This window comes from Schistocerca serialis, chromosome 4 (assembly GCF_023864345.2).
Source record: "Schistocerca serialis cubense isolate TAMUIC-IGC-003099 chromosome 4, iqSchSeri2.2, whole genome shotgun sequence".
NCBI classification, from domain to species: Eukaryota; Metazoa; Arthropoda; class Insecta; order Orthoptera; family Acrididae; genus Schistocerca; species Schistocerca serialis.
Window position 1 is genome coordinate 525,685,139 of NC_064641.1, and position 144,179 is coordinate 525,829,317.

The following is a 144,179-nucleotide window of genomic DNA, read 5'->3' on the forward strand; positions in this document are numbered from 1 at the left end:
GTGGAAGAATAAACAACGATCAAAGCCATGAGCATAAAAAGAAAGCGAAAACCGTTGCATTAAAGACAGATAAGGTGTATACACGGGCCATATGGCCTGTACCTGCCAAACGATCTCTCCATTCGAAAAAGATTGCGGAGTTGTCCAGCATTCGGATCTCCAGGAGGGTACAGCCAATGGCGCGTTTACCATGTGAAAGAGATAGAAAAACCATTAGACGTCTTGGTGCATGATTGTCAGAAGTTTAAATGTGGTATGGAAATGCTGAGAAGGGAAATGCTGAAGCTCAATCTAGATACCGTGGGGACTAGTGAACTGAAATGGGAAGAAAAGGATTTCTGGTCAGTCGAGTATGGGCTAATATTAATAGCAGCAGAAAATGGTATAATGTGAGTAGAATTCGTTATGAATAGGAAGAAGGGCAGAGAGTGTGTTACTGTGAACAGTTTAGTGCCAGGGTAGTTCTAATCAAAATCGAAAACAAACCAACTACAACAATGTTGCAGGTATACGTACCGACGTCACAAGCAGAAGATATAGAGGAAGTGTAAGACGATACTGAACTGGAAGTTGGTTGGGGATGAAAATCTAATAATCATGATGAATTTGAATGCGTTTAAAAACGCAGATCACAATTTAGATACAAACTTGAAATCTATCAGGCTGTATGTACTGCGATAACGGTTGACTCAGTAAACAGTTCAGTCGAAGGGGATTGGCAGCTCGAAAAAGGACAATCACAGAAGATATAAAGAAAAACAGCGGTACTGGGAAGGTACACTATGTGATCAAAAGTATTCAGACACGTGGCTGAAAATGACTTGCCAGTTCGTGGCGCCCGCCATCGATAATGCTGGAATTCGATATGGTGTTGGCCCACCATTAGCCTTGATGAGAGCTTCCACTCTTGCAGGCATATGATCAATCAGGTTCTGGAAGGTTTCTTGGGGAATGGCAGCCCATTCTTCACGGAGTGCTGCACAGAGGAGAGGTATTGATGTCGGTCGGTGAGGCCTGGCACGAAATAATAGTCCCAAAACATCCCAAAGGTGCTCTATTGGATTCAGGTCAGGACTCTGTGCAGGCCAGTTCAATACAGTGATGTTATAGCAGTATAACCACTCCTCCAAAGATCGTACATTATGAACAGGTGCTCGATCGTGTCGAAAGATGCAATCGCCATCCCTGAATTGCTCTTCGAAAATGACAAATAAGGTGGTTGAAATGGCTCTGAGCACTATGGGACTTAACTTCTGAGGTCAGCAGTCCCATAGAACGTAGAACTACTTAAACCTAACTAACCTAAGGACATCACACACACCCATGACCGAGGCAGGATTCGAACATGGGACCGAAGCAGGCGCGCGATTCCAGACTGTAGAGCCTAGAGCCGCTCGGCCACTTCGGCCGGCCAAACAAGAAGGTGCTTAAAACGTAAATGTAGGCCGGTGCTGTGAAAGTGCCACGCAAAACAACACGGGGTGCAAGCCCCATCCATGAAAAACGACCACACCACAACGCCACCGCCTCCGAATTTTACTGTTGGCACTACACACACTGACAGATGACGTTCATCGGGAATTCGCCATACCCAAACCCTGCCATTGGATCACCACATCGTGTACCGTGATTCGTCCTCCACATTACGTTTCTCCACTATCAATCATCCAATGTTTAGGCTCCTTACACCGAGCGATGCGTCGTTTGGCATTTACCGGCTTGATGTATGGCTTATGAGTAGCCGCTCGATCATGAAATCCAAGTTTTCTCACCTACCTCCTAACTGTCATAGTCCTTACACTGGATCCTGATGCAGTTGGGAATACCTGTGTGATGGTATGGATAGATGTCTGCCTGTTACACATTACGACCCTCGTCAACTATCGGCGATCTCCGTCAGTCAGCAGACGAGGTCGGCCTGTCCGCTTTTGTGCTATACGTGTCCCTTCACGTTTCCACTTAAATATCACATTGGAAACAGTGGATCTAGGGATGCTTAGGAGTGTGGAAATCTTGCGTAGAGACGTGTGACACAAGTGACACCCCATCACCTGGCCACATCCAAAGTCGGTAAGTTCCGCGGAGCGCCCCATTCTGCTCTCTGACGATGTCTAATGACTAGTAAGGTCGCTGATATGGAGTGCCTGACAGTAGGTGGCACCACAATGCACCTTACATGAAAAACGTATGTTTTTGGGGGTGTCCGGATACTTTTGATCACAGAGTGCAAATGCGAAGAAACCATGGGTAACAGAAGGAATACTTTAGGTGATCGACGAAAAATGAAGCATAAAAATGTTTAGGAGAATTCAGAAGTTCAGAAATACAGATCACTTAGGAGTGAAATACACAGGAAACGGAGGGAAACTAAGACTAAATGCTAGTGAAGTGTCAATGAATCGTAAAAGAAATGACTGTCGGAAGGACTGACTTAAAATAGCAGAAGTCAGAACAACGTCACTGAAATTTAAAGAAAGAGCTTTAACATTAAAAATGCAATAGAAGTTAATTTCAGAGGAGAGATTGGATGGTTGGAAAGAGTACACTGAAGGCGTCTACGAAAGTGAAGGCGTGTCTGTTGACGTGACAGAAGAAGAAGCAGAAAGAAAGAGATAGGAGATCCAGCATTGGAATCATAAGCTTTAAGGTGCTTGGAAGACTTAAGATCAAATAAGACAGAAGAATGGATAACATTACATTGGAAATCGTAAAGCTACTGGGGCGGGGGGTTATGTGATGGGTAGCAACAAAACGACTACGCACTTTGGTGTATATAATGTATGTGACTGGCGACATACCAGCAGACTCCCGAAAAAACATCATCCACATAATTCTGAAGATAGCAAGCGGCGACAAGTAGAAGAATTATCACACGATCAGCTTAACAGCTCATGCCTCCAAGTTGCTGACAAGACTAATATACGGAATGATGGAAAAGAAGGTTGAGGATCTGTTAGATACGATCAGTTCGTATTTCGAAAAGGTGAAGCATCACAGAGGAAATACCGACGAAGCCGTAGATGATGGGAGCAAGATTGTAGAAAAACCAAGACGCGTTCATTGGATTTTAATACGTGGAAGAAGCTTTCCACAATGAAAAATGGTGCAAAATGTTCGAAATTATGAGAATAACTGGAGTAAACTGTAGGAAAAGATGGACAAATGTCTTACGCACAAGAACCAAGAGGTCGGATTAGAAGAGCGGTAAGACAGTGATGTTGTCTTTCGCCCCTACTATTCAACCTGTACACTGAGGTTAGCGATATGAACTTAAAAAGATGACAGTAGTATCGCATACGCAAGGTATGAAAGGGCTGCGCATTGGCGGAGCTGTCAGTTGTACATAGATGATTCACGCGATAAAGTTTCTGACGTGATTATGGCTGCATGGCGAAAATTAACAGACTCTGAATGCGAAATGGTAGTTGGAGTCAGACACCCGAGACATTCCATTTCGGAATTCGATAGGGTATTCAGTAATCCGAAATGCACAGTGTAAAGAGAATGCCGAGAATACGAAATTTCAGGCATTACCTCTCACCGCCGACAACGCAGTGGACGACGGCCTTCACTTAACGAACAAGAGCAACGGTGTTTGTGTAGCGTTGTCAGGGCTAACATACAACCTGTACAGCGTGAAATAACGGCAGAAATCAATGTTAGATGCACGACGAACGTACTCGTTACGACAGTGCGGCGAAATTTGTAGCTAGAGGACTATGGCAGCAGACGACCGACGCCGCTTCCTTTGGTGACAGCACGACATCGCCTGCAACTCCTATCCTAGACTCGTGAGAATATCGGTTAAAGCGTAGACCACTGGAGAACCTTGGGCTGGTCAGATGAGTCCAGATTGCAGGTGGTAGGAGCTGACGGCAGGGTTCGAGTGTGGCGCAGGCCGCACGAAGCCAAGGACCCAAGTTGTCAACATAGCACTGTGTAAGCGGGTGGTGGTTCCATAATAGCGTGGGTTGTGTTTTCATGGATTATCCCGGGTCCTCTTGTCCTACTTAAGCGATCATTGGCTGGACATTCTTATGTTCGGCTACTTGGAGACAATTTACTGCCATTCATCGACTTCATGTTACCAAACAACAATGCACCATGACATCGGGCCATAACTGTTCGCGATTGGTTTGAAGAATCTGGACAATTTGAGCAAATTATTTGGACAACAATATCGCCGAATATGAATCCTATCGAACATTTGTGGGGCATTTTCGAATGGTAAGTTCGTGTACAAAATCCTGCACCGGTGACACTTTCGCAATCATGGACGGCTATAGAAGCAGCATGGCCCATTATTTCTAGATGGGACTTCCAACGGCTTGTTGAGTCCATGCCATGTCCAGTTGTTGCACTACGCCGGGCAAAAGAAGGTGCGACACGATATTAGGAGATATTCCGTGCCTTTTGCCACCTCAGTGTACATAGAAGAAGCAACGACGGAAACAAAAGAAAGGTTCAAGGATGTGACTGAAGCTTTAGCTCAAATGATATCAATGGTAACATTCTTTGATGACACTGCTGTCCTCATTGAAAGTGAAGAAGGAATACAGGACCACTTGAATGGAGTGAACGGTCTCACGAGCATAGAATATGGATTGAATGTAAATCGAAAAAGATCAACGTGATGAAAGGATTCAGAAATGAGAACGGCGAGAAACTTGACATCAGAACTGGGGTTCAAGAAGTTGATGAAGTAAGGAAATTTCATACCTTGGAAGCAAAATAACCAGTGATAGACAGAGCGGAGAGAATATGAAACGCTCTCTAGCACCGTCGAAAAGGGCATTTCTGGCCAAGATAAGCCTACTACTAATAGTCATGGGAGATTGGAATTCGAGAGCAGGAAAAGGGAGAGAAGGAAACATAGTAGGTAAATATGGATTGGGAGTAAGAAATAAATGAGGAAGCCGCCTGGTAGAATTTTGCACAGAGCATAACTTAGTCATAGCTAACACTTGGTTCAAGAATCATAAATGAAGGTTGTATACATGGAAGAATCCTGGAGATACTAGAAGGTTTCAGATAGATTATATAATGGTACGACAGAGATTTAGGAACCAGGTTTTAAATTGTAAGACATTTCCAGGGGCAGATGTGGACTCTGACCACAATCTATTGGATATGAACTGCACATTAAAACTGAAGAAACTGCAAACAGGTGGCAATTTAAGGAGATGGGACCTGGATAAACTGACTGAACCAAAGGTTGTACAGAGTTTCAGGGAGATCATAGGGGAACAATTGACAGGAATGGGGGAAAGAAATACAGTAGAAAAAGAATGGGAAGCTCTGAGGGATGAAGTAGTGAAGGCAACAGAAGATCAAGTAGGTAAAAAGGCGAGGGCTAGTAGAAATTCTTGGGTAACAGGAGAAATATTTCATTTAATTTATGAAAGGAGAAAATATAAAAATGCAGTAAATGAAGCAGGCAAAAAGGAATACTAACGTCTCAAAAATGAGATCGACAGGTAGTGCAATATGGCTAAGTGGGGATAGTTAGAGGACAAATCTAAGCATGTAGAGGCTTATCTCACTAGGGGTAAGATAGATACTGCCTACAGGAAAATTAAAGAGACCTTTGGAGAAAAGAGAGCCACTTGTATGAATATCAAGAGCTCAGATGTAAACCCAGTTCTAAGCAAAGAAGGGAAAGCAGAAAGGAGGGAGGAGTATATAGAGGGTCAATACAAGGGCGATGTAATTGAGGACAATATTAGGGAAATGGAAGAAGATGTAGATGAAGATGAAATGGGAGATACGAAAGTGCGTGAAGAGTTTGACAGAGCACTTAAATACCTGAGTCGAAACAAGGCCCCGGGAGTAGACAACATTCCATTAGAATTACTGACAGCCTTGGGAGAGCCAGTCCTGACAAAACTCTACCATCTGGTGAGCAAGACATATGAGATAGGCGAAATACCCTCAGACTTCAAGAAGAATATAATAATTCCAATCCCAAAGAAAGCAGGTGTTGACAGATGTGAAAATCACCGAACTATCAGTTTAATAAGTCACAGTTGCAAAATACTAATGCGAATTCTTTACAGACGAATGGAAAAGCTCGTAGAAGCCGACCTCGAGGAAGATCAGTTTGGATGCCGTAGAAATGTTGGAACACGTGAGGCAATACTGACCCTACGACTTATCTTAGAAAATAGAGTAAGGAAAGGCAAACCTACGTTTCTAGCAGTTGTAAACTTAGAGAAAGCTTTTGACAATGTTGATTGGAATACTCTCTTTCAAATTCTGAAGGTGGCAGGGGTAAAATACAGGGAGTGAAAGGCTATTTACAATTTGTACAGAAAGCAGATGGCAGTAATAAGAGTCGTGGGCCATGAAAGGGAAGTAGTGGTTGAGAAGGGAGTGGGACAGGGTTGTAGCCTCTTCCCGATGTTATTCAATCTGTATATTGAGCAAGCAGTAAAGGAAACAAAGGAAAAATTCGGAGTAGGTATTAAAATCCATGGAGAACAAATAAAAACTTTGAGGTTCGCCAATGACATTGTAATTCTGTCAGAGACAGCAAAGGACTTGGAAGAGCAGTTGAACGGAATTGACAGTGTCTTGAAAGGAGGATATAAGATGAACATCAACAAAAGCAAAACAAGGATAATGGAATGTAGTCGAATTAAGTGGGATGATGCTGAGGGAATTAGATTAGGAAATGAGAGACTTAAAGTAGTAAAAGAGTTTTGCTATTTGGGGAGCAAAATAACTGATCATGGTCGAAGTAGGGAGGATATAAAATGTAGACTGGCAATGGCAAGGAAAGCGTTTCTGAAGAAGAGAAATTTTTTAACATCGAGTATCGATTTAAGTGTCAGGAAGTCGTTTCTGAAAGTATTTGTATGGGGTGTAGCCATGTATCGAAGTGAAACGTGGACGATAAATAGTTTGGACAAGATGAGAATAGAAGCTTTCGAAATGTTGTGCTACAGAAGAATGCTGAAGATTAGATGGGTAGATCACATAACTAATGATTAGGTATTGAATAGAATTGGGGAGAAAAGGAGTTTGTGGCACAACTTGACAAGAAGAAGGGACCGTTTGGTAGGACATGTTATGAGGTACCAAGGGATCACAAATTTAGCACTGGAGGGCAGCGTGGAGGGTAAAAATCGTACAGGGGGAGTACTGGGAGATGAAGATGCTAGCACAGGATAGAGTAGCATGGAGAGCTGCTTCGAACCAGTCTCAGGACTGAAGACCACAACAACACAAGCCTACTACTATCAAGCATAACTCTTAATTCGAGTAAGAACTTCTGAGAGTGCACGTTCGCTGCACAGAATTATATGGTAGTGAAACACGGACTGTGAGAAAACCGAGACAGAAGAGAATCGAAGCATTTTTGATGTGGTACTACTGACGTATATTGATGTTTGGATAGGCTGATAAGGTGAGGAATGAGAAGGGTCTTCGCAGAATTGGCGAGGAAAGAATTATATAGTAAACACTGACAAGATGAAGGGACAGGACGCTAGTACATATAACTTATATGGTACTAGAAGTTTCTGTAGAGGAAGTCAGAGGCTGAATAAATCCAGGAAACAATTGCGGACGTAGGTTGTAAGTTTGACTCTGATGAAAAGTTTGGTACAGGAAAGAAATACGTGGCGGACCGCATCAGGTCAGCAGAGCACAGATAGCCCAAGGGAAAAAAGAACGGCTGAGGAAATTAGTTAGTTAGTCACATGTTCCACAGATTGTTTGAACGATTCTGGGTCGAAATTATGTGAAACGAATCAATTTACCGGAAATGTAAATATGATTAGTATTAACATTAATGAACGTATTATTATTTTTAGCCATATTCAGGAAACAAAAATTTATGGCTTTGTCAAATTTTTTTATTTTATTATTTTTTATCTTTTCAATTTATCTATTTTCTGACTGCTACGGGTGTGTCACCATCTTCAAAGACCCCAACATTGTTTTGAGTCTTAGTCGGAAATTGGAAATTTGTGGTAAGTTCTATATGACCAAACTGCTAAGGTCATCAGTCCCTAGGCTTACGCATTACTTAATCTAACTTAACCTAACTTACACTAAGGACAACACACACACCCATGCCCGAGGGAGGACTCGAACCTCCGCCAGGAGGAGCGGCGCGAACCGTGGCAAGACGCCTCAGATCGCACGGCTACCCTAGGCGGCGAGACTTAGTCGGCACGCCATAATAGTACAGCCAAGTCTCGTCACCTGTCACGATGTTAGTCACATACTGAGATTGTCCCTAGAAATCTTTAACACCTCCCGGCACCAAGTCACACGTCGTGTCATCTGTTCTTCCGTTTGTCCATGCGTCACGCAGAGACAACGAAGTTTCTCACCTTGCATATGATTATGTAGAATCAAACGAATTGCTGGTGAATTCAGCACTAAGGTAGCCTCTATCTACTTAAAGGTCAGTCGCCTGTCTTAATCTATTATTTTCCTCACAGCGTCAATATTTTCCTCCGTAACTGATGATCGTGGCCTTCCCATCCTTTCAGCGTCCTCCAGAGCGAAATTTCCCCTTCCGAATTCTCTGCACCACCTGAATATAGTTGAACGATGTGGACACACATCAGCGAGTGCAAGAGTCGTTTCTTGAAAGCACTGGTCTATGTTCAAACCACGCGCGATGTTGTGAAGTTGTACCGCAAAACTGCCCGAATCTCACTTTGTGACCACGATCCCATAGCAAGTACTTTAAACTAACGCTTCTAGTGTACGACTGCGCCCACAGACTTGGCACAGCGCCTACAATGCAAGTATGACGTATTTTCAGAACACATCAACAGTCAACTTCCTGCGAGACTTATTGTTGCGTCGTATTGAAAGCTTTTCTTAGTAGCACTTTTACAGTGAAATGACAGGATATTCTTACAAAATTATACACAACTTTTCAATTATTGCATATACTGCAGTGGTTACCACACTGGACTCATATTTGGGAGGACGACGGTTCAAACTCGCGATCTGCCGTCCTGGTTTTATCCGTGATATCCCTAACTCGCTTCAGGCAATTGCCGGGACGGTTACTTTGAATGAGCACTGCAGATTTCCTTCTCCATCCTACCCTCCTCCGATGGGACCGATGACTTCTCTGTTTGGCCCCCTCTCCCACTCAACCAATCAATCTAACCTCTTCCTGCGCGTACATGGCTGGCTGCGCGTACTCTGTCTTTGGTGTTGGTCAGTATGTTTTTGTAAAACCAATAACGGTCGAGCTGAGCACAGTCTCTGATCGGCAGTGAAGCAAGGTATCTTAACCTCTCAGGAAAAGGACGAGAGTGGAAACAGAGAACGGAGACACTGGCGTGTACTCGTAGAGACATTAAGGTCATAGACGCTGCCTGTGATAGACTTTGCCACCACTGCTGGAGTACCTTGAGTGGTATGTTGCTTGCGCTAAAGAGCGACAATGAAATTTACTTCTCTTCGCCATTACCTCTCTCAGATTAGTTATTCATATTAGTTCCAAAAATTAATTCATGAGATTTATAATCTGCACGTGTTGCCCTCGCCCAGCTGGTCACTTGCCCATTTATTAAATATTTCAATTGCCTTGCAATATCCCAGTGTGAAGTGTTTCCGTTCATGTAATTTTTCGAAGATTAATGTGCCAAAACATTTTTTAATGTTTCTGACACTTTTATTTTGCCAAAGTTCAACGATTTCACCGTAGCCGCTTCGTAACTTTTTGGGAATTTGTCATGTCGTAATGTATGATGTACTCGTAACTTCCTGTGAAGATAATTCTTCGTAGATTCGATATTTTGCGTGTCGCGTGGTTGTTAGTGAACCAAATTCTTTGTCTTACCAGACAATGATTAATGGGTCCAAATCCGGGCGGTTTTCATACAGCTTCAGCTGTTTTTCTTCTTGTACCATTTTATACTGTCGAACGATTTTGCTTGGTTGACAAACCCTATGAAAATGTCATGATCTCGTTGAGGGTAGCTTCCTTTAAGCATCAAGATCAACGTCAGAATTGCCTCTCTGGTGCCTTTACTTCACCTAAACCCAAACTGATCGTCATCTATAAGGTCCTCAGTCTCTTTTCCATTATTCCATATATGTTGCTTGCAGAAACAAGAATGCATGAGATGTTAAGCCGAATGTGCTATAGCTCTCGTACGTATCTGCCCCTTCCCTTATTGTCTTTTGGACTGTGTGGATAATATTCTCCCCGTATTCTATATATATATATATATATATATATATATATATATATATATATATATATATATATATGGAAAGGGGGAGAGAGAGAGAGAGAGAGATTCGAATACCATCACGTCAACAACTTACCCCTGTCGGCTTGAAACTATATATACATCAACTAGCAGCTCAAATTGTATTTCGATCTGTATATTTTTAAAGCATGAACCAATGTATTAAACCAAACTTTTATTACTTATTACATGTATCGCAAATGATCTTAAGACTCCTTGCTGTACAAAATATTGCTCTCCTCCAGTCACTCCTTTACACCCTGTGTATCTGAATCGCTATCTCTCCCTCTCACTTTCTCACTTCATCTATCTCTGATTCTCTCTCTCTCTCTCTCTCTCTCTCTCTCTCCCCCCCCCCCCTCTACTTCGGTCTCGCCCTCTTTTCCTCTATCTCTCCCTTTGCTTCTATCCTTTTATCCCTATCTCTGAATCCCATCCAAAATATTTATTTATGTATAATTTTACCATTGTTGGCTACAAAATTATTGTACTTAAGGTTTGCAACATGTCATCTGATTATATAAACGAGTGTGAAATTTAAGCTATATATACTTATCAGACTCGGATTTGTATATCACCTGAAATACTAATTTCAACCCATGCTAATTCTAACCCATGTTTTCGGCAACTCAAACAAAGATCGCTACAATCCTTTAAAACTAATTCCGAAATAATAATGTTGCAATGATATACAGTCTTTTTACTTCCAGATAATGTTCCTCTTCCGCTATATGTTCTTTACGTCTAGTAGTTTTCAGACATCACATTTGTTTACAAAATATGACAGGTTACATGTGACAAGTTACGGCAGAGAAAGGAACTAGTGACCAATGGAGGTATTTTATTTCACTTGTTTTGTTTTCATCGGTAGATATTCGTTTCGTTCTTAGTAAAAAAAAAAAAAAAAAGACAAAAGTTACCCGTAAATCCACATACGTAAAACCTTTTAAATGTGTCATGTATAAATATAAAAAGTGACTGGTAACAGTAAACTTGTTGTTGCATTCCCTACTGACACAAATGGGGGATTTTTTAACATTTCATTCTAGTTAGGAATCACAATAAGGTTTTGAAAAAAATCATCTAATTTCGTTTTAATAAACTGAAGTATTTTCAAAATTAGTTCTGATTCATAGCTGTAGAAAGAGAGTAAATATATTTTGGATCACTGGGAGAATCTTGGTGTGACTACGTCACAGCTCCTTCTGTGTCTTTAATGTAGTGATTCACATTGTCTTCGGCATCCTCCTACCGTTAGTCATTCGCTCATACTTCCGCCTCTACAGTCAGTTTCCTAACGGTAAGAGAGTGGCCTGAACCACTGTTTGCTTCTCTGCTCTATTTGACAAGGCCGTTGGCGGAAGTGGGGGATCACTCTTTATACCTGAAATATTCGACCGTCATTGCCACTGACTTTTCCTCATAAATTAAACTGTGACTAGTATCTCTCCCGGGACACAGGTCACTTCGATTTTTAGTCAGACAAGCTACCCTGAGAACAATGCAGCCCTTTTTATGGTAAAATAATGTAAATATTCCACTTAGGCAACTGATTCTGACAAGGGAGAGTTCCATTTTGTTCCAATATTTCCTTAGTATTCTTTGGTCCACAGCTCTTCATTTGCCTTTCTAACTTTACTCTCTGTTATTTTGCTACTGTATTGTCGGATAGAGTTATCAATCTGTTATACGGTTCGCACATCACTGACGACATATAGACCAACTATGTCTCTTACCTGTTTACTACAATAAATTCGACTAAAAATGATAGCATCGATTTATTTAAAAAAATATTCCAAATCACTTTAAAAATGAAACTACTAAGCGAGCAGAAAATCGAATAACGAAAGTTGTATTCGCTTTGAAAAGGAGGTTAGGGTTGAGAGTAAGTTACGGTTGACTTTTTAGTGCTAGGATCATCATCATCATCATCATCATCATCTTCCTTCCAGTCATTACGCCTGTTGACATGTTAAGTCTTGTCGAAAAGTTCTTCTGACGTACATCAATAGTCGACCTACCGACCTTACACCATTGAGCAGGTGGTGAAGCGTAGATTTTGGGATCCTCTTTGAGATCATTCGTAAGAGATGCTCTCTCCAGTAGTTCTTGTAGTTCTGAATATAATGTGTGATGGGTTCCTTTTTAAGTTCTTTTAGTGATCCCACTCGACGTAAACGTCATGCTAAGGTCATTCAAAAGCGTATTCTACAGTGCTTCTGGTCTATGGAAGGTTTCATTACATTACTAGTGACTCGGATTGTTTTGTATAACATTTGAAATTTTCTACTAGGTCTGTTTCTTCCAGAAAGGACAGTTTATAGTCTCAATGAGTGAATGTATTCACTTTTCCCAGAATTTTATTTATCAAACAGATCTTAATTCGTATTGGGCATTTTCCGCAGAGGTTTTTGTTTTTTCGTTGTTAATTTCCGTGCTATACTTCCCGGATATAACCTAGAAATTGTGTACAGAACGTTGCAAGTCATTAAGATGCTACAAGAGCTAAATCATCTGTAAAAACCTAAACATCTAGCTTTGCGTTTCTGTTGATTTGAATGAAACCGCGTGGCATTTGTCTCCACTCTAGTATTACTTGATTCATACAAATCATAAATATGAGTAGCTCTGTATTTATTCAGCAGATTCTAATAATTTGTCCTCATTGTTGGATACACAGATTAAATTTGTTCTGTAAATTTTGTGATATTACAGGTAAGCTATTGGGGACCCTAATGATCTACTATAATCTGTAACAATTTGTTCATGGTGATTTTACCAAAATATTTTTTGAAGAAATATGTTTCTATTAATAAAATACAAAATCCGCTTCATTTCCCATTAATTTGTTATTTATTACACGACCCATTTCAAAGTCTAATGCTTTGTCATCAGGTAGTATTTAATAATTGTGGAAACAAAAATGTATGGCGGTAGGGACAATCATTTATGGGGAGTCACAACCATGTCAAACTAAAGGTGCATTAACACATATGTCACTTGCGCCTAGTCGCCACGCTACTTTGCTTGCTCCACACCCAAGTAGAGGCACTCGTGTAGGTGAGTGTCTGTTCCTCACCTCCTTGGTGCTTTCTTTCACACTTGTGTTACGTCAGACGCTTCTATATCCGTGTGGATCAAACTACAGCCGCATGGCCATTACCCGCAAGGCTCTCAGGTGTAAACGCACCTGAGCGCACAAGAGCGTAGGGCCAGCAAAAGCGGCGCCCACCACGACGGCACTAACCGGAAGTGACTTGACTTGGCCGACCACCAGACATTTACGTTTCCGTCATTATTCGGTGGATTAGATTAGATTAGATTAACACTAGTTCCATGGATCATGAATACGATATTTCTTAATGATGTGGAACGAGTCGAATTTTTCAATACATGACATAATTAGGTTAATTTAACAACATACTTAAATTGATATAACAACTTTATTTTTTTTGTGGTTTTTTGTTTTTCTTTTTTTTTCTTTTTATTTCTTTTTTTATTTTTTTAATATTTTTGTTTTTTTTCTTAATTTATATTTAAAAATTCCTCTATGGAGTAGAAGGAGTTGTCATTCAGAAATTCTTTTAATTTCTTCTTAAATACTTGTTGGTTATCTGTCAGACTTTTGATACTATTTGGTAAGTGACCAAAGACTTTAGTGCCAGTATAATTCACCCCTTTCTGTGCCAAAGTTAGATTTAATCTTGAATAGTGAAGATCGTCCTTTCTCCTAGTATTGTAGTTATGCACACTGCTATTACTTTTGAATTGGGTTTGGTTGTTAATAACAAATTTCATAAGAGAGTATATATACTGAGAAGCTACTGTGAATATCCCTAGATCCTTAAATAAATGTCTGCAGGATGATCTTGGGTGGACTCCAGCTATTATTCTGCTTACACGCTTTTGTGCAATAAATACTTTATTTCTCAGTGATGAATTACCCCAAAATATGATGCCATATGAAAGCAAAGAGTGAAAATAGGCGTAGTAAGCTAATTTACTAAGATGTTTATCACCAAAATTTGCAATGACCCTTATTGCATAAGTAGCTGAACTCAAACGTTTCAGCAGATCATCAATGTGTTTCTTCCAATTTAATCTCTCATCAATGGACATACCTAAAAATTTGGAATATTCTACCTTAGCTATATGCTTCTGATTAAGGTCTATATTTATTAATGGCGTCATACCATTCACTGTACGGAACTGTATGTACTGTGTCTTATCAAAATTCAGTGAGAGTCCGTTTACAAGGAACCACTTAGTAATTTTCTGAAAGACAGTATTGACAATTTCATCAGTTAATTCTTGTTTCTCAGGTGTGATTACTATACTTGTATCATCAGCAAAGAGAACTAACTTTGCCTCTTCATGAATATAGAATGGCAAGTCATTAATATATAATAAGAACGACAAAGGACCCAAGACTGACCCTTGTGGAACCCCATTCTTGATAGTTCCCCAGTTTGAGGAATGTGCTGATCTTTGCATGTTACGAGAACTACTTATTTCAACTTTCTGCACTCTTCCAGTTAGGTATGAATTAAACCATTTGTGCACTGTCCCACTCATGCCACAATACTTGAGCTTGTGTAGCAGAATTTCATGATTTACACAATCAAAAGCCTTTGAGAGATCACAAAAAATCCCAATGGGTGGTGTTCGGTTATTCAGATCATTCAAAATTTGACTGGTGAAAGCATATATGGCATTTTCTGTTGAAAAACCTTTCTGGAAACCAAACTGACATTTTGTTAGTACTTCATTTTTACAGATATGTGAAGCTACTCTTGAATACATTACTTTCTCAAAAATTTTGGATAAAGCTGTTAGAAGAGAGATTGGACGGTAATTGTTGACATCAGATCTATCCCCCTTTTTATGCAAAGGTATAACAATAGCATATTTCAGTCTATCAGGGAAAATGCCCTGTTCCAGAGAGCTATTACACAGGTGGCTGAGAATCTTACTTATCTGTTGAGAACAAGCTTTTAGTATTTTGCTGGAAATGCCATCAATTCCATGTGAGTTTTTGCTTTTAAGCAAGTTTATTATTTTCCTAATTTCAGAGGGAGAAGTGGGTGAGATTTCAATTGTATCAAATTGCATAGGTATGGCCTCTTCCATTAACAGCCTAGCATCTTCTAATGAACACCTGGATCCTACTATATCCACAACATTTAGAAAATGATTATTTAAAATATTTTCAACTTCTGACTTTTTGTTTGTAAAGCTTTCATTCAATTTGATGGTAATACTGTCTTCCTCTGCTCTTGGTTGACCTGTTTCTCTTTTAATAATATTCCAAATTGTTTTAATTTTATTATCAGACTTGCTGATTTCAGACATGATACACATACTCCTGGATTTTTTAATAACTTTTCTTAATATAACACAGTAGTTTTTATAATTTTTGATAGTTTCTGGGTCACTACTCTTTCTTGCTGTCAGATACAGTTCCCTTTTCCGGTTACAAGATATTTTTATACCCTTAGTAAGCCATGCTTTGTTACAAGGTTTCTTACGAGTATATTTAACTATTTTCTTGGGGAAGCAGTTTTCAAATGCATTTACAAAAATATCATGAAATAAATTATATTTTAAATTGGCATCAGGTTCACGGTACACCTCATCCCAGTCTAACTGCTGTAGGCTTTCCCTGAAATTTGCAATTGTTAAATCATTGACTGAACGTACTACTTTGGAGGACTGTTTAGTGTTGCTGAATGGAGCTATGTCATATATTGTAACTAGCTGTGCACCATGATCAGAAAGACCATTCTCAACAGGCTGAGCATTTATATGGTTAAACTTATCTTGGTCTATAAAGAAGTTATCTATCAGTGAGCTGCTATCCTTTACCACCCGAGTAGGAAAATCAATAACGGGTGTCAAATTGAAAGAACCGAGTAATACTTCAAGGTCATTTTTCCTATTACCCTCTTTCAGAGAATCTACATTGAAGTCTCCACAAATAATTATTTGCTTCCCCCTGTCTGACAGATAGCACAACAAGGAGTCCAAATTTTTCAGAAATAGATGAAAATTTCCTGATGGGTACCTATATACAGTTACAATTATAAATGTGCCTTTATTTAATTTAAGCTCACAGGCACATGCTTCTATATGTTTCTCTACACAAAACTTTTTTGTTTCTATACTTTTTGCACAATGATAACTTTTGACATATATGGCAACTCCTCCTTTCTCCATATTTTCTCTCATTACATGTGCAGAGAGCTTATAACCACTTACATTTACCTTATCCATATCAGTAACAATGTGATGCTAAGACAGGCATAGTATATCTATTTCATTCTCAGCTTCTAAATCTTCTAAACAAACCAGAAGCTCATCTACTTTATTCTTTAAACTCCCAATATTTTGATGAAATATACTTACATTATTTTTAATTATACTTTTATGAGAACCTTTCCTTATTCTGACATTTGCAGTACTCTCCTGTCTGAGTTTCTCATTGTGCTTAGGCCTAGTTCCTATACCAGTGGTCACATGGTGTTCAGAGAGGCAGATTATGTCAACTGTGTTGGGTGACTTTAATTCATCAATGCAATTACCTAGGACTGAGATACAACTTGGTGGAGATAAAATTTCTGGTGATTGGTGAAAATTTATAATTGGTAGCTGTGATTGGTGATCCAATGTGCTAGAATTGTGCTGTTTAATTTCTTTCCTAAACTGAAGATTTGTTTCAATCCTGACCTCTCGTAGAACTTGACATCTTTCTGTCTTACCTATCATAAAAAAGATGCTGCTCCAACACCTGTAACCACTGGTATTTTACCATTCATGGCAGGGCCTCCCCCCCTTAAATTTCCTGCTATTACCCCAGCCAGTTTCCCCTTCCCTTTCCTGTTGAGATGTAGGCCGTGCCTGGTATAGTCCCACCTACTGAGATAATCAACAGGTGGTACCTGAAGATGTCGCTTTAAGCTTCGAAACCGGTCGTGCGATAAATAAGAAATTCCTGACAACTTACTTGCATATTTTTTCAGTCTATTAACACGTTCCTGTGATGTAGATGAAGATGAAATGGGAGATATGATACTGCGTGAAGAGTTTGACAGAACACTGAAAGACCTGAGTCGAAACAAGGCCCCCGGAGTAGACAACATTCCATTGGAACTACTGACGGCCTTGGGAGCGCCAGTCCTGACAAAACTCTACCATCTGGTGAGCAAGATGTATGAAACAGGCCAAATACCCTCAGACTTCAAGAAGAATATAATAATTCTAATCCCAAAGAAAGTAGGTGTTGACAGATGTGAAAATTACCGAACTATCAGTTTAATAAGTCACAGCTGCAAAATACTAACACGAATTCTTTACAGCCGAATGGAAAAACTAGTAGAAGCCAACCTCGGGGAAGATCAGTTTGGATTCCGTAGAAACACTGGAACACGTGAGGCAATACTGACCTTACGACTTATCTTAGAAGAAAGATTAAGGAAAGGCAAACCTACGTTTCTAGCATTTGTAGACTTAGAGAAAGCTTTTGACAATGTTGACTGGAATACTCTCTTTCAAATTCTAAAGGTGGCAGGGGTAAAATACAGGGAGCGAAAGGCTATTTACAATTTGTACAGAAACCAGATGGCAGTTATAAGAGTCGAGGGACATGAAAGGGAAGCAGTGGTTGGGAAGGGAGTAAGACAGGGTTGTAGCCTCTCCCCAATGTTGTTCAATCTGTATATTGAGCAAGCAGTAAAGGAAACAAAAGAAAAATTCGGAGTAGGTATTAAAATTCATGGAGAAGAAATAAAAACTTTGAGATTCGCCGATGACATTGTAATTCTGTCAGAGACAGCAAATGACTTGGAAGAGCAATTGAATGGAATGGACAGTGTCTTGAAAGGAGGATATAAGATGAACATCAACAAAAGCAAAACAAGGATAATGGAATGTAGTCTAATTAAGTCGGGTGATGCTGAGGGAATTAGATTAGGAAACGAGGCACTTAAAGTAGTAAAGGAGTTTTGCTATTTGGGGAGCAAAATAGCTGATGATGGTCGAAGTAGAGAGGATATAAAATGTAGGCTGGCAATGGCAAGGAAAGCGTTTGTGAAGAAGAGAAATTTGTTAACATCCAGTATTGATTTAAGTGTCAGGACGTCATTTCTGAAAGTATTCGTATGGAGTGTAGCCATGTATGGAAGTGAAACATGGACGATAAATAGTTTGGACAAGAAGAGAATAGAAGCTTTCGAAATATGGTGCTACAGAAGAATGCTGAAGATTAGATGGGTAGATCACATAACTAATGAGGAAGTATTGAATAGGATTGGGGAGAAGAGAAGTTTGTGGCACAACTTGACCAGAAGAAGGGATCGGTTGGTAGGACATGTTCTGAGGCATCAAGGGATCACCAATTTAGTATTGGAGGGCAGCGTGGAGGGTAAAAATCGTAGAGGGAGCCCAAGAGATGAATACACTAAGCAGATTCAGATGGATGTAGGTTGCAGTAGGTACTGGGAGCTGTAAAAGCTTGCACAGGATAGAGTAGCATGGAGAGCTGCATGAAACCAGTCTCAGGACTGAAGACCACAACAACAACAACAACACGTTCCTCAGTTGCGGATATTCGTCTGATTAAATGTGTGCTTCTAAACTGAATTCTCTATTTTCATCTAATAGCACTTTTAGTGATAAGTAGATAACACAAAACCATTTCAGTTTTCGGAAGCTATTTTGGTCCTCGCCCATGATAGGTTGATAGCTTCTGTACAGTTTATTTTTGGTGGTGGAAAAATTTTATGCCTCGAGTTCGATAAGCTTCTTGCTCAGTGGTTATCAGAGTTCTTCAGGATTCCGTTTTTGAAGTTGGAAATGACACCTGATTTAGTCCAGCTCCCTGGTTTATCACCTACTGACCTTTTCATGTTTAAGAGGTCTAGGAATAAGTCAATAAGTGCATATCTAAATACCTGAAAATTGATTGAATCTTCTCCTGGGGCTTTATTTTTTATTTTGTTTAATATTTATTTCAGTTCACACTTACAGATGTTTTCTCTTGAACACCTCACTGACACTTGGACTGTAAGATGCTGTGATGTTTGAGTTCGAAGATTCTGCGGAAGTAGTTCAGTCATTTAAGTAAAGATATGGGATTCGCTTTCAGATTCTCACTTATCTCACTGTTTAGGTTTTTAATAATTTTGAAAATCTATGGCTGTGATGTGTAAAAATCGTGTTCTAAATGAGCCACAAATTCTTCCCAACACTCCATTTTCTACATATTTCTGTTTTAGAAACTGTTCTCTTCATGTGATATTCTATTTTCTTTTTCTGTTTCCTTGTTGGCACACAGTTTAGAGATGATAATAGGTTGTCCTTTATAGCCTTTTGGGCATCATTGTCACATTGTCACAATCATTTCTCCCTATTTCATTTTGCTTTTCTGGCAACGCTGTGACTAGTAACTTCTCTTAAAGTATATTGGAAGGCCTCACATTCTTATTTTGATCTTTCATTTATAGGTGATATTTTCAATAGCTCACTAAAGTAGTGTTTAGTATAACCAAAGTACGAGGGCTATGCGGAAAGTAAGGAACGATAGGTCGCGAAATGGAAACCACAGTGAAAATCAAAACTGTTTTATTTGCAACAGTTCGCTACAACCTCCAGCTACTTATCTCCATGTCGCCAATCCGACTTAGACGTTTGTCGTAGCGTTGTACCAACTTTCAAGTACCCTCGTTATAGAGGCCAGCCGCCAGTTCTTTCCGCTAATTCTCTACGCTGTGCTACAGCTAGTTATCTGTGCCAAAATGTTGTCTTCATAGCCAGCGGTTCATGTGAGCAGAGATGAAACTCAGAGTTACGGGCATATTTGTAGGTAATCAAACATTTCCAATTGAAAACGATGCGGGAGCATCTTCATTGCTCCTGCAGAATGCGGCTGCAAATTATCTTGAAATAGAAAACGCACGACAGGTAATGTTGGCTACATAGCTTCATGCGAAATTTCTCACCAGACCCTCGTACTTGGCGGGAGACTCTATTGTTCTAGGTATCTTTATGAGCTCCCTGTGTGCTCAGAACTAAAACGACGACGTAACGCGATCGACAGACATATTAGAGACCCTGCCCAACACACTTGTGCAAAACTTCATCGGATTTTCACTGTGGTTTCCATTTCGCAACCGATCGCTCCTTACTTTCCGAATAACCCTCGTATACTGCGATCTCTCGAAAGCTGGCCAGTGTGGCGGAGCGGTCCTAGGCGCTTCAGTCTGGAGACACGTGATTGCTACGGACGCAGGTTCGAATCCTGCCTCAGGCATGGATGTGTGTGATGTCCTTAGGTTAGTTAGGTTTACGTAGTTCTAAGTTCTAGGGGACTGATGACCTCAGATGTTAAGTCCCATAGTTTTCAGAGCCATTTGAATCATTTTGATCTCTCAAAACGCTTACATAGCAGGAAAGTCCTTCATGTATTATCAGTTTCTTTCATTTCTTTTTATACCATCTCGGTCTCATTCGTATGGGGCTTAGCAGTACGTAACGATCAGATTCATTTTGAGGACCTCAAAACACTCTTGCACACAATAACATATGAGCCACTTTGTTACTAGGATCTATTGTATGTTACTAAAACTATTACTGACCATATGTTCCTAACGTATCAAATGAATTTGAGACTGGCTTTATTTTTGACCATTGTGTTCATAATATTGATATCGCTGTATACACAGAAATCAATTAATTTGTTATCATTACTACCGCGTGTTTCTGCGCTGTCAGAGCCTACTTACTGCTCACTTTGGTGCCAACCACACCACCATTGATGTCAAGTCATTACTTACATACACAAACCACTGTCGGTCTTTGGCCTCGTACTCACATCATCTATGATCTCGTCAGAGCATCTCGCCTGTGGTTTTCCCCTTGGTGTGTTAGCTGTTATGTCCTCTAGAGTATGACGTGCTCATACCAGTTCAGTATCCCATCTTCAATTATGGGCATAGCGTCCAGCGATTTATGTAACTTTTGCAATTCTCAGTTTTTCCATTCTTCCAGTTGCCTCCATCCTTCACTGGTGCAAAATCCTGTCTCAGAACATCATTCTAAAGTGCTATGAGTTTTCCTTGTATCTTTTGGGTCAGAGTCCAGGTTTCTGCTCTGTATAGGAATACAGGTTGTACTATAGCCCTTTAGATTCTAATCGTCATGTATTGAAGTAGATGAAAGCCTGAACTTGAGCAACTTTCCGAGTGCAGACCTTCACCTGTTTCCTGCTTGAATTCTTGCCATTATTTCCTGGTCGATTTCATTTCTTTCACTCCATACTGCTCCGTGTAACTTAAACTATGATAATATGGGACTTACCGATTTTGCTGAAGATCTTCCATAAATCACAATAGCACTTGTCGCTTTCTTGTTATTCTCCTTCAGTCGGAGCACAGACACCAATCACTGTAGTGTAGCCTCATGACAGTTGTAGATGTAACTGAACGATCCTTTCGTTCCGGAAAGTGTAGTTCTGACCTGAAGGGTTTCTCTACCATCAGCATGACGCCAACATTTGTTCTTGTTTTCTGATCATCTCCAGTGTAAAAGATGCAGAAAAACTATGCACGGATACTTCAGTATGTAAAGGGAGATGATAATCCAATAATCATGTCCAACTGGGAGGATGTCGCAGTGGAGGGACAGAAGAAAGACATACGGTGGACTATATGATTGGTAGCAAGAATGAGAAAGGCCAAGACTTATAATGTTCTGCAATAAATTTCAGTTAATAATAACGACGACACTGTTTAAAAATCACAAGAGACTACATTTATTCAGAAAAGTATTAGGGCCACATGAAGATTTCATCTGGATTACTTACGGTCAAAAAGAGATTTCCAAATCAGATATTGAACTGTAAAGCACCCCCAGAGGCAGATATAGCCTCAGATTACAGATTAGTAATGATGAAGAGCAAGCTAAAGTATAAGTGAATGGTATGGAAGAACCAAAGTGGAGGGAATTGCGTTATTAATGTACTGAGGAATAATGAGGTACATTTGGAATTCTCTAAGGCTGTAGATATTATGGTAATGAATACCAGGATAGCTATTACTGATGAAGAAATATGAACAAGTCAAGAAAAGGCAATTATAGAAGTTGAAAAGGAACTTTATAGGTACAAAAAAGATAACTGCTAAGGAACCTTTGGTAACACAAGAAACACTTCAATCAATAGAAGAAGAAGGACGTACAAAAATGTTCTGGAACTGACAGGAATAGATGTATAGCAATTTTAATCAACGAACGTCACCCACGAAAGTAATAAATACGAAGTGCAGTGAACGTAAGGCGAAATGTGCTCAGGAAGAATGCAAGGAATTCGATAAAGAAATGACCACTGAAACGACTGACGGAAAAGTCATAAAACCTTGGGTGAAATTAAAAGCGAATGCATCAACATTGCCGGCCGGGGTGGCCGAGCGGTTCTAGGCGCTACAGTCTGGACCCGCGCGCGAATCCTGCCTCGGGCATGGATGTGTGTGATGTCCTTAGGTTAGTTAGGTTTAAGTAGTTCTAAGTTCTAGGGGACTGATGACCTCAGAAGTTAAGTCCCACAGTGCTCAGAGCCATTTGAACCATTTTTTTGCATCAACATTGATACTTGAAGAGGATACATCTTTAACGCCAACGAGGGAGCAAATAGTTGAAACTGTGCGTGGAAGATCTCAACGTGGTAAAGGAACTGACTGATGACGTGATAGAAAAAAATGCAATATTAGTGCCAGAGTTCAACAGAGCTTAGGAAGACTTGTGAGAAAATGAACAAGACACAGATAATAGTCCTTCAAAATTAAGAAAACTTTTGGGAGATGTGGCAACCACGCTACTATAAATAAGTTAGTAGCGTATATGACTCTGGAGATACAGTATGTCATCAGCCTTCGGGAAACTGTTATCGAAACAGTCACTGAGATAGCAAAGGCAGTGACTGATATGGGTGTAAACTACCGCACGTACTACCTAACAAATGGTTCAAATGGCTCTGAGCACTATGGGACTTAACATCTATGGTCATCAGTCCCATAGAACTTAGAACTACTTAAACCTAACTAACCTAAGGACAGCACACAACACCCAGCCATCACGAGGCAGAGAAAATCCCTGACCCCGCCGGGAATCGAACTCGGGAACCCGGGCGACTACCTAACAGATCATGCATTCTTGTATCTCAGAAGAACAATGTAGAGAATGACTGAGAAGAAATTTGATGAATGTTACATGACGATATTTTTGGCTTTAGGAGAGATAAAAGCACCAGAGTTGCTGTTATGACGTTGCACCTGATAATGTGACCTATACCTAACACTAGCCAAGGCCCTTTCAACGGATCTGTCAATCAAGCAAAATTATTCAATAATTTAAGATGTTACGAATTGTTAGGAAAGTCAGAGAAAAGCTGAAGCTATAACGAAAGAAGGTGTAACATCGTAGTAACTAGGAATCCGTAGAGGTAAAAACGGTAGGGGATGTATATACAGGGTGGTACATTGATAGTGACCGGGCCGAATTTCTCACGAAATAAGGATCAAACGAAAAAACTACAAAGAACGAAACTCGTCTAGCTTGAAGGAGGAAACCAGATTGTGCTATGCTTGGCCCGCTAGATGGCGCTGCCATAGGTCAAAAGGATATCAAATGCGTTTTTTTTTTTAAATAGGAACCCTCATTTTTATTACATATTCCTTAGGTACGTAAAGAAATATGAGTGTTTTAGTTGGACCACTTTTCCCGCTTTGTGATAGATGGCGCTGTAATAGACACAAAGGTATAAGTACGTGGTATCACGTAATATTCCGGCAGTGCGGACGGTATTTGCTTTTTTCATACATTACCCATGCTAACATGGGCCGTTTACCAATTGCGGAAAAGGTCGATATCATGTTGATGTATGGCTATTTTGATCAAAATGCCCAACGGGAGTGTGGTAATTATGCTGCTCGGTATCCTGGGAGACATCATCCATGTGTCCGGACGGTTCGCCCTATAGTTACGCCGGCCGGTGTGGCTGAGCGGTTCTAGGCGCTTCAGTCTGGAACCGCGCGACCGCTACGGTCGCAGGTTCGAATCCTGTCTCGGGCGTGGACGTGTGTGATGTCCTTAGGTTAGTTAGGTTTAAGTAGTTCTAAGTTCTAAGGGACTGATGACCTCAAATGCTAAGTCCAATAGTTACGTTATTTAAGGAAGCAGGAAGTGTTCAGCCATATGTGAAACGTCAACCACGACCTGCAACAAACGATGACGCCCAAGTAGGTGTCCCCAGCTGCTGTCGCGGCTAATCCGCACATCGGTAGCAGACAAATTGCGCGAGAGTCGGGAATCCCATAAACGTCGGTGTTGAGAATGCTACATCAACATCGACTGCACCCGTAACATATTTCTATGCACCACGAATTGCATGGCGACAACTTTGAACGTCGTGTACAATTCTGCCACTGGGCACAAGAGAAATTACGGGGTGGTGACAGATTTTTTGCACGCGTTCTTTTTAGCGCCGAAGTGTCATTCATCAACAGCGGTAACGTAATCCAGCATAATATGCACTATTGGGCAACGGAAAATCCACCATGGCTGCGACAAGTGGAATCTTCAGCGCCTTATAGGGTTAATGTATGGTGCGGCATTGTGAGAGGAAGGATAATTGGCCCACATTTTATCAATGGCAATCTAAAGGTGCAATGTATTCTGATTTCCTACGTAGTGTTCTACCGACGTTACTACAAGATGTTTCATCGCATGGCAGAATGGCGATGTACTTCCAACATGATGGAAGTCTGGCACATAGCTCGCGTGCGGTTGAAGAGGTATTGAATAGCATATTTCATGACAGGTGGATTGGTCGTCGAAGCACCATACCACGGCCCGCACGTTCACCTGATCTGACGTCCCCGGATTTCTTTCTGTGGGGAATGTTGAAAGGTATTTGCTTATCGTGAGCCACCGACAACGCCTGAAAACGTCCGTTAGCGTATTGTCAATGCATGTGCGAGCATTACGGAAGGCGAACTACTCGCTCTTGAGAGGAATGTCGTTACACATATTGCCAAACGCATTAAAGTTGATGGACATCATTTTGAGTATTTATTGCATTAAGGTGGTATTTACAGGTAATCACTGTGTAACAGCATGCGTTCTCAGACATGGTAGGTTCACAAAGGTACATGTATCACATTGGAACAACTGAAATAAAGTGTTCAATTGCACCTAAGTTCTGTATTTTAATTTAAAAGACCTACCTGTTACCAACTGTTCGTCTAAAATTGTGAGCCTTATGTTTGTGACTATTAGAGCGCCATCTATCACAAAGCGAAAAAAGTGGTCCAACTAAAGCATTCATATTTCCTTACTACTACACGAATTTGTAATAAAAAATGTGGGGTCCTATCTAAAAAACGCAGTTTATATCCGTTTGACCTATGGCAGCGCCATCTAGCGGGCCAACCATAGCGCCATCTGGTTTCCCCCTTCAAGCTAGACAAGTTTCGCCTTTGTAGTTTTTTCGTTTGACGCTTATTTCGTGAGGTCACGATCAATGATTTGGATTTAAATGCTACTCTGAGCTGAAGAGCTGAATTGTATGAGATAGGTTCTCGCATCAAATCAGACAGAAAAAAATTCGAGTGTCGATTATTCACTTAGGCTAATGTTAAAATCGCTGGGTTTTCTCTTGCTTACTTCCTTCTGGAAAGCTCAGATATTTTTCTTGTGAAGGTGTTACCTCGAAAATCTTTTGACAGAACACATATCCAAGTCATTAATAGAGTGTTTTCCGATGGGATCTGAATCTGCAAGTCGCTGAACATTGACTTACACACCAGAAACAGCCTCTCACCTCAAGCGTCTTTCAGATTCTTTGTCTTTTTAATTTTTGTTTACGGTAATATCGATGACAGAAAGGACGTTGATAATTGTTAATGATGTTCTACCACAGTACCTAGGGTTGAAAACTAAACAACTAATCAAAGACACTAGCTTTCTAGTAATGACAACCCGTACATTAAAAGAAAGAGTGACGTCAACTTTTATTACGAAAGTAAAAGATGACAATGGCATTTATCTGCTGCAGTTAGATTCCGAAATGTTATCATTAGCAGAATTTAGAACATTCTTGTAGACACAATAAAAGTCGTAAATTCGGGAGAATGACGTCAACATCGTAACGAAGAAGTCAAGTCTGAAAGAAACTGTATTATACAGAATGAAAGAATAAGTGGTTTCATGAAATACTTCCCCGGGAGATCGATAACATGTATCAGATATATACAGTATCTTCCAGCACCTAGGAATACGATAATGAAGAAAGCAACAGGAAATAAAAGTTTACAAGACGAAATAGACTGCAGTAAGAACCGTAGTTCGTTTGAGGAAGAGGCTTGTGAATGTGTATGCAGACTAATAAAACACAGGAAAAAGAAAAGAAAAAAAGGTAACCACTTCAACGGAAAATGGTCCTAGTCTACAAGTAATCTAAAGGAATGAAGAAACTGTTACTCGGTTTGCCAGAGAATGCTTTACTTAATGGACCTATTGTACCTTGCACCCTCGTGGAATGCCTCCGTTTGGGAGAAGATACCATGGCGGGTGTCCGCTTGTCCGTCATCTACAGCCCACATGTAGAAGCTGGCTTAAACAGGAAGAAACACGCGAACCCTCTCGACGGTGAAGCGATACATCGCCGGGCGGTGTATCGATTCGCAGCGACCAGGGACTCAGCGCGAAACCGAAGCATTGTCTCTTAAAGCCGAGAGTGCTGTCAACGTTTATTGCTGCTCGGGAAAGGAAACCTCCGTTTCACTCCGTCTTTTGCCTCCTTCTTTTTTTTCCCTCTCTTGCCTTGCTCTTCCGCCCGCCTCCGTGATCAAAGGCAGTTTATTGCTTCCCGACCAGCGAGGAGGATAAAAAACCCCGCAACAGCATCCTGTTACGGTAAGCAGAAACAACGCTTTGAGAGTGGCAGACAGGCAGGTAAAGTCTTCTTGGAGGCCGTGTCGCAAAGGAGGACCCGCGTGGGCGCAGTAATTGCGCAAAAAGCCGGCAGAGTCGGACGCGGAAGATGGCAAATAAAGCGACCTCGCAAACTTCTGAGGCGCGCGGCTCGAGCGAGGGTTTATTTTAAGACGGCACTGCGCTCCTTCGCTGTCGTTTCGAGCTGGGTCAGTCGCTCCTGCAGCATCTGGTTCGTTCATTTGCCTGAAACATTGCTTCTGTCACAGTGACTCGAGATGCTGTTACCTTTTTTCCCAGAAAGTCTCTCAGATTTGCGAGTATTAACATCCAGTGAGGGACTGGTATAACTAAAATTACAGTGAAGTATTTGGCACTATTGAGATGACGTTATGGAACGAGATCACAGGATCATTCCATGTCGAGACGTGTAAGGATTCCCACTCGATCACCTTAGATTTTCTTCAAATATTGGGTGCAGGTTTTGCTAAACGACCAAACAAGACACAGGTAACTTACTATTCCAAAAATTTTAATATATTGTATGAGCCTTTATGAAAGGGTCAATAAATGTCACGGTGAAATCTCTAAAGTTTTATCTACATCTGTGATACTGTATTTAGATGAATAATAGTGGTCGAGCTTCACTTTAGTGGTTAAAAAGTTTTGCATTGCGCGCATTCTGCAAGATTGGTCTGATTTGGTTAACTCATTTTCCTCCAAGCGGCACCTTAAGTGCCGTGTTATGGAAGTGGACGAACTGTAAAACGATAGACTGGATGAGAGAACATATAGCCTCCAAAGGCAAATAAAATGCTCAGATCTTTTGATTTCTATACTGTGAGCAAAAAAAAAATGTCAGTTAGTTATAGCTGAGAGCCACCAATAATATGAATCAATCAGAGCTTCTCAGGACGAGAAATTTTATTCGGCCTCTAGAACTGCCGGATCACATGAAAATCTTCTCAGATCATTGGGTACTCAGTGCACATGCATCCTAGTACCTCGTTTAAAGATTAAGTACCTGTCATCTCATCATAGTCGACAAACGATGTCGCCCTGTATACTATCCTATCTGTGCCCATGCATAAAACAATAACGTTCGTAAAGTGTTTCTCTGCTGATACTGTCAGCTTCTGTTGCTTTCAAGAAGAAGCAGAAATACTTCCTTCTATGACTTCCTAAGGGTTTCGCTAAAAATTAACGTATGTGACTAGCCTTTCCCTCGCCATATACGAGTAGTAAAGAAAATTGTCTCATCTTCTCCCGGTTCTCTTTCCGTCTCTCAGTCACGTACATTCTTCTTCTCTATCTTCGATAATAGATTTATATCACACTTCTCGTTCTCTCCCTCTAAGATAGATCTCTCCTACCCATTGCTGCTAGCGTTCGTAGTTTAGATACCTGCCTATCATTTGTCTTTATTATTGTTCTTCAAATGAACGAATGTAAACTGTGTTTTTTCCGCATTATAGTAATTTGGAATTGTTACACTCCATATTAGATCCAACTTATAACATCCTTATCGTGATGACTGGCATGCAAAATACTCGTATGTGGAATGCCTGGGTAGATGTAAGCGAATGTCTAACGATTCTAACCTTGCCAGGTTCAGTAAATCAATGAATAAAAAAGGATGAATTTCTTCAAATGAAGATAGTGTTACGGGACTTGTCATTTGCTTCCAAAACATGAGAACTAAAAAACGCACAAAATCTGAAGTTTCTGCAGGGCATTAATGCTGTCTCGGTTGATAAACGAAGTCATGTCGTGTAAACCAGGAATCTGCGGACAGCGACTATTTAACATGGACTCCTGCTATGGCTGCACACGAGATTGGATTTCTTCCAGTTTACACTGGCCAGGGGACCTGAAGTTGGTGCAATGGAAAACCAAAATTAGTTACGTACATACATTACCGCAAAATGGACGGATGCAAGAATTTTAATTTTCAGTTCATGTTGAGCAGCCTAAGTCCCTGTAATGACCATACAAGGAAAACATTTAAACGTAACTAAATTTATTGAAGACTGTGGAGCAAAAATAGAGAACCAAATTACATAAATCTGACAGAATGTGCACAGTAAAAATAGTTCAACTTGGTTACCAATCTAACGCAGTAAAGACAGATACTCTGTTTTGGTAAAAATCGTTTTATCATTTCTCGCTTTTAAAGTTTATACATTTTTGAGCACGTTCGAACCAATTCTCAATTAACTTTTTACACTGATATGTAGTTACCTCAAACAGTTGTTTAAAAATGATTGTAGAGTTTCTCTGTGTGATGAAATTCGCTGCGTACGCAGTGTTTTATATGGCGTAGGTGAGCAAGAAAAAGTCGTTTGATGAGAAATCATGTCAACATTGTCAATGAGAAATTATTTTGATGCTCTTCGCCATAAACATGACAATTGGATGATGTGGTGTGTCACAGCTGCCATTACCATCAACAATTCATCGATGACTTGTGGCAAGTTGTTTTTCGGCATTAACTATTATTCGTTCAGGTAAAGCACTGAGATTAACGTGTCCAGAGTAGGGAAGAAAAGGGCATTCATTTACCTGGAACTGCTTCTCGAACTATCACCTTCGTTGTTCCGCTTCATCTTAGAGCTCTAAATAGTTGACTGCGGCTTAGATGCCGGCTCGCATGAATATATCAAGCTTCATGTCCTCTTGCGATATTGAGTAGAGATTTTTTTCATGCCTTGTCCGTCCCCTTTCTCGTGAAGAATAATTACACTGTTGTTCTAGCTTCGGGTATGTCTTCTTTCTCAAATGTCCTGTGCACAATTCTGTAATCGTCATTTTGGATAACTTTTAATCAGGTCTATTGAGTTACCATATCCCGGCACTGTTCTTTTCTCCACATCTCAAATACCTTTACGCAGCTCATCTGGCATTACTTGCGGAAATTCGGTGAACAACCTGCGTCACATGCGAAAACAAAACCAGCCATGCAACAACCATAAACGGCGTAAATAAATTTCTTGTGACCCTGGATTACAAATGCCATATACAGATCCAAATACGTTTCAGAACTCATGACAAAACTGAGTACAAAATATATGTCTCAGAAATCTTGATGAAACTGTGTCCAAGATCGACGTATAACGAATAACTGAATCGACCTCAAACTAGTAATTTGTGCGGGCCTAAGTTTACTAAAGAATCCCTATAGAAGTGACACTAAACGCGAAAGAGGATAAACTCAGTACGTGGAAAGGCACTACCAATATATACGCAGTAATTGCTAGGCGAAGTGTAGGAGAATTGTCGGAGACAATAGTTTGCTCGAATCCAAAAGGAAAGAAATGACAGTAGACGAACTGCTGGTAGACCATGAAAACATGCAGAGGTAGTACGGCTATGTGTAGCTAAAGACCACCCATGTAGTCCTTTATAAAGCGGCAAATGTCAAGTGTGTAACTTACGTGTAATAAGAAAAATTACTGGAAGTGAGGTATCCTCCATCTAGACAGAGAAGTGACCACACAATTAACCAACATTTACACCTGTAAACACTTAAGCTCGATCCCGCCAACACAAACATTATGAAACGTCTAGGATTGCGATTACTATCAAATATCCATAAAAGGGTTACACACGGCTTATGTATTAGGAGAAACTAATCGTAAGATCAATTGGATGGAAGTGGAATTTGTATTGTGCAACATGTTTTGCATAAACGTATTCGACGAATACGGATTCACATGGATTTTATTTCGAGAAATCTGCTACAAAAGCAATTAAAAACGCTGTATAAGAGACACAGAAACCATAGTATGGAATCTAATTACTATGGCGCACAAGAGATGCGTTGTTACTTTGGAAGGGGCATTGCAGGAAACTGTAAGTACTTGTAGCTGAGGCAGTGAGGGAAAAATCATCTACAGATGATCGCATTAACCCCCTGCTGCTGTGGAGATATGAATTCAATACATTGTATGTGAACGGAATAACAGATGGCGCCTGTGTTCTTGGTAGCCCTCAGTGAAGTGATGCCGTTTAACGCGGAGTGTTGCATGCGTTGATTCCGGTAGTATTTTGTGAGATGAGAAAGAGGTCTCAGAATATCCCACCAGAGTATTAACGTAAGATGTTTTTCATTATCTTAATTAGTGTTTTACGCGACTGAAGTTTTGGAGTACTTCGAAAAGAGCAAAATTTCAATGTTAACGTCAATTTTTGAGTATGTATTCATTATTTTTAGAATGACATCATCGAAGTCATTAATAGATGACGAGCTGGAAAGAACAGTGAATGATCCTGCGTTTTTGCAGCCTGATGAGGAGAGCACAGCAGATGAGAATGAATTTGTACTAACTGATCATGATTCCATCTCTCAAGTTACGTCAGAAAGTATTTGTGAAGAATCAGATGAAGAGGCGTGTATTAGGCCTTCCGCTGACAAATATTTTTTTGGGAGAAAAGGAGTGCTACAAGTGGACAAAAGAACCTCCTCCTACAACCCGTACCCGTGCTCACAATATAGTTAGTCCCCTTCCAGGCGCTAGACATGAAGCAGAAACACTTGATTCAACTGACACATTATCTGCTTGAGAAGTGCTCATTATTAAATATTTATTACAACTAATACTCACCAATACAAACGTCAAGATACATGACATGTCAAACAAATACATAGCTTCTCAATCAGCATTCAAAGAGCCGCTAGACATAATAAATCTGAGAGCATTTATAGGTTTGCTTTAGTCATCTGGAGTAATGAAATCTAATCACGAAAATGTTGTTGGACTTTTTGCTAATGATGGAACTGGGCGTGATGAGTTTCGAGCCACTATGAGACATCATAGATTTTTATTCATTTTGTCGTGTTTGCGTTTCGATTGTGCTACTAGAAGAGATGCTAGGAAGGCTGACAGCTATTAGCGATGTCTGGGAACCCTTTATAGACAAATGTCAAACGTATTATACTCCAGGAGCGAACGTGAAAATTGATGAAATGTTAGTACCCTTTCGTGGTAGAGCAAATTTCGCAGTTATATGCCTAAGAAGCCAGCCAAAAACGGCCTCAAAGTTATGTTCCTTTGTGATTTACGAACATTCTACCTATGCAATGCATTTTTCTACGCAGGCAAAGATACAAATTTAAGTATGTTACCAATTCCAACACAGCATGTTTTGAAATTAATGATACCAATTGAGGGAAGCAGTAGAAATGTGACAGTAGACAATTGGTTCATGTCACTTGAACTGTGTGATCAACTTGGAGCCAAAAAATTGACTGGCACTCTAAAGTTAATAACCTCAGATCCCAGAAGAATTCAGACCAAACAGAAAGCCCCCAGTAGAATCTGCATTATTTGGGCATAATTGAGGAAAGACAATTTGTTCTTATGTTCCTCGGAAAGGTCGAGCTGTTGTGTTGGTTTCATCTATGCACCACAATCAGAAAATTAGTGCTCCACAGAGAGAACCTGACATGTTCATTGATTACAGTGCCACAAAAGGAGGAGTGGACGCACTGAACCAAATGTGCGCCAACTACTCGGTGTCACGTCGAACACGCAGATGGCCAACGTATGTATTTTATGCCATTTTAAATATAACAGGAGTCAATGTTGTTGTTTTACTTCAGTGTACCAAACAACTTGAACAAACTGATGATTTAAAAACAAGAGAATTGCTGCGGAGGCTTGGAATGGATTTAATAAAATCCCATATACAACGCCAAGACGTCCTACCTCTTTCTCGTGCTGAGAGACGTTGTTGTTAAACTTGGTGATACTCCTCTTGCCTCAACATCTTGAGTGTTTATGGAAAAAGTTCAAGGCAATCGTAAAATGCGTTTTAGACGAGTACGTGCCGAGTAAAACTGTGAGGGACGGGAAAAACCCACCGTGGTTCAATAACAAAGTTAAGAAACTACTGTGAAAGGAAAGAGAGCTTCACTCCAAGTTTAAACGCAGCCAAAACCTCTCAGACAAACAGACGCTAAACGATGTCAAAATTAGCGTAAGGAGGGCTATGCGTGAAGCGTTCAGTGAATTCGAAAGTAAAATTCTATGTACCGACTTGACAGAAAATCCTAGGAAGTTCTGGTCTTACGTTAAATCAGTAAGTGGCTCGAAATAGCATATCCAGACACTCCGGGATGATGATGGCATTGAAACAGAGGATGACACGCGTAAAGCTGAAATACTAAACACCTTTTTCCAAAGCTGTTTCACAGAGGAAGACCGCACTGCAGTTCCTTCTCTAAATCCTCGCACAAACGAAAAAATTGCTGACATCGAAATAAGTGTCCAAGGAATAGGAAAGCAACTGGAATCACTCAACAGAGGAAAGTCCACTGGACCTGGCGGGATACCAATTCGATTCTACACAGAGTACGCGAAAGAACTTGCCCCCTTTCTAACAGCCGTGTACCGCAAGTCTCTAGAGGAACGGAAGGTTCAAAATGTTTGGAGAAGAGCACAGGTAGTCCCAGTCTTCAAGAAGGGTCGTCGAGCAGATGCGCAAAACTATAGACCTATATCTCTGACGTCGATGTGTTGTAGAATTTTAGAACATGTTTTTTGCTCGCGTATCATGTCGTTTTTGGAAACCCAGAATCTACTCTGTAGGAATCAACATGGATTCCGGAAACATCGATCGTGTGAGACCCAACTCGGTTTATTTGTTCATGAGACCCAGAAAATATTAGATACAGGCTCCCAGGTAGATGCTATTTTCCTTGACTTCCGGAAGGCGTTCGATACAGTTCCGCACTGTCGCCTGATAAACAAAGTAAGAGCCTACGGAATATCAGACCAGCTGTGTGGCTGGATTGAAGAGTTTTTAGCAAACAGAACACAGCATGTTGTTATCAATGGAGAGACGTCTACAGACGTTAAAGTAACCTCTGGCGTGTCACATGGCAGTGTTATGGGACCACTGCTTTTCACAATATATATAAATGACCTAGTAGATAGTGTCGGAAGTTCCATGCGGCTTTTCGCTGATGATGCTGTAGTATACAGAGAAGTTGCAGCATTAGAAAATTGTAGCGAAATGCAGGAAGATCTGCAGCGGATAGGCACTTGGTGCAGGGAGTTGCAACTAACCCTTAACATAGACAAATGTAATGTATTGCGAGTACGTAGAAAGAAGGATCCTTTATTGTATGATTATATGAAAGCGGAACAAACACTGGTAGCAGTTACTTCTGTAAAATATCTGGGAGCATGCGTGCGGAACGATTTGATGAGGAATGATCATATAAAATTAATTGTTGGTAAGGCGGGTACCAGGTTGAGATTCATTTGGAGAGTCCTTAGAAAATGTAGTCCATCAACAAAGGAGGTGGCTTACAAAACACTCGTTCGACCTATACTTGAGTATTGTTCATCAGTGTGGAATCCGGACCAGATCGGGTTGACGGAGGAGATAGAGAAGATCCAAAGAAGAGCGGCGCGTTTCGTCACATGGTTATTTGGTGACCGTGATAGCGTTACGGACATGTTTAGGAAACTCAAGTGGCAGACTCTGCAAGAGAGGAGCTCTGCATCGCGGTGTAGCTTGCTCGCCAGGTTTCCAGAGGGTGCGTTTCTGGATGAGGTATCGAATATATTACTTCCCCCTACTTATACCTCCTGAGGAGATCACGAATGTAAATTTAGAGAGATTCGAGCGCGCACGGAGGCTTTCAGACAGTCGTTCTTCCCGCGAACCATATGCGACTGGAACAGAAAAGGGAAGTAATGACAGTGGCACATAAAGAGCCCTCCGCCACACACCGTTGGGTGGCTTGCGGAGTATAAATGTAGATGTAGATGTAGATGTAGCCCAGAGCCAGAACCCATGAATAAAGCAACATGCTACATGTGTGCAAGAAATGTGGACAAGAAAACTAAAATAGTGTGTGAAAAATGCTCAAAACATGTTTGTCTCGATCACAGATTTTCAGTATGCCAAAATTGTTTGTATTCATATCTCAAATGTGTAAAAATGTTTATAATACTCAGTGAGAAAAGTGCAATCCAAAATAAAATTTCTTTAAATTATAGTTTCGTTTAACTTGGGGTACTCCGAGACCGCCGGCCGAAGTGGCCGAGCGGTTCTAGGCGCTACAGTCTGGAACCGCGCGGCAGCTACGGTCGCAGGTTCGAATCCTGCCTGGGGCTTGGATGTGTGTGATGCTCTTAGGTTAGTTAGGTTTAAGTAGTTCTAAGTTCAAGGGGACTGATGACCTCCGATGTTAAGTCCCATAGTGCCCAGAGCCATTTGAACCATTTTTGAACTCCGAGACCCCACTCGAGTATTAGCGTATGAGCATTTCAGTAGGGTTAAGCTGAAGCCTATGGAAAGTTTGTTTAATGCAACTTGTTCAAAATGGCTCTGAGCACTATGGGACTTAACATCTGAGGTCATCAATCCCCTAGAACTTAGAACTACTTAAACCTAACTAACCTAAAGACATCACACACATCCATGCCCGAGGCAAGATGCGAACCTGCGACTGTAGCGGTTCGCGGTTCCAGACTGAAGCGCCTAGAACCGCTCGGCCACACCGGCCGGCAATGAAACCTGTATTAACCCAAAGTCGTCCAAGTGATTGTAATTATTAAAGTGCTGTTGGAATCATTCGAAGCAGTAAATATATCTAACTATTCGGTATACATAATAGTAATACAGTTTAAGTAATTCATTACTCTATAGAAAATGTGAACTCACTAAATCAACATGGCTGCCGATGGCATAGTCTTAAAGTGCATGTAGAGCACCTAAGATGTTGTTGTCAACATCGAACCTCTGTAAGGACTTACGGATGCAAAGTAAGTTTCTACATTGACGGATGTACCATTATTATTTAGTGGACTCTTTAGTTTTAAGAGATTACTGTTTCCCTTCCAAGTGTGCTGCACAGCAACCATAAATATGTTACAGTTGCAAACATTAAAATTCACGAGGGCTGACTCGAAGCAGGATCAAATTCTCCTACAGTCAGTTTCATTTGAGTTCGCTCACATAAATTTGTGCTTTTGACGCTGTTATCGAAAGTAGTGAAGATCATTGGTTACAACTAGTATAAGGAGCGTGAATCACAAATCATAACCAGCCAATTAATTGCATTAAAGCTTTCTTACCTCTAGCTGGACTTTATATCCTGCGGCAGCATCCGCAAAGATGGTAGGTGGTGGGAAAGGGGGGGGGGGAAGAAAGGACGCTTATCCCCTCCTAATCATTCCCCCTCCCCTCCATGTAATCTGCAGTACAGAGATTTTATTCATATATTGAAAAGATAACAATGAAACCTCTGGGATACAATAACTTTTTTGTGTCAGATGTAAAATTAATTTCTTATGCTATGACATGTCTTGAAACTTACCAACTCATTTATATCAAAAAATTAAAATTTTCGAGTGTTGTGACGTTCCACGAATAAAGTTCTGCCGATGCCTCTGTATATCAAATTATACAAAGACATTCTCCTCTCACAATCGATTCGTATTACACTAACAAATATTTCTTTTAGCAGCTGATTGTGTCTGATATGGTATGAATTATTCATGCATGCACGAAGTTACATCACTACGTCTTTGTATGAAGCTACATAAACACATTTTCCTTTTCTCACAGTCGATTCATGTTGGACCAACAAATTCATATTCGGCAGAATATTGTCTCTGACTTCGTAAGAATTATTCCTGCATAAGCGAAGTCACATCACTACATTTTTATTGCATCTGGAAATTATAAAGTTCTATAATAAATGAAAATACGAGAACGTTCCTAAAAAAATAAAAAAAACAATGAAATATCAACAGATATTTGAGTCTTACGTTATACGTATTAAGATGCTTTACACCTTGATCCGGTCACATCGACAATGGTTGAAACCTTTATCAGTGGAACCGCATTTTCTACGTTAATCTTCACTGGCGCCAAACTAGGTCACAGCTGACTGAGCAACAACCAGATCTTCCACGGAATATCTGGTTGGGGTATTTGTATGGAGACTTTATATTTGTGTTAATTTAGCCTCTAACTCTCCTGCAATTTAGCCAGTATTATAATTAGAGCATCATAGTTACATAAGATTTTATTGATATTTCAGATTTTCAGCGTATATTGCAGGTTCCACTATCTGGCGGAAGCGCTTAATAGGAAGTTCGCGATTAACGAAAGACAGGTATTGAAAAGGTCAATCAGCTAATGCTTGGGGAATAATAGAGCCAGGGCGTCAAATTGACACCTTTCGTGCAATAAGAATTTTATTAAAATAAACCAGCAGTGTGCTGGTAAGTAAAAAAAAAAAAAAAAAAACATAAGATAGCATTACGGTCTACTATATGTTATAAATGCCGGTAAATGTCCAGTTAGCTTCTTGTTCCATTCAATCGAATGTAGGCAGAACTCAAACCCGGCACTAGTTCCCGATACTGGAAGCGCCGTTCTACAGAATCTGGATAAACAGCACAGTCGCTGGTACTTCTAAAACACAGAATACACTTGACAAACACAATAACCAGTTACAAAAGCGGGCGGCTCTCCAAAGTTTCTCAAATTACACATTGCAGTAGCCGACCCCGGAAATATATTTAGAATAGTGTTTCGTGGCACTAAAAATAATCTAAACCCAACAAATAAGAATAATATCAAGTTAAAACAACAGTGTTTGTATCTGACGGCTACAGCTATTAACTCTTGAATAAGAAACCAACAAGAAGAAGTTTTGATTAGGCTAGTACAATTGTAATACAGCTAGGCTGAAACTTACAGAAAACAGTGCTATTGAAAGAAGTCTTACCAAATAGAACCAAGCAAAGGTACAGCATCAACTAGGACTAGTTACAATATAAAAATCTTAAAACCAGACGCGCTCACTGAGCAAGACCAGACCGGCTGTTCCACTACAATCTATTCTCCCCATCCACTCCGGTACTCAAACTAATAAATGGGCAGTTTAAGACAAAAGACGTTTAATCCCGACCCACCATAGCAACAACAAATCAATAGGTGGGAGCAGCTTAACAGGAAAGAATAATTAATCCACTCTTTTCTAGTATGCATTTCATGGCAAGTGAAATCCAGATGATAGCACTAAACACGCGGGAGTGCATGTTAAGTGAGGCTCTGCGGCACAAGTATAACAACATGCAATGTTCTGAAAAGTGCTCCACTAGTTTATTTGCTTTTGGTTGAGCAGGGACTTTCCTAACTACCAACGAGTACACCAGTCGTTCTTTAGCCATGTTCCGTGGCCCAGTGATTAATTCGCTCAGTATATAGGGTGGGCAAGTAAAAGTGGAACAGAGAACAGAGTTCCAGCATACAAAGAAACACAGCTGAGGAAAGGAAATACCTGACTACAGTAGATGTTGAAAGTGATCAAAATACTGAAGGCAGATCTGGACTGCTGGAATTGCTGCAGTCTCATCCGAAGTGTTCTGCTGTAGCTCTTGAAGAGTATGACCGCCGTTACAATACACCATAGGCTAGGGGGCTCCGCACACAAAGTAATCGCACACAGACAAGCCAGGTAACCTGGGTGGCCAGCTAGAGCCTCAACCAGACTGCAGATCCCGGTGAAGTATTCGCCCGCATTATCGGCGTGATGTGGCGGGCTCTTGCGAAAAGCATCAGGTTGATTTGGTAGGACTCTGAAGCATTTTCTGGTGAACTGCAGCCATGTTTTCTGGTGTCCGGGAACGTTTCGGATTGTTTTTTGAATTGTTGAAAACAGATCCTGTCTGACGCCGTTTTCAGACTAAGCGTTGTATGACAGTCTTTGCTGACACTGTAACGCCATTAGACTTCTCAATAAACACTGATCACACCTTCCCACAACTCTGTTGTCACGTAAAATGCCACAACGAACACCCACTGCTCAAGTAGTACCATTGCCCCCTTTGCACTGCTCCGATCACACTGACGTAGCCCGCACTATGCTCTGAGACGGTGTGGCTCGCGAGGCACGTGATATATGCGTCATGAGATAATGTTATACACATACATACACGTCCGATCGTACCCAATCGTGCAAGCCACTTGTATTTATCCCACCCTGCACAGCTGCCCACCTAAACTCCTGTCCGCACGTTCTCATAGGCCCTGATACTGACGTCATTCTCTCTGCCACGCACTGCTCAGAAGGCGCCCTTCCAGCTTGTCCGCTCGCAATGGAGACGCCGCCCTTGTTAGCAGCTGGGACCTTTCTTCTCGGCTGCAATACAGAGGCTCCGTGTCACAAGCCTGATACACCTATAAAAGACTCGTAAGTCGCCGCGCATGCCCTCTGAGGCGCCACGCACCAAACCTTTACCGGGTAACAGTAAAAGCGCATAACTATGTGCAGTATCGGTAAGAGCCAATAGCAGCCAGGTACCAATTACTACAGAAACTGAAATTTGTTGCAAAGACAACCTATCGAACAAAGACACATCGGGGAGAACCCCAAACTGAGACATTATAGATGGACAATGCGAATTGCTTCGTCATATGCAGCTCATACGGCTCTTTGGGCAAAACAGCCTCTGTATTCAGCTGGAGAAACAGCTGCATGAGAATATACATCCAGTTGCAAATGTGATACAGAAGGGAAGATTTCAGGAAACTTGTGCCAAAGTTATATCGTACTGACCTACTAAAGTTGAAGATAAAAATTCATAACAAGTCACAAATGAATGACGGCATGAAAGGAGTTGAAATTACGGGGAGATGAGTACTCAACATGGCCAACTGCTATGTAGTGGACCCAGGCTCGACTACCAATATTGTCGCATGGTTCTTCGTCATGGGAGGACTGGGATGGGATGCACTAATTGAATGAAAAATAGCTGTACCAGATCTCCTAAACCGGCAACGTTTGGGAGAGACTGTTGGTGACTTCGTGCTCCTCCATATGGCATTTTGATGTCGCTATTAGCTGAGGACGACATAATGGTCGGTCAGATCTGTTTGACCTGTGGCCAGAATGGCGGTATTTGCTTTTCTTAGTTTCAGATCGTATGATGCAGTGCAAGATAGGTGCAGCTACACCAAGATAGTGTAACGGCATAAAAATCCACAACAGTCCTGGCCATAGTTAACGCCAGCAGTTGATGGAGACCTGTCGATGCAGGAACCGCTCACTGTTGGGCCACTTTCGTCTTCACCTCCTTCCGAGTGACGTCACCCACATTCAAAACACTGACCCCGTTTGCAATTTTTTGACGCCACTCATAAACATAGTTTCTTCTGCAATGGCTAGTGCTAGAGAGTGTATCAAAATGCCCAGGATCATCATGTCATATGTGAAGAGATAAACAGTAGTATGGCGTCCAGTCTCTGCCAATCATCTCTGTTCACATTACGCGACTGCCACCATCGTCTCTGGGACATGAACCATCAATCGCTGACAGACTACCTGAGTTCCTAGCAGCCTGGCGCTCTGCCACAGCAACATGGTCCGAGTCATGCACTGAGATGCACCCAGACCCTGCGTCGTCTTTCCAAATCCTTTGGGGCCAGTGTTCAGTATCTGAGGCAATCCCACTGGCCAAGCCTGTCTGTCGTTGAGCACTGGCCGTCGCTTTGCCTTCCTGATGACCGATGTAGCCAGCATCGTCTGCTGCAGTGCAGAGATAGCAGAACGCTGTACACTCTCATTGTTGAGGTATGTGTGCTCATATCTGTGGATCATTATCCGCCATACGCTGCCCACTTGCTACAGACACACCGCTCTACGTCTCTAACAATGCCTCATTACATTTACTGTCAAAAGAGCTGTTGGAGCTGTAATGTAGGACCAAGAGATGACACAAATGAAGAGCATGCAACAGCATTGGCAGTCAGTGCAAGAATTGAAGGAGGTGCCGACTTTAAGTTCCTTGGGCCTGTATGGTTATGTTTTTTTCCATTCCTTTATTATCTGTCTGCAAATATTTTATGCTTGTGGCGGAAGTAATAAGCAAAACATCTTTTGTTATAAGAGCGACAACTTAGGAGAAGATACGGCTCCAGCTGGATGAAGTAGCTGCCGTTGAGTTGAATTGAAGCTTGACAAGGGGACACAGATCGTTTAAAGTCGAATGAAGGGAGCAGTCGATTTCTAGCGTGCCTCTATCCATCTTCGTTGATAATATTGCCTCACTGGTAGCCCAATTTTTTGGTAAATCTGGGGAGGACTTTTTGTCTGTTTTTACAGTTTACATATAGTAGCAAGTTATGGAACTGAAGTAACGAACAGTTGTTAGGTGTAGCTCGTTTAAAATTATTATGAGTTGCTAGAAGGTATATAATATTGAATGAGAATTTGCAGGAGCTCAGTTTTTCACAGACTTTCAGGAAGAGTTAGTAGATCGTTACAGAAAAATGAATTCTTGTAGGTACTAGGTAACTTAATGGTATAGTTAAAAATGAAGGGAATCCTTAGAAAGTGTTGTAGAGTTTACCAGGAAAATCAATGTAGACTCATATTAATTGACGCAGGATGATGATGCCAATACGGCCAATAACGGGCACGTGGAATCGACAAGATAAAATGTCACAGAAAGGGCATATGGAATTCCCGAAAACCGTGAACAAAGAAGTGATGGCAGCGGCGGCTTTGACTGAAAGTCACTCACTGACTAGGCCAAAGAGAAGAAAGTACATTTTAACACATAGTTGAAGTAGATCATGCATTCCAGGCCACATTCAGCAGTTTTGTAGGAAGCCACACTGTCAGAGGTGTAAACTGGTGGGGCGTTCCACTCAAAAGAGCGTACATGCGCTGTCAAGGTTGAATCAGCGTAACACTCCCTGCATTAAACAGGACAGGGGATAATGTGGCCATTACACAACACTCCCAGTAGCTATGATCACGAGACACCCCTGTGCTAAATCAGTGCCAAACGTTTGCCTAACCAGCTACCGGTATGTAAAAACAAAACCGGTGCAAGTTTTTGTTTGATGCAATGAGCTAGGGGATACGTGATACCGTAAATCTGAGCCCACCACATTGTAGAACAGGTAGTGTGGGTGGGTGGGTAGGTGCTAATAGTGTTCACTTACTCCATTTGGCTTTGCTGGATTTTCAAGCGGGGAGGAGAGACTTCTAGGTGTGTGCAGATGGTCTTGCTAGTAAGCCATAAGCTTCTACGTCATTTTCGGGCTTAAAGTCCACGTACAACAGAGCGTAGTTGAGCTAGGGTTGATATCGTACCATCTAGTTTTACTGCTGAAGAAACTGAAGTGTTGCAAGAAACACACGACTCATCGGGTAAACCACTTGAACCGTGTACACGATCCCTTAGGCTCCAGTCACGGGATATAATACTGATAGGTGCAGGAAAGCTGCTTTGGGTGAATGTAGCAACTGATCTACCAGTTAATGCTTCACATGTAGTACAGCTTTTCGTAGAAAACGAGGAACTGAATCTCATCCTTTGTGCAGGAAACTGACGGAACCAAGTGTCCATTAGCGTATATTAGTGGTTCCCATCATGGGGCAATGGGGGGGGGGGGCAGGGGGGAGGGGAGGGCAAATCCAGGGAGTCTTAGGGGGAGTGCAGACAGTTCAGAGAAAAGCAGAAGCATGCTATAAAGCCTTCTGAAACACTAAAGATTTGTCTCAAGAAAATTATTCTGGGCTGTTGGCCGCATTGTCAATATTAAAAACTGTCAGACGTTTGTGTCACTATAGCGAGTGGCCTGACTCAGCACAACGTGCTGAGGAAGGCCACTAGCTATAGTGACGGAAACGTCCGAAATTTTATATTTTGACAATGTGGTCAACAGTCCAAAAGAATTTTATTGTCAGTGATAACCGCCACAGAAGCCTACGCTTATAATACAGATTTGTATTACGTTACATTTAATACCCCTCTTTCACTAAAGCGTACATGGAGCTAATGGTCAAATAAAGTTTTTCAAAAGAAGCAGTAAACAAAATAAAATAACTAAATGAAACGAACATAACAGGCATGAGGTATATTATGGCGACGAAGTGGACACCAGAAAGAAAAGTTTCGGAACCACCGGTCTAGATAATTTTCGTTTGGAAGGGGTGAAGGTACCATAAGCTGAGCTGATGACTGACTTAGAAGTGTTAGAGGAAGATGAGTTGAATTTGGTTTCCAGGGTAGAGTGCTCAATGTTCTGGAAATACCATCGATGGATCAACAGCTCCAGAACATCATTATAGAAGAAAGCACCCCTCACATGGCAGCACTTGTCATCATTGTTTCAAAGAAGTACTCAGATAGTAAGAAGGCTTAAAGATTCTGCTACGACCATAGATATTTAAACAAATGATAAGTCATGGACATTTACTTCATGCCGAACATTACAAAGAAATTCTACAATATAGGAAAGTGCCCTTAGTTTGCCGGCCGAAGTGGCCGTGCGGTTAAAGGCGCTGCAGTCTGGAACCACAAGACCGCCACGGTCGCAGGTTCGAATCCTGCCTCGGGCATGGATATTTGTGATGTCCTTAGGTTAGTTAGGTTTAACTAGTTCTAAGTTCTAGGGGACTAATAACCTCAGCAGTTGAGTCCCATAGCGCTCAGAGCCATTTGAACCATTTTTTTTGCCCTTAGTTTGCCCACATGCAGCAAGTGTCAGTAATTAGTGATAGTAATGGAGGATCAACCTAATAAGCGTTTTCAGTCCCGAATTTCCAGTGCTTGTTGGACAGTGTGCTATGGCGTCCGAAATCGAAACACTGCATGGTCTACCGAGAGAGTATCATTGTATTCTCCAAGGACATCCAGGAGCATGTGGTGCATCAACAACTTTCTTTTTCCTGTGTTTGGCACAACTGACCCTTAGGTTAGAAAGTGTTATTTCACTTTAAGAGAGGTCCTCTATTTAGGCTGTGTTGTTGGCCAGGAGTGTGTATTAACTGACTAACAACTGGAACAAGCCTAAAGGAGATCCCAGTGCTGAGAAAAGAAAAGGAATTACAGTGAAATCACAAGACTGCTATTTTATATATACAAATTATAGCAAAATATGCAGACGAAGTAAGCCCACAGACACATTTACTAAAGAAGGGTATATAGTTTCACTGGCCTCCAGATTGTGAAGCAGAGTTTGAACAATTTAAGGATTTATTGACCACTAGTGCACTGTCTTTTGACTCCAGCATTAATCCTCCAGGCTGTGTATTGAGCTAACAGGTAGATAGTAAGGAACACCCAGTAGCTTATACTTCTAGACAGCTCAACAAGGCAACGAAGTGCTATTCATCTATCGAAAGGGAAGTGCTCACGCTAACTTTTCTATGTGTAAGGCCCCATTTGTAACGGACCGTATAGCAATGAAATCGCTTCTGCGACTAAAGCATCCAACAAGTCATTTGGCCTTCTGGACCTTACGGCTCAGAAAGTTTGATTTCGGTGTTATTTCAGGGAAATCTTATGGAGATTGCACCGGGGTGGTAAATAAGGAAAGAAGTGCAGATGCAGAGAGTTCACACGAATGTGCTTATACAAATGTTGGTTAAAAAATGTTATTGCAAATTTTGGCTCTCACGTAAATCTCCGTGGATGATTTCCACATTTGGTGCATTAGTTCACTTCCACACCCGCGCATTTGCTATAGCTTTTGAATTAATTGTTCACTCAGACATAAGTACATTTTATGCTAGGGAACAAAATTAGGCGATTATTATAGCAAAATCAGTTTTTCACGGCACAGTTCAATCACTATTTATTGGCGTTGTCCTTTTTTTTCACACAATGAAATTAGCACTGGTGAGACGGTTTACAGGTTTACTTTAATAATAATTTGACTCCGCGCCCCCAATAGCAGTAATTTAGGCTGCTATAATCTAAAGTCACTCAGTCAATTCGAACAGATCCACAAGTCCCACTGTCCTCTTTGTTCTAACAGTTATGGCGTGAAATCACAGACCGCCATATGTTGACTTAGGACCATGTATACCTCGTAAATTGTACTCACACAAATAATCGTAGCACTTCCAGTTCACCAAATATATGCTTGCAGACTTGCACTATTAAACAATACTCTTTGTCGAAATAAATCGGCCCGAAAAAGAATTCTCAAACGACCACACGGCCACCATCAAGTGGGGCTTGCTCGCCAACCACCCTCCAAAAAGACTGACCAACGACTGACCCCTGGCCAAGATGGCCGCTCCCTTATATAGGCTCGGACATCAACCCCCTCGTTATGCAAGTACCAGTCTCACCAGTCAAGGTTACAAATTGTGATACATACATCCCTCGACAGAAATAACTACACCATCGGAACCGCGCTAAAAAGTACATCTTATTTTCTATGTTACATTAATTTCCGGGGTTATTCTATCGCCAGTAAATCAAGTTTTACTTTCTGCAAAATTTCGCCACTTAGCGCAAATTTGTATGCTGACATCTGTGCTGCAAAGTTTTGACACAGAACTGCATGTAGCACCGTTTTTTGACGTAATCTATAGCGATCTACACATTGCGCTGTTCAAAATCTTCATATCTATAATAATTAATTAATTATGGGTGATAAAAGTTAATAATAATTTGCAAGCAATGAACTATTGCGAGTTAAGTGTATAGTATAACCTAACTAGTTTCAATTACGTGTGAATCCAACAAAAATATTATATAATGCCGTTCTTTACGTCATGAATTTTCTATTGAATTTTATAAACAATTTTCCCTGAAACTTTGTTTATTGCTCTTTACGTGGTTATTTATACACTACTGGCCACTAAAATTGATACACCAAGAAGAAATGCAGATGATAAACGGGTATTCATTAGACAAATATATTATAATAGAACTGACATGTGATTACATTTTCACACAATTTGGGTGCGTACATCCTGAGGAATCAGTATCCAGAACAACCACTTATGGCTGTAATAACGGCCTTGATACGCCTGGGCATTGAGTCAAACAGAGCTTGGATGGCGTGTACAGGTACAGCCGCCCATGCAGCTTCAACACGATACGACAGTTCTTCAAGAGTAGTGACTGGTATATTGTGACGAGCCAGTTGCTCGGCCAACATTTCAGACGTTTTCAGTTGGTGAGAGATCTGGAGAATGTGCTGGCTACGGCAGCAGTCGAACATTTTTTGTATCCAGAACGGCCCGTACAGGACCTGCAACATGCGGTCGTGCATTATCCTGCTGAAATGTAGGGTTTCGCAGGGATCGAATGAAGGGTTGCGCCAGGGGTGTAACACATCTGAAATATAACGTCGACTGTTCATAGTGCCGTCAATGCGAACAAGAGATGACCGAGACGTGTAACCAATGGCACCACGTACTATCAAGCCTGGTGATACGCCAGTACGGCGATGACGAATACACGCTACCAATGTTCGCTCACCGCGATGTCCCCAAACACAGATGCGACCATCATGAAGCTGTAAACAGAACCTGGATTCATCCGAAGAAATGACGTTTTGCCATTCACGCACCCAGGTTCGTCGTTGAGTACACCATCGCAGGCGGTCTTGTCTGTGATGCAGCGTCAAGGGTAACCGCAGCCGTGGTCTCCGAGCTGATAGTCCACGCTGCTGCAAACGTCGTCGAACTGCTCGTGCAGATGGTTGTTGTCTTGCAAACGTTCCCATCTGTTGACTCAGAGATCTAGACGTGCCTGCACGATCCGTTACAGCCATGCGGATAAGATGCCTGTGCCTGTCATGTCGACTGCTAGTGATACGAGGCCGTTGGGATCCAGCACGGCGTTCCGTATTACCCTCCTGAAACCACCGATGCCATATTCTGCTAACAGTCATTGGATCTGGACCAACGCGAGCAGCAATGTCGCGATACGATAAACCGCAATCGCGATAGGCTACAATCCGACCTTTATCAAAGTCGGAAACGTGATGATACGCATTTCTCCTCCTTACACGAGGCTTCACAACAACGTTTCAGCAGGCAACGCCGATCAACTGTTGTTTGTGTATGAGTAGTCGGTTGGAAACTTTCCTCCTGTCAGCACGTTGTTGGTGTCGCCACCGGCGCCAACCTTGTGTGAATGCTCTGAAAAGCTAATAATTTGCATATCACAGCGTCTTCTTCCTGTCGGTTAAATTTCGCGTTTGTAGCACGTCATCTTCGTGGTGTAGCAATTTTGATGGCAAGTAGTGTATATGAATCTTAACACATGACTACGACACTCGATCCGCTATGACGAAACGGTTTTAATGAGTGCTCGCTCATCCCTGTAAGTTGTTATTTACTATTTTTATTAATCTTTCAGTATTCGTGATATTAACCGATTTCGAGGTTACTATAACTTTTGCGTCTCGTCGCTTGAAATGAAGATCGATCTTTCAGAAGGCGCATATTGCTAACCACAATCCACTGGCGCATCGGTCTTCATCGTAAGTTACATAGTTTTCGCTAATGCGCGAAAAACCAAACAATGCCCCAAGCTGCGGACCACGTGGCGACGGAGGCGTCCCATCGACAGTTGGAAATCTCGCGCGGGCGCGGTACGCGCTTCCGCGAATCGCGGGCCGTGTAGCGCGCTCGCTCTCCTCAAAGCAATCCTTGCATTCTAGAAACATCAATCTAGTGACGGGGGTTTTTACCGTCGCAAGATGTAGTGTAATTAAGACGAAAAATACGCTCCATGGAATGTTTTGGGGTTAGCACGGAACAATGTCGCTGACATCAGGCCACCGACCCAGTTTGTCCACATTTCACGAGGCATACACAGTTAACCTCTGAAGACGGGATGCAGTAAAGGCAAGTATTATGTGGCACAATATCGTTGTGCTCGTAAGTTTGCAGATTGAGGTAGTGAGTTAGGCTCACGATTCCATTTTGACAGGGCCGATGTGCTACAGTGTGCCACATTAGAGACTGGTTTTGGTGGCCAATGGGAAAGCAAGATGTACAACATTACGTAAGGAACTATATTTCGTGCATTCAAAGAGCTGAGATGATTCACCGTCGAATCTCATTACAAAGATAACATAAGGCAAATAGACCCTCGGAATGGTCAGGATGGGTATTCTTGGAACCTTTGCTCAAAGACCAGTATGGACTCAGTCAGTTTTAATAACGACTGATCATTTCTCACCTTTCTTGACCATAACTGCCACATTCAAATCAACAGCCAGAAACAATCGCACAGGGTATGATTAACCAATAGTTGTTGCAGTTCAGAACACCAGAGTCGGTAACAACTGACCAAGGAACTAAATTTATGTCCGGGTTGTTGAGGCAGTTGAGTCACCTATTGCGCAGAAAGTAGCTACAAACTAGTGCACTACGCTTGCAAACATATGTTACGTTGGGCGATAGGGAAAATATTAAGTTATTACGTAAATAATTACCATAACAACTGGAACACTCTACTAACGTATGAAAAGCAGCGTGTAAGACGAATGCCAACGAAAATACATCACCGGACCAGCTTGTTTTTGGCCAAAAAAGTGTGTTCATCACATAATATAAAAAGGGATAAAGGACAATTAAAAAGAAAATTTACGCAAGAAGTGTTTACTCCAAATGTAATCGAAAGCGCGACTTTGCCTCTTTACTGGAGCTAAGTAATGACCTGCTAAGCGTCCCAACACGAGGAATTCCCATGGTGTCCAGTGCCGACTTAAGCCACCCCAGATCAGCTCATTCTCAGTTGCCCCTCACTGATAACAGAAGAATTGGCAGCTAAAAGCAGCTGCTGGCGTTTATGTTGGACATGGGCATTACAAACAAGTGCCGGGACTTGATAGCACTTGGAACGAAAATCTAACTGCGTACCTGCCAGTTACGTGCCTGAGAAATACGACGCTCGTATCTGATGGAAGATAATGTCTGCACCGTCGTATCTGACGCAGGGTGGACTAGATGAGCCGTATGGACTCGTTTTCTGATCACGGTAATGGGTAGACTGTATTAGAATGTGAAGCTGTTTGCAGTTACCTGCTGTGCCATGGGGTCCTTATTTTGCCACTTCTAGGCTGCGCTAACACCAGTATCGTTAAGAAGTTTTCAACGATAGTTAAACCGATATACGTGCCCTTACTTCAGCTTATTTCTCTCTGTTGCCACTGTGCTCCCTTGATAAATCAATATACGTATTATAAAAGTAAGTGTAAAAAATGCTTTTCACCAAAACTCTGAAATGAGTGCCGGTACGATCAAAGAAGTTAAATAATATGGTAGCCCCTATCCCCCATCCATGAAGAAGGTTCCCGTTTTTATCTGAAGGACATGCTTTTGAACATGTAAGGGCTGGAAAGTTTCGTCATCAAGAAATTTCTAGAACTTTCCAGAACATTCTAGAGTGCTGGGGAACAATCTAGAATGTTCCGGAACGTTCCACAATGAATCGGGATATTCTGGAATGTTCGTGAATATTCTGCAACATTCTGGCAGATTCCAGAACATTCAAGATCATTCTGGAACATTACAGAACACTCTCGAATGTTGTCGAATGTTCTGGAACATTGCGGACCTTTAGACGCCTTTTTGGTAAATTTTGAAAGATATAATCGCCATTTGACAGTGCAACAGATTTTATTCCACCATCTAGATTTCGGCCTTAGGCTGTTTTCAAGTATCACAATTATAAAAAGTCATCAGACATGACTGAACACCAGTCATCGTCAAAATATTATCTTCAGTTACATAAACCAATTTTGTTAAGATTTTGTCCCTGTGATGTCGGCAAGGTACAGTAGCACTTTGTTACACGTTCCCACTTTGTATAAGGGCTCCCCACCAGCTGAACGTTGGGTATCACTGTCCTGTCGCTTAAATCACTCACTGTCGTCCGTTGCTCTACACGTCCTCTTAGCGTGAAGTGCTGCAGACCCCTGATTCTGACTGTTCCAGTCGCTGCTAACAGCAGTGTAGTAACACATCGACCACCATCATTTCTATACACTTCCGACACATAAAAATTGTATTCCTTTTCTATATTATGTCTAATTCTCAGTCTCAAAAATTGCTTCCTTCGAAACCACATCTGATGTTGGACCTCCTGAGGCACATCTCGATTTTTTTAATGCTTTGTCATGAATTGCCGTAGGAATAAATCTGATATTCAGTACTTTTGCTGACATTTGCTGACTCTGTTGAAATTCACCTATGTGCTTTTTCCTTAATTTTTATTATAAGGGCGCATAACGTCATTTTCGAAATACCTATTAACTACTGCTATATGTATTTAGCTATTGAATTCGTTGCATACTGCACCTACTGAGACTAAACGTAAACGAAGTGCTCAATAAATCGTAGAAGTAACGAAGGCCTTCTGGTATTTTTATGGTTGGCAAGAGGTTACCTTAATGGTCGCACCACTACATGTCAGATTCCTATATTTTGCGAATTTATGCCTGTTCCCGAATTTTGTAATAGTAAGATCCAAATAATCAATAGAACTTCCCTCTTCTAGTTCTGTTGTGAAATCTATTTCCAAATGCATGTCGTTTATTAGTTGTGAAAAAGACAGGGTAGATTACAAGAGTTCCGTTTTTTCCTTTATTATTATTTTAATTCCCCAAGATTGAGCGCAATGGAGGCCATTAAAACTCATCTCCTGCCTAAAGTTATATCACAACTAGGATTTCGTCTACATAACGCCTGTAATAGTTGACTCTGTCTTTAACTTGTGCCAATTTCTCGCAGAAGATACATTTTAGATGATTTATGAAAAATCTGCCATTGTTCAGGGAAAACAATTCCCCACAACTAAGCCATCTCGCTGTTATTAATGCTGAGAAAACTGTAGGACAGTGTAAATTCCAAGAGCTAGACTTTTTTTCCTTTATCGTTATTTTAATTCCCCAAGAAAGGGCAGGTAGGGGCCACTAAAATTGATGTTCGGAAAGAAGTTTAGAAATTGAAAAGATGCTGGGAAATACATCAAAACATATGCTAAACAGTGATGATTGGTGGACAACATTCGCGATTGTTACATATAAGGGGATGGCAAAAATGAGGAGAAGAAACTGCACTGATTGTCGAAATTGATGGGTTTATACTATATAGATGATTTATATTGCACTTAAAATAAAATTGCTGATCATAAAACGAATGATATTCTGTAATTTTGATGTTGGTGACGCATGAAAACTGTCATGGCTCTGACCTAGATGGTATGAGTATGAATATAGGGCCCTGTGGAGCCGCAGAAATCGACAAAGGTCAGCAATGTGGAGTAAGTGGGAGGGAGGGAAATGGAAGCATGGTGTGAGGTGGAGCGTTGTGACTGGGGTTGGGAAGAGGGGTATAACACGGGACATATTTCACCGTCACGGAGTCGAGTTAGCTGTTATTCCGGGTGGAGAGGATGTTTATGCCGTGAAGGTGCATGGCAGGTGGAATACTGATATAGTAGCGAAGGAGGGTACCTAGAGGGTGATCGGCGGGTAGGAAATTCGGTAATAGGACTGGGCTTTAGATTAACATATGGGACCCGAAGGTCGTCTAGGAAGAGAAGGAGGCGTGGGAAGAGGATGTGTTGGTACAGCTGTGAGTTGGGGAAGGTAGGCACATGAGCAAGGCGAAGCAGACTTTTTCCAGGAGTTTGAGGAACTCTAGTAGGTGAGGTCCAAGCAACTTTAGCCTAGGTGACGATGGGGCGAAAGGAGATTTATGGGCGAGAACAGACTTAGAAGGATACTGAGATCCGGACCTGAATGCTAATAATTTTAGTCGTTTACTGTATTTGTGCAGGATAGCTAGCGGATGTGCATTCCACGTTAGTTACCAGTCAGATTTTCTCGTAAATACTTTGCAATTCTAATCAAAGAGATGGACTGGTTGCAGAGAGAGAGATGGAATTGCAAAAACATTTATAAAATACATCTGTATGGTGCGAAAATTGGAAATTGGAAATAGATCCTAAATAAAGAAAAGTGTGATGTTATCCACATGGCTGCTAAAAACAATCCGTTAAACTTCGGTTACACGTTACATCAATTAAATCTAAAGGGCGTAAATTCAACAAAATACCTATATACTTAAATTGCAAAGAACGCATGTCAAATGTTGTGGGGAAGGCGAACCAAAGACTGAGGTTTTTTGGCAGAACGCTTAGAAGACGCAACATATCTAGTTAACAGAATGCCTGCACTACGCTTGACCTTAACGGATTACAACGAAATGGCTCAAAGAAAAGTAGCACATTTTGTATGATCCAGAAATAGGGGAGAGAGTGTCACGGAAATTATACAGGATTTGGGGTAAGCATTATTAAAACAAAGGTGTTTATCGTTGCGGCGGATGTTCTCACGAAATTTCAGTCACCACCTTTCCCCTCCGAAGGCGAAAATATTTTGTTGACGCCGAGCTACATAGTGACAAACGAACGCCATAATAAAATAAGACAAAGTGGAGCTCGCACGGGATATATAGGTGTTCGTATTTCCCTCGTGCTGTTCGAGAGTGGAAGAAAGGAAAATTATTGTGAAGGTGGTTCGATGAAACATCTGCCAGGTATTTAAGTGTGATTTGCAGATTATCTTTGTAGGTGTAGATGTAGATGGAGGACGAATACGCTGCGTGCTCAGGAAATATGGTGGCTAGGCTTTACAGTGGATTTACGAGTACTAGAAGTTCATCCGTATTACACAAATGTGGCAGCAGATTCAAGCGACGTTGGAGGGAAGCTTGGGAGAATTAAATGGTATGGTGAGTGGCTAAGTAATCGGTGTTGTCAGCATATTGGAGCTTCGGCCGTTTGCGAATGTCTGAAGTACACAGGATGTAAAGGTGGGGTGACATCAAAGAGCCTTGAAGTACCCCTGCCGTGAGGTGAAGTATGCAGCAGCAGGTGTGGTTTATTATTACATATTTAGGACTTTGAAGGATGAATACTATTCGGCGGACATAGTTAGCTGGCGGTACTCAGATATGTAGCTTGAAGAGGAGTCCAGAGTGCAACACTTGGTGAAAGGCTTCATGGATATGAATGGAGACACATTTGGTGAATTTTCGTTTATTGAGTTCGTGGTACATAACGTGAATAAGGTAAATAAGTTGGTCGTCGATGTAATAGTTGGGCGAAATACGCATTTCGTATTTGAGCTCTATCACCTCTATTTCCTCTGCAGTGCTAACCTTGACATATTGAAATAAGTTAGGCTTATAAAGTCAATAGTTTTGTCCTCGTTACACTGTATTGTATTTTATTAAGCTCTTTTATATGTATTTGCGCTACACACTGTATTATTTTAAGGAATCGGTGTAGATAATGATACAGCGATTGGACTTAATTAGCAATATTAGACATACGTTAAAAAATTTGTTACAAATGATCAGTGAGTCATGTTTATAATCCGCGTATTTCGTAAAATATCTGTAATGTTTCTTTTACTTTTTTACTGAGTTCTTGGGCAGTGATTTTACTTTGACAGATTGAGTTAAATTCTCCCGTCGTCGTTTCGTAACCACTTAGTTGTACCTCTTCTTTTTTTCGACCGTGTGGCCTAGAACTTCTCGTCTCAGTAATAAGTAATCAGGAGTACCAAAACTGTTTTATACTCTTTGAACTATATTCGTAATATACATGAGCAGTGGTACATTAAAGCTGAAATACTTGTCCATATCGTTGGTAAATTAACTCTTGATTATTATTCAGAAAATAGCTTTTGTTTAGAAAGTGCCACAACGTTCATACGAAGTAACTCAAATCGTATAATATACAGTTCGTAATACTTCATATGATATCACGTCTTTAGTGTGCAGTAAGCTAAAATGTAATGTAAATTGTGATAATAACTATTCTATGACACGGAATGTTTATGCTCAAAGCACTTAAACATCTTTTTGGATTTAATAAATGTCAAGGTTCAAATATTATTATTTGTTTTCTTTTCTTGCATACTTCTTCCTGATCGACCTTTTAGTGTGCTCCAAACAGAGTCACATAATTGTAAACAGTATTCAGCACTAGCTGTACTTCCGAACGATATACTACAGTGTCCTCCCCCCCCCCCCCCCCCACACCCACGCCCCCCTCCTGTCTGCAGTAAGATATATTTGCTTTTTTATGAATTACGAGGTATGTGTGTTGTCTTTACAGACACTTGGAGAATGAATACAGTGACTGGTGTTTTACACTACCGAAAATATACCTCTATCTTAAATTCTCTTTTCATCTGGTCCATTGATAGAGACATGTATTAGAGGCTGTTTCGCTGAAAATATGTGTCTGTTAAAAATCTCTTATGAACAAAAGTAAAAATTAAGTGAAATACAGACTGGAAAATGCTAATATATTCGAGTGTCCATTGATATTTCTGGAAGATTCCAAACCCAAATATTCCTCACACACTTTCTACGCAGGGTGTTTAATATAATGTTTATCTCATACAAATCTCTTTATTTAAATTCTCAAAGAGTATTGTGAGTTATTGTTGTTCGTGGTGTCTTCCCAAATCCCACTGTTGAGCTCGGTCTCTCCGCTATCAGCTTAGTTGCCTGAGTGATGCCATCGGCTACTAACTGTAAGCAGTTTACATGGCTTGCTGCCTTGTAACATTAGGTAGGAATATTCCATCCTAAGACGTACGGCCGCTTGTGTGGAGTTAGAGAGCCGAAGAGCACCCAAAACACAGCAGAATTATGTCTGGTAAGTACCCCCAGTCACTCTCTTCTAATCAGCAGCCACATGTTCAAGAAGCCTCTTAGGATGCGCGTTCGTTCGTCGGTAATAAGCCGATTAGCAAGTTTTTAATGACTCCTCACATTTGACATCATGTTGCACTTCAGCGTTTAAGAAATACTTTTGTACACAGCATTTGCTTATAACTTTGATTACTTACTAGTTTCCTGGCTCATGAACATTGTTTTACATTCGGGCTTACCTCTAAAAATAGACGCGTAAAAAAAGTACGTCTCACCTCTACAGGCACCATCCCATTGGTCATATCTGCATGCCGTGTAAAGATTATGGAGTCCACAGAAGAATTAAGAGACCCATTTTTATCTGTTGTATTTACTATATAGCATACAACATCCTACAAAGTTTAGTATAACAGACTACATACTACAGCCGGCCGAAGTGGCCGTGCGGTTAAGGGCGCTGCAGTCTGGAACCGCAAGACCGCTACGGTCGCAGGTTCGAATCCTGCCTCGGGCATGGATGTTTGTGATGTCCTTAGGTTAGTTAGGTTTAACTAGTTCTATGTTCTAGGGGACTAATGACCTCAGCAGTTGAGTCCCATAGTGCTCAGAACCATTTGCACCATTTGAACTACATACTACAAAGTTTAGAAAGCATAGAGAGAACTACAGCTTACATTGGAGAATGAAGCTACGTTAACGTGAAGTCAAAAAATATCATCAACCAGGGCTTACCTGATTGCCAACACTTCACTCATGCAGTCTCTTTAGCACTCATGCTATGATTTAATGATATCCATTTAATTAATATGGTACATTTTGTTATTATGAGCACATCAGTTAATGTGTCTTAGATATATGTGTGATGAGTAATTTCTTGCATCTTTCACATGTAAACATCAGTAGTTAATTTTTTAATACCTCATTCTCCAGCGGCGATATCGTTACTAATCCATGTAGGACAAGTTATTGAACGCAAATGTTTTTTCCTTCTGTGGGTAACTACTTCTCTTTTAAGTTCCGATTTGTTTAGTGTAGTGTCCGAAACAGTACTGATTCATGCGATTTTTGGCGTGTTCACCGTTTTCCGCAAATATAACTAGACAACTACGCATAATCATTTGTCATAACAATATACAAGATTCATGTATAAGGGTGTAATTGTATTTATGATTACGTCGAGGTATGTAAGGTTTTACGTACATAAGTAACAGGCGTGAAGGCTAAGGTAAAATATTCTTTCTGTCTTTACTTGCATTTATATTTGTTTTACCTTTGATAGCTGAATATTCCGCTACACTATGATTCGCCAATCATTATTTTGCCACTCACAAAACACTTTTACACAAAATACTTATAACTTCTTTGCCAGGAGGGTGCACTATCGGTGCCTTTGCCTTAATAATACACTCCCCTAATATAAAGTGTCAAGTGTAAGGCATTATTTCCATCGCTTATATTATTAAAAGTATACTCAAACTTAATTAACTGTTTAGAGTCTTGTTTCCTACGGGTCAACCAGCTATTCATACGTTCATAGTCATTTTTATGTAGGGTTCCTAGTCGAAGAACACCTGCCAGCAAAATAACGTGTTTACCTTGCGTTCATTTGTATCACAAGTATTTCATTTAACTTTATATTTCTTGCCTGTCGTCAGCTGAGTGTACCTTTACTTTAATAATCTATGCAGTTTCTGCTCCACACAGCACTCCTAATCTTTAGATTTAGAGCATAGTATTATGCATGGTTCTCGTTTCAGTATAATACAGCACATTATTGTTATATGTGTTGTATTGATTTAATTTCAGTATAGCTGTTAACTTAGACTTACAGTGTGCATACTGTATATACTTAGATTTAGTTAGTTTATGGGCTGCTGCATTGTTGACAGTTGTATGTATTTGTAGATTGTTGTTGTATATACCTGTATATCTTCATAGATACTAGTATACATCCTGTTGTTTAATTAATATGTCTTACATATTTTCCTCTTTTACTGAATGGTATTAGCTGTATCATAGCCCAAAATAATCCACATAATATATATGCATCTATTGCCTCTTATAAAATGTTTCCAACTCTTATCATCCAATAACGTAGTAGTTTTCGTCATACATTTCTTTTACTTAGCACTCACCCCCAGATAATGTGAGATCATAGTGCAGTTATGTATTCCATACATATTTTTTCAAGTATGTTCCATAGTAGTGATGGAAAACAGATATCATGCCATCCTTCAGATCAATGTTTATAATATAAATGTTTCACCTACCATTTTCATATTTATGCTCCTTCACCTATTCTCCCAGATCTCGTGTGTCCACCTGTTCTTCATATATTTGAAGGGTACAGTCCTTTGATCTTTCCTGGTTTGGGATATGCTAACAAATAGCAGTAACAAGGAAAGCCCTGCATGTAATATTTACCACGTTTTACTCATTATTTTAGCTTTACTAGATTTCAGATGCTACCATAACAATACCTGATCTCCTGCCTGGAAGATGCAAGTTTAACCTAAATTATTGTCGTACTTGGCCTTCCCTTTTTGTGCTTCTTCACTCAGAATAACTGCAGCATGTTTTACTTTCTCTTTAAGTGAAGGTTCGTGTACTGGTATACATGGCAAGGATTTTAACCATCTGTCAAGTTCATTTCCCCTCAAACATTTGTTCAGTATGTGTAAATCTATTAGATGGGTGGAATCAATTATTAACTATGTGATGAAATGTAGCAATGTAGTCTACCCCCTCCGTTTGCTTGTTTAATATATAATTCCTAATAATTCTATTAAAGTCTGTAAATATATGTGGAACTGGACTTTCTTCTGGATGGAAACAGGCCACTACAACGTGTTTTAATTGTTCTTCATTGAGAAATTTTTCCATTTAGAATTTATAAAATACGATGCATTGTTGATTAATATTGTCTTAGGTTAACATATTCCAGGAAAATAGTCCTCTACTATTCTCCTAATAATCATGTTAGCTACAATGGTTCTTGAAGTTTACAAGCATATGTATTTTGAAAAGACATCCTACATAGCAATAAGATATTTGACAGCTCCCCTTCCTCGAAGATGGGGTATAGTTATGTCAAGTCATACAAATTATTATGCTTTAGTTGTAATGGTAGGATGTGACTCATTCATGTGGGATACATTAGAGTGTTCGAACTGTGACATCTGATACACTTTTTTATTACTCTTTATACCTAGTGGCACAAATTTGGGGAGTAAGGATCAAATGGCTCTGAGCACAATAGGACATAACATCTGAGGTCATCAGTACCCGAAAACTTAGAACTACTTAAACCTACCTAACCTAAAGACATCACACATATCCATGCGCGAGGCAGGATTCGAACCTGCAACCATAGCGATCGCCCGTATCCAGACTGAAGCGCCTAGAACCTCTCGGCCACACCGGCCGGCCATGGGGAGTAAAAATACGACATAATCTTCTCACCGCACTCCTTTATTCCGTAATGACTCTACAGGGGTGTGTGAACATAATAAAATCCATTAAATTATTTTCTGGTATACAGATGCAACAGTTTGATTTCAGCGCTCGCTGATGAAATAGCACACCCTTGTATATTGTGTAGTACTTACCCAGATTTCTTCCTTGTTGTTCAGTCTCTCTTTTACTTTACTCCAACGAGGATCCTTTTCGGCTAAAATGCCCAATTTTTGACATGGTTCCAAGTAATACGATCTACAGTTTTCGTCTTCTGTTCGAATTTTCCTTTGTGTGAGACTATGTTTACAAGATTCGTGTACTGATTTGAAGTTCTAGATCCGTATCGCATTTCTTCTATACAATCTTTCATTGATTGTACCAGTATCCATTTTTATTGTGATATATTGTGAAATTTCGAACATTTGCGAGAGCAGCGAAAAACTCTTACTGTTATCGTCAATTGTAGGCTTAAATTTAATTGTCTTGTTTTAAAATTTTTGAGAGCAGTAGGTCTATCCTCTTTCAAAACAATCGTTCTCTAATTTCATTGTGAAATTATGTGAGAAATGGGCTATATCTGAGGACTTTTGGATGGTTAAAATTATATTTTCGAAAGTTACTGGTACGAGTGTTTTGAATATGTAACTTATTTCGAATCAGCGTTTGTTATTCACAGTTACTGGCAAAGAATACATCACTGCTCAGTTTCATTGTGTATCAACGCAGAAAAACGTGTGTTTTAAGAATTTTCGGAAGCTAACATTGTCCATTGGATAATCTACGAGTAATTTGTAGTAAATTGGCGTTTGTGATTTAATTACTGTAGGAGATATTATAACTAACATATTGCGTTACGGTACATCTAGCTTTCCCTTAATGAGAAGTAGCCCTGTGTATTACCTACATTTGTTGTAAATTAACTCTGTTTTCGAGTTTACTAACATTAACTAACCTCAAAACATTTTAGGAAACTAGTAATTTTGAGCACAGACTTTTGTGTTTTCTTATTAGAAATCTCCATTAGTTTATTGTCGTCAATTGTTGTAGGGAATTAGCATTTTTTTAACTCAACAGATTAATAGATTATCAACCAGCTAAATTTAAAGTTATTTGTTCACTGCCCTGTGATACATTGCATCAGATGAAATGCAACCCCACTGTGAATGCTGCTCTCGAACACAGTATGAGATGATTGACATTAGAAGCGGTTGGAGAGATATAGTCATAAACCACAATTTTGTCGAAATTGAGACATTCACGCTATCACATTCTTAACGATGCCATCCTCATCTTGGATTGAAGAAGTTCTATCTTTCTCCAACAGGTGGCAGGTGATGACATAGTGTAGATCTATACTCTGCCACCTGATGTCTTTCTCAGAAGATACATACTCACAAGCCACATTGAAATTGCTGAATGTTCACGTACGTCTGTAGGTGCTTCACCCATTCTAGGCGTAAATAGTAGTGACAGTAGTTTAAATGAGGATTCTGATCCTTTTGACTGTGATGGTGATGAGTATTGGTGTCCATAAAGCAACTGTACTAGCTCAGAAGATTTTTCGGTAAGTATACAAAAATATTTATTACTGGTGATCATTGTTCAGTGGCTTGTGAGTTTGTTTCCCGTAACATTGCTCTCACGGTTGATCGTCATCTTTTGTGTTAATGAGAAACCTTTAGAGCTTAATTTTAATGATTACTGATTGCGGTAATAATAAAGTTTTCATGGCAACAAACTTATAAGAATATTTTTATTATCAGTGCCATTTCAGTGCCATATAATGATTTGTGTGGCTTGTGAGTGTATCTCACGGAAGTTCCATGACTATTTTTCTATTCATATTACAGCTTTAAATAAGTAGAGAAAATGAAGTATCAACCCAGAAACCAAGCTCTGCAAGAAAAAAAGCGTAATATTGATCAGTGAAAAAATATTAAGGCCGAACGTCGACGTAACGTGGTTCAACAGTATGTGTCTTCTAAAACGAACGAGACTGTTCAGGCAGCATCTTTGCGAAGTTCCTGTAGTTGTTCAAATAAGTGCAATACGAAACTACTTGGAGAAGAAGAGAATATTTTCCACTCGTTTTGTGACATAGGAAATTTTATGCCCAGAATACTTACCTAGTGTGTCGTACGAAAATGGAACCAGAAAAGCGAAGTTTAATTTCACTTTTCTTAAACACGGATGGATCAATTGTCACAAATTTAGATTTACTTGTTCTGCTTCACGTTTCTTTCTTTCACAGATATCCAAGAAAGACTACAAAGCAAATTTAACCCAGGGCTGTAACATTTTCATAAAATGTGAAAGTAAACGGAATGGAAGTCATGATTTGCAAATAAGCTTTCCTGAGGGTTCGTGGCTTACAGAAACACAAGAAGAGTGAGGAATTTGCAACAGCAAATGCAGACGGGTTGCACATTTCCAAAATAAAATCGAGGATTTTTGTATTTTACTATAAGATATCCATTTTAACCAAATAAAATAATGCTTAAGTGTAATAACAACACGAAATAATGTATTAACTCCTGAGCTCTTTTCTTTCAGGCAGACATGGCAATCATCCACATAAATTTCAAGACGAATCTGTGCAAGGTGCCAGGGACTTCCTCAATACTATACTAAAATATAGCAGTCACTATAGAAGGCAGCAGTGCCCCAACAAAGTATATTTTGGATGTGATCCCACAACTGCATCCTTATTTTGGGACAATTACTCGGAATATTGCAAGGAAAAGGGTGTCCCTACTGTATAACAAAGCAAGTTCAGGGCAATTTTTGTGTCTGAATTTAACATAGGCTTCAAAATACCGATATGTGACACCTGTTCAACATGTGATGCCTTTCTAACAGCAACGAGTAATCCAGAATTTTGTGTAAAAGAAATTACACAAAAGAAAAACAATATGAGTTGTATCTAAGAAAGGCTGATAGTGGGCAAAATGTAATCGCGTCTGTAACATCTTTGGCTGAAGAGAATGTGAAAGAGCACCACGTAATAGCAGTGAAAATGCAACAAATGTTTCCCACGCCAAAACTAGCAGTTGACCCAGCATTCTACAAGTGAAAAATATGGACGTATAACTACGGTATCCACAATCGCGGGTCAAACAGGGGCTACCTGTTTCTGTGAAGTGAGGAGGATGGAGGAAGGGGTCCAGATGAAGTTGGGAGCTGTTTAGTAAAATACTTGAAGATAACTAACATTTATGCCAAATGTCTCCACTTAATCACAGGGCCATGCAAAGAATTGGTCTCTTATTGCCCTGGAAAGGACTCTCACTGCCACTAAAATATTTGAATCTGTGCAGCATTATTTCCCTGAGATGGGTCATACTAGACTTCCTTGGGGTTGTGATTTTGATCACATTGAAATTTATGCCAGAAACAGATGTCCAGTAGTATACACGCCAGATGAATGGGCAGAAGTAGTCCAGTCTGCTACTCAAAAACATTTTATTGCGACGAAAATGCACAGATAAGACTTCAGAAGCTTGGGCGATCTGAAGTCTCGATACTCACTCTGTTCAGATCTGGATATCTCAGACGTTTTAGTGAAGCGACTCAATTTAAGTTTGAGCATAAAGATCCCGTCACGCTAAGTGTGAAGCACTGCTATTAAGTAATAGGAACATTCATGTCAGTGGATCTATGTAGCAAGAGGAAAGGAAGACCTGCTGAACCCGATCTATTTCAGCTGCAAATAAAATATAGAAAGTCACTTCAAAGTAATGTGAGAAAGATTGATGACATACTGTGTCCTATGGTATACATACTTGCAGAATATCAAAGCTTCTTTCGGTCATGTGCTGGAAATAATGTGAGCGATGATTACGTAGAAGAACATCCTTGATTTCACATTTACAGTGTAAAATAAAATATTAGACTGACTTATCTGTATGTGTGTGTGAATGTGAAACTGTAAAAATTGTTAAAAATTACTAGCTCTTAAATAATTTTCAAAGTAAAACCTTAAAAACGTATTTTGTGTTCTAAATTATTTTCAGAGAGACACAGTCATTAGGCATTTTCGATCATATCATAATTAAAATGACACTCAAATTAATATTACATGACAGAAGGGAGATCGTTTATTTTACACAAGGTTTGCAATGTATTAAATTATAACTGAAAGCAAAAAGGAAGTGTCTATCCTTTCTTCAAAATGTTTTTGCTCCCGTGAAACATTAAAGCCGCTGTGTCTCAAAACTAGTTGAATGTGGCTTATGACTATATCTCTCTTACCCCTTCATTTATAAGCAGCTACATATTACCCTGGTTACTGTCAAACGTTTGGCAGGTGCTGCAAACTGGTGTGTTACGAGAGCACTTGAGAGTCATGTACTTGTGATACCAATACCAAAGTATCTCAAATACTATCCTGTCCGGTGCAGAAAGTACAGGGTACGCAGTTAACCCCTCGTTTGAGTGCAAGTGCAAATACTAGACCTAAGCATATTGTTCCGTGTGGACATGGACAAGGGAGGACTGATGGTGTTTTACCGATCCCCCTAATCAACAAGTATGAGATGCTATCTTTCACTGAAGCTGGAACTGAGCCAGTCTTATTCACTTCACCTTGTAATCAAACAAGTATACTTCACACAGCGTAGGAGCTGTTCCATTTCATTTCGTAGAAGTTATCTCGTTATTCTCTATCATAACTTAAAAGATACGCAGAGCAGTTGTAAAAAGCTGTATAAAGCAAGCAGTGAGATGACAGAGCGCTGAGGACGCATATGCCATCCAACAGCAGGGTAAAGTAAAGCAGCTCACTGCAAAGTACGAAACCAACAACTGTTACTGTGTTTTAAATGCATAGCTGTAAAAATGTTTTCTTTTTGTTAATCTCTATATATTGGTAATTAGATCTTAGTTTTGAAAATGTTATGGAAGTACTGTAACGACTCATGGCTTTAGGCTTAAGTTAAGATCTAAAGGGACTTCCGCGCAGAAGGGTAAGGCGGGAGAAACATTGCGACAGAAAGTTCCATAGTTCTTGGGTCGGAAGGGTTGTGAAGTAGCATGTGCTGCGATGCCGGCGTACTGTATTGCGTGGTGATTAAAAGGAGCGCAATCACTGTTAAACGGTCTTCGATGGATGGGAAATTATTGCTACACATAATTCTACAGCATTAAGCAGATATTTGTCAACCAGACAGAAGTAGCGATGTTATTACGAGAGTCATTGGGATGTCATTATTTGCTGTGAAAGACGCAGACATTATGTTGTAGCATTACCCTCTGTACTGGACAAATTTTACGACGGGAATTACGACTTGTAAGCCACTGTGTAAAAATTGCTAAACCATCCAATGGTAGCAAAATCTCGTCAGATGCTGCAACACGTTGCTCAACATCACAAAAGGACTGAAGTGTTTATTTCTACGGTGAAGTTCAGTATATTCCATTTCTCATAGTGACTGACATATTTTAAAAGCCACGATTCATCGTCCTCTTGTACAAGTTAAGTAATACAATTTAAGTGCTTAAAAGCAGCAACGTTTATCGCAATGTTATTATTTCAGTAGATGTGTAGTGTGTCCTTTTCACATACTGTGACATTAAATCAGCAATATTTTCAGATTATAAGCTCGTTATATGCAGGTCTAAATTAAGTGCTTAAAATTATTATCATATTAAGCAAAGCATCGGATTGTGTACAAAGCACCAGCTATTTTATTACATTGACAAGCATTTTAAAACCAGTTGCAGAGAAAAGATAACAGAAGGTATTGTGCACATTTTCTTTGCAAAAAAATAAAAAATAAAATAAAATAAAAAATATTACTGTTGCGATCGTACATACGATTTTACTGAGTCATACACTGTGACAAACTAAATTTATGTTTCAAGAAATGTGCGTGGAAGTGTTTATGCTACGTTGGACTGCAGTACTATCAGTTCAAAAATTCTTCACGTTGAAAACTATCGGCAAATATTAGTGTAAAAACTTATTCTCAGTCAGTGGTCAATTCTGTGTGAAGATAATGTTAAAGAAAGAGGTTTATTAGTTACAAAAACTACAGAAAACTTCACCACACTAGCTATTCATCTTCAGTGCTTGGCAGGATCTTTTCACTCAACATTTGAGTGTTATTTTATCTAACAGTGTCACAGGTTTAAAATATATTTATTTTGTATTGATGAAAGTGTCTTTTGCTGCGATAACGAAAAAGATACAAGCATTGTATCTACATTGTCCATATGCAGTGTTCAAAGTGGTTATGACTTCTTTTATTTTGTGCTCTCCTCTCCCCTGTTTGCTTGTGAAGGTACTATATCGGTTCAATGATTCAAAAGCAAAGATTGTGTGGTATGAGCTCAGCTCTGCAGTGCTTAAGTGGATTAGTGAAATCAACACTGAGGTCCCACTGCACGGGAGTGTACACCCATTATCGCCAACCACGGTCATTTATAGGCGAAAACTGATCTATATAAGGACAGAATTGGGCGGGGTATCGCAACCAGTTTTGAAGAAACCTGTTTCATCCGTTGTCAACAGAGGAAAACACAAAAAGGTAGGGGTCTATTAATCGTCGGCAGCTCAAACGTACTGTGAATGATGGTACCCCTTAGGAAAATGGCAACATGGGACAGGAAAGGGCGCCAGGTGCACTCGGTTTGTATGCCCGTAGGACTCATTTAACATGTTGAAGAGGCTATACCAGGAGAAAATGAGGAATGAGGGTGCAATCAGTTGCAGATTGCTGCGCACAATTTAATAAATGATGCCTATCGTGTGGGCTCCAAGGTCACACTTGGATCATTAGAATGACTGGCAGAGACGGTTGAGAAGACAAGCGTTACCCTGGTGTTTCAACGAATCTCAGAATAGACAGCATTGCCCCCCAGAGCTGATGGTGGACCTTTGGTTCGGAATCGAGTGGAAGGACTGAAGCAGAGACTTCGAAGGTTCTGCAACAAGTCAGGCTGCGACTCGCTGGACTTGTGCCATAGGGTTCTTAAGTACAGTGTCCTCCAAAATGGGTCAGGTGTACACTAAACATCACAGGCTTCTACTTAGGTTGCTGACGAAAGAGTTTTTCAGATTAGGCAATCCTCTGTCCCATCCATATAACGATAGCTGTAGGAAACCCAGAAGTATCGTTGTAGGATCGAAAGAAATGGCTCCCAGTAGTGAGAGTATTAAAATCCTGCTGGTAAACTGCCGAAGTATTAGCAACAAACTGCGAAAGTTTGAAGCGGTCCTGAAAAGCACTGAGGATCACATAATACTAGGTACAGAAGGCTGGGTAAAGCCTGGAGTTGATAGCAGTGAGACTTTTGGGGAAAATGTATGTGTATATCGAAAGGATAGGCAAACAGTAAATGGAGGTGGTGTATATGTTGCACTAGACAATGCACTCAACTTCACTGAGATAGAAATTGAGGCTGCTGTTTGAGCAAGGCTTAGTATCAGGGGTTGGCTTAAAATGATAATCGGATCCTTCTATCGCCCACCAGATTCACCTCTTGATTGAATCGAAACCTTAGAGAAAACCTTACTTCACTTGTACTTAAGTTCCCCAATACACTGTAGGCACTGGTGAAGAATTTAATCATCCAAATATTAAATGTGAGATCTAAAGTTTTGTTTGCGATGGGCATTATAAGAAACCCTGTGAAACATTGTTGAAAGCCTTCTCAAAATTATCTAGGACAGATATTTAGAATATAGAATATTTAGATGGGAATGTATTGAATGTGATGGCAAGATATAGACTTAACTTCGTTGAAGATATCTACATAGAAACTCGTATCAGTGGCCATGATTCTATCAAGTCAACAAGTACCAAAGTACTAAGGACAAGTAAAATAAGCGGAAAGATACATATAAGTTCAGGAAACTAGAGAAAAATTGGGTAGTGTCGTATCTCAATGAGAAACTGGAAACTTTAAGCACGAGACAAGAACATGTAGAGGAACTACGGCTCAAGTTTAAAAGAATAGTTGACAATGAGCTGGACAGACAGGTAGCCTGTAGAACGCTTCATAATGGGAGGAAACCGCCATGGTATAAAGTCACAGTAAAGAAACTTTTAAGGAAACAGAGAGTACTGCATAACAGGTGTAAAACAAAGCGTAGGGCTGTAGATACAGTGATACTGAATTAAACATGTTTGGCTGTCAAGAAAGCAACCTGTGATGCCTCCAATCACTACCACAGCAGAATATATCAGGTGATATTTCACAAAACCCGAAGAGAACAAGGCACTAGAATACTGTTCAAGCGTATGGGACCCGTACGAAATAGGACTAACAGTGGATATTGAATTTATATAGAGAAAGGCACCACTGTGGTCACAGGTTTCTTTGATTTGTGGGGGAGTGTCACAGAGATACTTTTTGAACTAATCTGGATGACTCTTGAAGATAGTTGTAAGCTATCTCGAGATAAATAACGACACTCACCAATCTTTCATTGATAACACGGTGTGGAACCAAGGTATCTAATACCTCCTCGCTATATTGCTCATCTATCAAAAGTAGCTCAGGATACACATGATGAAAATACACTTTATTACTACTTCGATCATGGTTTTTCTTCGTCGTAGCAAAATTAATTATAAAATCTTTTTGTCAACCGGCAAGCAGCATTTACCACTATCAGTGTCGAGTTTCCCCTTAAACTGTCTGAAAAACTCTATTACTAGAATAAAATTTGCTGTTAACTTCTCAACCACAAAAAATTACATTTGACTGTAGTATCACGTAAGATTATAGGAATGCATGACTGCAGCTTAACGTTTTGTGTCTTATTTCCTAAAGCTGTTAATATTTTCGAATTCTGTGTAGGGAAATTGTGTAAGTGCAATTCCTTTGGTATCACATTTACAAAATCACATGTACAACATGTTCCTACATGCACCGGTAACCAGAATTATATGTACTGGTACACTGCCTAAATTTGGGTGTGTTTATGCTTGTACCATCCCCTCTTCGTCCTTCATTGTGTTGTCGGAAAATAGTCCATCTCTGAAGTTCTATTCCTCACCGTATTTCAAAAAATTAATTGTTGCCGCATGTACCCCCCTAAAACTGGGATCTATCCTCGGAAGGTTAGATGTATGTTAAAGAAGTCGTTACAATTACTCAGGAAGTCATGTTTAGAATTCATGTAATTCGTTAAATGTCTGTAAATTTTCATTTGCTTTCTTACCAACTTCTTGCGCAGTTGTTTTCCTTTCGCGAATAGCGTAAAATTTTCTCGACATCGTTTTGTTGCCACTTAGTTGTATCGTTTCTTTCCTTGGCCCGTGTCACCTAGATTTGTAAACAAGAAGTTTTCTTCTAAATACTATTGAATAAGAAGTACCAAAATTATTTTCTACTCATCTGCAACTGTGATTTTGATAAACACGCAGCAGCGGTGCATTACAACTAATATACTGGCTCATATCCGTAATAAATAAAGTTCTGTTTGTTATTCAGGAAATAGCTCTTATATAGCAAGTTCCTTAATATTCATGAGAAGAAGCTCACATCGTATAATACGAAGTTCGTATTACTTCATATGATACCACATCTTTAATGTGCAATATGCTACAATGTGATGTAATTCTAATAGCAATTATTGTACGACACAAAACATTTATGTTCAAAGGAATTACAACCTTTTTTGGATTTAATGAAAGTAAAGTTTCAAATATTATCATTTATTTCTTTTTCTTGCAGGCTTCTTCCTGATCGACCTTCTAGTGTTCGTCAGAAAGAATCATATAATATTAGAAGTTAACCTTCAGCATGTGATTTGGGTTCGAGTAACATGCTTTTGCTATCTCCTGTTGCAAAGATATTGTACGTTTACGATATTTCCATTGAAATAATACAAACCGATGAGCAGCAGCGACATCGCCCGTGGGAGGATGCAGGAAAGTTACTCGTCGCTGCATGGCAGTATAACTTTTTTGCTCAGAGTGTCGACATGTATGTCGCAGTGGCACTTAGGGTACTCAAATTTTCTGTCTTGTGAGAAAGCTTGTGTGGCCTATCATTGTGACAGTACCATCCGTACATGTGGCGACGTACTATGTTTAGTATGGAATGTTTCTGGGTTGCTCAAACCGATTTATTATTCTGTATTTGTGTAACTCGGAAATATTTGTACGTTAAGCTACCAGTGTATGTATATTTAGAAGCCTGAAGATGATCATCATTGACTGAAATTAATATCCTGATTGGTAGTAACTTTGGATTCATGACTGGAATTATAATGAAATAAATAATTTAAGGTAGTTCTTACAGTTTTCGTTAAGTAAGACGCCAAAGACATCGAAGTTTTATTAAAATGAATGATACTATACTTAAACCAAGTCCATAATTCTTATGAACACTGTTACAGTCGACATGTCATCCGTCACTGCAGTGTTTAAAGTCTCAAACTTTCCTTAAAGCTGACGAGGGTGATATGATACGAAGAACACCAGCAGACGAAGCATGACGTAGCGTCAGTAACTATGGAATACTCAAGAACTCTCACTGTCGTGTCCCTAACCCTTTTAATAACAGTGAAAAATTTATAAACTATTTTAAAGGAATAAATATCTTTTACCAGCTATGCTTAACGATATTCATATCACCTGTACCGAAGCGGAAACCTTCATTTCGCACGATACGCTGACCTTGTTCCGATTATTGGAAAATGTTAATGTTGTGAACAGTTTAATACATCTCAAATGCAGCATATAGCCCATACTTCGAAGAAATGTAACTAAATACAAAGGTGTATGAACCACAAATTCACACATAAAAAGTCAAATAAGCGAGTTTAGATATATGGCACTCATGCATCAGCCTGGAAACTGAGCCTGGGTAGATTGCTTCGTGTGGGCGCGTTGCTAATCTCCATTTATTGGAAAGCGTTCTGCTGTCGAGAACTCATATTCAATCTCTTTTACATTTCTGGAGCGGCCATAAAATCAGAAATATGAGCGTTCTATTTAATTTACTGACATAGTGCTTACTTCAGAGGAAATTATCCTGTGAGGAGTAATGTGATGAAAACTGAAATTTTATTCCATCCATGAAATGTGGTTGTTCCGCTTGCAGATATGGACAGTGAACATCAAAGCTATGAAGTTAGTTAGTAGTTTGTTGCAACAGAGTTTCGGGTCTCTGACAGAGCAAAGTATGCTTCTGCTTTCTAATTGAAGAATTTAAAATTTAATAAACATTAAATGATTATGTTCTCTGCACTTGTTGGAGTGACTTTTATACCATTTGCTGAATTTCAATGCTTACTACTTTCAGAAGACTCTGTCAGCGAGAAAAGTAGAAAAAAATTTATAACTACAGACAAAGTTTTTTGGCCTGTTTTCCGGCGTGTGCTTGGCAATTACAATGAAGTTTCTCGGCAACCGACATAAATTACCGTTAGTAGGAATAAATAGAATCTGTTTTTACTATTCCGAAACATCCAGTTTTGTATCAAACGATTTATTACACCTCGAGAGGATCACGTGACACTCTCTGTTAATCTTGTAACTTTTACGTCTTCATCTCACTACACAGTTTTTACGGAAGTAATTAACAAATTTTACTAGAGGTGCTCTTATGAATATGTTCCGATGAATAAATCCCATTAATATCATTGTCCATATTACCACATTTATATTTACTTTCGCAACGTTTTCTTAATTTTTTTTTTTTTTTTTTTTTTTACCGAAAGTGAATCGTAGAACATTTAGTTAGGACAAAGACGAACTTGAAATTAATAGTTAGTAGCAAACACACCAAATTTTATATTGTACAGAACCGTAATTAATATACTAATACTCCTACAGGCATTACATGTAGGAAAATTAATTATTGCCAAATGACAAGAATACTCAGGTTAGCAATGAAGAAAAAAATGCCAGCTGCATTAAGAGCAATTATATGCGAACACTGAACGAGATGATTCTATATTTAAAGCATTGGATTTGCATTAAGATAGAGACTCAAGTCACTGCGCACCTGTGCTGCCCGAAATCGCTGTTAAGATACACAAATCAGTATAACGCGTGATGCGTATATAATGACCTCGCCATAGAAGAGATGTTATGCTCTTGACCTTCTTGCTTTTGGCTGCAGTGTTTGGCGATTCACTGGAATAACCGATGACTGTCTCTTCAATTAGACGTACACCACTATTATGTTTAACTAAAAGCAAAGTCATTGCTATCACAGTCGCAACTCAACGCTGCCGAAATTCCCGTCTTGCTATAGTTTACTTCATGGTGTATCTACCATTATATCAACGAGTACGTCTGCACCTACAATCGCTACTAACAGAAATTTCCTACTGACAAAGTCATTTATAAATAAGTGAAATGTATATCAACGTATAAACGTTCATGTCTACGACGGTAATGGTTACTCCTATTTTAAGAGGCACAGTGTGCCAAGGGAGGACATGTAAGGGGAAACCTACACTAAACGTTGCACATTCAGGCGTCACACACATCTTTGACAGGATTACAGTGAGTGTCAGTGGTTAAGTGAAAAGGAAGTATATATGGCACAAATTCTATGTTAAAGGGAAAACAAATAGATGGCAGTTTTTGAAGCAACCACACTTTATTCATTCAACCGTTTCTGAAGTATGTTTTTACAGTGATGCGAAAAATGTGGTTTAAAATTATTTTTTTAATCATCTCTGCAGTTATTAATATTTTCGTATCAGAAACACACATAAAACACAGTTTATACAACTGTTGAAAGAACAACACAGTTTATACAATATTTGACCAAAGTCTGGCCTCTTCTAGTGCATTTTCCGTTGCGTGGTGAAGGTCAGGTGGCTGGAAACAATCGACACTGAAGGATAAGTGGAACAGTCTTTTGTTTCCAGCGGTCAAACTGGATTTTCTTTTCTTCAATATAGCTCCATTTTTCCTAGTTAATCCTTGATATGCCACCTCCTAACCTCAGCCTATTCAAGGACTTCCAGTTTGGCCAATTCTCATCATGACCAGGGGGTAAATATTCTGAAAATCTTTTCCAACCAGGAGGATGGGATGTCTCAGCCTTCAATAGTTGCACCCGGGATACTCCATTATTGATTGTTAGTTTCTTAGATTTTTAGAGGAAACTTTCCCTTGATCTTAGCAGTTGTGAGTTGGGTTGTTGCCCATGTGTGAGATGCGTTTCTTCCTCCTCTAGTTTCGTTCTTTCCCTGATTGCTGCTATATGCTCCCTTCGGACAGGAAGGGGTGTAGTTCCTGCAGGGTGGTAGAGCCATTCGACTGGAGTTGACTTCAAGCAGTCGCTTATAAACGCATGCGTCTTTTAGGGCAACATCCACCTGTTTGGTATATGTTGACTTATATCAATACGGACAGGCTTTCTCTGCAGCTGAATAGCATAATGTCATTGCAGGTATTCAGATGGTTTCAGATTGACTACTCCAAGGTGGTCCGGCGAATTTTCTCAGTAAGTTGTTCCTGGTGGAGACTTTTGATTTGAAATTCTTGCAGTATTTTTTGAAGGTTATAGATCTGTCAGGTGTTATTCCTAGGTATTCTGGGTTGTTACAGTGTTCCAGTGTAGCCCCTGACCATTCTATCTTTAACTTACAGGTTGTTTAATTATTTCTCAGGTGGACGGCATACACCTGTGTCTTTGATGGGTTTGGTGTAAGCTGGCTTATTTTGTAGTATTTTGACAGATCCTCAAGAGCACTCTTTAGGGTGATTTGTATTGAATCGACGTTCGTGTCTTTAATTGCCAGAAACATTAGTAAAATAACCAGATATTCACACAACAAAATTCTGCCCTGTAAGCGGCACCTGAAGAAGAACCGGTAGAGTTCTAAATGCATTAGACATTAAGGATAATAAAAAAACGTGGCTCAAATGGCTCTGGCACTATGGGACTTAACTGCTGTGGTTATCAGTCCCCTAGAACTTAGAACTACTTAAACCTAACTAGCCTAAGGACATCACACACATCCATGCCCGAGGGAGGATTCGAATTTACGACCGTAGCGGCCGCGCGGTTCCGGATTGTAGCGCCTAGAACCGCTCGGCCACTCCGGTCGGCGATAATAAAAAAGAGTCCTTTGTAGAACAAGACTTTATTCATAACTAATAAAGTTATAAGACTTAGAAATGGATGCCGAAAAACTCATGCAAACATAATGCAACAGAAACCATTACGTCTGTCCAGAAAGATCCAAACGGAAAGGCATTATAACAGCGCTTACAGTTACTTCATGCCACAAGAGTAATTAATCTATGTAACTGTTATAAGGGAAAAAGTTAAAAAGTATTGAAAGGCGTATATGAACTAGCGTCTATTCAAAACAGCACCTAAAAAAAATATTGTCCTACAGATACTAAGTTTGGTTCATGTTGTACTCCAAAGTTAATATTTGTAGTCACCATCTCGTACTACACGAACTGTTAAAATATTTTTGAAATTAGGCTCAGATTTGCTTTACCTTTCCAATTTAATACATTATTGTTTATATATACTTAAAAGTACAATGAAAATAATTTGATCCTTTACAATAGCAAAAAAGTTTTGGCTTATATAATTGTGGCTGTTCTGAGAATACTGCTGTATACCACCAAACAAACCAAATATCAATATTTCCGCAGTTGCACGACCGCTGGGTTTGAGGATCCAATAAGTTTTCACTGAAAGATCTTTTGACCTCTCAACGAAAGAAACTTAACTAAAGCTGATAATATATGTTTAAAATTAGCCGTAAAATGTTAAAAAAACTATGTGGATGTTTTTGGTTGTTAGAAGATGTCATACCTGAATCATCTGAAAGCTGGGGAACACTGTTATGGAAAAATAAATTGAAAAATACTGGACCGCAAAGAGTTTCAATTTTGACCTTTCAGCAGAAGACTTACGCTAATTCGACCTAATAATGATCTACTATCGAAACTAGTCGCAAATTAATTACTACTCCAATAGCAGAAAATTCTTATTCGGCAGCGGAATGTGCGCTGATGTGAAAGTAGAGCAGCAAACAATACAAAAGCTGTGGCTAAGCCAATTCTCCACACGAGCACTTCTATAAGATAACTATTTCCCCAAGTTACGCAGGAGTACTACGCAGTCTCGAAGATGCGAGACACGTACTGGCAGAAATAGAGCTGTGAGGGCGTGAGACGTTTGTGGGTAGCGTAGTCGGTAAGAATAAAGGTTCGTGTTTCAATTTCCGGTCCGGTACACACTCTTAATGTGCCAGAAACGTTTTCGTAATATAATGGCTTATCTTTCACCGAATATAATTTGTTAGATTTGCAAGTGGAAGATATTAACGTTACGTTCTGTGTTTCTCAACCTGTTTCACTGTCCTCTATTATTTTCTAAATAAGTCACATACAGAACGCAATAATAACAAACTGTAGTCAAAGACTTTGTGTTGGAACGAGAGTCGAGACACTAAGGCAGTGCTTTCGCGAGCTTGTGATTTCTACCGAATGAGCTATTCAGACTGGAATTACGACACAGCATCTGTTCTGCCTTCCGTGTTTCATATAGCATGCTAATTTCTTGTTATTATGTTTGGTATATAATTCTACGTATTCCGGTTTCGGTGAAGTGTGTGACTAACGGGATATTCAGAAACAGTATTAAAATGTATTCACACGTGAAAATTAGTCGACGACTTACTGGAGTCTGTTGGCAGTTTAACAGATCTTGCCTCGATATTCTGTTCTTAGAGTCAAGCCGTTATGTGCTTCAAAAGCAAACCGTGTTATCGTGGCTGCGTATGGAAGTTCCTCGTAAACGTAGTTTACAGCTTGTCTGTAAAGCACTGTAGCCATTGTGTTACAGAAGCTGAAATTTCATTATATAATCAACGTAACGTACAGCGAACACCCTCACTGTAATGTGATCGAGTGTAACTACCAGTTCTTTCGTAGTCACAGTATGACTGATAACTAGATTTAGTTTTTCGTGGGTGATCTAGGCGGGGAATATGTCCAGGACATAAAGTTTCGCAGAAAAATATCGTAAATGCCGTGAAAAAGCTTCTATACCATACAAAGTATTGAAAAATTCGGTAAAGATAACGTCCAATAGCAGCCTCAATGCCTTTATTCGAGCGAACAGGTTGAAGAACTGAAGGCGACAATTTGTGTTGTGTACTGATGATGTTCATAACATGATATAATATGTGACATTACGACTCCTATATAGATTTTGAGTGAACAGTTCATACATTCCGAAATAGATTTTGAGTGAACAGTTCATACATTCCGAAGATGCCATGCTAATCTACATTCCAGAATCAAAAAGGGGTACTGGATTACGGTGTAGGGGAGAGCGGGGCAATGCTCTTCAACGGGGTCGTACCATGCACCGCTTTTTCCACTTCTCTAGAGGGAATAAAGAGCGCTGGATATCGCTGCCGCATAGCGGATGGAAACTACAATCAGATCCAGAGAGGTTGTGAGCTTTTTATGGCACAGTCGTTTTTGGAAAATTGGTTTCATTTCATTTTGACTCGTGTGTTAACAAATCTGCAGATACTGAGTGTGGAGTTAAGTGAAGTGTGTTAACAGTAACAATATTTAAAGAAGCTCACTTTGATTTCCCATTTCTTGAACTTAATTTAAACATCAAATTGTGACAGTTAAATATTGTAATCGTTGAGTTAGTATTAAAAATGCTGGATCATGCTGTCACGGGGCAATACTGCGCAGGATGCACGATGATGCCCGATGGTGAACGCTGTTGCCCCATATGGTAACTTGTTTTAGCATTTCCGTGAATTATATTTTTGGAAGTGTGTGCCATCTTACAAGCTGTTTTTTATCACAGGTGGTGAGAAAAAGAGTCAGAACGACTGAAGGCGAAAAGGATGGACGGAAAATGAAATGTACTGAGCACTCCACGATGTTATAAAAAAGGGAACGTCACAGAGAGGAGCTGCAAGATTGTATAGAATAGCTTTTTCTACTTTCAGAGATTCGATAAAAACGGGAGACTGTTCTAAAGTAAGCTTAGGAAGGAAATATGTACTTTATAGAGAACAGGAAGATGACATATCTAAGCACGTGGTTTTGATAACGAAGATACGTTATGGACTATGTTCAGTGGAGAAGATTAGTTTACGAATATGCCGAGGTAAATGATATTCAGCATAATGTTAATAAACTGTCCAAAATAGCTAGAAAGGGTTGGCTGACAGGGTTTCTTACAAAAAATCCGTCAGTTAGCATTCGGAAACCTGAGGCTAAAACAGTCCCAATCGGATCTCAGCTTTCAAGGCAAGTGAAATTAGCTTCAACGCTGTAATGGACATCTATAAATTCGATATCTCTAGAATTTACAATTTTGTTGAAACGGATATATCAACATTTTAAAAGCCAGGAATAGTCTTAGCACTCAAAGGAGCTAAACAAGTTGTCTCAGCGACAAGTTGGGAGTGTGGGAAGAAAGTTGTGTTGCGCAGTGAGTGCCAGTGGGGCATACGTGCTACGTTTATTTTTCCTCGGCTTGGGATGACCCCTGCTCTACAGTGGAGCAGAGAGGGGGGGAAGGGAGGGGGGGGGGGGGAAACCAGGTACAATATATGAATGTAGCAAGAATGGTTGAATGACCGAGTATCTCTTTCCAAAGTGGCTGAAGCGTTTTGCTAATTTCACCAGAGCTTCTAATAACCATACCATTCTTTTGACTTTAGACAGACACGCTAGCCATGTGTCTGTAGAAGCCTACAAATTTTGCACGGACAATGGAATGGTAGTGGTAATACTACCACCTCACTGCTCTGACAGGCTACAACGTTGAGGTGGGCCTTTGTCAGCAGCTGGAAGGCTTCATTTAATCAACAATGTCACCATTTTAATAAGGATTTCCAATACAGAAAAGGGTGTCTCTTCTTCCGCAAAACAAGTATTTTCCCTCTAAATCCTACCAAATTTAGTGACTGAACAGTTGTGCAGTCGACAGAAGGCGCCACTGCCTCTAGTGGTACATCTTTGCCTTATGAGGACATGGTTCGTGAGGAGATCGGAGACCCGAGGGAAGCGACAGTGAGACAGGGAAAAGGAAAACATTCAGGGCGCAATATTTAACATCAGTTTTGTCTGGTAATTTCTTTTGCGTGCCTTGCGCACCCCTGCTATCCGACGGTATAGTAATTTTCTTATGTGGTGCTCATTTGCGAAGTGTACTTCTATTTTATACTGTAAATGTTAATATTTCTTTCTAGAAAAAATTTTTTGCTCTTTTATTGTACTGCTACAGTTATTATTACTGTACTTAACGTGTTTGATGTTAATCTGTCACGGACAGTTTTATGGCGGTAAATTACTCTGTTGCTTAGTAATTAATACCACAGGAGTTTTTTTCCAGTAGATGTTTAATAAATCTAACTTCGTGTTTTCTGTTAAAATAAATAGACACTTTACAACAAGAATGAAGTTCATTCTCACTTTGGCCTTGTTCTTCCAGCCACAGACAACTAGAGACGGGTAATGCGTACCAGCGTCGACCACTTCATGCTTTTGCACCCAGACGAATAGACAGCCTTAAGATCACCGGTTGTTGAGGATGTCAACGCTAAAAATGATAAAAGTAACGAGACAGGTTTGCTGGGATCTTCAAAGACATCTATTACTAGCCTCGATAATGCAGACAAGAACTTATTAGTTCAGCTTGCAGTTGGGCTACAATTCAAAGATATTTCTCCAGTACCAGGCCCTCTTAAATCGAAGAAAAATGCATTCCTCAGTTTTCAAAAAAATGGCACTGAGCACTATGGGACTCAACTGCTGAGGTCATTAGTCCCCTAGAACTTAGAACTAGGTAAACCTAACTAACCTAAGGACATCACAAACATCCATGCCCGAGGCAGGATTCGAACCTGCGACCGTAGCGGTCCTGCGGTTCCAGACTGCAGCGCCTTTAACCGCACGGCCACTTCGGCCGGCCCTCAGTTTTCACTTGGAGTCATAACACAGTTAGTTAGGAAAAGCTGTAGAGAGTAAAATAGAAAAGTTAAGAAAGAAGCTATACATGGTGCATTATCTTTAGGAAAATCAAGGAGAAAAAGCAAGTTCAGGAAGTTTGTATCAAAGATAAGAGCTCAGCAAGCTGGCATAATGAAATGTCGAAGGAACATTTCTTTTGAGCCTTCATCAAATGATAATTTAGACCAACCGTTATACAAACTCTGTAGAGACGATGAGATGGATGACACTCACTCTTTCAGAGAAACTGCTGTTACGCGAAAAATTTGAACATTTAATGACAACGATTCTGTTTGAGTATCTGTGAACAGTTTGGGAAAAACAGGGAGCTGTGGTGTCGAAGTGTGATTTGCTGTGGATGGGTTCATTCAGAGGGTAGTGGACATGATACTGCTAAAACTATGTTTGTGACTACTGCCATTGAAAAAGACGATAAAAGTGAAGAAAGTCAAGTGGAGCTCATTATGTTACAACGATATTTTAGCAGAAAAGGAGTTGTGACTTTTTCTCTCTGTCGGAACTTTAATAAGCTATGAAATTTACGCTTTTGAATTTAAATAAATTATAAAGTTCGAATATTTTCTATGGTTTAATTTTTACGGAATTTTTTCCATTTTATGTGCTCTATTCTACTATACCTTACACTGAACGGTATCACCCCACCCATTCGGGTACTACCATGCCGTATAACATTTTTGTAAAACACCTGTAAAAAATATAAAGAAGTTTAGTACGCCAAATATGGAACCATAGACGTGTAGGGAGTTGATTATTTGACAAAATAAGGAGTTAACCATTTCCGTTTAGTTCGAAAAATGAGAAATATTTAAAAAACGACTGAAGTGCACTGCATTTCCCGGCTCTTCCCTCCTATTTCAGTGTTATCAAGATTGAATTCATATAGTTAGTCGAAGTGGGTGCTTCAGATTAATATATGAAATTTATCAGTGTTCTATGATAAAGATTTGGCACAGACTGTAATGATGAAGGATGATGGTGGTGACGATGATGACGGCGATGGATTCCGTGTGTTGAACGGCATGATGCTAAACATCCTTACTGAATATCACCATACACATCTACTAGTTTTAAATTTAAAACATCATTCAGCCAAAGTCGTACAGAAATAACACCGTTTTACTGTCGCGCAAATTCCCATATGGAGTACTAGAAATAGGCATTTATGGTGTTCAGAAGCAAGTGGAATAGTTGAAAGCTAATTAAATCACAAGATCCGCGTGCAATCCCAATGCTGTTTTACACAAACTAATCTTGTGATTGGTCCCTCTCTTAGCTTGCATTTGCCGTGTTTCCATCGCCCAGCACAAAATCCCAAGTGACTGGAAAAAAGTGACTCTCGTGTATAAGGAAGTATATAGGAAGGAGCAGCGAAGTTACATACCAGTATAAATAACGTCAGTTTACTATTGAATTCTTGGACGTATTCTAAGTTCGAATACAGTAAAGGGCATATTCTAATTTAGAATACAATACGTTTCCTTCTTCTTCTCTACACAAATCAGCACAGCTTTAGACCGCATTCCTCAAGTGAACTTCTGACTGTCCTTTCTCGCACAATATTCCTCGAGTCGTAGATTGAAGGCAATACGCAGATTTCAGATTTCGGAGTTCAAGCATTTGATACAGTGTGTACTGCTGACTGTTAACGAAGGTCTGAGCTATAGAGCACGTTTTCAGATATAAGAGTTTCTCGAAGACTTTTTAACTTATAGAGCCCTTTAGATTGTCCTCGACGCCGTGTGTTCTTCAGAAGAAAGGATATCATCCGGAGTGACCCACGAAAGTACATACATAAATGTTTTGATGAACCCATGGTCTAGGGATAACGTCTTTGATTAGTAATCGAAACGTACTCTTCAGTGGTCAGATTCTGAATAAAAAACATTGGCATAGGCGGCCGAAGACTTCCGGCCTAAGAAGTCACCCTGATTCTCCTAACAGACTTGTCAAAGAGGGCGGAGGAGCGGACATACGTTCAGGATATCCTCTTGTCCTTGGTGTGGGAAACTGCCACTAAAGGCAGAAGAATTAGCAATGATCAACGGCACGACGATTCAGAAGGCAATGGACACAACTGCATTAAAGAAATATACTTTGTATCCATAGGACATACAGTTTCTAATTGAAAGAAGTGTCGTAATGATCTCTCCATTGGCAAAAGTTTCCGGACTATCCCCCAATCGGACCTCCCGAAGGGCATTGCTGTGTGGAGGAGGTGAGCATGAGAAAAAAGACTGCATAATCAACAAAGGATAACGCCTGGGCGTCAATTTCCGAAGTTTGGACTTGGTAGGGATAGGAGGGTAAGGCAGAGAGTGTGTTTCTGTGAACAGTTTAGTTATTGGGCTGTTCTCATGAGAATCAACAGCAAACCAGCTGCGACGTTGATACTTCAAGTATACATGGTGACGTCGCAAGCTGAAGACGAAGAGATAGAGAAAGCATATGATGATACTGAACGGATAGTTCAGTGTATAAAGGGCGATGAAAATCTAATACTACGGGCGACTGGAATGCAGCTGTAGGGGAAAGAGTAGAAGAAATGGTTACAGGAGAATACGAACTTCGAACAAAGAATTAAAGAAGAGAAATAGATTTCAGTTAGTAAGGCGAATACTCCGTTCAAGAGTCACAAGAGGAAATGGTATACTTGTAATAGGTCGGGTGACACGGGAAAATTTCAAAATATCTGTAAGATTACGTCATGGTCAGATAGAGATTCGGAAATCATATACTGAATTGTAAGGCATACTTCGGAGCAGTTACGGACTCAGATGACAATATATTAGTGACGAAGTGTAGGCTGAAGCTAAAGAGATTAGACAGGAAGAATCAATGGGCAAAGAACTGTGAGACGTAAGTACCAAGGAATAACGAGATACGATTGAGGTTCTCTAAGGCTACAGATACAGCAGTAATGAATAGCTCAGTAGGCAGTAGAACAGGGATGGGCATCTCTAAAAAGGGCAATCACAGAAATTGGAAAGAAAAATATAGGTAGAAAGAAGGTAACCGCGAAGAAAAAGAGGGTAACAGAAGAAATACTTCAGTTAATCGGTGAAAGAATGAAATATAAAAAAGTCAAGGGAATTCAGGAATACAAAAATACAAGTCCTTTACGAGTGAAATAAATAGGATGTATAGGAAAGCTAAGGTGAAATAGCTGCATGAAAAATTTGAAGAAATCGAAAAGTAAATGATCATCATATAGGAAAGTCAAGATAACCTTTGTTGAAATTAAAAGCAAGGGTGGTAATATTAATAGTGCAATGCAGACTAGATATCGGATGGATGGAGACAGCACAGGAGCACACTGAAGGCCTGTACGAGGGGGGGGGGGGGGGGGCGGGGAGGACTGGTCTGACGTGAAGAAACGGGAGTCGATGTAGAAGAGGTAGGAGATGCAGTATTAGAATCAGTATTTAAAGAGCTTTGGAAGACTTACGATCAAATAAAGCAGAAGTGATAGATAACATTCCATCAGAATTTCTATAATTATTGGGGAAAGTGGCAATAAAACGATTATTCAAGTTGATGTGTAGAATGTATGAAACTGGCGATGTGCCATCAGATTTCTGGAAAACTTCGTTCCATGTTGCTGGCGAGAGTAATATGCTGAAGAATGGAAAGAGAATTGAGAATATCTTAAATGACGACCATTTTGGCTTTAGGAAAGGTAAAGGCACCAGAGAGAGAGTTGTAACGTTGTGGTTTATAATGGAAGTAAGACTAAAGAAATATCAAGCAACGTTCATAGGACTTGTGGACCTGGAAAACGCGCTCGACAATGTCAACTGGTAAAAGATGTTCGAAATTCTGAGGAAAACAGAGGTAAGCTATAGAGACGCGAGTAATATACAACATATAGAATAGGTAAGAGGGAATTATAAGAGTGGCCAAAAACGAAGTGCTCGGATTGGTAAGCACGTAAGAGGGGGATGTAGTCTTTCGCCCTTGCTTTTCGGTCCATACGTCGAAGAAACAGTGATGGAAATGGAAGAAAGTTTGAAGAGCGGAATGTAAATTTAGGGTGAAAGGATACTGATTATGAAATTTGCTGATGAGGTTGCTATCCTCAGTGAAAGTGAGGAAGAATTACATGACCTGATGACTGGAATGAACAGTCTAATGGGTGCAAAATTCGGACAGCGTAAATCGAGGAAAGATGAAAGTAATGAGAAGCAGGAGAAATGAGGACCGCGAAAAAGTTAACATCAGAATTGATAATCACGAATTAGCGGAAGTTAACGAATTCTGCTACCTAGGTAGCAAAATAACTCAAGACGGACGGAGTAAGGACGACATGAAAAGCAGACTATCGTTGGACAAAAAGGGCATTCCCGACCCAGAGAAGTCTGCTAGTATCAAACATAAGCCTTAATTTGAGGAAGGAATTTCTCAGAATATGTTCTGGGAGCACAGCCTTGTATGGTAGTGAAAGGCAGAGTGGGGGAAAACCAAAGCATAAGAGAATCGAAGCATCTGAGATGAGGTGTAATAGACGAATGTTGAAAATTATGTGGACTAATAAGGTAAGGTATAAGGAGGTTCTGTGTAGAATCGGAGAGGAGACGTAGTAGCGGAAGTTAACGAATTCTGCTACCTGGTTAGCAAAATAACTCATGACGGACGGAGCAAGGACGACATAAAAAGCAGACTATCATTGGAAAAAAGGGCATTCCTGGCCAAGAAAAGTCTGCTAGTATCAAACATAAGCCTTGATTTGAGGAAGAAATTTCTCAGAATGTGTTCTTGGAGCACAGCCTTGTATGGTAGTGAAAGGCAGAGTGGGGGAAAACCAGAGTATAGGAGAATCGAAGCATTTGAGATGAGGTGTTATAGACGAATATTGAAAATTAGGTGGACTAATAAGATAAGGTATGAGGAGGTTCTGTGCAGAATCGGAGAGGAGACGAATATATGGAAAACATTGACAAGAACAAGATACTGAATGATAGGACATCTGTTAAGACATGAGGGGATGCATCTAGAGGGAGCTATAGAGGGGGAAAACTGTAGAGGAAGACATCCACCATACAACTGAGCACGTAGGTTGAGAAGAAGAGGTTGGCGCAGCAGAGGAATTCGTAGGGGCCACATGAAACCAATCATTAGACTGATGACAAAATGAATAAATAAAAATTAAAAACAAACGAACCACTTGCTCTGTAATACAGCGCAACAGAGATAAACCTAAAATATGTAGCTATCGTCGTAAGATAAGATATCCGCACATGGATGCTAATAAATGCACTACATACTGTGAAAAAAGAACCCTAGTGCTCATCTACTACCATGCCGGCACTCGTACTTACGTCTTCGATGCTTACTTGGTGCTGGCTCTCCAAGAGCATGTCTGAAATGAGACAGTTCTACCTGCATGGTCCTCAGCAACTATGCACACGCGTCTCTTACTCGCACCGCGGAACACCGAGCCGTCTGCCAGGTTTGCACGGGTGACTGCACGAATCGTCTCACAACCTGTCATCCAATCTGTACAGATTTCTATAACAATTATGACGCCTGTGTGAATGCAGACACTAAAACACCAGCGTAAGATATTAAAATGACAGGCTATAAAGTCGTAAGAAAGCGCTTGCACTCGGTTGGTGGGTTTGAATTCACGAAAAGTTGTTTTTGTGAGTGAAAACGACGCATCCGTGTGGGCATAGCTAGATATTCTGAGAAAAAAAGAAACAAGTTATAATGAACTTGAACAAAAATATGGATACATGGCGACAAATACTTGTCTGAACATTAATTCAGGTTTCGTTGTTGTTTCAGATCCGGAATGGCAACTGTGCTATCTTCACAGTACGTTGTGAGTGTCAGTCGTGGTTAAAATAGTGTTCTGTGTAGTCGAGAGTGCATTATTTCGGTGCTAAGTGCATCCGAACGTGGCCAGATTGTTGTTGCCCGTACGATTCGTGCTTCTTTAATCAAGATAGTCCAAGTATTTGATGTTTCGAGAAACACAGCATCGACGATTTGTTCCGCGTACAGGGAAAACGGAAAAACATCATCCGATAACTCACAACGCGGCCGGCAGTGTTTGTCGAGTGATCGTGACGGACGTTCATTGAAAAGGATTGTGACGAAAAATAAGAGGCCTGCAGCTGCAGAGGGCACTGCAGAAAGCAATGTCGTGAAGTAAGTTAGCATCAAGCGAAAAGAAAGAGAGCTCCACTTGCAGGAAACTGCTGGACGAGCTGTGATTTCTAAAACACTCACCAGGAAGAAAATGCGCACAAAAGAAAAACGTAGTGTTGAAGCCATAAAATCTAAATTATGGAGCACTGGAAGATTGTAATTTTGTCGGATGAATATATGACTGAGTTTACTTCAAAGAGTGAACAATGGCGGGAGTTCGGTTGATGATGATGTAAGGTTTGAGGGGCGCTCAACTGCGCGCTCATCAGGGCCCGTACAAAGTCCAAATTTTTCCACAGTACATTTTATTTTTACAATCCAATCTAGTCAAGTGATGATGATGATGAAATGATGAGGACAAGACAAACGCCCAGTCCCTGGGCAGAGAAAACCCCCAACCCGGCAGGGAATGGAACCTCTGACCTCGTGATCCAGAGGCAGCAGTGATAGCCCCTAGACCACGAGCTGCGGACGGGGAGTCCGGTGATGATTTGGGCAGACGTACTGTTATAATCCATGGGCATCATCATTACTCTGTAATATCGGTTTACACCCAAGGATTGTGTAAGCACTTTGGTTGATCAGGTCCATGCTATGGGACAATGTTTGATACCCATTGCTGATGCTATGCTCCAAGATGGCAGGTCCCCCGTTCACATAGCTCGCATATAGCAGGACTAGTTTTGTAAGCGGGAGGATGGGTTTTAGCGTCTCCCCTGGACACCACAGTCACCGGATCTGAATATTATTGAGCCACTGTAGTTTATTTTTGAGGGAAGGTTGCGTGATCGCATCTCAGCTCCATCACGGTTAATTGAACTTGCGTCTACCTGCTATATGCATGAAGAGTGATGTAGATTCCCTTGAAACCCACTCAGGTAACAAAAAGCCGTTTTGAAGTCCTACCGGTTTCCTACACCTTATTAGACGTGATGTAATATCTTAACTCGTTAGTTTCATCGTATTTTTGCCCACACCCTGCATGTGCCCCTGGATAATTGCAGCAGCAATGTCACTTGTGAGAACAGACATCTTACCACAGCTACATCTCCGTACATACTCCGTAAGATACCACACGGGGCATGGTGGAAAGTATACTCTAACATTATTACACTTTAACTTCCTTGTTGCACTTGCATTTGGAGTAGGACAAAAAGAGATGACTGTATTCTTCCGTACAAGCCCTGTCTTCCTTTATCTTGTTTTCGTGTCCCTTAGGCGAGATGTATCTTGATGGCAGTATGACGCTCTGCCATCTTCCATAAATGAAAGTTCTCTAGATTCTGTCAGTAGTGCTTTGCGAAAAGAACACCTTCTTCCTCCAGGGAAGGAGCATTTTTGTAACTTTCGCGTGTTAATCGAACCCAACGGTAACAAATCCAGCAGCGTTTCTCTAACTTGCCTCGATGTCTTCGTATAATTTGGCCTGGGGAAGAGGAGCGGGCAATCCGAAACACTCCAAAAGTACTCAAAGGTAGGTACAATAGTGAAACTTCCTGGCAGATTAAAACTGTGTGGCGGACCGAGACTCGAACCAGGGACCTTTGCCTTTCACGGGCAAGTGCTCTACCGACTGAGCTACCCAAGAACGACTCAAGTCCCGTCCTCACAGCTTTAATTCCGCCAGTACCTCGTCTCCTACCTTCCAAACTTCACAGAAACATTTCTGCATACCTTACAGAGCGCACACTCCGCTGCAGGGTTAAAATTTCATTCTGGAAACATCCTCCAGGCTGTGACTAAGCCATGTCTTGGCAATATCCTTTCTTTCAGGAGTGCTAGTTATGCTACGTTCGCAGGAGACCTTCTGTGAAGTTGGGAAGGTAGGAGACGAGGTACTGGCGGAATTAAAGCTGTGAGGACGGGGCGTGAGTCGTGCTTGGGTAGCTCAGTCGGTAGAGCACTTGCCCGCGAAAGGCAAAGGTCCTGAGTTCGAGTCTCGGTCCGGCACACAGTTTTGATCTGCCAGGAAGCCATGTCTCCGCAATATCCTTTCTTTCAGGAGTGCTAGTTCTGCAAGGTATGCAGAAGAGCTTCTGGGAAGGTAGGAGACGAGGTACTGGCGGAATTAAAGCTGTGAGGACGGGTCGTGAGACGTGCTTGGGTAGCTCATTCGGTAGAGCACTTGCCCGCGAAAAGCAGAGGTCCCGAGTTCGAGTCTCGGTCCGGCACACAGTTTTTATCTGCCAGGAAGTTTCATATCAGAGCACACCACGCAGCAGGGTGAAAATTTCATTCTAGGTACAGTAATGATCGACATGCAGTCTCCTTTATAGAAGAGCTTCACAAAGCTAAACTGTGACAGTTTGCTAATGACGCCTTAGTGTTTCCGTTTTACGTGCATTTTCAACACTGATGAGTGTTTTTTGAATTCCAGGTCACCAGGTCACCCAGCAGTTCCCTGCTTATGGAGCTCCCCTTGTTTTTGTGTGCTGCTAACATAATTCACGAGTGTGATGTTGATTTGTGCGGAGACCTCTGCAGCTGTAGACCTCTTATTTTTCGTCACAATCCTCTTCAATGATCGTCCGTCAGGATAGCTTAACAAACACTTCAGTCTGTGTTGTGACTTACCCCATGATGTTTTCTGCTTCCCCTGTACGTGTTCTAAATCGTCGATGCGATGCTTCTCGAAACACCAAACACTAAGGCTACCTTGGTTACAGAAGCAACCACCGTTTGAGTACCAAACGCTTGATCACGTTTGAATTCGCTTAGCTACAACAAAATTATAACTACAGAGAACACTAGTCTGACCACGAGTGACACGTGCAACGTGTTGAGGACATTGCACTGGTGCCATCTGCGCTCATATACATCAGCGCAACCTGCAGGTTTGGGTAGCATCTCCTTATTCCAGAGTCTAATATATAAACGTACACTGAAGCGCCAAAGAAACTGATATAGGCCTGCGTATTCAAATACAGAGATATGTAAACGCAGAATACGGGGCAGCGGTCGGCAACGCCTATATAGTGCAACAAGTGTCTGTCGCAGTTGTTAGATCGGTCACTGCTGCTGCAGTGGCAGGTTATCAAGATTTAAGTGAGTTTGAACGTGGCGTCGGCGCATAGCAATGGGACACAGCATCTCCGAGATAGCGATGAATTGGGGATTTTCCCGTACCACCATTTCACCAATGTACCGTGAATATAAGATATCCGGGTTGGGTTGGGTTGTTTGGGGGAAGAGACCAAACTGCGAGGTTATTGGTCTCATCGGATTAGGAAAGGACGGGGAAGGAAGCCGGTCGTGCCCTTTCAAAGGAACCATCCCGGCATTTGCCTGGAGTGATTTAGGGAAATCACGGAAAACCTAAATCAGGGTGGCCGGACGCGGGATTGAACCGTCGTCCTCCCGAATGCGAGTCCAGTGAGCTAACCACTACGCCACCTCGCTCGGTAAGGATATCCGGAAAATTTTCAAATCTCCGACATCTCTGTAGCGGAAAACGATCCTGCAAGAATGGACGAAATACGACGGAAGAGAATCGTTCAACGTGACAGAAGTGCAACACTTTCGCAAATTGCTGCAGATTTCAGTGCTGGGTCGTCAACAACTCTCAGTGTGCGAACCATTCAACGAAACGTCATCGATATGGGAGTTCGGAGCCTAAGGCCCACTCGTGTACCCTTGATGACTGCATAACACAAAGCTTTACGCCTCGTCAGGGCACGTAAACACCGTCATGGGACGGCTGTAGATAATTGGAAATATATTTGCTGGTCGGACGAGTCTCGATTCGGATTCTATCGAGCGGATTGACATGTACGAGTATCCATGGACCGTGAATGTCATCAGGGCACTGTTCAAGTTTGTGGAGGCTCTGTAATGACGTGGGGTGTGTGCTGTTGTAGTGACATGGGACACCTGATGTGTCTAGATACAATTCTGACAGGTGACATATAAGCATCCTGTCTGATCACCTGCATCCAATCTGTCCATTCCGACGGACCTGGGCAATTCCAGCGGGACAATGCGGCGCCCCACTCATCCAGAATTGCTACGGAGTGACTCCAGGAACACTCTTCTGAGTTTAAACACTTCCACTGGGCACCTTACTCCCCAGACATGAATATTATTGAGCATATGTGGGATGCCTTGAAACGGGCTGCTCTTACGGATTTATGGACAGCCATGCTGGATTCATGGTGTTAGTTCCTTACAGCACTGCTTCAGACATTAGTCGAGTCAATGCCACGTCGTGTTGCGCCATTTCCGATTGCTCACCGGGTCCCTAAACGATATTAGGCAAGTATACTAGTTTCTTTGACTCTTCAGTGTATATACCCCTCACTACTTACATGACAGTAAAACTTGTGTGTATATCGCGTGATATGTTCCAAATATCAGTACTGAGGAAGCAGCATGTGATGGTGTCCCTAAAGAGTTTGGCTGAAACATGTTAGTTAGGTAGGGGCATAACGTATACATACATTTGATATTTAAAGTTCACACTAAAAACATAAAAATGTAAGTTTCCTGTGACATATTTATTATTATAGATGTGGAGTCAAGATGTCCATTTTACGTATGGACTACAGCTTACGCAGGAAAAGACTTCCCTGAAGAAAGAAAAGCCATTTGAAGGCGTTGCATGTCGCCATTGCCGTAAAGGTGGAAATCGGAGAGAGCCGTCGTTTATTAGTCTGTTTTACTCTTGCGACAGACATGAGGTAAATCTGTGGCTAGCCCCATTTTTCTCTTTCACATGGTGAAGTTCCCACTTACGTAAGAAAGTTACAGTACCTTTGTTGCTAAAAGGAGTGCATCACCGTATGAAAAAGAAAAATCAAGATGAGGAAAAATGTGTATAGGCACGCCCTGTAGGTGGAACAGTGTATTAAATGGAGACGTTGTTAGATGCAGACCTATTTAGATTCATTAAAACTTATTAACGATAGGATCAAAACCAAGTATCTACCGACGGCGCTTGACCAGCTCTATCAAAAGACTGTAAAAGATGTTGTTTATAACTAGCTGCAATTTGAATGACGAACGAAAAATCTGATTTCCATAAATGATAACTAAGAGAGGTAAACAATAACTATCATGGCAGCACGAAATAAGATATTCTATATAGAATATATGCAGGTATAGAATTTTCCTTGGAGATCAGTAGTTAATTTACCATGTTATTGATTCTCTCTGATTAATCAGTACAATACGAAAATAAACCAAATAAACCCCAATCTGGTGCCCAGCGGAGAAAGCAGGTTCAAGTAAAAAAAATTGTTCAAATGCATCTGAGCACTATGGGACTCAACATCTGAGGTCATCAGTCTCCTAGAACTTAGAACTACTTAAACCTAATCAACCTAAGGACATCACACACATCCATGCCCGAGACAGGATTCGAACCTGCGACTGTAGCGGTCGCGCAGTTCCAGACTGAAGCGCCTAGAACCGAGCCACATCGGCCGGCGTCATGTAAAAGGAGGTGAAATTATCACCCAGATTAATATACAAGAAACACAGTACCAGTAAAGTGTGGTATTATTGTTAATCATTCGAAAGTCCGCTCGCGACGGGTGGGTCATCATATCCAACGATAACCAGATAATCGGAGTGAAATTTGCATATCGTCACATGGCAGAAGAATCAGTGTGTTTGAACTATTTGTGTGATAAATTCCGATGTCACTTTTGAAAAACGGTGCGGACTGAGGTTTTGTAATTAACGTGGTCAGTAATAAATGCTTGACTCGAAAACTTGTACTCAACGTTCATTTGCTATATACCGTTATGTATCACCCATATCTTCTCGCATGCCCGCCTAATTTTACGTGCGGGTCATGGCCAATGAAAGAAGAAGTAAGGCTCGGTATTATACGGCCGCGTGCTGCTCTTCTGCCCTTCTGTGGAAGCGCGGCTAACGAGCTGCCATTGAGCTAACATTTCAGAGAAGTTTGGCTGCCGTCCCAATTAGCGACAGCGCCGCCGTGTTATCACCACGCGACGGCCTGTCGTTGCTATGCGTGCTCCCTAGACGCTCGAATACGCTAAACCCGCTGTGCGATAAAGCCTAGCTGTTGGTTCGGAATTAACACAATTGAAAACTAAAGCGTACTCCCGAGAACGTGTGGGGTGGTGGTTTGAGCGAGACTGCAGATGAGTGGAGAATTAAGAGGGAGATTAAGTTTCAGAGCTGAGCGTCTGTAAGTGTACCTGGTTTCAACAAATAGACAAGCACTCTAGAAGCAAATAAGACCGCTATATTCCACTTCTGAAAAAATATAAAAAGGGGAAAAATTAGAATTTCTTCATATAAAACAAGGTGAGTATGCTTAAGATAAGAATTTCTGCCTTGAAGATTCTTTCTGTATTTGCATGAAAGGTGTCGGCTTTAATAATCCAAACCAAGGTTTTGAAATTTGTGTTAGAGAAGGCACCAGTCGGGAACGACCAGGAATTTCGATGTAGTCGGCAACATTGACTTGTATTACTCTCATTTAGCTGCAGTAATGACAGTGTGACTACTAGACTAAGTGTTGCTCAGAACTTACATTGTGATGGAAATCAGGAGCTCTAAGTAAGTTTATAGTTTCAAATTTCATTCACGACAAAGCAAAAGAGAGGAAATGTTTCAGTACTGAAAATAGGACTTAGCAGGTTTTACGGACTGCGTTCTTATTGTTTATCTTTTATATCGAGGAACCATTCTTAAATTTTAAAAAATTTTCCTTCACTCAAGCTGCGTTTCTTTGTGAAACTCATCAATGAATATCTTAACTGGGGTTAAACCATATAGGTTAAGTCTCTTTTTAGTAATCACCATTGAGATCTTCTTTCCTTGTCTGTTGCGTACACTCTCAAACATATTCTATAAAGTACCAATAAATCTGTCATCGTGAATCGTTTATGTATTCCACTTCCAGCGATAACCCTTATTTCTGTGAGTATTAACACCGCACGTTTAAGATATTAAAACTTATAATGAGTAAAGAGATTTACACGTCTATTAAGCGATATCTGGGAACACAAGTATTTCTGGTGAATGCAGGGTGGTTAAAATTACAAGAACACGCGAAAAAGGCGATCCGAAAAGTTGTGAAAATTACTCAAGAACACGACGGGGGAGCATGGGGATTGGAATATATCCGGCAACTAATCAAGACCGTTGGATATGAGTGCTACCCTTAGGTGAAGAGGTTGAAACTGGCGGGAAGAACTATTTCGAAGACTGATGATCTAAAAAATTGCGAGTCACTATCGAATACTGCCTATTGCCACAGTTTAACTAGTTGCAGAAATAATACCGGGAGAACAGTGTGGAATCATAACGGAAAGGTCCTACGCGGATGCAATATTTGTTATTAAGGAATTTGTGGAGAAAAGGAGGACGTGCAATGTTCCTTTTTTCAAAATGTTGTAAGACACCTTACGACAGGCTCAAGAGACGAAAATCTTGAGAAATTTTGGAGCATTATAACACTCCCAGGAATATACACTCCTGGAAATTGAAATAAGAACACCGTGAATTCATTGTCCCAGGAAGGGGAAACTTTATTGACACATTCCTGGGGTCAGATACATCACATGATCACACTGACAGAACCACAGGCACATAGACACAGGCAACAGAGTATGCACAATGTCGGCACTAGCACAGTGTATATCCACCTTTCGCAGCAATGCAGGCTGCTATTCTCCCATGGAGATGATCGTAAAGATGCTGGATGTAGTCCTGTGGAACGGCTTGCCATGCCATTTCCACCTGGCGCCTCAGTTGGACCAGCGTTCGTGCTGGACGTGCAGACCGCGTGAGACGACGCTTCATCCAGTCCCAAACATGCTCAATGGGGGACAGATCCGGAGATCTTGCTGGCCAGGGTAGTTGACTTACACCTTCTAGAGCACGTTGGGTGGCACGGGATACATGCGGACGTGCATTGTCCTGTTCGAACAGCAAGTTCCCTTGCCGGTCTAGGAATGGTAGAACGATGGGTTCGATGACGGTTTGGATGTACCGTGCACTATTCAGTGTCCCCTCGACGATCACCAGTGGTGTACGGCCAGTGTAGAAGATCGCTCCCCACACCACGATGCCGGGTGTTGGCCCTGTGTGCCTCGGTCGTATGCAGTCCTGATTGTGGAGCTCACCTGCACGGCGCCAAACACGCATACGACCATCATTGGCACCAAGGCAGAAGCGACTCTCATCGCTGAAGACGACACGTCTCCATTCGTCCCTCCAATCACGCCTGTCGCGACATCACTGGAGGCGGGCTGCACGATGTTGGGGCGTGAGCGGAAGACGGCCTAACGGTGTGCGGGACCGTAGCCCAGCTTCATGGAGACGGTTGCGAATGGTCCTCGCCGATACCCCAGGAGCAACAGTGTCCCTAATTTGCTGGGAAGTGGCGGTGCGGTCCCCTACGGCACTGCGTAGGATCCTACGGTCTTGGCGTACATCCGTGCGTCGCTGCGGTCCGGTCCCAGGTCGACGGGCACGTGCACCTTCCGCCGACCACTGGTGACAACATCGATGTACTGTGGAGACCTCACGCCCCACGTGTTGAGCAATTCGGCGGTACGTCCACCCGGCCTCCCGCATGCCCACTATACGCCCTCGCTCAAAGTCCGTCAACTGCACATACGGTTCACGTCCACGCTGTCGCGGCATGCTACCAGTGTTAAAGACTGCGATGGAGCTCCGTATGCCACGGCAAACTGGCTGACACTGACGGCGGCGGTGCACAAATGCTGCACAGCTAGCGCCATTCGACGGCCAACACCGCGGTTCCTGGTGTGTCCGCTGTGCCGTGCGTGTGATCATTGCTTGTACAGCCCTCTCGCAGTGTCCGGAGCAAGTATGGTGGGTCTGACACACCGGTGTCAATGTGTTCTTTTTTCCATTTCCAGGAGTGTATTACGTGATATGCACCCAGTTTGGATAACACAGTCATAGCACTTAAAAATCAATCAAAGGCTTAGATAATGACGTGTGCAATCTTCCATACTTTTGGAAATTTATACAAGAATGGCAAGAGAAGTGAAAAGCTGATCTGAAATGAAATAGTAAATACCTTATTTGCAGGTGACGAAGCACTATCAGTGATTTATAAAACACCTGTAAGGAAAAAATCTACATAGTTGTCAGGCACAGATTACATAGTTACATATGATGTTAAGGCGTGCCTAGGATAAGATACAGACACAGATCACAATTTAGTAATTATGAAAAACAGACTGAAGCTTAAAAGAATCTTCCGGATGAATCAATGTGTAAACAAGCGAGAATATAAAGCTCTGGCGAATAGTTATGAGTATTTGAATTTTTCTAAGGCATCAGATACTGCGATAATGAATACCTCAACAGGCAGTTCAGTAGAAGAAGAATATTCACCTCTAGAAAGCATTATCACAGAAGCTAGAAAGACAAATATTGTTTCAATTCATAACGAAATAAGGAAGCTGAAAATTATTCAGGAGAAGAAAGAAATACAACATAGTAATTCACTTAGGAATGAAATAAATGGAAAGTTGATGGAAGGAACTGTCATAGGATGAAGAATTCAGCATATAGAAAAGTCTTAACAATTTACGGTGGAGTGAAAACAAAGACGTGAAGAGCAACAGTAATCCACGATAGAGCGAGGAGGTGGACAGAATACAATGAAGGTCTCAACGAGGGAAGGGACTGTCGGGTGACGAGATAGAAGAAGAAATGAGTAACGATTTGGAGGATATGTGGAATCCAGTTAGAGCTTTACAGAGATCTGGAATGCTTATGATCAGATAATGAGGAAGTTGTAAGTCACATTGACTCGGTATTTTTAATGTCCTTGGGGATAGTATGAACTAAACCACTACTTACGTTGGCGTTTTGTAGAATCTATGAGACTTGAGACATACTGAAGCATTCCGTTTCCACATCGGTGGGAGAGACTGCTGCTACCGTTCTACATTAAAGAGACATAGCCAGGATGAAGAAATTAGCAGGTTGTTTCCAATTGGGGGATCGAATGGGCGGCATGTAACGAATCCAATCGTGGGAAATGACTGAGATTAGAACTGGATTTGCTTGGAATATATTTTCTCAGTCCCCCCCCCCCCCTCCCCCCGTCCTCTTCTAATTTTCTCCAATTAAGTGCGACATCAGTGGCACGTTTATTTAAATCAACGCTAACGCTACAAAGAAGGACAGGAAAGTGGTTACAGTTTTGTTGTCTTAAAAAGGGCGTCAATTTCTGACGTTAGATTGAGAGATCCCACTATTCCCGAGAGTATGGTGTGAATTCCGTAACGTGGTATGCGTGTCTGCAACTTTCAACACCATGTGATATCATCTTTTCAGTAGCTGTGTGAGGTACTTGCCCCTGTCTGTGGCGAAGAAAGTCGAGCAGCATTACTTCAGCCCACCCCTCTTTAGCTGGCACCCGGAGCCAGGAGGTGGGAAACCTGGTGTATGGGAAAATTTTAACGGAGAAGCTATACTGCCGCCAGACTCTCTTTAAAATTCAGTCGTCCTATGGCCCCTTCCATCGACGCCGACACGCCTACATGTGAGCAGTTTTTCGATGAAATGATCCATCCTAATCACTACTTTCTCTTCCTGCATACTCCATCCTTCGCGTCCCGGTTAGGCCCTGTGAGGCTTTCTGGTGTGTGTGTATGTGTGTGTGTGTCTGTTCCAGTGATGTGTTCCACTTAATTTCAGCTCGCTCTTTGCTCACAGATAGGTGCTAACTTCAATCTAATGAGCACAGTTCTGGTAGGCGCCAGTGAGAAAATTCACTTCTGAAGGCATTGTTAAATACCTTTTACTTGTTTACTTGTTTTCCTGAAATTCACCTTCCTCCTGGGCTGAGTAACGACAGCAGGAATGAAAAATTCACATTCCATACAAGAATCCACTGTAGCAACATTACAGACGAGGAAGTCTGCATTTCTTGTGCAAGGGATGATTTATATAGTCATCCTCGTTGCGTGTGATTTAATTGCATTTGCACGGCAACATTTCTCCGAAAGTCTATTCCGCTTTCCCCCTCATATGAGAATGTCTCGATTTAACTTAAGTTGCCCCCATTATCTATCTTAACATCAGATGTTCCTCTATGGTACAGTCACCCCCATATAACAAATTCCCGTATTTCTCTACCCTTATTTTTATAATTACTTTATACTTACAACTAAAATGTACAAAACGTCCACCTAATCGAGTGACAATAACCGCATTCATCCACCTTTGCTGTCTTCAGGATTGTGTGAGTGACATTTGTCTGAATTTCTCATGGAATGTCTCTAGTACCATTGATTCTATGCACGAGATGATACTGTCGCTACCACTTGCATAATAAAATTATAAATTACACAAAATTTTATTTATTCCTTCTATCTTCTTTGATTGAATTATTTAAAAGCTCTGTCACTTTCTGAGTCGAATATTGGATCATGGCACATCCTCAGGACAAAAAAATTTTTCGCTGTCAATACAGTTGCCTACAGGAAAGTGTCATCGTTGGATTAACGTAAGGAAATATAGAAAGAGATCAACAAAACTATCACTTGGCATAATCACTTGCTCCTTTATTCTGTATGTTATTAATGCAGTTTAAAAAGAGGTGGAACATGAGTGTATCCGATCACATGGTTGGTAGTAGGAATCTGGAGCACCTGACATCGTGTAAATATTTACATGTAACACTAAAAACTGATATGATGATGGTCGGTCACGTAATGACGGTATTAGGGAAGGTGAGTTGGAGACGTACTCCTAGGCTCTAGCTGGCCGGTGTGGTCAAGAGGTTCTAGGCGCTTCAGTCTGGAACCGCGCAACTGCTACGGTCGCAGGTTCGAATCCTGCCTCGGGCATGGATGTATGTGGTGTCCTTAGATTAGTTAGGTTTAAGTAGTTCAAAGTTCTAGGGGACTGATGACCTCAGATATTAAGTCCCATAGTGCTCAGAGCCATTTGAACCATACTCGTAGGAACGATTCTAGGAAAGTGCTGTGCTTTATAAGGATAACACATAAAAGAATCTCGTGTGAACAATCCTTGGGTGTTTATCAGGGGATGGAGTCCTTTTTAAGAACATGAAATAGATCAAACGAATTCAGAGGCACGTTGTAAGGATTGTAGCAGGTCGGAATAGCGCATACGACTATGTAATATAAATGCGCGATGAACTTAAATCGATATATTTGGAAGAAATGTGAAATAGACTGAAAGCCCCTTACTCCCTTTTAAGGTAAACTGACCACATACCTTACACGACCCCTGCAAAAATATCCCGAATATATTGTGCTTTGTATACAAAATTTTGACCCAAGAATGAGTATTAATGTTATCTGACTTGATATGATTGATACTCCTAGAAGCAGCAAGTGCTTTGATTACACAATGATCAATATAAGTGGTGCTTGAATGTATACTGGTATTTAAGTGAAATTATTTGTAAGCAGCCTTCTAATTTCATGTCAAAATTTATGAGAGTCTTTGTATTCTCCCTTACAGTAAGAAATGTGACTTGATCAGTAAGATGTCACTTCGTAAATCCTAGAATGTGTTCACAAATGAACCTGAAACACAGTCACTCCAAACATATTCAGGATCAGCTGGAAGTCATGATGGAGGCACTGTCATACCTTACAATGCTGTGAAATGCATTATGCCAGCTTCTGCTGAAGGCAGCAAATTGAATTTAATAGCTTGTGAGTAGGGGGACAAATTATGTACAGCTCCACTTTGTATTATTGCCAAATTTATTCCAGATTTGGGATCCGAGATGGCGGCGATAGATATGGCAACATCGAAATAACGTCATGGTGAGAAGTTAAAATGTTGGTGGGAAAATAGGTCAACTGGGCTACCTCCACTAACCTAAGTCATCTGACCGCCACCTCTTCCTAGGAATTGGTGGGAAAATCACTCAACCTTTACTGAGCTGCTGGATAGGATGGATGTCAGTCTTTATTTTGCATGCAATGTTCATTTAAACGTTTTGAGGCAGTAGCCCCATCCAGTGTGTTTACCATGAGGTCCAGAGTCCAACAACCTAGTACACAGTACTTTCACCAGAGGGCACTGTCGTCCCTTCTGTGACCTCCTGGACTGCTGGAGACAGGAAAGACTGTATTTATTTTGGAACAATTTATTTAGGGATGGATTTCATGTAGTTCATTTGTTACACTGATACAAAACACTCACTCTGACGTGCTTGGGATCGCAATACACAGCCTATAGACCTGCAAACTACTCATAAATTATCTACAAAACGCAGTATACTGATGTAGAGACACGCAAACAACTCGAAATTACCAAAATAATGCATAGCATAGCCTACAGACCGGTTCACAAAATAGTGCAACAGACACGACCAATACATGTAAAATTGTCGAAATAATGCATATATAACCATCTGCCAACATGCTCACAAAGCTTAAAGAGCCAAAAATAATATTGTGCACAAACACTCATTGCACGTAAAATCACTTTCGAACTATCGTTAAGAAATTCGATCGTGACATATCAAAGGTCCAACTCACGCATGCGCCAACGCCGCTAACTCCAGATAAGAACCACCACTGGAGAGACAAACACAGGGGCACGAGCCATTGCTCTCAGGCTGATGCTTCCTACAACAAGCAAGTGAAAGTCGCGTCTATTTTCAAGGTATATAGTTAGAATTCTTCCACTATTATACTGATGACACATATGTATGTAAATAATGGCCAAGTCACCCTCTGGACCCACATGTCTTCACCTAACCACCGTAGCTGAGGTGTACCTGCCGATCCAGCGCTGAGAGAGATATTTGCACAGCAGCTCACCCTCGCAGATGCAGCCAAAAGATACTCAATGTTATACTGACGTCACATCTCCATGTACAAGTCTTCCTCTGGACGTGCTACAGAAATGTGTTGCAATGCTTCCCAGAGTAGTACAGGGTGCATTCTCCCTAGAGATCCTAACAGGACATGCAAGATGCCTACAGCTGCATACAAGTTTATGCAGCCACCACAGGTACCTACGAGCTCAGTGCAGGCCTAATTGCCAAACTCGAGATGTTTGCGTAACGACTCACCCGTGTATAAGTGCAGCTAAAAGGTTGTCAATGTTATACTGACGTCATACGTCCATGTAAGTAAGACTGAAGTCTACCTCACGGAAATAGTTAAATGTCACTTTTGTCGCTTTTGTTGGAGCTTTCGTGACATCTCAGCTTGTTTGCATGGAAAGTCTTGTCCTAACCTGTTTTTGATAATAGCCGATAATAACACCGAATGTATTCCTCCTGATGGTCCTAACGTGGCATCCCACCCATCACGTGTTACCCTTCCTGGAAATCGTTAAGTCCTGCTTTCAGCAAATATCTCTGAAATGCAAACGTTCTCACCACTATGTAGAGGCTCCTATGTCCCAGCACAAAGGAAATCTTGCGAATGACTGTAGCATTCTGATCGGCTCTTACTGAATGTACCCTCCAAATTACTGATGCTACCAGTGTGGAAGCACTGTCCACCTGTTTCTTTCTGCAGACGAGACTTTCAGCGGCAAAACTGTTTTGTACAGATCGCGATATTGCACTGACCGTTAAACCCTGCAAAAGTGGGCTACAGATCGTCAAGTACAGAAAGACTCTTGCTCCGTTACACTGCTCTGCCACTGAGTATGGAAGCTTGGATATTTCAGCGTGAAACCGATCTCCAAGTACCATATCGCTGTAATAAACATAGAACTCGTATCCTGCGCTATACCACATCACCCCTTTTGCGACATGTATATTGAGCCATGCGCTGCTCGTGTTGAGGCCACTTCTTGCTTGACCTTACGGAACTGTCGCCTCGTTTCTTATTCGATTTACTGACATCACTAAGCTGCTGGCTTGCCTGCCCGTTAGTGGCAGCAGCAGCTCGTATCGATAAGATCACTGTCTTGTTATCTTTGAAACGACCCCTAGTATTTCCGGCTCGTCGTGTGTTGGGGGTTCAGTCGGGACGCAGCGCCAGTGAGGTCCGGACAGCAAGTACTCGCCGACCGTTGGCGACACGCATGAACTGTCCGACGAAAGGAGATTGGAGCAGCAACGACAGTTAGTTGGTCATACGGTCGATCATCTCATCAGGCGACGTGTATTTGGTCTTTTGACTGTTTCTGGGCCTCATCAGTTGGTCATCTTGCCGGACCTAGCTCGGTTCCTTCCTTGTGCGGAGATGTCGGCTGGCCAATGGGCAAGAGTTTCCACTGCATGGTTGGGTCCGAGCCAGTGTGCCTGGGTTGTCATGTCTCTGAGTTCCGAACGGACATCAATGAGTTTGGAGAAAGTTGCTGTAAGGTCCGGACAGCCAAGTCTCTCTGGACCATTGCCGACAACCATGACTTGAGTGGGGGGACGACCTTGGTTGGCCGTTCAGTTGGTCGTCTCATCGGGAGAGGTGTATTTGGTCGTCAATCGCTTATGGGTTCTCTGTGTGTGTCGACTTGTTGTTCGTCCTTGTTGTTGCACAGTTATTGCTTTTGTTCGAGTTCTTGTAGAAGTGTTTTCGTGGAACTGTGTCTGGCTTGTGTGATTTCGACTGAGCAGTTATTTTAATACTGTCTGCGTTCTGGAGTAAGCAATCGGTCAATTGGGACAGAGCAGGGAGGAAGTCTCCAGGGCGAGGTTATTAGCATAGTGTTCTGCAGTGTGTTTTTCCTCGCCATGTTGGAGCTGTCCACTATTGGGCGTAGTTCGACAGCCTTTGGTGATTGTTTATACATTTTTGAGTGGTTATTGTGCCTTAGCCGTTTCTTGACGCCAAATTTGAAGACGTAGTGCTGCTGGTATCTTTGTCCTAGGATGATATTTTCTGTTGTCGTGCCGTTGGTCGACGGAAGGGAATTGATTAGATTGTTGGTCGGTCGTTCAGCCGTCCCTGGGTCGGGTTGCCATCCGATTATTTAGTATTACGCTTGGTTAAGTTTAAACTTTGAAGATTCTTGTTTGATCCAATTTTTTTAAGAAAAAGGAAAAAAGGGGAATTTTGCTCTTTTGCAAATTCTTGTTATCCAGGACTTAAGCCTTGAGTTGTTCTTTGTTCAGTTTGTGGCCTTCAGCCGCGTATTTATGTAATTTTTTTTGTAATTAAGGCTTTCAACCGTGTGTATTCCGTAAGGCAATTAACAACTGGTGATCAGGCCTTCAGCCGTATTGTTTTGAATCCATTTAATGGTATGTGTGATTAAGTTGGTTGAAATGGCTCTGAGCACTATGGGACTTAGCTGCTAAGGTCATCAGTCCTCTAGAACTTAGAACTACTTAAACCTAACTAACCTACGGACATCACACACATCCATGCCCGAGGCAGGATTCGAACCTGCGACCGCAGCGGTCGCGCGGTTCCAGACTGTAGCGCCTAGTGTGATTAAGTGTTTTTAGGAAAATAAAGTTTTTGTGTTTCTTGCAACTAACAGTAACAGATCTTGCACCCTTTCCACAACCATAACCTGATCCGCTCTGTCATGCGAATCCAGATATCACATATAGCTATCAATCGCGAAGACAGACAGCATACGCACATGCACTGTATACTCCTTTACTCCTCGCACCACTACATATTTCCCGCGCAGTCGGGCGGTCATCCACCACAGCCGACATTCGTAAGTCATGCGCTCCCATTGCGTGACCAGAGCACCCTCAGTGGACTGAAGTGTCTCCCAACTGTTGTACGCAGTCGGGCTCGTTTCCCTTCGGCACAAAGGCGTTACTGTTTCCGGCGCCAACCTGTTTGCTTGCTTTCTACACCCATCTACAGACTATGGGATTACAAGAACATATGTAATTTCACGTGGTTTGCCTGAATACCATACCATTTTGGTGATACTTCTCGATATCAAGTACATACGAATATCGCTTGCTTAGCAGTATTTTTTGTGCAGTATAATTTCGAATATATTGACCGGAAATTATTTCTCTGGAGACTCGAAACTTTAGCGTAGTGGAGCTTGCTGTAAACCACTGAGTAGCTAGAAACTAATTTCGACTCTCAAGACGTTTATTTATAACCTTGGAAAAAATTAGAGGAAACTGATATTTTCCCTCACATCTTGACACATGCACGTACACAGTCATGCAGAAATCAGAGCAGGTGTTCAGCAAATGTGGAATATGTAGGGTGGAGGCGACCGGATGCAATCGAGTACAATGCTACACTAAACCTCCTGATCAGAAAAATAATATATTTGCCCTAGGTGTTGGCATCTGTACTGCATTTACAAGCAATTTTAGAACACGGAACGAGAGGTTATGTCATGATCACATGGGTAGAGATTGATATAAAAGGCGATAGAATTGTGCAAAATGACAGAAAACACATGTATTCAGGGAAAATACACTGAAATGCGGAGAAGTTGAGGAAGTACTTGCATGTCTTATGGTTGGCGCAGAACAATTCTTCTACATGGGAACAAGTATGCGACAGCAAGAGGAATCCAAGGAAACGTCGATATAGAAGCAAATGGAACGAGGAAAACAGTCACGTTTCTTTCCGTCGAGGTGGCATTCCACTGTATGTCTGTTGAGGTAACAGTGATACATGCGAGTTGACTACTGTATTTGACACTTTTCACGGAAACGCTCCCAACACATAAAATAGGCCTCTCGTTCCGCGATTGGAAACTATTTTATTTAATGTCAACAATTCTTTCCTGCAATCTGTTAAAAGAATTTCTCGGACGGACAAGAGCCCTTTGGGACAACAACGAAATTCCGGAGAATGATCCAGCAGCTTTCCACCATCTGGCCGCCACCTTAAGGCGACGCTCCTACGCCAACATAAAGTACAACTTGTTCATATAAAATATAGCGACAGAGGTCCACACACGCCACCCAGTGGACAGATAGCGGCTGTCTGGCGACGACCACAGCAGACACGCCCCGCCCCTCCCCCACGCCCACAACAGAACAGTTGTATTTGACCTCAACGCATCTATAATCAAGCATCTATTAGAAAAAGCAAAAGATATTTGCGATCATAATAAATATTCTCTTTCCATGAAAATAGGTAAAGTCCATTTTCTTTCAGTTTTATGTGCTAAATCAGTTTAGTTTTTAGGTTCGACTGCAGTTGCATCTCATTATTTTGTGACTGCCAGCGATGTGATATCGTTATCAACTGATCAACTGCTGTGTGTACTATAGTACACCGCTTCATATCAATGGCGTCTTTCCAGTCCCGACTGTCTACTGGGTATGCTGTTGATTACCGCATAATGATTGATTGACACCACTCCGCTGAGATGGGGGGAACCTTGATGGAACACTTGATATCTGCTACTTGTTGGTGTGGAACATGGCATTAAATGTAGAGATCATCAGCTTAATACAGTTGTTTGGAAGCATTCCTCATTGCTACAGACTCGTCCTGTTTTCACATGCTGCGATAACCTACACTTTTTTTATTTTTACGATTTTTTACTTTTTTCTCATGAATAAGGTAACAGTACCTCTTGTTATTTGTGCTACTTCACGCATGTTGTGAGCAGCACCTGGCAGCTATCGCCAACACCAGAGTAGTAATCATGTACATGACTGCGAAATGAAGGAACAATGCTTTTCGAAATGGAGCACCAAGACATCCGCTACCCTTTCGATAGGAAGATGAGATTAACTGTACAGGCTCGAATAGTTGTTAGAAGCGCTCTGCAACATCGCAAACTCTTGCAGTTTCCGTACCTTGCGATGTTTTCCACATCCTTGTCGATGACAAATATCGCGTCTGTGTTGTATTTCTACCTGCCTGTACCGTGGTAGCTGTATAGTTTATGCCATGTGATGTTCGGTTTTCTGTGAGAGCCAGAGGATCGATACGTGTTAATGTCGACTTAGCAGCAGCTGACACGAGTCTCTAAGTTGTGATAGAAAAAGCAAACTGTATGGCGGGCAATGTACACTGATTGGGCGTGGTACAACCGAAAAAAATGTATACAGGAATCCTCTCGTGATTAATAGTTTGTTGGATATGGTCACCCTACAGCTCATGAAACTTTACACCAGTCTGTGGAAGCTATTTCGATCACGAACCACCTGCTCCAGTGAACCAATACCTATATATTTAGTAGGATCACCACATAGTCATGAATGCATCCTGAGAGACACAGATGTCCTTCGGACTAACTGTACGTTAGGTTGCAGAAGGTCTTAGAAATAGCGCTCTCCGACTTCCATACAGTTCAGACTTAAATTGTTGCGATCACATGGACTAAGCTGCAGGGAGGGTGGAGCAGAGACTTAGGAGCAGTTACAAGATGCAGAGGGACTGTCTAAAACCAGCAGTGGAGTTCTTTTTGAATGCGATCCTTAGCAGATAGGTTAAAAAATTGATTCACCAGTATCTGTAATCATTAAAAGACCTCTCTTCAGACCGAAGCAAATATGTGGTTGAATGGATAGACTTGATTTCAAATTGTGGACAGCATTTCGGACAGCATTTATGTAGACTCAAGACCGCTTTTTATGCAGGGTGATGGCAACATAGGCATCATGATCTTGTGTTTGTACGTGTGGGTTGTAGAATACTTCTGTGGTCAGCTTCAGATGTTATTTCTCAATGGTGTTCCTTAAAAAGAACTTCATGTTCCCTCCATATATTCCCAGTTGTCCTACTTGGCGAGTGTAATCTGACTGCTGGAAAAAAAATTACTCGCCATACAAAGTAACTCTCATGATCAATTTACTTAATTCGCTTATCAAACTGATATCAATGACGTGTCACCTGGTTGGTGGAAGAGATGACTAGGGCACCACGGAATGATTCTTGACAATCGTTTTTTTTTTTTTTCGTTGCATCGATATCTTTTAGCGAAATTTCAATCTCCCACTTACACATGGCGAGACAGGATCTCACGATTTGTTTCGTAAACGCTAGCATCACGTTGGTAAAAGGGGACCTGTCATAGTGTACAAAAGAGCTACGTTCTCTTGAATTATAGCTTCTTGTTGTCAAACGTTAAACGAATTTTTTCTTTTCTTACAGGTGTGCCAATGGCGTGAAAGACTGTCTGAAATGTTTGTACTACACTCATGCATGAGAGTTTATTTTCAGTCACTGAACGCGAGAGATGCTCTCAGGTCGTGTAATTTGTTCAATAAGCTGGAACAAATTGCTTAATATAGTTTTTTTTTCTTTGGAGTTTAAATTTCCACTTTTTCTTTACTCTGATGACGGTTTCGAAATAACGAGCACATTCCGCGGTGATCAGTAGTTCTCGCATCAAAATAGTCGAAAATATTTTTACATGATTTTACGCAGTGTTTGCATGTCTGCTGAGCATTTGTAATCGGTGGCGGTACACTTCGCTGGCCGTCACAAAATAATGAGATGCGTAAAAACGACACCGATTTTACCCATAAAACTAAATGAAAATGGACTTTACCTTATTTCGTGGAAAGAGAACATTTATTACGGTCGCAAATATGATTTGCTTTTTTAATAGATGCTTGATTATAGATGCATTGACGTCAAATAGAACTGTTCTCCATCGCTGAACGACGGGCTGCTGCAGGCAACGAGAAAAAGGGGGGGGGGGGGGCGTGTCTGCTGTAGTGGTCATTGGACACAGTTGCTCTCTGTCCAGGGAGTGGCTTGTGGGTGCTTTGTCCCTATATTTCAGATGGACGATTTGCACTTGATTCGGTCGTCCTTTTATCTCCTGTTGTTTAGTTGACTAGGCACGCTACTGTGTTGTCGTAGGAGCGTCACCTTAAGGCGGCAGCCAGATGGTGGAAAGTCGTGTTTCACGGGCCATCTTAGCCATTCTCCATATGGGCGGGATTATTGTACTTAATTTCCCATTTGTGTTGTCTAGGACTGCCGCCTAAAAAGGTATGCCGTGTATCGCGAGTAGCACAGAGTGGTGGCAGTGAAGGCTCGGTCGCTAGACACAGCCGTTCGCTGCTTAGGAGGCAGTGCGCGGGGTCTCTGTCGCTATATATCAGATGAAGAAGTTGCAGTTTATTGTGCTGGCGTAGGAGCATCGCTCCAAGGTGGCAGCCAGATTGTGGAAAGCCGAGTGCGGGCAGCCAGCTGGATCGTTCTTCGCAATTTCGTTGTTGTTCCAAAGGCCTCGGTCTTTCCGAGAAATACTTTTAAAAGACTGGAAGCAAGCGTCGTTGACATTAAATGAAGTTGTTTTTCATTGTGTAACAAGATGTTTATTGGATGCATTGGGGGCCAACCTAGTCTGTGTCTGGTCGCCTCCACGGGTGCACCTTGCACATCGAGGAGAATGCACGTTGAAATACCGCCCCGTCCGCAGGCTTTTACGACGACGATTTTCCCCAGTACATGTACTGCATTATGACCCTTTCATCACGATTGCTGTTTTTTTTCACGATAATTTCGGAGTGTAATTAGAACTATGGCGCATTTTCTTCCCATCAGTTGCGTTATCGTGTATTGGCACTGGTTTCCTGGGCTGTAGGTGGTTTTTCAGCTAGCGTCCTCTGACGTCAAGCAACGATAGATACTGTAGGTGTAGGGTAAAGTATTAGTGTGTCTGTTGCTAGTACCGAGTGATATTGTGAAATTTTTTCCCAGCAGGATAACACCAGTTGTATATTATCAGTTTTTGCGTTGTACTGTGATTTTATGTCATCCTGCGTGTGTAGCAGTAAGATTGTGGTTGTGTAATTGGGCCCGATCTTTGTGACTAATTACGTAATTAGAATCGATCTTTGGGTCAGTTTCCCGACCAAAATAAATAAAGTACACTAACCGAACCTTCCTCTGGACAGTTTCCATTTGTTAGGGGGTGCACTTGAGCATATCCTGTAGAATCAGGGTTCGAGTCTCGGAAAGGGCATAGCCATTTTTAATTCCCCGTCAATTCCAAGCGCCTCTGGTAGTTTAATTGTGTTGGGGGAGGGGAGAGGTTGGTTGGTTGGTGATTAGTGTTTAACGTCCCGTCGACAACGAGATCATTAGAGACGGAGCGCAAGCTCGGGTTAGGGAAGGATTGGGAAGGAAAGCGGCCGTGCCCTTTCAAAGGAACCATCCCGGCATTTGCCTGAAACGATTTAGGGAAATCACGGAAAACTTAAATCAGGATGGCTGGAGACGGGATTGAACCGTCCTCCTCCCGAATGCGAGCGAGTCCAGTGTGCTAACCACTGCGCCACCTCGCTCGGTAGGGGAGAAGGGGGGGGGGGTATACATGGGCTTTCCGCTCAGGAGGTCCAAGGTTTGAGTCCCAGAAAGGGTACTGACAATTTTAATTTCCCATGAGTTCCTCTTTTGGGGATGGGGTGGGATGTCAGCACAGCACAGCCCAGGGACAAAGAAATTCCCACCAAAATTCCAAGTTCCCCCCGCCAAAATTCAAAATTTCTGCCAATAGGGTAGGTTGATGGGGAGGGGGGATGTGGGGGGATGGGGAGGGGGGAAGGGGAGGACGTGGCTGGGGCACACGAGCATGGTGTCATCTGGGGGTGGGGGTGTGCTTGGCGGGAGGGTGGTTGGGTGCATGTGGGCAGTGACGGAGATGATTAATTGATCAATTTAATAAATTTGCATATCAATTTGATATCAAAAGTAGAGTCGTGCAGCCAACGCCCTGTTACTCACAGTTCCATGAACATCATACATACTGAGAGCAAAACTGAATCCTACACAATGTAAAACTCCTGTAATAATGTCAAATAATTTGGAATGTAGTATACGCATTGACTTACAGTCATGGATGAATAAATAAAATAGCGACATTGATCGTTGAACGTATAACAAAGTTCCTCCATTTGAACTATGGATCTTAGTCTTGGATACAAAGGAAGGTACGTCTATGAAACTTAGACATCTGCAACGAAAAATTGCGCCAAGTGTTGTCTGCTATCAGCAGTTTCACTGTAAATTCCTGTATGTTACAGCATAAAAGTAGCCATCATATCATACAAATCATCAGATGCGTAGAGGCAGCGTCCTCTCAACGTGTGTAGTCTCAACGACTCCGGAAACAAAACAAAATTCAGAAGCGGAAATGAATAAGCAGCCGAAAACTGTAGCCCGTTTTATAAAACAAGAATCCGATCGCAGACTGCCTGTACACCTTGACAGCGACATGTATCTCAAGTAAAAACAAAGGATTTGAACGAAAGTTAATGCACAGTCTTCAAGTTCTCCAGAAAAATTATTACGTGGCTTTAGACAATCTGTTTTCGAAGAATTCGGTGTGTACTTCATGTTCTCCCATCGTATACCTCGCTTAGGGATTATGCGAATAAGGTAAGAGAGATTGCGGTGAGCACAGTGTCATGCAGGCAATTTTCTTTCTGCAATGCACAAGTGGAATATAAGAGAAAATTGCTAAGATTGGTGAAAATGTCCTCCGACATACTGTACATGCAGTGTACAATGGCGAGCTGTGTATATACTAACATGAAGGTGTAGTATCTGTTATATCCTCGAACTTAACGCTCATTTCATTACCTGCCATGTTAACAGTCAGCTCCGTCCCTTCATAGAGTCCTTCAGTGTACTTAAACCACTGCTCTGTTCTCTTGTTTGTGTTCAACAGCAGAATTCTTTTTTCACTTGCAACATTGACGCAATTGGTTTCAAATTTCCCAGAAGTTATTTTGACGTCTCTATTTGTAGAATCTGTCTGACTACTTCACGTTTCCCTGCAGTCATTTAGCTTCACACTCCTTGCAATTCCTATTGATTTCATTCCTAACCGACTTACGTTATGATGATTTTTCCCTATTCCTCATTAAACAAACAGCATATATTTTATCATCGTTGTATCGAAAGCCTCATAGAAATCAGAATACAAGCAATTTCTTAGTACTTCAGTATTCCACTTCCATAGATTTTTACTCTCATGGAATTTTTTTTCCAAACTTCAAGCTATTTCCTATCGTTACCAAATTCTGATCTCTGTCTGTGTCAGGTCCTGGATACGTCGTGTCTTCCTGTGTCTCTTGGCCTTTTCCATGTATACCTCTCACTCTTTGAAGCGTCAGTGTTTCTGGTGCTGCCAACTAACATTCCTTGTAGACCTCAAGGAATCCTCTTTCTCTCTCACTGCTATCACCTAGCCCATATTCCCCTGTAGTTCTGCCTTCTGTCGAAACGTTCCCCTACTATGGCGTTCTAATTCTCAATGGTTATTAGATTTTTGTTTCCCTAGACATTCTGTAACAGCCATTGGATTTCTTGGTATACTCTCTTGATAGGTTCTGTTGATGTCAACATACATACCTGAACTACAACTGATGGCGTTACTGTAATTTTGATGGCGATTGGAATAATGGTATCGATTTATAAAAACTAACGCTTTACCTTACCTCTCAAATCATAAGAATAATGTTTCGTTGTACATTCAGCTGATGTCGTTGTTAATATCAATATTAATCAGATACTAGAAAATCTTTTATCTTTCGATTTCACCACATTAATCGCTAACATTTCCCATTTCGGTTTTATAGCTTCCTTCCAGTTGCAGACGTCAGACATTCTTCTCTCCGAATTACTGAAAGTTACGCTTTCATTGATATTTCCAAGTATTCCTGATGGTCATTCCCCCTTTCATAACGCAACTGGGAGCCATTCTTCTGCGTCTTATCAAAAGGGAGGTAAAATGGTTCAAATGGCTCTGAGCACAATGGGACTCAACTGCTGAGGTCATTAGTCCCCTAGAACTTAGAACTAGTTAAACCTAACTAACCTAAGGACATCACAAACATCCATGCCCGAGGCAGGATTCGAACCTGCGACCGTAGCGGTCTTGCGGTTCCAGACTGCAGCGCCTTTAACCGCACGGCCACTTCGGCCGGCGAAAAAAGGGAGGTAATCTTAATATATAGTTACAGAGAGTATTTACTGCTTATATCTGTTATGTGTGTTTAATACAGTTCTTTAGATTTATTTCCATATCCTCATGTTGTTGATCATGGCTGTTGTTCCACCTTTAAGGGGAGCTTATCATATGAAGGATAATATGGTCCATGAACGTCTATTCAATCCTTCACTCTCTTTTAACAAGGCCATTCGACGAATAAGAGCGGCTCCTTATGTAGCCACCCTTCAGTTGTCACACCTGAAATTGTTACTCAGAATGGGAGCTGCGGCTGGAATTCCACCGGGACTCAAGGCTATTAAAACTGTGGACAAATATACTACCCCAGATTAAACTGACACGTTTACGAAAGTAATGTGCTGCTTTTTATGTGTACTAGTGCAGTATTGAGGACACTGGGGCTGATGTGCCATACTGATGCAGAGAAATTATGTGTTCTAATTTCCTCAGCGGCTTTATATCCACAAAAGGCATGAACACAGGGGACAAGTATGACCAGGATACGGATCCTTCTTCTTCGGTTACAAAGGCTGGGATGAACTGTAGTATACTACTGCCACCATAACGTAAGGTTAAGTCAGCGAAAAGAGCATGTGAATTTGTCAGTCAAGGAACCAGGTGCTTTAAATACCGTGATTCGGCGTGCTATTGGCCAAATCTTATTCCTATTAATTGCAGTCGCCTTTTACTAGGAGGTTCATATTTATCAATCGGCTTGATAGCGGTGAACTATTTTTCACGTTAAATGGTCTCCGTCCATTATTTGTACTTGGCATTATACACTGGAATACGACTTTTGACTTATCGTCTGAAATGTCCAAGTATCAGTTTGTGGCGCAGGGTGCATCGCAAGAATAGTTCGTGTACTTCATTTTGTCTGATATTGCTTTGTGAGTTCATTTGGTCGTAAGTTTAATAAAGAGATTTACTGTAACATGTCTTAATTGACCCTCTGGTTTGCTTACATTTATTTGCTAAGCCTCCACTCATTAGCACTGTCCTTGGAACTTTCAAGCTAGTTGTATAATTCTGGTACTAGCTTTGCCAGGATTTACTGTCTAACTATTCAGTAGTATACAGTTGTTGCCGTAATTTACAGGTGCTATTGATTTAACTTGTTTTTGTGTATGTTTGTGGGGTTTAAGTCAGTTAAGGATTGATTGCTGTTACGAACTGTCGTGAAACTCCAAAGCTGTTGTCATTTGTCCTCGGTTTAATTTGTCGGACTTAAATTATTCATGTGTTTTTGTTGGTACTCTGCCATTGTGTTAGCAGCTACTGCCCTAACATACAAGCACTGTTGTTTCATGATTATTCTGAAATGTTTCTGATTAGAGGCAATGTAATCGGTAATTTTGGCGAACTTTAACAGGGGTATTTGCTCTGTGAAGTGTTTACTATGTATTTGCTAAACGTATTTTACTTCTGTATTTCGGAAGAACCAGTCACTGTGCTGCTTGGTCAGATACTGCAGAACACTGCAGCCACTCTTATGAATTAGTCCAGCATTTGAGTCATGCCTAGACTGAAGTCATTCTAAAGGCAAATTAACTGAGTGTCAGCTGGCATTTCAATGTACTGTAGTTGTTATTTCGCGAAGCACTGGTTTGCCTAAACTGTTCTGATGGTGTCAATGATGTTTATTATAAGGCCTCACTTCACCACACCCCAAGCACCATACTGTAAGCTCATTTCAATGGTATGATTTTTTGGTGTATTTCCTTAGTTGCACCACTTGTTGTATGGGAGAAAGTCTATAATTGGATTACACTGATTGAATGACTCATTATGGTAGTCTTATCTGAGTCGTAAACCAGCCAAACATTACTATGACATTATTTTGGATTTTATTCCTTAGATCAATTAAGATCTCTGATGTTTATTTCACTATCGAAAATTTTGTGGTGTGCATGACTGGGTATGAGTCATGAAGTGAATGAGAATGAAAATGGGATACATTTATTTTGATTTTATGTGAGCTTGTATTGTATATGTATTCATAATTTACCTGTATGAACCTAATTCGTCACGGACTATGTAAATGCACAAAAATACATATGAGGACACATGCAAACATTTGTTTTCGTGTAACAGTCCAATCCATTTGTGTGTGTGTGTGTTTGTGTGCGTGTGTGTGTGTGTTTGTACACACACACACACACACACACACATACACACGCACACACACACACATGGCATGGACCGTTACACTAAAATTTGAATTGAATAACCATTTATGTAAATGTACCTGTGCAATTAAATCATCAGTTGATAGTGCCCGTACATGTTGTAAATAATATAGAAACCGCTGATTACCAAATAATACTCGCCAATCCATGTAGTGAACCTTACTTATTGGTAGATGTCTTAGAGTGAGACTATAGTAGTCTCAAATAGTATGAGGGATTACATTTTCTATTCGCTACGTCCTCATCTTTCTAGTCAGCCTACAGAAGTAAATTAGACTCTTAAGTATCTTGTACTGTCAAAAGATGACGATCACAGTGCTTAAAACGGAGAGTGATGCCACTGTTACCAAATGCTAATCTTTATGTCAAGTAGGCAACCGCCAACTCTGTTCTAGTGTGCACTTTCACTGCACACCAGCAACACACCAGTGCAGACGGACGCTAGTGAACATTTATATGGTTACTAAGTTCACAGTTATTACTTAAACAGATGATACTCAATGCAATGAAGGGAGTCACTTAACTCAAGCAACTGTCTCAGTCATTAGTGGCAAAAGAGAACATTAATGCTGATGTTAAACCTAAAAATTGTAAATTAATGAGGAATTCCGAAAATTTTTTGTAAAAAATATTTTTATATTTAATGTTAGTACTGGGTCAAGTTGATACAGCGATGGGGAGAGTTGATTTACAATAGTTGCGGGGCAACTTTCTGCATAGGAGGGCAACTTAATACAGTTTCAAGGAAACATAGTACCGTTGTGGTTCAATTCGATCCAGTTGCAGGGGAGCTTGAAACAGTTGTGGGGAACCTTGATACAGTTGTGGGGCAACTTGATACATTTGTGGGGCAATTTGATCGGTTGCAGGGAAGTAGATACATGTTTGAGTCAAGTGCATACATTTTTGCGGCACGTAGATAGGCTTTTGGGGCAAGTAGTTACAGTTTCAGGGGCACGTCGATACTATCTGGGTCAAGCCAATACAGTTTTGGGGCAAAATGATCAAGTTTAAGTACCAAGTTGATACTGCATCAGGTGCAAGTGGATACAGATTGAAGTGCAAGTTGTTACAGTTTCAGGTGACAGTTGATATAGTGTCAGGAGACATTTGATACAGTATCAGATGATAGCTGATACTGTGTCTGGGTCACGTTGTGCACTTTATTATTGTTTGTGTTTTAATTAGTGTTGCTTTTTTAACTTTATTAGAGCGTACGGTTTTAGGTTACATCCAAATTCGAAAGGGTCCAATTAAAGTAGGGTTTGGAGGAATTCCTCAACCCTTTAGTGATGCTATTAAGTTAATTTGTAAGGAGCAGCCAATTCCTATTATATCTAATTATTTAAGATGATTATTAAGATGAAGCACTGTCAGGTGCAAGTTGATACAGTGTGGGGGGCAAATTGATACAGTGTCATTTGTAAGTTGATACAGTGTAAGCTCCAGGTTAATATAGAGCCAGGGAGAAGCTGATACAGTGTCAGGGGAAAGTTAATACAATGTGAGGTGCAAGCTGATATAGTGTCAGAGGAAGTTGGAACATTGTCAGGGGCAAGAAGTTTTGGTCTGGACATGATACATGCTCGGATAGCCTAATGGTAGGGTGACTGCTCGCCATAAGTGGGAAATAAGAGACAAGTCTTTGTCTGGCACAAATTTTGGCTGGCGTTATCGCATTATACATCTGAAGTTTGTCCATATTCGCAACTGTGAATACATTTCATGTACCTTCTAGAGGCTGTAGTTGCTGCGAAGCCTATTCCTTTGGATATGAATGCATGTCTGAAGGGACTTGTGAACGACACAGGCAGTGCAATATCGTATTTGTCCGCCGACACAAGGCAAGAGACATTCAGTTAAAAAGTTTAAATCTTCCTTCAATTAAAAAGTTTAAATGTTCCCCTCTATAGGTATATACATAATTTATGAACATAGTGCAGGAAGTAGACACGTGGTTGATAACATATGAATGTACGCCTCTGGCCATGACACATGCTTGAATAATCATAGGGTGAGGCGACCGCTCGTGGTAAGTGGGACATACTTCATTGTCATCATTCCGTTATACATCTGATGGGTGTTCATATTTGCGATTACATATACAGATCATGTATTTCATAGCGTTTGTATTCACTGCAGTACATGTTTCTTCTGACATGCGTTCATGTCTGAAGGAACATTGCATCATGCTTCTGAACAACATATCCACTGAAATCTCGTTCAAAATACATAACATTAAAGTGTTACATTACTTTTTTTTTTTTTTGGTCATCAGTCTACTGACTGGTTTGATGCGGCCCGCCACGAATTCCTTTCCTGTGCTAACCTCTTCATCTCGGAGGAGCACTTGCAACCTACGTCCTCAATTATTTGCTTGACGTATTCCAATCTCTGTCTTCCTCTACAGTTTTTGCCCTCTACAGCTCCCTCTAGTACCATGGAAGTAATTCCCTCATGTCTTAGCCCATGTCCTATCATCCTGTCCCTTCTCCTTATCAGTGTTTTCCACATATTCTTTTCCTCTCCGATTCTGCGTAGAACCTCCTCATTCCTTACCTTATCAGTCCACCTAATTTTCAGCATTCGTCTATAGCACCACATCTCAAATGCTTCGATTCTCTTCTGTTCCGGTTTTCCCACAGTCCATGTTTCAGTACCATACAATGCTGTACTCCAGACGTATATCCTCAGAAATTTCTTCCTCAAATTAAGGCCGGTATTTGATATTAGTAGACTTCTCTTGGCCAGAAATGCCTTTTTTTCCATAGCGAGTCTGCTTTTGATGTCCTCCTTGCTCCGTCCGTCATTGGTTATTTTACTACCTAGGTAGCAGAATTCCTTAACTTCATTGACTTCGTGACCATCAATCCTGATGTTAAGTTTCTCGCTGTTCTCATTTCTACTACTTTCATTACCTTCGTCTTTCTCCGATTTACTCTCAAACCATACTGTGTACTCATTAGACTGTTCATTCCGTTCAGCAGATCATTTAATTCTTCTTCACTTTCACTCAGGATAGCAATGTCATCAGCGAATCGTATCGTTGATATCCTTTCACCTTGTATTTTAATTCCACTCCTGAACCTTTCTTTTATTTCCAGCACTGGTTCCTCGATGTACAGATCGAAGAGCAGGGGCGAAGGGCTACAGCCTTGTCTTACACCCTTCTGAATAGGAGCACTTCGTTCTTGATCGTCCACTCTTATTATTCCCTCTTGGTTGTTGTTACATTACTACACAGAACATAAAGATTCTCCAGAAGCTACTTCGTGGCAAAGTCACAGGAAGATTATTGGGTTTGTTGCTTGTTTGCTCCGTGTTCAAATGGTTCAAACGGCTCTGAGCACTATGGGACTTAACATCTATAGTCATCAGTCCCCTAGAACTTAGAACAACTTAAACCTAACTAACCTAAGGACATCAGACAACACCCAGTCATCACGAGGCAGAGAATACCCCTGACCCCGCCGGGAATCGAATGGTCCGAGTTCTTATCCTGCAGTTGCTGACAGTGATCATCTGTTAGGTGAAGTTATAGAGGAGACAGATGTATGTGAACATGATTGACGAACTGCAAACATTTATCCCAGCCACCATTGCGATTCTCGGGGCCGAAGTTCCCTAAAATGCCAATAATGCATTCACGCTGACTTCAATAATTGTCGCCATAAGAAATGAGCAATCTCGAGGTTACTTGGTGAGAACTAGTACAGCGCTAGCAACGACCTGCTAGTGAGGTCTGTCGTTGGAAGTTGGTTCAGCGCTGCACATGGTGAAGTCATGTACAGTCTGCCTTGCTGCGCTCCAAATAGTAAGTTAAGACCGAACTTGCCAAGTAAGACTCAGATTGGAGCATTAAATAAAGAAACACATTCGGTAGTTTTATAGGGGCGGACACACCACTGTCCCTCTTAGAGACAGAAGCGGGATCAATAACCAGAAGTCTGACATGAAACCGAAGGTGATCCTAGAAACAACAGTCAGCAATCTACAAACACCAAGTCAGATACGTAAGGTTTCCAGACAGCATGGGAGCGGCAGTAGGTACAGCGTTCACAGAAACATCTCTCAGGGCGTGCTCACTATGGGGGGGGGGGGGGGGACACTCCTCCTGATCCTTGAACGTAAGGCTCAGGGTATCGGCAACAAAGTTGTCATACCGCCTGATACGGCGCACGTTGAACCAAAAAGTGGAAATACACACATCCCATAATGCTATATGACCTTTTATATGGGGTGGGCTGAGACCCAACTGAGTGCCTGATTGTTTATAAACTGAACTTGTGGTGTACCAAGTAAAACTTGAATTTCTGCAGCACAAAGAGAACCGCTAGCGTTCCAACTCGTTAGTGGAGTATTTCTTCCTGATGGGAGGCAGGCAACTTGAGGCATAAGCTGATGCCTATGCTCCCCATCTTATTGTTGAAGTAGCATGGTTGCAACTTCAGAGTTGGTCTGAACTAGAAATGGATGGTTAAAGTCGCGGTCCGCCAGAACCGGAGAGTTACTCAGCGCGCTACTCAGAGAAACAAACGCGGATTGTTCAGACTAAGGGTGCATCCTTGTGTAGCAAAAGATGCCTGAGAGGAGCCATTTCCGAAAATTTTCGGGAAGACTTGGTCATCCCAGTAAAACGCACTACACGCTGTTCGATTTTGGGTGGGCGGAAACTATAAGTGGCCGTGGTCTTTGACTGGTCAATCCTAACCCCTTTTGCCTAAACTAAATGTCGAAGAAAGGATATCACACTAAGGGAACCTCAGATGGTTTTGACGGGAAGACCTACTTATCTCAGAGACTCAGGAACAAGATGTACATGCTCCCAATCATCGTCAAAGGAAGCACATTAAATGACGACGTCAACAGTGTAGCTATGGACACATCACCAAGCATGGAATTTAGAAACCTGGAAACAACAGCTGCGTCAGTAAACAGGCCAAAAGGAACCGGGTTAAACTCACGTGTGTTCCAATCGGTACAGGAAGCTGTAGCCTCCTTCGACGATTCGGTCAAAGAGATATGGTAGTAGGCCTGATTCAAACCAATAAGCGAAAAATAGCGAGCACCTAAAGACCAAGAAAAACACCAAGTCGGGAAGGGGAACGGGCTCCAAGGTAACCTTTTGATTAAGAACACAGTAGTCGGCGGACCATCTAATCTAACACGAGACCAGTTTGAGTAACAAAATCGCATCCCGGATAAAGATCGAAACTGAGACCATCCGCCTCCAAAATTTACATTGGACATGAATCCAACACGAAATGCGTACACGGCCAATGAAGGGAAGAACTTGACCATTAACAGTCCTACAAGATATTTCTACGGGTTTTGAGTTGGGAAGCTTCGACGCGCCGGTATCTGGAATACCACCGACGACACATTGGCGAAACACAGCTGACCAACAAAGCACACAAGGGTTCACGGTTAAAATAAGGGGAAACGAAAGGGAGAGGGTTATTGGTCACCACTTATTACAGTGACTCTGCAACACTGAAGCGGTACCACGCCTGCCCCTTTTAATAAAAAAAGAACTGTGTTGAATAATGAAGTACACTTGTCAAACAACTCATTCTTTACACTAATAGATAAAATAATAGAGTAACACTCCAACACAGGACTATTATTATAATAGTAATGATACAACTCAACCCCTTTCCACTCAATTGTCCATAAACCTCTGCAGAAAACATTTAAACCAGCTGAACACCGAAATGTTCAATCACTCACTGACACCAACACACCCACACAGACACACACACACACACACACACACACACACACACACACACACACACACACACACACACAAACTAATCAATATGCATACACACATTTTCTCCACACACACAAACTCACACAGCCTCATATATAAACATAACAGAAATGAATAGTTGTTACTTGGTCAGGTTGGCAACACTTACGTGAACAAACCAAACAGGTCGAGACATGTAGTGAACTCAAGGTTGTCTTTAACCCACAGTTTTCAATCAAATATCTACAACTATTGACAGAAGACTACTAGTGCACCACAACAATAATGACAAAAAATGTGAAAATTATGAAGAAAGAAGTTCATAACATGAAAACATGCTTACATTTCGTAAACGAAGTTCTAGTGCGACCTCCAGTACTTGATTAGATGAGTGGAAACACAGATGCCAAACAAAAACGCAAAGAAATGTAAGTAATTACTTATTTACATAAAGAGAGGTGATCTACTTTATAATCTAAATTAATATATCAGGTGATCAAAAAGTCAGTATAAATTTTAAAACTGAATAAATCACGGAATAATGTCGATAGAGAGGTACAAATTGACACACATCCTCAGAATGACATGGGGCTTTATTAGAATGAAAAAAAAAATGTCCGACAGATGGCACTTCATCCGATCAGTGGCGGCTGAGCACACGATCATCACCAAACGACGCGCACAAGAGATCTTTCACGCGTCTAGCAATACTTTGTTTCTTTTCGGTTCTAATAAAACCCCATGCCATTTAAAGCATGTGTGTTAATTTTTACCTCTCTATCTACATTATTCCTTGGTTTACTAAGTTTTCAAATTTATACTGACTTTTTGATCACCCGGTATATCAAAACCAAACTGTGTCGATATAGAGCCCACTGAAGATGTCTTAAGTAGAAAAAAGGCGAGACACGTCTGGGAAAATAAAATACAGTGCAGCTGGAGAGGCGGTTTTTATTTAAAAAGCAAATATTTCTGTGCCTGTTGTGGATGATTACAATGAAATCAAACTTGTCAAACTTTGCACGTTTACTAGAGCTGCTCAGCCTGTAAGTTCATGGTATGAACAAGGACTGTATGGTATGGAGATTGATGGGAGGAGAGTGTGAGGGTTAAGGTATAGAGGAATGATTACAACCCACAAATGGTTAATTCCGGGAATTTGATCTTTGAAACATTTTTAAGTTCTTTTAATCTTCAACAGTTTTTTAATTTTTTTTGTATATTTTTCACCACCACCACTTTGCATTTTTAAATTTCTCTCCTGCGATATCTCAATGGTACCATGAGATTGAGATCTGTGGCAAGTAATGTTTTTATTGCCACTACTTGTAGGCAATGGGTGAGGCTTCTCTCAGGTGTTTGTAACTTGTAAAGTTGTCCAACTCACAGATAAATTACTTACCCCCAGTGCCAGTTTTGCTTGTCCTAACCTCTTAAGCCATCCTGCATTGGTATTCATTGATTGAGTTTGGGAAAGAGGACCAAACAGCGAGGTCAGCGGTAGCATCGGATTACGTAAGGATGGAAAGGAAGTCGACCACGCTCTTTGAAAGGAATCATCTTAGCATTTGCCTGAAGCTATTTTGGGAAATCACAGAAAACATAAAAGAGAATGGCCAGACGCTGATTTGAACCGTTGTCCTCCCTAATGCTAGTCCAGTGTGCTAACCAGTGCACCACGTCACTCAGTAATTCATAGATTCAGCTGGGAGTGATCATCGACAAGTCCTTCTTCTGATCTTATAAAATGTACCAAACATGACTTGAAACATTTCTAGAGATGCATCTCGAGAAAACTACGATTATTCCCACACAGAATGTTATAGATAGGATTCCCAAACCCTTATCGTAATGAAAAGCCATGACTCCAGTCTACAAAATCATACCAATCCAGTATGAGGCTGATTTCCTACAACATACCATCTCAAATATTATTTCCAGTCACATTACCCCTATTATATGCAGACAGGCCTTCTCTCCATACCTACACTCTTGCACTGCCACAAAAATTCCATAGTGTCTACAGAGAACTCCTTTGTACTTCTATTCAAAACATGTCCGCAAGCTGCAGATATCTCAAGCAACGTGTTTGCAGTTACTTAAAAGGTGGACTGCATTATCAGCAATAAGTTACATGCACTAAACTAAAGGAAACACCTGCAAACTTTTCAAAAGGACCGCATTCAAGAGGCTCTCCGGGAACACTACCACCATTATGTATCCCATCATACACAACAAGAGAAGGCTTCCTGACAGCCTCACCAACGATTACCACTCTTAGCCTTACCAGGAAGAGCATTTCAATATCCCACATTATCTCAGCTTTGTTTAGTCGATGTATACTTACATGTACAGGGTGTTTCAAAAATTACCGGTATATTTGAAACGGCAATAAAAACTAAACGAGCAGCGATAGAAATACACCGTTTGTTGCAATATGCTTGGGACAACAGTACATTTTCAGGCAGACAAACTTTCGAAATTACAGTAGTTACAATTTTCAACAACAGATGGCGCTGCAGTCTGGGAAACTCTGTAGTACGATATTTTCCACATATCCACCATGCGTAGCAATAATATGGCGTAGTCTCTGAATGAAATTACCCGAAACCTTTGACAACGTGTCTGGCGGAATGGCTTCACATGCAGATGAGATGTACTGCTTCAGCTGTTCAATTGTTTCTGGATTCTGGCGGTACACCTGGTCTTTCAAGTGTCCCCACAGCAAGAAGTTACAGGGGTTCATGTCTGGCGAATAGGGAGGCCAATCCACGCCGCCTCCTGTATGTTTCGGATAGCTCAAAGCAATCACACGATCATCGAAATATTCATTCAGGAAATTAAAGACGTCGGCCTTGCGATGTGGCCGGGCACCATCTTGCATAAACCACGAGGTGTTCGCAGTGTCGTCTAAGGCAGTTTGTACCGCCACAAATTCACAAAGAATGTCCAGATAGCGTGATGCAGTAATCGTTTCAGATCTGAAAAATGGGCCAATGATTCCTTTGGAAGAAATGGCGGCCCAGACCAGTACTTTTTGAGGATGCAGGGACGATGGTACTGCAACATGGGGCTTTTCGGTTCCCCATATGCGCCAGTTCTGTTTATTGATGAAGCCGTCCAGGTAAAAATAAGCTTCGTCAGTAAACCAAATGCTGCCCACATGCATATCGCCGTCATCAATCCTGTGCACTATATCGTTAGCGAATGTCTCTCGTGCAGCAATGGTAGCGGCGCTGAGGGGTTGCCGCGTTTGAATTTTGTATGGATAGAGGTGTAAACTCTGGCGCATGAGACGATACGTGGACGGTGGCGTCATTTGGACCGCAGCTGCAACACAGCGAACGGAAACCCGAGGCCGCTGTTGGATCACCTGCTGCACTAGCTGCGCGTTGCCCTCTGTGGTTGCCGTACGTGGTCGCCCTACCTTTCCAGCACGTTCATCCGTCACGTTCCCAGTCCGTTGAAATTTTTCAAACAGATCCTTTATTGTATCGCTTTTCGGTCCTTTGTTTACATCAAACCTCCGTTGAAAACTTCGTCTTGTTGCAACAACACTGTGTTCTAGGCGGTGAAATTCCAACACCAGAAAAATCGTCTGTTCTAAGGAATAAACCATGTTGTCTACAGCACACTTGCACGTTGTGAACAGCACACGCTTACAGCAGAAAGACGACATACAGAATGGCGCACCCACAGACTGCGTTGTCTTCTATATCTTTCACATTACTTGCAGCGCCATCTGTTGTTGAAAATTGTAACTACTGTAATTTCGAAAGTTTGTCCGCCTGAAAATGTACTGTTGTCCCAAGCATATTGCAACAAACGGTGTATTTCTATCGCTGCTCGTTTAGTTTTTATTGCCGTTTCAAATATACCGGTCATTTTTGAAACACCCTGTATGAACATACAAGCAGACAGCCCATATCTCAAATTGCAATACTTCCTAGATCCAACTGTGGCTGAAAATGTACCTGTCGTTTTCCAGATATCACACAGTGCATCAAATCCAGTCTGACGAATTCTCAATGATACACACTAGCAGATCCAAGATCATTCCCACACAGACTGGAAAACGCACCATGCCAAATCCATGACTCCAATCTTCCGAATATCCTACAACACACCATTTAAAATGCATTTTACAATAATATCCCAATGGAAACTTTCATTATTTACTCAGCGCTCAACGAACAGGGCTAAAAACGCCAATGACAATTGAAGACATTACACAAATATTCGTTAAAGAGCGAAAAATTGTAGCTGGTCACAATTCAGTTACCTCACCTCTAGAAATGTCTAATTTCCTACAGTGCTGTCCTCTACGCAGGTTATTATCCGAAGCTGTGAAATCACCCAAAGTCCTGCTGCTCGTGAAACCTGAGAAAGCACTCTTCCAGACCTCAAACTATCGACTGTCAGACTCTCATCAGTTTTCAGCGAATATATTGAAATCATCATTACCCAATAAATCGATCAGGACCTTGCCACCAGCTTTCCCATTCTCAATACCCAATGTGGCTTTCGTCCCAACTATTCCATTTATGACCAACTTCCTTACCCATCCTAGCTGCCATCAATTAAATACACTCCTGGAAATTGAAATAAGAACACCGTGAATTCATTGTCCCAGGAAGGGGAAACTTTATTGACACATTTCTGGGGTCACATACATCACATGATCACACTGACAGAACCACAGGCACATAGACACAGGCAACAGAGCATGCACAATGTCGGCACTAGTACAGTGTATATCCACCTTTCGCAGCAATGCAGGCTGCTATTCTCCCATGGAGATGATCGTAGAGATGCTGGATGTAGTCCTGTGGAACGGCTTGCCATGCCATTTCCACCTGGCGCCTGAGTTGGACCAGCGTTCGTGCTGGACGTGCAGACCGCGTGAGACGACGCTTCATCCAGTCCCAAACATGCTCAATGGGGACAGATCCGGAGATCTTGCTGGCCAGGGTAGTTGACTTACACCTTCTAGAGCACGTTGGGTGGCACGGGATACATGCGGACGTGCATTGTCCTGTTGGAACAGCAAGTTCCCTTGCCGGTCTAGGAATGGTAGAACGATGGGTTCGATGACGGTTTGGATGTACCGTGCACTATTCAGTGTCCCCTCGACGATCACCAGTGGTGTACGGCCAGTGTAGGAGATCGCTCCCCACACCATGATGCCGGGTGTTGGCCCTGTGTGCCTCGGTCGTATGCAGTCCTGATTGTGGCGCTCACCTGCACGGCGCCAAACACGCATACGACCATCATTGGCACCAAGGCAGAAGCGACTCTCATCGCTGAAGACGACACGTCTCCATTCGTCCCTCCAATCACGCCTGTCGCGACACCAATGGAGGCGGGCTGCACGATGTTGGGGCGTGAGCGGAAGACGGCCTAACGGTGTGCGGGACCGTAGCCCAGCTTCATGGAGACGGTTGCGAATGGTCCTCGCCGATACCCTAGGAGCAACAGTGTCCCTAATTTGCTGGGAAGTGGCGGTGCGGTCCCCTACGGCACTGCGTAGGATCCTACGGTCTTGGCGTGCATCCGCGCGTCGCTGCGGTCCGGTCCCAGGTCGACAGGCACGTGCACCTTCCGCCGACCACTGGCGACAACATCGATGTACTGTGGAGACCTCACGCCCCACGTGTTGAGCAATTCGGCGGTACGTCCACCCGGCCTCCCGCATGCCCACTATACGCCCTCGCTCAAAGTCCGTCAACTGCACATATGGTTCACGTCCACGCTGTCGCGGCATGCTACCAGCGTTAAAGACTGCGATGGAGCTCCGTATGCCACGGCAAACTGTCTGACACTGACGGCGGCGGTGCACAAATGCTGCGCAGCTAGCGCCATTCGACGGCCAACACCGCGGTTCCTGGTGTGTCCGCTGTGCCGTGCGTGTGATCATTGCTTGTACAGCCCTCTCGCAGTGTCCGGAGCAAGTATGGTGGGTCTGACACACCGGTGTCAATGTGTTCTTTTTTCCATTTCCAGGAGTGTAAATTGAAATTTGCCCTATTTGTCTCCTTTGATATTAAAAAGCCTCTGACTTGGTATGGCATTCCAGACTGCTCTTCAAGATACAAATCCATGCATCTCCAGTTAACTATGTCCACTTTACACTAGCCCTCACTCACCACTTTCCTGTGTATGTTACAGTCAACCACACTTCCTGTCACATATTCCCCTCCACTGCAAGTGCACCTCAAGACTGTGTCCTGTCCCTCTCCTTTACATCCTATAGACAGCAGACATTCCGAAACCATCATCCCTGACCTACCCTTCTGCAGTTAGCTGACACCACCTATGAAGCTATTAATCACAGCTTTCAACTCACTCATGTATCCTTCAGACGTCACTTGACTCTGCTGGTCAGGTGGCATGATAGTTGTAAACATAAAATAAATGCACAGGAAAGCCAAGGCAACATCTCTGTCCGACCACTCAGCTTTTAGTACTAACCCTCGACATAAAACTAACGTGGAACGAACACCTACTTACCAACCAGTCCAAAGTCTGGAACCTACAACAATTACTAACTGGAGGCACGTGTGATCTGCATCATTCAATTTCTGCTTGGATCTCCGCCTCCCCTAAGTTCTACAACCCCTTGAAACCATGGATAGTCATACAATACATCTTGCTTTCTACGTCAATCTATCTTCCCCAACTCGCATCTTCTTCCAGTTCATCCACTGCCCACACCTTTGTGTCTTTCTAAAACACCTTCGGATTCAACATATTGCACAAATCAGTCCCCACCCCCAATCAACTGTGCACCTGCAGCCACATTCCAATTCACAACGTCAGGCATTACCCATTCGTTCCCCTGGAATTTTAACCAGCTCTTACTCCCTACGATGAAATCCCTTCCGTGATATCTCTCTGTTCACAACCCTAGTGACAACGCTCCATCTCTAACAATTGTGTTATTTCCATTTCAGCTTGCTGACTTTTAGTCGTAGCCATACCCAGTATTCCACCTGCATCATGCAAATGCATCATACACATTACAATCAGAAATTATATCTTAAATGTAATTTGGAAGCATTTGAGAAGTTTCAAAATTATCAATATAGGCCACCAATGGGTTCCTAAAAAATCATTTAATTATTAATGTTTTTTTTTACGTATATGCCTGAAATATTGCCAACGCGTCTGCTTTTCAAATGGTGCAAATGGCTCTGAGCACTATGCGACTTAACTTCTGAGATCATGAGTCGCCTAGAACTTAGAACTAATTAAACCTAACCCACCTAAGGACATCACACACAGCCATTCCCGAGGCAGAATTCGAACCTGCGACCGTAGCGGTCGCCCGGTTCCAGACTGTAGCGCCTAGAACCGCACGGCCACTCCGGCCGGCGTGTCTGCTTTTGAAACTATTATTATCATCTATTGTTATGCATTTTGTAGCGTCGTATAAGTGTGTAACTTGTGGCTGCAGAACGGTTTTATCGGCTGCCAACACATGCATTCGTGGGGAACTGAAATAATAAAACAAAGAGCTATGGCTTCAGGCTGTCGGCTCACTCGAAAAATAGCCGACAAGATATGGCCGAAATATCACGTGATAAAAAGAGGTTTCAGTGTGGTAACACGCCCAAAATCTAATGCATTACTGTCATGAAATTGTTTGTATTTCTATTTCGTCGTGTACCCCCAGAGCTATATAGAATTTAAGTCATATTCTTCAAATGGCCCTGAGCACTATGGGACTTAACTTCTGAGGTCATCAGTCCCCTAGAATTTAGAACTACTTAAACCTAACTAACCTAAGGACACCACACACGTCCAAGCCCGAGGCAGGATTCGAACCTGCGACCGTAGCAATCGCGTGGTTCCGGACTGAAGCGCCTAGAACTGCTCGGCCACAGCGGCCGGCTAAGTCATATTCTCCTGGTATGATTTTTTTTTTTTTAGTAATTTAATTGAAAGCTTTGTTGCTTTGGTAAAAATAAAATTGGTTCTTTTTGTCGTGACAGAATAAATTACTATTAATCACACCAGATTTGTCGGAGAACAGCAGCAACATATGTAATTGATCCAGCTTTAAGAAATTCTATTACCTTTTAGCGGAAAATTCGTGCGATACTCTCCGACGTTAGAAAAGTCGTGGTGTTCCGTTCGGAGCAGGAGGCGGCTGTCTTTTCTCATTCGCGATATCGAAAATTACTAAAAAATGAACATAAATTTTTTTTTTCGGAGGTAGATCGCGCGGAGAAAACAGACAGAAGTTACATGAAAGAAACCTAAGGGACCAACTAATTGGATTTGTACGAACATATAAACGGAACTGAAAGAACTTGGAATAAATACTATAACGATGTCGTCACGACAGCCTCCTGTTCCGACAGAACACACGCTGGATCATAAGCTGCATAAATCTTTTAAACAGAAAAGATTATCACAAGTATAATTAATGAAAATAAGGTTGAGAGATTTTCTTTGAAATTAAATAAACTTCAGGGCTTCAAGTATTATATTATGAAACGGAAACTTACATTAACATGGCCACCCATTGTGGCGGTGGAGCGAATTTTCATGATACACATTCCCGCTTGTTTGTGGCTACATATATTTTTAATCACTTAAACTATTAAATTTACAATAAAATGATTATATCAGTATGGAGCACAATGCTTTTGCGTCCGACTCGCAACACATTCACAGAACAGCTAGAGAGCGGCGCGGCTCCCTGCAGAAGTAAAAAATTGGCAATTGTTATTTTGAAACATAGGTGCACCGTTTTTTTTTTTTTTTTTTTTTACTGATCGATAGCAGCGTATAACAGTTTATAGCTATCGTGATATTCTGCGCTTTTCAGGAGAGCGGCAAAGATATCTGGTTACAACATTCATTGGTATATGTTAAAAGTTCGCACATACTGACGCGAATACAGAAAACAAACTTTTACATGTTAAAAATCGCAGTGATAAAGGCTGTAATGTCACAATGCCTCCCATGTGAGGCATGATGATTCCGGAAGGATCATCAGGACTCACATGTAGTTTCAAGACATTACTGTGTTTTATCATCTGTTTACTTTCGTTCTAACATAAAATTGGAATGAGTTTGTCATCTAGTTATTTTATGCTTCCAGTACAGTTATGAAAACAAATAGTCTTTCAGTGTCTTTTGTGCACTTTGGCACTTCTCTCAGTTCATTTTAAGGTGTCCTTGCACTGTCATCTTAATTGCTGTTACTGTGAAACAAAATATGACAAAAAACAATCTTAAGTCTAACACACACAAAGATAAATGAATAATACTCTATATAGAAAACAAAACATGTCAGTAGACAAACATACACAGATACATTGAAATAATTACTTAAACAGTCCTCCAAAGTTGTCTGTGACCTGTTTGGTCTCGTAATGTTTTTTTTTTTTATCCGTTTCATTAGATTCTTTTAGAATGTCGTTGTTAATCAGGACGTTTCACTTGACACTACACTGCACACTTTTATTTGTCACGCACTCACTTAACCGGAGTCTGCAACGTCTATTCTCGTTCGGTGAGCGGCGTCGTACGTGAGGTCACGACCCTGGGTAGCGTCTTTTTTGTGTTCGCTCGTGTTGCCTCTCTAGTGTCTCGCATCAAGCGTCATGTCGTTTACATGCAAATAAACAGAAAGAAACCTGTGTTAGGTTCGTGCTATAATGTAGACTTACAGGTAAAGGTTTTATAGGATTCTGGACAGGATTGATAACCTTCCCTTCCAGTTAACGTTTCAGTGCTCAGTAATGCCTTGTCTTTATTTAACTATCTATCGCAAAATATCCGACGTGACTGATTAAACGGAAATTAATTTGAAGCTAAGACTTCTCTTTTTACAGAATAAATAAAGTTCATAATTAAGTTTCACTGTGATAGCCTTAGCAATGTCTCTTGCGCAGTTGTGAGACGGAAAACATTCTAAGGTCAATGACACGCCTCCACAGCGAGCGCGTCGGTTGTGTTTCAAATGTTAATTGTTGAGTCCAATTGCAAGAAGCTCCGCGCTGTTGCCGGTTACTAGTCCAGTGCAACACGCGCTCGTGTATGCTCGTATGAAGTTTAACGTGTGTCACTCGCGCTCTGCTAAAATGAGAACACGCGGAAAACGCACGTCTAGTGTCCTTTCTCCATTGTCGATCGGCGTATCGAAACTTTGGTAGAAAATACCACCGTCTGTTTCGAGGATTTCACACGACAGTCCCTGCGACCTGCTATGCTGCTTACACACAAGTAAGTGAAGCCAACGTTTTACATATAGTTTGCAAAATGTTTTGCTGTGATCACTGTCACTACCTGCACTTGCGTGTACACATGTCACTGCACACATATTTTGTATGCTTTATCACTCGCATTTTGTTTAGAACGTCTTAGAGTGTCTGCAAATTCACATCTCCCATCTCACATTGTGATTTCAAAGTTCACAGTTCAAGTTACAGGTAAATACATTACAAGATTAAACAATGTCCATAAATTACATACATACATACATACATTTCTTACGTTTGCTTACAGTCACAAAATTCTGTTAACCTTTTCAGTCACGCCACGCCGGATTAGCGTATTGAATACCACTACTTGTGCATCAAGGCACGATTATTTCGGTTATTCTCTCTCCCTTTTACAAAGGTAATTTTTTTTTAATACAAATCTTTTAAGCAGCTTGTTATTTCGTTTCTAATCAAAATTTAGTGTCAGTGTTTATGTAGAGCACAGATTGAACAAATCCTGTCTCTACTGGTCGAGCATACTCATGCATTTCTCTCCGGAAGATTCATGCTTCATAAAGTTACTGGCTGCAAGAACTACTCGCGGAATGTATTATAATCTCTCAACATTGCTACTCGCGATACGCGATTAGAACAAAACTTTCGCTAACGGATCTCTCCCACAAATTTCGTTTCCACTTCAACCGTCTAAAGAGCACTCAGATAAGCCTGTCAAATTCTAATCCTCACTTTTTTTTAATGGGATAGGATGGGTAAGTGGAAGAGGAGAGGATCAAATATGAACATAAATACACTATATACATATACAAATTCTAGCACAACTACACTAGGATATTTTTGTGACCTTAGATGCATGAAATGCGTCACGTGTGCCTTCAAGTGGCTATTCTTTAATCTAATATCAGATCTTAGTTTTATTATTATAATGTGAGTCATATCTGGTGACAGCTTTCTAGTTTCTCACGCTTCCTTCTGGGCGATTGTCGGGCTTGGCTGTGAAATAGCTAATTACTTTAGTGCATCTTACATGTTTAAAGAAGAAACGTTTACCATCAGGAATACTTCAGACTTGTCAGTACGACGTATATGTTTCCATGTAGTGGCACTCTCGACTACATGACCTAACAGCTGTTGTAAAACAGAATAAAGGAAATGCTTTGTTGCTTAGCTATTAAATCTTTATGAGGCTTACTGTTCGTAGATGATACTTTGAATCTGAGATTGAATCTCCTGAAAACTATCAAATACTACGTGATACTCTCTCTCTCTGTTATTTACTGCTTTTGACAGTTCAAACACTTGGCTACACAAATCTGTTTAATTCTGAAGATCGCGCTAACAAAAGGTACAGTTCATGGTGGTGTTACAATAACGCACAGTTTACACGCAATAGGCTGTACTCTGTACACTTTAAGACTAACATTCCACCTTGAGGGCTGAAAAAGAAATTGCTTAACCTAATATTTCACATACATATATATTCATTGGAGTTGGAAGGTGGCAATCTGCTACTTCCTTCCGTATCTCCTTTCACCAATAACGGCATTTCTCAATGCCAACAGCCAACTTGGACTGCTTACACCTATGACTAACTTAAAACTAACTGAGAATCTGTCCTCTCAAATGGAATGTGCTTTCTTTTTCGTACGCCATAATAAATCAAATCTTCAATTACCTCCATAGTTTTTTGCCAAAGTGTGAGTACTCGTACTGGTGTGTTTGAATACGGAAGTGTTTCACAGGTTAAACCTTAGGCTAATGTTCCTTTGCCTGTTACTTTGCCTCGTTATACTTCTTGAGATCCTGGTGGTGATACAATCCTTTAAGCCTGCCAGATGCTGGATCCGCTATTAGATAACATCCTGTATGTGGTTTTCTAATTACTACAAATGGTCCGTCGTACAATAGCCTCCATTTCCGATTTCTTTTCAACAACTTCGATGGCACTACCATCCTGCTTCAAAACTGGCAATAACGGACTACTGTAAGGTGAGTCTGACGGTTCAATGATCTCCCACTTAAGCATTTTACGTATTTCATTTTTCACAGCCTCGCGCCTTGCATACGGGACAGAGTACGTTGTCTTGCAAAAAGTAGAATGGGGAGCGACGTTCATGTCATATTCGTAGTCACGTATTACTCCAGGTTTCGAAGAAAAGACATGAAGATACCTCATAAGTAAGTGCAGTAAATCTTGCCTCTGTATGTAATAAGTTCACTTGATTCGCTTACTTTATTCAAAATCTCTTCTCTAGTCGGGAGTCCGTCATCAGTATCAAAATCCGTCCAACTGTTACCCTGTCTTGTCATGTATGCTTGGTTCAAAAACATTCGCTGTACCAGTCTGCGTACCTTAACTTTGTGCTCAGTGTTGACTCTTTTGACCTTGCCGCTCAACAATTGCAGCGTTACCTCCTGTTCACCTACTCGGATTGTACAGATACCCTTTTCTATATCAATCACTGCCTTATTCTTCCTCAGGAACTCCATTCCTAATAAGCATGACACTGACAAATTCTTAACTACTAGAAATACACACATGAAAGAAGTAGAATTAATCCTTATCGGTACCTGAGCTTGCAAATTGACTCGCTGTGATAAAGATCCTACCGCTTCTGTTACTGAACAACCTTGTACTGGTAACGTTAAAATTTTCATCCCTGCAGAAACTTTCTTAAACATACATAGTGATAAAGCATTTACGTTTGCACCAGTATCAATAATAGCATGTATTGATGTATTGGCTATGTAAATTTTAGTCATTGCTTGTACTTCGTCTTCCCATACGTCATTCAAGTCTGTCTCAATATTCTCCTGCAACAAATCGTCTCTCAAGTCAGTGTCGCGATCATAACGTATTACGTTAAGTCGTTCAAGGTCGAGTTTGCCCCCATTATGTCCCGCAGCATCCCCAAGGAGGCGAAAAGGTGCTGCCTTTAGTTTTCCGCTTTCTTGTGATGCGACTGATTTGATTCTTCTGTCACATCACTTGACCATTCTCGCTGGTTTTTTACCCATTGTGTGTGTTGATTTGTGTCAAACCCTTGTTGGTACTGCACTTGGTTACCAGGCTGAAAAATCGGTACATTACTTGCCTGCGTAAAATATACCGGTGGATTGTATTGTTTTCTTGGTTTATTGTTATTGTATCTAAAGTCCTGTTGTGGTGGCGTGTACTGTTGTTGTTGCATGAATGGTTGTTGCTGAGGCGTGTATTGCTGTTGTTGCTGGTGTTGTGGCTGCCCATAGGGTTGTGGTGGAGGTGGCTGACCTCCGCAATTTTGATTGTTGCAACGTTTACCCTTGTATTGGTTCCCATTCTGGTAGAAGTTACTACCGTTATTGTTTGATTGGTATGGGGCATTCCCGTAATACTGTTGTTGCGTGTTGTATATTGGATTGTACCGTTGGTTGCCGTAATGCTTGTTTTTGTGTTTACCATTACGGTAACCATTGTTTCGGCCTCTATTGCGGTTATTGTACTGTTTGTTTCCGTATTGTGTTTCGTGTGAACCACTTCCATTACTACCGTTTCCATTCGAATACGTGCCTGCGTTGTTGTTCTTACGGTTAGCATTCGCACGCGCGTCTTCGTGGGTAAGATCGAGCGAATCAAGGACGGATAAAAATGCGTACTGATCTTCCTCTGACACGTTCACTAATTTTTCGCGTATGGAAATGGGTAGTTTTGACTTAAGAATCATAATAACATCTTTTGTTGTTATGGGAGTGTCCCAATATTGTATCTTTCTCAAGTACTTTTCAAAGTACCGGCGAAGTCCGCCACTGTTCGAATGGAAAGGTTCGGCGTTGTAGACCTCTTTGCGTAGGCGTTGCTGAACACCTGCGCTCCAAAATTTGCTTAAAAAGTTCTTCTCAAACTCGCTAAATGTTTTGCACTTATCAACCATCTCGGTTCCCCATATAGCACTTTCTCCTTGTATATATACGGTAATGAATTGTATTCTCTGTTTGTCATTCCAGGCAGCTCGAAAGACTCCTGAAAAGTTCTTTAGGAAAACGACTGGATGAATATTTCGCTTTTCCGGTTGGAATGGTTGAAAAACTCTGTGTTTCAATACACTCTCCTCTTTCATGAGGGTTGTGAGTGTCAATTGTTCAGTGTTGTTGTTGTGTGGATCGTTAAATTCATTTTTCGGTCGCGGAATGTACTGCGGTGTGTTGTGTTGTTGTGTTGTCTGGTATTGATGTTCATCTGGCTCAGAAGGTAGTGAGTGTTTCCCGTCACTCTGGTTATCATACTGTAGTGTTTGAATTTGCTGTTTCAGGTCGGATATCTCATCTGTTACTTGCTTCCGCCATTCCGGCAAATCCCGGGTAAACACTCGTCTAATTTGGCCTAGTTCAGTACAAACAGTGTCTCCTGAACTGCCGGGTGCAGATAATATGTCTAAGGTTGCGGATTTAACAACATCTTTCAAGTCACGTGTACCCTTCTCCTCAACAAGCTTCTCTTGTACATCAATCCATTCTTTGTAATGTTCGGTAAGTGCTTTAGTGTGCGAAGCAACACTACTGTTAACTCTTTCCTCAATAGTTCGGTCCGAAATGTCATTCGCCATTGCACTTACTTTTGATTCTACAGTGGCTACCGCTGTCGCTAACTCGTCTACCTGTCGTGCAACTGTTTTATACGCAAGTTTTACCGAATAGGTTTCTTTGCGACACGCTTCGATTTGAGTTGTGAGATTCTGACCAATGTTATCAATTTTGTTATTCAGAGTGCTTATCTGTGTTGTCAAAGTGGTTACTTGCGCCGTGACGTCACCCTTAACCGAATCTATCTGTGCTGTGAGAGAGCCTACTTGCGTAGTGAGGCTACCTACTTTCGCTGTGAGAGAGCCTACTTGCGTAGTGAGGGTACCTACTTTCGCATCAATGGTGGTATTTACGTCATTCCTAACTGAGTCAATCTGTGTTTTCATATCCGTTTTCAACTCTGATAAAAACTTGTCTCTGTCTTTCTCACGTTGTTTGCGATCACGTTCGCGCTGTTCCCTCTCCTGTCTGTCTAGTATCAATTCCTGTAACATTTTGACAATGTCAATTGATACCATTATCGGGGAGGTGGGTGTTTCCTGCTGTGTGTCGTCCACGTTAACTACCTCTTGTCTGTCGTCTGTCCTGGCCGTCGTTCCGCGTGAGCGGAGTCGGTAATGTTTGTTAACAGTGCCGTCGCTTTCGCCTGCAGAGTTCGTGCTCGATTGTCCGTCCGCCATAATGAAATTCAACTATTGCCAACTTAAAATGGGTACTGCCAACTGAAATTCTGATTGTCAATTATTCTTGCCGCGCAAGTTAAAGTCGCGGCGCGTTCGTCAAATGTCTAATGTTACGTGGGTAATAACTGACACACGTCTGTAGCAAAAAGACAAGATGGAGTCAACGCCGTTGAAACAATTGTTTGCCAACTCTGTTACACAGAAAAGACTGAAATGGCATCCATCTTGAACTTACACGAGAATACTAACTATAGTATGAAACAAATAGTCAAGCAAAAGGTTACAGAAAATGTTCAAATATTTACGTAGAAAAAAAAGTGGTTTTTTACGTTAAGCTACAGAAAGGATAGAGTGAGGTCAAAATTGAAGGTCAAACGAGCTACTCTTTAGACAGAACTATGGCAAACGAAAATTTGGTACTCACTAGGCGTTGTCTTCAAAACTGCAAATCTGCGTCTTATTAAATCACAAGATATTTGTGTAAATACCGCGTCCTTCAATATTGCGTATATTTATTGCTCATCCGTAATTTTATGCAGCATTGGGTTCCAAAGAGCGATACATGAAATAAGACAATCATATATTATTACCGTGACACTTTCAATATTTTAGTCAAGACCCTGTTCGGGCGCCAGATCTGGTATGATTTTTAGTAATTTAATTGAAAGCTTTGTTGGTTTGGTAAAAATAAAATTGGTTCTTTTTGTCGAGACAGAATAAATTACTATTAATCACACCAGATTTGTCGGAGAACAGCAGCAACATATGTAATTGATCCAGCTTTAAGAAATTCTATTACCTTTTAGCGGAAAATTCGTGCGATACTCTCCGACGTTAGAAAAGTCGTGGTGTTCCGTTCGGAGCAGGAGGCGGCTGTCTTTTCTCATTCGCGATATCGAAAATTACTAAAAAACGAACAGAAATTTTTTTTTTCGGAGGTAGATCGCGCGGAGAAAACAGACAGAAGTTACATGAAAGAAACCTAAGGGACCAACTAATTGGGTTTGTACGAACATATAAACGGAACTGAAAGAACTTGGAATAAATACTATAACGATGTCGTCACGACAGCCTCCTGTTCCGACAGAACACACGCTGGATCATAAGCTGCATAAATCTTTTAAACAGAAAAGATTATCACAAGTATAATTAATGAAAGTAAGGTTGAGAGATTTTCTTTGAAATTAAATAAACTTCAAGGCTTCAAGTATTATATTATGAAACGGAAACTTACATTAACATGGCCACCCGTTGTGGCGGTGGAGCGAATTTTCATGATACACATTCCCGCTTGTTTGTGGCTACATATATTTTTAATCACTTAAACTCTTAAATTTACAATAAAATGATTATATCAGTATGGAGCACAATACTTTTGCGTCCGACTCGCAACACATTCACAGAACAGCTAGAGAGCGGCGCGGCTCCCTGCAGAAGTAAAAAATTGGCAATTGTTATTTTGAAACATAGGTGCACCGTTTTTTTTTTTTTTTTTTTTTTTACTGATCGATAGCAGCGTATAACAGTTTATAGCTATCGTGATATTCTGCGCTTTTCAGGAGAGCGGCAAAGATATCTGGTTACAACATTCATTGTATATGTTAAAAGTTCGCACATACTGACGCGAATACAGAAAAAAAACTTTTACATGTTAAAAATCGCAGTGATAAAGGCTGTAATGTCACAGCCGCCGGCTAAGTCATATTCTCGATGCGAGTATAACCACCTGTAACTTCTTGGTTAAGTTCTCAGACAATGTTTTAGAACATACACCGCAGAATCGTAATCTGTCACCTGTACACCTATTTTTGTCCTCTCAACTCTAATGAAAGAACGCATACAATTTACTGACATACCAAACAGTGAAAGGCGCCAACATCCAATCATTCAGTAGACTGAAAAGAAGGGTTCAAAGCATTTTTTTAATATACTTCCAAGCTGTTGACAAGAATGATATACAGAAGATCTGAAATTAAAATTCGAAAGCCAATAGATAACGCCGTAATTTTAGGAAAGTTACTTCATCAAACAGACCTTTAGGACTCAAATAAATTCAGCACAATTTCGAAAACTTTTCGAAGGCGTTGCTAACAGCTGTTACATAATTTTATAGTACTTAGAAGTTATAATAAATGACAATTAAACAACGGTATGTGATCCATGAAAAAAATAAACATTTAACTAAATTCATTGGCTTAGATAATCGAAATATTCTAAGATCATAGACATTATCGGAAAAGTAATTATAATTCATGGGAAAACACAAATAATAGAGGTATGTAAAACAACCCAAAACAAACACTATCAATGGAAGACAAAGGGAGACGTGCTTAGATTTGAAAGGGCGTTAGACCGTGGTGTCATCTCTTCTTACTGTGAATGGCAGCAGCAATGCCGGACATTGAAGGCGCAACGATACCATCCTCAGCCCATAGACGTCACTGAATGCACATGTGGATGGGTATAAGGTCAGCACACAACTCTAGCGGTCGTTATGAGTTTTCGTTATTAGAGCCATAACTTCTCAATCAAGTAGGTCCTTAACTGGACTCATGAGGGCTGAGTGCAACTCGCTTGCCAATAGTCAACTTCGATTATCGGAATGGAACTGGTGATACAACTGTGGCTAAGCCGTTAGCCCCATTTTAAAGTAAGTATTGTATATATTCGTTTAGTTATATCTGTTGGCTAATTCTTCTTTTCATCATTCAGAAGTGATTAGTTTATAGCTGTGGATTAAGTTGTTCCAGATCGATTTAACATGTAGGTAATGATGCTAATGTATTGGTGTGGGTATGAATTTCAGCATACACGTTTCCTTAGGGGCACGTGAAAAGGAAACGAAAGTTTCTAATTATTAGTGGTAGTTTGCATTCAGTTTTATTGAAAAGGTGGAATGGTATCAACTAATTAATAACTGAACATCGGAAAAGTTTGAACATATACACACCAGCTGTTCCCTGCCAAATATTACTGTGGCTCAGTCTGATTAAATGACAAAGAATGAAAACAGAAATCACGCACTCCTAATATGGAATTGGCAATGGACATACGTCCCACTCTCCTTCTCTCCCGTGTCTCTGCCCGTCTCCTCTGCCGCCTCTCTTTGTACAAATCCTCCTTCTTCCACGTCTCTCTGTCCATTACATCCTCTCCCCTCTGTCCATTTTCACCTCTACCATCTCTCCATCTCTTTCTGTTCCTTTATCTCTTTGTCTGCCACAAACTTCCCCATTTTCTCTGTTTCTCTCCCCCTCCCTCCTTCAGCCTCTATCTCCTCTCCACATCTCGAATCATTACGTCTTCCTGCGCCATCACCCTCTTTTTGCTAGTCACCTGCACAACCTTTTCAAGTCCATGTTCTCCTCCTTATCTCTCCCACCATTTCCTCCTGCCCCCTCTCTGTCCATTGCCTCCTTTCCACTACTTATGTCCACTTCTTCCCTTTCATCTCTCAACTCCTTCCCCCCTCACCTTTACCGGCCGCGGTGGTCTAGCGGTTCTAGGCGCGCAGTCGGGAACCGCGCGACTGCTACGGTCGCAGGTTCGAATCCTGCCTCGGGCATGGGTGTGTGTCATGTTCTTAGGTTAGTTAGGTTTAACTAGTTCTAAGTTCTAGGGGACTAATGACCTCAGCAGTTGAGTCCCATAGTGCTCAGAGCCATTTGAACCACTTGAATCTCCCCTCTTGAGCCTTGTTTATTCTTATTGTAAATTCAGATTCTGTAGTAGTATTCATATCATAAGCCACTAATCCATAATTACAACTTTCTTAGTTCCTGATTTTAAAAATATTTTCTCTCTCTCTCTCTCCTTCTCCCTCTCCCACCGCCCCCTCTCTCTCACACACAAGCGCGCGCGCGCACACACACACACACACACACACACACACACACACACACACATATATATATATATATATATATATATATATATAATGACGCCAGTAAATGGAATAAGACAATGAAGTGGCGGTTCCGCAATAGAAGATGACAAACAAAGGCGTGAACACGAGCTGTGCACGGCTCATATATATACGAATATACAAAAATAAGCGCATATTTGCATGCAGTGTTGTATAAAAATTTAAAAGGAATCTGTGAAGACACTCGGAAGCTTCAGAATTTGAACCTATTTATAAGTTATTTTTACTAACGACGTATGTACCATTCTTTGAAAACGTCGGAAGTGGAATGTAGAAACCATTAGCTCACGAATCTAATTAGTGCGTAAGTGTAACAGTTTCGCAAACTGATGATGGAGTGGCATTCATGAGACACGACAAGCTGGTTCACTGAGTTAAATATTTTTCGTAAAAGGGAGACCACTGAGCCGGAGGAGTTCGGTGGGGAATGAGAGAGCTCATGAATAAGGTACGAGACGCCGCAAAGTTTGCGCCACCGTGCGAGATAGCAAGTTGCCGGCCGGACAGACGGTACAGCAAACGGCATTTTAGATGACGGCCACGATTGTGGCAGAACGGGGCAACCCTAGCGCCAGGCTGCCAGCTGGCGCGATTACTTTGTGTACTGGGCAGCAACAGCTCTTGCTTCTGTGTTTCCTCTGTTCAGGTTGCTTTGTTCCCAGATAGTACCGAATAAAAGGTTGCGTCCACCTCAGCGAACGGCGACTTCAAACTGACCTCGAGAAACAACAAACTAAATTTTGAATGTGAAGAACATTCCTGTTGTTCTATTTAACCTTACCCGTCAGGTACCTTCGTTGCTGATAGTGTACCTAATAACGGTTTATATATTCCTGAGATTTGTTCTTAGTTGGGAGCAAAGATATTTACTTTTAATATATACATATAAAAAAAAGTTTTTCATCACCTCGGTTCCGATAGTTCCAGAGCCTGTACAGAAAATTCGAATAGAGATCAACATAAGCATAATTTCCGCCCTGTCTATTGCTCATGAAAACCACACATCGCATGTTGTACCACCATACAGTGAGACCTTCAGAAGTGGTGGTCCAGATTGCAGTACACACCGGTACCTCAAATAAGCAGTAGCACGTCCTCTTGCATTGATACATGCCTGAATTCGTCGTGGCGTACTATCCGCAAGTTCATCACAGCACTTTTGGTCCAGATTGTCCCAATCCTCAACGGCGATTCGGCATACATCCCTCAGAGTGGTTGGTGGATCACGTCGTCCATAAACAGCCCTTTTCAATCACTCCCAGGTATCTCAAGCTGCGACGTTGTCGCGAAAAAACAGTGATCCTTTAATTTACGTCTATGGTCATATGTTCGATAGAGTTCGTGTCTTGAGAACATGCTGGCCACTCTAATCGTGTGATGTCGTTATCCTGAAGGAAGTCACTCACAAGATGTGAACGATGGGGTTGCGAATGGTCGTCCATGAAGACGAAAGCCTCGCGAATATGCTGCTGATATTGTTGCACTATCGGCCGGAGAACGGCATTCACATGTCGTACAGCCGTTACGTCGCCTTTCATGACCACCAGCGGCGTACGTCGGCCCCACATAATGCCACCCCAGAACACCGGGTTGCCTCCAAACACGACGGTTGACTGGATAAAGTCATATGCGACACTCATCGATGAAGAGATCGTGATGCCAGTCCTGAGCGGTCGATTCTTCATGTTGCTGGGCCCATCTGTACAGTGCTGCATGGTGTTGCGGTTGCAAAGATGGACCTCGCCATGGACGTCAGAAGTGAAGTTGCGCATCATGCAGCCTATTGCACACAGTTTGAGTCGTAACACGACGTCCTGTGGCTGCACGAAAAGCATTATTCAACATGGTGGCGTTGCTGTCAGGGTTCCTCCGAGCCATAACCCGTAGGTAGCAGTCATCCACTGCACTAGTAGCCGTTGGCCGGCCTGAGCGAGGTATGTCATCTACAGTTCCTGTCTCTCTGTTTGCCCTCCATGTCCGAACAACATCTCCTTGGTTCACTTCAATACGCCTGGACACTTCCCTTGAGGAGGGCCCTTCCTGGCATAAAGTAGTAATGCGGACTCGATCGAACTTCTGTATTGACCGTCTAGGCATGGTTGAACTACACACAACAAGAGCTGTGTACCTCCTTCCTGTTGGAGTGACTGGAACTGATCGGCTGTCGGACCCCCTCCGTGTAATAGGCACTGCTCATGAATGATTTTTACATCTTTGGGCGGGTTTAGTGACACCTCTGAACAGTCATAGGGACTGTCTTCGATACAATATCCTCAGCCAACGTCTGTCTTCAGGGTTTTGGGAACTGGGTTGATGCAAAACTTTTTTTGATGTGTGTATTTTGCTCATTGTCGTGCTCTCATGTAGATTAGGGTCTCGTTCTTCCAAGTGGCCCATTTCAAATACACAATGAATCCACGTAGAAACTCGGTTTCGCTCTCTTAATTGTCATTCGTCGCCCTCAGCATTAAATTCTATTACGTGCCGAATAATCTATAAGAGGATGTGTGGACTACACGAAGGGTCATTAAATAGAATATAAGAACGGAACTAGAAACTTAGCGTTATGAAAGTAAAGGCATACGAAGTTTGAATGACTGTATAGAAGTATAGTAATGGATCATAGTCCTTGCTATAATACCTTTAGGTGACAAACTATAAGAATACGGACATTTGAGTTGCCATAATTGCTGAGAATAATTGTAGGATCTATCCTCCTTTTACCTATGTACAAAACTCATTCACTCATGGTCATTTAATTATTGTTGAATGTTTTTAGTAAAAAACTAAACTGATTTCCAAAATGGCGTGTGTACCAGTAAATAATAACTAATATCCAAAGACGTTATTAACTGTCTTGTATTCGGTAACGCAGTAACAAATGACGGATGATCGACTGAGCAAATAGTTAACATTAACTATCAAGAACACCCTAAACTTAGTCGCCGCCACGGTGAAGATGTTTGTGGCTGCTCCATCTATGACACAGATATAATGAAAAGTCGAGCGTATACAGGAGATAGCAACATCAGTACCTTACGTCAGAGAAATCGACGACAGCAGATCGACGGAGGGCCGCTACAACTGCCGCCCAAGGAGAATCTTGAAAAATGGAATGAAAACGATTATTACTTAGTAAAGAGTGGTGAAATATAATTACTGTGATTGCATAATGAACAGTGACTGAAAACATCTCATTATATGTTTCCTATTCTCCACTACGACAACCCACGACTCGAGCTGATTGCGGACGGAAGAATAGCATGAGCGATTGCGGCCGACAGCCGGGCACCTTCCTCTGGGAACTACAAGACGTCAGAACCTGCACGGAAGGTAGGAAATAATTAGCTTTTGTTGCTGCGGGTCGGACTTGTATGTGTGAAGACATTCTATTACAGCCTGAACAGTACCTCATTGTGCTTCCTTTTAATTTTAATTGCGTGGATAACTGAGGTAAGTCCGTGAAGCAGAAACTGTGTAAATAGTTAGTGTTAAATTTCATTTATTGTGCATTATTATTATTTTGGAGTTATTCTGCGAGTGTATATTGACAAGAAGGAAACGGGGATACCGTTTAAGATCGAATCCAGATACAAGTTTAGGGACTTGGGTAGAGAAGATACCAGCGAGGATTATAACCGTGTAGAAAATTTACATGTTAATCGGACAGAGGATTTTATGTAACCTGAAACGTCAAATCTGAGAAGAAATAGTTTGGTAAAGAATAATGACCATACTGAAAGTGAGTCTTGAAAATGTACGTACTTGTGAGGAAAGTAATCCTACGAGTATGGTCAATACGCCATCTGGAGGTATTAGTATCAATAGGCCGTTTGAATTTCTAGTGGAATCAAATCAGAAACAAATAGAGCTAAACGAAAGAACGTGATGTTAAAGATAAAGCCTTTAGAGAGGAAATTTCGGGCAAAACCATTGACGCCAGCTTAGAGGAACAGAACAAGAGAAACAACACGAATTTAGAGAAAGCGAACAAGAGAAACAACGTGAACTTAGAGAAAGGGAAGAAGAGAAACAACGTGAACTTAGAGAAAGGGAACAAGAGGAAGGACGCGAACTTGCGGTAAAAACTTTTCAGGAGGAGATGTTAGAATTACTGAAACAACAATATTATGAAGACCAAGAATTTGAGAAAGAGGTATAAAAGTTTGTTAATGACCTAGACTCAACGTACTAAGAAAATAATGAGTATTTATATGCCGAAATAGATAAAGTAACATTAAGTGTAAAATCTTCTAACGAAATAAACGAAACATTGAAAATTTCAACCTCCAAATGAAAGGGGAATGTTGAGACAACAAATAAAGAATAGACTAAAATAGCTGAACAGATAGATAAGGTAAGTAAACAAGTAGAAGATTTAAAAATCACAGGCCAGGGGTTTATTGATGACTGTCCAAGTAGACAGGCGACTAAGACAAAGGAGGATTTGTCAGAATGGATATAAGCAAACCCGGAAGAAGTTCACACACAAGTTCAGAATGTTATCGAGAACTCAACGCAACAGAATGAAGCAAATGCACGACACGAGGAAGTAAGTCAGTGTGGAACAAATGAAAGCAGAATTCAATCTTATTAAGCAGAAAGTTTTTTCCGAGATACCTATGTGGCAGGAATATGTAACAAATCGTTTGTCAACAGGTGAAGGTAGTTATAAAGAACAACACGAATTTGAAAGATATCCAGAACCATATTCCAGAAATCAATCGCCCTTTAGGAAGCGAAAGTGACGAGAGAGCGATCATAGTAACGGTAGAAGAAGCACTGAGTCCGATCTTGAAGATCAATATTATCATCACGAAAGGATTGTTTCATCCTCTAAGGTTGAACACAGTATTTTCAAAGTTACGTAGTTTCAAACATCTTCGAATGACAAAAATTATATACACCCAATGGTGTTTATATAAAGTTTCACAAATGTATTTCCCCAATCTTGGAAGGAACAAGATAAAATACAGGTTATAGTGTCAAAGACCAGTGGAGAAGTTCCACTGCAGTTATCGGAAGCAGCTGAAAGTTGCAGAACCTGAAGAGATTTTGAAAAATTATTCATCGCGAAATATTGGTCGCAAAACTAACTAAATCGATTAAGGAATGAAATTTATAGTCCGGAATTTTATAATCCTGAAAAAGGGCCTTTGCGAAAATACCTTGAGAACTATATGAGTAAAACTCGATACTGAGATAATTCCGTTAGTCACAGAGAGGTTATTAGAATTCTCAAGGGAAAATTACCTATTTGTTGATTGGAGACTTTAAAAAACCTACTGGATGACGATGTTGACCAATTCTTGTCAGTTAACGATTCCAAGGACGTAGTTCAGGAAGACGCTAGAGCATGGGAAAGCATTTTCACCGTACTACTTTTAACAAGCTTCAACACAATAATTGTTGTAGTGGCAATAACAGTAATAATAAAACGATATACAATGGAAAGTATTACTATGTTAATCGAAATCAAAAAATTAAGTATAACAATGAAGATAATGGTAATAAATCTGAAGATATAAATTATAGACAAAATAATTCTAATAACAATTACGGAAGTAATGGACCAAATCGTAGTAATAACGCTGAATACAGCAACAGAAATCAGCAGAATCAGAATGGACACAGTTCAAACGGTTTTAATAGAAAACGGAAGTATGAGAGCAGTCTGGGCATCAAGGACAAGTGCAAGATAGGCATGTTCAGTGGGGTAATGGACCGAATATTCAGAGGGGGCTCCCACTAATGTTATTACAGCTAACGGACAATCTGTACTAACGCTTGTCAGAATTCCGGGGTTCGAGTGGTGGTACTCGATGAAACGGGTAACCACCAAACAGATGCAATAAACTGAAACCGGCTGATCTGAGTCTTCCCAGTGTAGCTGGCGAAGAGACAGGAGGCAATAAAATTTTAAAAGCGTGTGTACTGAAGTATAATTGTGGTATGGATATTAGAGAAGAACTCTTAGATAATCCAGGGAAAATTAGATAATAATCCTATTAGAGTGGTGCAAGCCTTGGTTAAAGTTAAAATCTTAGATGAAGCTCTTAGCATTCTGTTGGACATTAGCGCAACTTTTAATGTAATGAATATCGGACTTCATAAATATTTGAAAAGCAAAGATAATTTGCTAGTATTACGGTTAGCCAACTGTACTTGGTCTAGAACATTAGGAATCCATTCTTTTCTCATACAGGTAGAAATAGTAGCACGTTCTTGTTGGCTCCTAATTTAACTTTCCCATGTATTTGGGAATGGGATTTTATGCGTGAACGAGACGTAACGCTCACAACGTGAATGGTGTGTGTTCCTTAAACAATGAGGGACGGATTGTTGAGTTACCGTTAGTACGGAAACTGGAATTTCAAAACAAAATATGCAATCAAAGTAAACAGAGAAGTAATGAATCTAAATTACCATAGTTCAACAATTATGATCCCATATGTTCGTTAACTGATCAAAGAGCGTCACACTAGAATCCAAATATTTACCTAATGACCAAATGTACAAACTAGCTGATAAAAAAAAGCCGGTATTATAAAGGATTATACACTGTCCTCTTTGGACTTATAAAAGATAAGAACACTAGAATCCTAATATATACCTTATTGCCACTGGTACAAAGTAGTTGATAAAAAAACCTGGTGTTATAAAGGACTAAATACTTAACTGCGAGGGAGCATACACTACGACCGAGTGGAAGATATTATCCATGGCGTGGGCTCTCAAGAAGTTTAGGTATTTTGTATATGCAAAAAGGGCAGTAGTATATTGTGACTACAGAGCTTTGACCTTCCTGATGAAGTGCAAAATTCTTCATTCAAGGCTAATGAGATGGGCTTTACTATTTAAGAAATACCAAATAGAAGTATAATATATTAAGGTAAAGAGAATATTGTAGCTGACTCTTTATCTCGATTGCTTCAAGGCAGTGGTAATGAGGGTCAGCTAATCGAATCGAATCAGAATTTCAAAATAATGGTTATACAGAATGTACCTTACAAGAACGAGGTAGAATATTTACGCAAAAATATGTCCAAGTTACAGCAACGGGGCCCACACTGGAAAAATATTATCTGTAAGAAACGTTAAAGTATAAGTTACATCTAAATACACTACTTTGTAAGATTATGGATGGGGAAGAAAGACGGAGAGTGTGCATTCCAACGGTATGTTTCCACTTGTATGGTATACCCATTATTCTTGGGGACACTTTAGTGTTAATATGTGTTCGGAGAAACTGAAACAATACTGTTTTGTTCTCAACACGAAGAGGAAAGGTATTTGAAATGTTATGTAAATGTAAATTATGTCAAAAGGTTAAGCCTATAAACAGTTGTAATAAACTATGCTTACAGCCCATAGAGCCGTCAAAATCTGGGGTCATGTGACGTCATAGGGCCATTACCAACTCCGGAAGGAGGATTTAAATATGTAATGGCATTTTATGATGTTGTTTCGAAGTTTCCACGAACTTATTCTTTAAGATCTGCTAACGCCTAACCTGTGTTAAGTAAATTGTTAAACGACTGCATTCCAAATGTAGAAAAACCAACTGCTATATTGACTGATAATGCTTCATATTATGCTAGTAAAGCCTGGTATGAATGTATGGATAATTTACCATGCCGAGGTATCGCCTCTGGAGCGGGTATTCCGGGACGTAAATAGGTTTCTTACAACATATATTGAGGGAAAGCAGTATAGATGGATAGAATACGTAGGTATGTTTAAAAAGATCCATAACGAAATATCTCATTTATCCTCCCAATGTAGTCCTGTAGAAATAATGTTCCCCAAGGAATTACAATGGGTATGGATTAAGTACTTACCGAGACTGACTGATCCTGTAATAGACAGACATGAACTTATTAGTAAAGTTCAGCTAACCCAGTACAGACCTGCCATATTAAGGAAACGAAAGTATTATAGGAAACTAATTAAAGTTAATACATATAATTTTAATGATAAAGTAATGTTGCGGAAACATGCCATGTCGTCTGCTGTGAAGAAGGTGAACAAAAAATGGCAATGTCTATACACCGGACCATATACGATAATCAAGATTCCACGTCTGAGCAATTATGTACTGGGAGATATCCATAATGGGAGGCTCGCCAAAGTATTGTTCCCTCATAAATACCTGAAGAAATATTATGAATGAGAAGAGAACGAGGAAGAAGAGTTCAGTTATTGTCTTTAGGATAAGTTATATTTTTTGTGTGATTTCATGTAAATGTAAGGAAATATCTTAGTGTATGTTTTTTGTATGGTTATTTGCAGTGTCTGTGAATTTATGTTCTAGTATTAAGTTGAATAAAGGCCTCAGAGTTTCATGAGGCCAGGCCAGTATATGTAAAAGCACGATGAGTACTGAAGCAGTAATCCAGTACGTAGCACGAGAACAATTGTCCTAAAAGTTAACAGTCAGTTATGTCCTGTTTAATGGGGGTTGATCCTAATTAAATGGAACAAACTATGTGGGTTTTTGCAATATGAGATCAACAATTGTGACTGAACTGGTATCAAGAACTGGCTTGAGGACAGAATCTTGGTACTGTACTTAGTTATTTGATGATGTGTACTAGGTGTTGAAAGATAATGTTAACTGAATCACAACGTGTGAGACAGAAGCTTGGTCAGTCGTATCATGCGTGTTATGTGTTGCGAACTGAATAAAGCACAGAATCTGGTCTTGTGGCTCACAGGAATGTTAATTTAACGTCATGTCGTTACATATTTGGAACTGAAAGGACAGAATCTGAACTCGTGGTGGGGGATGTTGATTGTGAAT